The following is a 118419-nucleotide window of genomic DNA, read 5'->3' on the forward strand; positions in this document are numbered from 1 at the left end:
TGATACTCCTTCCTACGTGTCTCAGAAGCCCTATCACCCGAACTATCCGGAGTAGGGTTCTTAGCAACCTTGTCCAATTTCTCGAACATTAATACGAGCATAAGGTTACGGTACTAGTCAGCATAATTTGGACCCTTAAGTTTGTTATCGTCCAATAGCTTGGCAAATTATCCGTTTGCCATTTCTAATAAAAGGCAAGATAGATTATTAGTCCACAACCTAAATTTATTCATGTTTACTACATAGATATGACTTTTAATTTATGTTTCATTTCCATTTGTTTACCTCTGAGATTTCCCTCCTATCTCAATGACGGAGATTGCAAAATTATGTTTTTGGAAATGTGGGAAACCACATACAGAGCATGGAGCCAATTGTTTCAGCTGCATAACCCCACCACCTTCTGTGAAGGATCATATCCACTCATTTAATGAACTTTCCCTTTGGCTTCTGTCAGACAACGTTCATTGTCATTTTAGATTAAACATTTTTGTCCAGTAAGTGATTACCCATCATATTCGTGAACACCAAGGTACCGTGAGAGAGTCTTCCATTTTAGGATAGGCCCCTCTCACATCGGTCTATGACGCCCCTATCATCTTATGAAATAATCCAACAGATCCAAAAGCAAATGGATAGCCCAATTCTATGGTGGATTTCCTCATTACTGAATGACCAATTTTCATGCTAATGATGGAAGACCTTTAAAGAGTTCATCATATGAATCTCCCTATCACATGAACTTATATTTTTAGGAGGGAATGAATAATTACACCCTAGTTTTATTTAGGTCAAACCAAAGTGGCTCCCACTGACTTTCACATTGCCAGATTTAGATGGGCCCTAAATGGCTAGGGTTCCGCACGGTTCCTCTTAGGGAAAAAGCTGATATGGGGCCCATCATGCAAGGAGATCATCCAATGATCTTATGGACACCATGGCAATGATGTGTATTTAGCCATGGTATGCGAAAGAGCCACTATCAAATTACCATGGGCCAAGTGTTTATAGCCCATGTACGTAGCATATCACACATCCATACATCACATGCATGAAATCCATAATTTATGCTGAATCCATAATTTACGCCCATTAATAATATTATCTAGGTATATGGGATGAACTGCAAAGAGCAATTCGTCCCATATAGCATTTATGCTGAATTGGGCTAGATAGTTTTAACAAATTAAAACTGGGTTTTACAGATATGGGCCGGATTGCATCTTGCAATTAACCATCAACCCCTCGGCCCATGAAGAAAATTTTAGAGCTGAGAACAACCCCCATCAAACTACAGATTCAGTCCAACTAGTTTGGTCCATTTTGGTTCGAATGGGTCTAGGGTTTGATGTTTAATTCAAGATCCAATTCAAGAGGATGATCTGAAAATTAAATACAACTGATAAATGACAATCAAAATCATAAAACAAACACATCAGTGGGTTGTTCGCGTGGATCCAAACCTGCAAGAAAAAATTAATCGTTGCTTGCAGTTTCAGTTTTTGCAAATCGCAGATCGCAGATTTCTTATCTGCGCAAATCCTCTCCACGCGAACCAGATTCGTCTTCAATGAAATAAAATAGAAAAACTTAATTTTTTCTATTAATATTATATCAAAAACAAATTCCTATACATTCTGTCCAAAATAAAAAAAAATTAATTACAGACCAAGAATGAATAGAAAACGCAGATGCACAGATTTCTTGTGCCGTAGAAAGATTTTGATCTCCTCTATATGAACAACCCAAAATTCAAGAAACATAAATATAACAATTCTAAATATATAACATAATATTAAAGATATAATTTTCAGATCAATCGCCCAAAACTGGGAACTGATTTCCCAGAAAAAACGCTAACTGTGCAAATCGAGTAGAACCAATTCTATTTATTTGCGTAGGTTCATATTAGATCTGATTTTGGTTCAAGAATGTGAACCCGGCTCTAATACGACTGGAGGAATAAGAGATCCATCATATGAATGGCCGAACCCTGTAGGAAGGTTGGGCGAAATTTCAAAAATTTCTCTCTCTCTCATCTGGGAATCGCATTCCCTATTTTAGAAAACTGCATTTTCAAAGATCATTCTTGAATCCAAAACCGGACCAGATCTGAAACCAAAAGAAAGTGGGGATATACTTGATACAAAGTAGTAACAACTTCCAATGGAGGTGTTCACGCCCAAGGAGAAGACCAAACCCGCCTCTACTAAAGATGACACAGTGTGTAATGAAGCAGGATCAATAGGATGGTTTTTCAACAAGAACCTGAATTCTTCAGCAAGAATTGGGTAAGGGCTGGTGAGCATGACTTCAGATTGCTTCTTTTACCAAGAAGCAATATCAAGAACACTTCTTGATCAGTTCCACAAGTGGAGATCGAACTGGGTAGGGGCGGCAAGAACTGGGGAGAACACTACAGATTGATGTGTGTTAAAACTGAGGAATTCACCCCCTATTTATAGTCTTCTTTGGATCAGCCTCCTAATCTAATTAGGAGAGAGTTTCTTGATCCAAATCTGATATTTGGATCTGGACTCTTAAATGGATAATACTTATCTTATCCTTCAGCTAATCCTAATTAGATTATAAATCAGATCTTGCCCTTTTTAATTAACTAACTTAAAACCAGTTTGAATTGGGCCTATAGTCCATTAAGCTTATGTGCTCACTTACTCCTTAACCTGCTGCCCAGTTGGCTCTCTTTGTATGGCGTGGGACCCTTACGTCGATCTACACATTAGCTACATGGGTTCAGCCCAGCCTTTGTTACAAGGCCTGGCCAAATTCACTATAGAAGACAGTAAACCCCTGATTGCATCACCATGGACTCTTAATGGGGCCAACATTTACACTAAATGGTCCTTGGGTCCAGCCACCTTATGAAAACCCAAGGACTGTGGGTAGATACAAGATTAGCTCATCAGGTATTACCCTCAATGGTTTTACACTTAACCTCTTAGCTCATAATGATAAAACACTGCCCGACAAGAGAGGAAATCTTCCTCAACTGCAAAGAATAGTGTTGCACTCTCTAATCACATGGATCCCGGGAATTAAAACCTTTTGCAAACATTTTGAAACCATAATATATATATATGTATATCTCTATTTAAATTTATTTTGCAAAAACAAATCTCAACGTTTGAAATCAACTGCCGACAATTTATGTTTCCATCAGAGAGAGTGCATTCTCCGATCATTCACTTTGTCCGACAAAGGGGCTGATCCTGTCACTATGATCACCCACTCAGGTGAATTCTCTGACTGTCCCAACATACACAGGTTTTGACCCCCCCTCTAAGGATCTCACTGATTGGCATATTTGTAAAGAAACCCTAGTTGATTATAGGTTGAAGTAGAGAAGAAGAGAAAAGAGAAAGAAGAAGAAGAGAAGTTCGGCCAGACTAGAAGAGAGAAAAAAATCACTTCTCCCCTAGCTGACCCACTTGTATTTATTCAAAATCATAGAGTTACAAGAAAGACCATTTTGTCCCTCATAAGAGGTGGGACACATAACTTAAACTCAGATACAATAGACCTTTCACTCTCAAACGGATAAACCAGAATGACCAAAATACCCCTAACTCGAGCATTATAACACTCCCCCTCAAGCTGGAGAGTATATATCATATAGTCTCATCTTGTTACAAATGTAATCTATTCTTCCCCGAGACAATCCCATTGTGAAGAGATCTGCCCATTGATATCCTGAGCTCACATGAGATGTGGTTATCACTCCACTTATCACTTTCTCTCTTACAAAGTGATAGTCAACCTCAATATGCTTAGTTCTCTCATGGAAGACGGGATTGGAAGAGATGTGAACAACAGTTTGATTATCATAGTATAGTTTCATGGGTTTATCAACAGAGAATCCCATCTCTTGTAGCAAGTTCTTCAGCCATACTACTCATTGCCACCACTGTTTGTTTCTTACTCTTCCAAGTTACAAGATTGCCACCAAAGAAAGTACAATACCTTGTAGTTGATCTCCTGTCTGATATAGAACTAGCCCAATCAGCATTTGCGTACCCTACTATCTCAAGAGTCCCGCCACTTTGGTATAACAAACCACGACCTGGAGCACCCTTTAGGTACCTAACAATTCTCAGAACAGCTTCCTAGTGAGGAACCCGAGGATGTTGCATAAACTGACTCACCACACTCATAGCAAATGATATATTTGGTCGGGTAATGGTCAGGTAGTTCAACTTTCCCACCAACCTTCTGTATCTTCCAAGATCATCAAATTCTTCACCTGCATCAACATTCAACTTGGCATTGAGTTCCATAGGAGTCTCTGCTGGTTTAGCACCTAACAACCCTGTTTCTTCAAGTAGATCAAGAACATATTTTTCTCTGACATAAGTTGATTCCATGTTTTGACCTCGCAACCTCTATTCCCAGGAAATACTTCAGTTTCCCCAGATCTTTCGTATTGAAGTGGTCCTGTAAGAATTTCTCCAACCTGTTGATTCTATTGATGTCACTCCCAGTTATGACAATATCATCCATATACACAACTAGCAAGATTTTTCCATCCTTTGAGTTATAGCTGAATATAGAATGATCAACCTGACACTGTTTCATCCCAAAGGCTTTCACCACTTCACTGAACCTGCCAAACCAAGCATGTGGAGATTGTTTCAGTCCATAAATTGCCTTTTTGAGCCTACACACCTTACCAACCTCCCCTTGAGCAACAAATCCTGGTGGTTGCTCCATATACACTTCCTCAACGAGATCACCATGTAGGAAGGCATTCTTAATGTCAAGTTGTACAAGAGGCCAATCATACATAGTAGCTAATGAAATCTATACCTGAACTGAACCAATCTTAGCCACAGGAGAAAATGTCTCCATATAGTCCACCCCATACAACTGAGAGTAACCCTTGGCCACTAACATTGCGTTCAATCGCTCCACACTACTATAAGGAAGATACTTCACTGTGTAGACCCATTTACACCAAACAATATGCTTACTGGGAGGAAGAGCGGTGAGTTCCCACGTGTGATTATGTTGTAGATCCGAGAGTTCTTCTTCCATGGCTTGCCGCCACCCTATGAAGGTAAGAGCTTCCTGGACAGTCTTGGGGATGGAAACAGATGAGAGTAATGATATAAAATTGCAATGAGAAGCAGAAAAGGTGAATAGTAGAAACATAGTGTGAGATGGGATGAGAAGTATAAGTACATCTACCTTTCCGCAGAGCAATAGGAAGATCAAGATCTGAGGGAGAATGAGCAATAGCAGGATCTGTCAACAGGGGCTGAAGTGGAGGAGGGTCCGATGCACTTCTGCGGGCATACACTTGAGTGATTGGCGGCCTCTCAGTAGTAACAGGCATAGGATATGCATCTGCAGTAGAAATAGGAGCTACGGGAAGAGGGTCCACAACAGGTGTAGGAAGAGGAACCACAGAGGGAGAGGAAGAGACCACAACATCTGAGAAAAACGAAACTGATTCAAAGAATGTGACATCAGAGCACACAACCTTTTTATGGGATTTAGGGTTATAACACTTATATCCTTTCTAAGTTCTCGAGTAGTCAAGAAAGATACACTTAGTAGCTCAAGCATCTAGTTTGTCTACCCCAAGCCCCAAGTGTTGAACAAAACAAACACAACCAAAGACTCTTGGGGTGAGAGGAAATGGAGACAAGGTGGGAAACAACACAGAGAAGGGGGATTGACTTCCAAGGATTGACATGGGCATCCGATTGATCAGAAAACAGGATGTGAGAACAGCATCACTCCAAAAATGCTTTGAGACATTCATATTGATCATTAAGGATTGACCAGTTTCAAGAAGATGTTGATTTTTCCGTTCAGCTACACTGTTCTGTTGTGGGGTGTAGGTACAAGAAATTTGATGAATTATCCCATGATGTTCTAGGTATTGCTGAAATGGTGATGAGTTGTATTCTTTGGCATTATCAGAGCAAAGAATTTTAATATGAACACCAAATTGAGTGCGTATTTCAGCATAAAATTTTTGAAAAATAGAGAACAATTCACTACGGTCTTTCATAAGAAAAATCCATGTCATCCTTGAAAAATCATCAACAAAGATTACAAAATAATTATAGCCATTGTATGACACCACTTTAATTGGATCCCATACATCAGAATGAACTAAAGAAAAAGGACTTGAGACACGACTATCAACTCTTGGACTAAATGAGACTCTATGATGTTTTCCCAATTGACATGACTCACAATCTAACGATGAAAGATGACTCAAGGAAGGAACCAGCAAATTCAGAACCTTGAGAGAAGGATGACCAAGTTTGCAGTGCCATTAAAGAGGAGTAAGAGACGACTGAAAAACTACTGAATGGCCACCACCATCAAGTTAATACAATCCTCCTGCTTCATGCCCTCCACCAATCTTCCTCCCCATCTTGAGATCCTGAAACACACAAGAAAAATGATAGAAGGTTACAAAACAATTAGGAGACTTGGTTAATCTACTAACAGACATAAGGTTAAAAGGGAACTTAGGGACATATAAAACAGATGATAAGGGCAATGAGAGATCAACATCACCAACACCACAGATAGGAGATGTAGAACCATTAGCAAGTGTAATTGTTTGAGATGTGGAGGAGCAAGAAAGGGAAGAAAATACATCAAGAGTCATAGACATATGGTCCGAGGCTCCGGAGTCAATGATCTAGTGCGAGGTTTTGGAAGCTAAGCAAGCCATACCTGAATGGGAAGTGTAGCGGTGTTCTGCTGAGATGTTTGAAGGAACTGCTCATATACTGCACGTGGTATACTCACCATTTCCTTCCCAGAAGTACAAGTAGATGTGGAGGGGATTGGGTCAGTTTGCTGGCTTTCAGAAATCGTGCCACTACCCTTAGTCATAGAATGGTTAGCCCAAGTGTTGGGTGGACCACATAAATCATAGCAGAAATTAACTGTATGTCCCTCTAAACCACAATGTGTACACTTTCTCTGGGCATTACTTCTTCCTTTTCCACGGCCTCCTCCTGAGTCTTGACCTCCAATCCGGCCACCAGCTCGATTAAACATGTGACTACCACGGTTGCTTGGGAGTCCACTACTGACACCACCACTTCTATTTCCACGACCACCCCCTTTAGTCACTACCAAACCAGATCTGTCAGAGAGAGAATGTTCTACTGACTCAATAGATGTCCTCTTAAGGCGGGCAAAAACTTCTTCAAGTGAGGGAAGAGCAGATCCCCCCAATATTTGTGCTCTAACAGGCTCAACCTCAGCCTTCAAACCCACAAGAAACCTCATCACATCAAGTTGCTCACGTTGCTGTTGTTGGATCTGAACATCTGATGTTAGAGGGTGATACACATTGAGCTCATTACGGATGTTCCTCAAACTTGCATAGTACTCTTCTAAGCTGACTTCCTTGCTTCAGGTTGAAATATTCTTGGTACAATTGATACACCCTAGTTGTATTATCTTGTCCAGAGTATAGCTTCTTAGCATGATCCCAAATTTTCTTAGCTGTATCTAGGAACATGAAGTTCACACTAATATTTGATTCCATGATGTTCTAGAGCCATGTCATTATCTGTGCATCTTCCTGTTCCCAGTCACTGAACCCAGGGGAATCAGAGGGAGGTTTCTCCTCTCTCACATGTTTGACCTTCCTCTTGGCCTTCAAGAACACCTCCACAGATTTTGCCCATGGTACATAACTCTCACCATTCAGCTTGATGGATGTCATTTGAACACTTAGATAGTCTAGAAAAAGCATGACACCTGTTTTATTGTCATTCCCATCTCTAAATGAAGCCATCTTAATTATTTCACCTTCAAATATACAACCCAACCTCACACACTTTCACAAGACTTATCTCACTTATAACACCACCAACTCCAACTTCTTCAAATGCACATTACACACTACACACTAAGGCTGAAATTAATCAATCATCACATCAAACACTTGTATTGCACACTGCAGAACCATTCACCATCAACACACTAGGGCTGAAATCACTCGGTCATTACATCGAACACTTGTTCTTCATACTGCAGAACTGATTACACACAAGGTCTAGGAGTTCACTTTTAAATACTTAGAATCATAGATACACCAATCAGCACGACATAACCACTACTACACCACTGCTATCGTGAACTTCAGCAATCGACAAATCTTCTTTCAGCACACATATGAGGAAAAATGCAGAGGAAAACGACTGATATGCATATCAGTCACACCGAGCTCCACAACAAACAAATTTTGAAGCAAAAAACACAGCATTCACAGTCCCTTACTTGGACAAATGACAACAGTGTTCATACCTGTCCACATTCAGCCCTCTTCGTACACTGAATAGAGGGTTTAGTATACCACTTCAACGACCACCACGACAACGACCGGAGGCATTCTCACCTCCAGGTCCACAATACGACAGCTCCTTTTCAGCTCCTTATCGAACCTCCACTCAGGTTAGCCGAAAAAAGAAGATGACTGTGAAAGCTGGTGGCGAACCCAGAAAGAGAACAACAGCAAGAAAGAATGAGAGAAAAAGAAAGGAAAAAGACCTTACTACTCTGATACCATGTAAGGAAACCCTAGTTGATTCTAGGTTGAAGTAGAGAAGAAGAGAAAAGAGAGAAGAAGAAGAGAAGTTCGGCCAGACTAGAAGAGAGAAAAAAATCACTTCTCCCCTAGCCGACCCACTTGTATTTATTCAAAATCATAGAGTTACAAGAAAGGCCATTTTGTCCCTCATAAGAGGTGGGACACATAACTTAAACTCAGATACAATAGACCTTTCACTCTCAAATGGATAAACCAGAATGACCAAAATACCCCTGATTCGAGCATTCTAACAATATCAAAGACAACCCAATCCGACACCTAGTGCAGTACCATAATCGAGTCTAGGGGTCAGGTGTAACATTCCAGTTTTGCCCATCTATCTCCAAGGTCCAGCGCAATATTGGAATTTGGTCCGATTCAGGGTTTCAAGAAAACTCACACTACATGTACCTCAAATTTCACCCTAGTAGATGAGACAAGCCACCCAAACCAACTTGACGGTACATTAGTGTCAACCTTGGCAGGATAAATCTCCCCAGATCTATCCAACGGTTGTGAAGATTCTAAACTAATACGAGTCTCATAAGTGTCCAGTTTTAAGGGTATTACATAGAAACACACCACAATGACATGAATCATTTATGCACTTTATTCATTTACAATATATGTCAAATGATACATCAATCTGATTGGAGCTAAGGGCATAACTGTCTAACATTTCCTTCCCTCGTGGGGCCATGGATTGTTAGCTTTGGGCTCAGCAGTAGCATTGCCACTTGTGATTTCATGGTTCTATAGCCATTTGGTTTTCTGCCTTTCTCCTCATGCATAAAATGGATGAGGACTTGGAGCTTGTACTTGATGAGTACCTCTTGGTTTTGTTGTAATTAAGTCATTTAGAGATGAAGATTTGAGAGAAAACACAACTGCACAAAGTAAAATCACAGGTTTCATAGAAGTAATTGATCTAGATCCTTTTGACATTCGAAATAACAACTGAACAAGCACACTGCACATCCTTCTTTCATCAATGGAGCCAGAAATGTACAATCACCTGCCAGCTCTGGTCCTGGTCAGTCATCCCACTCATGATAGGTGGTCCAGGTTGCCCGGTCATCAGCAATCAAAGTTGAGCTTCACCCAAGAGCTAGATAGATGGGAACAACTAGTACTATGCAGGCTGTTTTTAAATGAACAAGCACAACAATAATCTAACATGCAATCCAGGTTTTTATAGAAGCTGCCAAACTAACACATCATCATCATCACCCAAACCTTATCCCAACTATATGGGGCCGGCTACATGAATCCTGTTTGGTCATTCCATTCTGTTTAATACCAAGTCTCAAATCATCATGTAAAAATAGTAAGCATACAAACAATATTGTACATAATCTATTCTCTGTGATCCCAATACCTTGAATCTAGATCGGTTGGGTAAAGATCTTGGGCAGCTGTAGATCCACTCCATGGTCCATCAATCAACATGCTCTGTGTCTGGCTCTCACTAATGCTCTGATCTTGATTCTGTTTATAACGTCTGATCGCAGCCTTGAAGCTCAAATTTTCATCGCAGAAACTTGCATCTGAAGCAAATTCCTGAATACTGACTTGGCCTTCAAGCATACTCACAACAGATGACATGGCGGGCCTAAGTGATGCAGAGGGATTGGTGCATAAGAGAGCCACATTAATCATTCCCACAACCTGTTCCTCATTAAATTCTGATCCTAACATTGGATCGACTATATCAATGAGTGCACCTTTCTCTTTCAGAATATGAACCTGAAAGAATTATAAAAAAATGAACAAAAACCAAAATAAAAAAGTCTGCTTATCAAGAACAATAGAAACAAATATTGGAGTCCAAATTACCCAATCAAGAAGATAAACATCCTCCTCTGGCCTAAAACCTGAGTTGCTCTTCCCACTGACAATTTCCAAGGCAACAATTCCAAAACTGTATATGTCTGCTTTATCTGTCAAATGACCCCTCATCGCATACTCTGGTGCCATATATCCACTGAAAATTCAAGATTATCACATGTGAAAATTTGAGACTATTTACCAAAATGTGACCAGTTATCCATGAAGGATTTGGTAAGTCACTTCCCAATGGTAGTGGCTCTCATAAAAGCCTTGCTTTATTCATTAAAGGTTATTTCTGTGCTACTGGTTTCAGTAATTTTCTTGTTTTAGTTATTACTCTTGAAAGATAATTGCAGTTCAGAAAACTGGAGTTCTGCAGTATGGATCAAGTTTGTTGAATTTTAATTAAAAAGTAAATAAAACGTCCCATTTCCTTTTCTTTCTCTTTTTCACCCAAAATATTTAAATTAGTACTCAAAACTATTAATAATGATTCTGTAAGCAGATTGTGGAGCATGGCAACTTACAAGGTTCCAGCAACTCGAGTGCTTATGTGAGTGTTTTCCTCTTCATCAAGCTTGGCCAAGCCAAAGTCAGATATCTTAGGGTTCAAATCCTTATCAAGCAAAATGTTAGTAGCTTTGATGTCTCTGTGTACAATCTTCAAAGTGGATTCTTCATGGAGATAAGCAAGACCCCTTGCTATCCCAATGCATATCTTGTACCTAGTTGGCCAATCCAATTTCAAGTGGCATTCTTCAGGACCTTAACATTATCAGATCATACACATTAGATAAATTAATCTGTGACAGGTAGGATCTAATGGTTATGGTTCAAAAATCAGTTCAGCAAATGATGTGGAGGTTACCAAACAAGGCACGGGCAAGGCTATTATTTTCCATGTACTCGTATACTAGCAGCAATTGATTTCCTTCAGTACAGCAACCATAAATCTTTACAAGATGAGGGTGATGCAGGGCAGATATCATTCCTATCTCATTTAGAAATTCACGATTTCCTTGCTTTGATTTTGAAGAAAGCTTCTTAACTGCTACAAGGGTACCATCTGATAGGAGACCCTGCAATGTAGTAGTAAGTTAAAGTTCTTGGATCTAAATTCACATTTAAAAGATACCTGAATTTGGATGAAAGGTAAACAGGTGAAGAAAAGTTGTTTTAATGTAGAATACCTTGTACACAGATCCAAAACCACCCTGTCCTATTTTGTTTCCATCATCAAAATTGTTTGTGGCATCTTTGATCTGTCTTAAGGTGAAGGATCCAGTTTGCACATCCAAACCTATCAGATCTGTCCAAGTGGATAGGCTAGATGAGAAATGTCTATAAAAAAGTAAAAACAAATTATATTGAACCTAGTAGCTTACATTCTGTACTAAATTCTATCACAAAATAATCCACAACCATAATGCCAAAAATCATGTGAGTAAAGAAGAAATACAAAAAAGAACATTTACATGTATTTCATCTTGCCACTCAAAGGATTAGTATGGAATCTAAATATTTTGCAGGGGAAAGACCAAATGTGAGTAAAATCAAAGACTATAATGGTTGAAAAAATAAGATGTATTTAAATAGGATAGAAAAATTTCAAGAGAACTTGAAGTTAAAATTGCCTACTCTTTCTAAAAAGTATTTTTTCCCTGTACATTGTCATTCATTTTTATATAAAAGTCTGCAAGGATTTATATTGCTGACCTTTATTCATTGTGCTCTTGTTACATAGACAGCCTCTCCACCAAAGAAAACCTAAAACCAAGAAGATAAAGCCTACTATGGAGATCACAACTCCAGCCACAACACCTGCAGACATTGTTCTTTTACCATCTGGAGGAGGTGGGAAGTCTGCATAAATAAATAAAAGGAAAGGATCAGATAGAAATAATTATCTAATAAGGTGATTGTGAAAAAAAAGTTTAAAATTCAAACCAACTAACTCAACATCATACAGAGAAAGGAATAATATACTTGACTGACTAAAAAAGAATAAATAAAGAAAATCCAAATCATATTAAGGGAAACATAAAAAATGAAAAACAAAAGAAAAAAAGTCTGGTTCACATTATCTAAATAAAATGTTTTTTTGTATGAAGGTTTACTCTAAGAAAGAAAAGAGGGAAGAGAGAGAGAGAGAGAGAGAGAGAGATGAAAAGAAGAGAGAAGTTAGAGCAAAACAACCATTATGAGTCAACTGACTATAACTTGCATTTATGGTTTATTTCAGAAAACGTAAATTACAAAAATACCACAATATCGCTTATTTTTAATATTAATGACAATGTTTTCAGCCTGCAGTTAAATCGTCCAGTCAAACCTGTCAATCCATCACCTGGCCAAGGTTCAAGGTGTGTCTGAAGTGTTTATTTGCAAAAATTATTGACTTGATTAACAACCTAGTGACCCAAACAGTTCAATCACTGGACCATTTGACCAGGCCAAGGGTAGTGGGCAGTAATTTTCTTTTTTTCTGTTTCGTTTTTTATGTTTAGAAATTTCCATAAGTAAAAGTGAGGGCTGCTGCAAGTTCAGTTGAATCTTATACTAATCATTTGAATAGAATTCTTACTAGGGATAACCTCGTAAGGAAATCTTTGGCTGTGACATCCATTTATGCTTTGTGAAGAGAATGCTGAATTGGTGAACCATCTTTTTCTGCATTGCCATTTTGAAGAAGGTTTTGGGTACGTTTTCTGTTAAGGGGTCCTACCTGCAATCTATGATTGAGTTCTTAAAAGGCTGGAGGATTGAAGGAATGAGTAAGAGGGGAAAAATCATATGCAATATGATTCCATCATCTGTTTTTTTTGGGGTCTGTGGCAAGAAAGAAATTCAATGATATTCAAGGATAAGGAATCATCGGTGGACAGTGTTCTACAGAGGATAGTGGGAAGATTGCATCCATGGATGGCCATTCATATGTTATTCAAAGGAAGAAGTCACAATACATATTCTGTATACAAAGATCCTTTTGTAAAATGTAATGGTTTATTATGATAGCACTGCAGGAGCAGTGTTTTGTTTTTGGTTGTTGTTGTTTTAACCTCACTATGCACATTATCACACTTCAATATGATGAATATATGCTATTAGAGGCATGCCCAACTTTTTTCTGCAATTTCTGAAATTTTCTTTATTTTTTTTTACATTTTTATCTATTTTTATATGCTCATTACCTGATTTATGGTGTCATGGGTTGACCCATTTGACCTGAATGGTTGAACCATTGACCTGCAACCCAGAGGGAAAACAATTCCATTTCTGGGTCATCTTTAAAAACACTAATTAATGCACTTTTCTAGCCCATGTTTCTTTACTCTTTTCCATTCCTTTTATTAATATATTTTCGAATAATTCAACAACTAACCAAAGAATAAACAAAATCTGGTATTAAAAGAGAATAGAAAAGAGAGAAGAATAAGATACAGAGAAGAGGGGTGGATAAAATCAGATTTGTGGTGGTCATAATGAGATCCTCCCCCTCCCCCGCAAACTTTCTTATAGTTGCTGGAAATATGTGAAAAATTACATATGTGCCCTGGTAAGGCAGCAGTGAAAAAAGACTATAAAAACCAAAACAAACCCATGGCCCGATAACAATAAGTCCATAAACTAAATGAGAAATGTAAGAAAGAAAAAAAGAACAGACAATAATTCCACTTCTATTACTACTTTCAACACTCCTCTTAAGCTACCTAATATTATGAAAATCTGATAACAAAACAAAATATAAATGACCTATAATAAAGACTCAGGTTCGGGTTGCCCCTTAAGAAAAAATCATAACCTTTCAACAATTTCATCAGCAAGGCACAAAAAACCTTGGTGCTGGAAACACTTGAACAAGTCAATGACATGCATACCGAGTTTTGTCAACTGAAATAAATAAGTGGACTACCAAAGAATCACTTTCCCAATCTAGTAATTGTCAGATCTAATGTTCCCCTAGCCTTTAACTAGACATCTGAGCTCTTCCCAATAGTACACAGAACAAGACTACGTGTAAACACTCCAAAGGCATTGGAAACTTCAAAAACCCAAATTACCCACTCTGGAATGATATAAACAGGCTAGAAATATCTATGCATAATAGTAGATTCCACCCAATAGACTGAAAAAAAAAGCCTTTCTTAGGTTCTTGATTTTTTTGGGCAATGTTTCAACAATCTTCTCTTGAGACCAACCAACTTTCAATTAGTTCCCCAAAAATCATCTAAAACCAGGCAATTCAAGAATGAATTATATATCTCCAATTATTAGCCAACAGATCAAGAACTCACTTCCCAAAACACTGTATGGATAGTTCTAATATAAGTTGCATCTAAAATAGAGAGGGAGAAGAGGTGGACTCTTGCTCCCTATTTCACAAAAAGTCTATCATTTCCTACCTCTTTAGAAATATGCAACTGATTAAACAAAGCCAAATCACCATCTAGAAAACAATCCCCACTGACCACAATTAAAACTAAAGTAAATCTTTGATTTTCCATAGCTTTTTGGGAAAAATCTGTTGGGACCCAAACACTCCCTCCAAACCCAACTATAGGTGTGGAGCAGGCCACCACCGAGCAGCATTTCACTAGAAGACAGAGAGGCTAGCGTGACACATGATAGAGCCTCCCAGAGTTAGTTACACTGCCACCAGAAGATATTCTCTTCATGATTGCATACATGTAGGCCAGCTATATAAGGCCCTGATCATGTAATAAGTGGCGTGAATGAATATCCCTTTCATCTCTCTCAGTGTCATCTTCTTCCTACCTTTTCCCCTTTCCCTCCCATCTTCTGTTTCAGGAGGTTAAGCCACCCTCGAAGGGGCTTCCGAGGTGAGCAGTAACTCATCAGATTGGTATTAGAGCTAGGCTATCCAAATCCTGGGCTTCACGATGCCACATACACGTTCCACTACCGTGGATGAAAGGGTCGACCAGCTTGAGGTTGGGTTTCACCAGGTGTTGAACGAACTCAAGGAACTCAAAGTGGTCGTCTCCAGCTTTGTCTCTCAGCAACAGTTCGGCGAGACCAATCACCTAGCAGGAGCGGAAGCCTCTGCTTCCAGTAGCCAAAGAACAGGGGATTACCCCACCAGAAAAGTCACTAAGATCAACTTTCCCAACTATTCCGGTGGAGATCCCATTCCTTAGATCTTCCGAGCAGAAAGATATTTCGAATACCACGAAACTCCCGCACACCAGCGTGTCTCCATCGCTTCCATTCATCTAGAAGGAGATGCGATTCTATGGCTCCAGTGGTATCGCCAGAATCATCCCCAGGTAACTTGGGCGGAGTTCACTGAAGCTTTGTGCATCCGCTTTGGGCCGACGGTGTTCGTGGACTACAACGAGCTGATCACCCGGTTGAAGCAGACTAGAATGACAGTAGAGTACCAGCTCGAGTTCGAGCGGATGGCAACCAGGGTACACGGCTGGCCGGAGAAAGCCTTAGTAGGATGTTTTGTGGGAGGTCTTAGAGAGGATATCCGCCTGGAGGTGAGGGCTCTCCATTCGGCGACTGTCATGGCTGCAGTGGGATTGGCTCGCCTGCAAGAAGAAAGAATCGACATCCTTCGTAGAGCTAGCAAATCGACCTACCCGAATTTGAGGACTCCTCCACGGATCGATCAGCAGTCCATTTAACCAGATGGTGATCATCAGAAGCCCATATTGCCCCGGACCACTATGCCTTTCAAACGTCTCTCATGGGCTGAGATGCAAGCCCAATGCGAGAAAGGCCTTTGTTATAACCGTGATGATAAGTTTGGACCGGGCCATAAATTCCGGGTCCAACGGGTGTTTCTCCTACAGACAGAGGAAGAGCTGGAAGAGACAGACCCAGAGCACTTAATTGACTGTGAACTGATTCCAGACGAGCCAGAACCTGACGGGGCCGAGATCTCCTTACACGCCCTCATGGGCCTCAACTCTGTTCAGTCCATGTGCATAGAAGGAAGATTGATGGGCCGGACCGTGATGATTTTGATTGACAGTGGCTCTACCCTGAATTTCATCACTTGTCGTTTGGCTAAGCAGCTAGGTACGACCATACAACCCACTCCTCTCTTTTCAATCCATGTGGCTAATGGGAGTCAGATGTCGTGTAATGGTGTATGTAAGGAGAAAATCCTCATATAGGGCCATAATTTTGTAGTGGATCACCACCCATTGGATTTCTCGGGGGCTGATATTATTTTGGGGGTTCATTGGTTGCGTGGCCTGGGCCCTGCTCTATGTGATTGGGCCAAAATGACAATGGATTTTCACCAAGATGGCCAGTCTTGTCATTTACAAGGGGTGCGACCCCCTGGTCAACAAAGTGACACTTTTGCCTCCATGATATGGGCCTCCAAGGATGCTGGCCAACCCATATTTATGCACTTAGGAATTCGGCCCACAGTCCCAATTCTAGACAACCAGGGCTGTGTTCACCTCATTGAAGCCCAACACAGGAACTTACAGTCGATACTCGATCAGTTTGGCTATGTATTCGAGGAGCCGAACCAATTACCTCCACCCCAGGCTCATGATCATCAGATACCTCTCTTAACCGGTTCTAATCCGGCCAATGTGAGGCCATATAGATACCCTTACTTTCAGAAGCTGGAAATTGAGAAGGCAGTGAGAGAACTATTGGAAAAAGGGCATATACATACCAGTACCAGCCCTTTTTCATCTCCTGTACTCTTAGTAAAGAAGAAGGACGGTAGTTGGCGCTTTTGCGTAGATTACCGGGCCTTGAATCAGATTACTATAAAGGACAAGTTTCCTATACTTCTCATTGACGAACTACTGAATGAGTTAGGAGAGGCACGAGTGTTCTCCAAATTAGATCTGTGGTCCGAGTATCATCAGATTCGGGTCCACCAGGCTGACATCCACAAGACGGCCTTTAGGACCCACAATGGCCATTATGAGTTTTTGGTTATGCCTTTTGGACTCACCAACGCCCCCTCCACCTTTCAGGCCCTCATGAATGACATCTTCAGGCCATTTCTAAGGCGATTTATTCTGGTGTTTTTCGATGATATTCTGGTGTACAGCAGGGATTGGGACACACATATGGAACATCTGAAACTCACCCTCACAACTCTAAAAGGGGCACCAGTTACATGCCAAAATGACAAAGTGTTCCTTTGGACAAGGACAAATTCAGTGCTTAAGCCATGTGGTTGCAGCAGGTCGGGTCATGGCAGACCCAGAAAAGGTAGACGCCATTCAAAAGTGGCCCAAGCCCACTACTGTAAAGGCTCTGCGGGGCTTTCTTGGGCTTACCGGATATGGACGCCCCTCTAACACGTCTATTAAAGAAGGATTCCTTCAGTTGGACTGATAAAGCCCAACAGGCTTTTGAAGACTTGAAGACAGCAGTTTCCAGCCCTCCAGTCCTCACTCTTCCAGACTTCTCTCAGCCCTTTGAAATAGAATGTGATGCATCGGGTGTTGGAGTAGGGGCCATCTTGATGCAGAAAGGGCAGCCCATTGCTTATTTCAGCAAGGCTTTCTCAGCAGCTCACCAAAGTCAGTCCACTTATGTCAAAGAAATGATGGCTGTGGTAATGGCAGTGCAAAAGTGGCGTGCATACCTATTGGGACGCCAATTTGTTATTAGGACAGACCAACGAAGTTTGAAGTACATAGCAGAGCAAAGGGTGCACACCCCGGAGCAGCAAAAATGGCTTAGTAAACTGATGGGCTTTGACTACCTCATAGAATATAAGTCGGGGCCCACAAATAGAGTAGTTGATGCCTTGTCATGACTAGAAGAGTTAGCCCATCTGACCTGCTCTTAGCCCAGCTTCCCTTTGTTTGAAGCTATACGACAAGAAGCCAGGTTTGATACGCAGTTGCAGGTCATTAGAGATAAGTGGAGGCGAGACCCTTTACAAGTTGTTGGTTACCAAGTTGTGAGGCCTGATCTTTTCTTTAGGGGTCAGCTTTTTGTTGCCCAGAATTCGGCCCACAAAGCTGAACTGCTAAGGTTGTTTCATGACTCTGCCTTGGGAGGGTACTCAGGGGTGCTACGTGTTAGACAGTTGTATGCCCTTAGCTCCAATCAGAATGATGTACATTATGAATTTATTGTAATTGAATAAAGTACATATTTGATTCATGTTCTTGTGGTGTGTTTCTGTGTAATACCCTTAAACTGGACACTTATGAGACTTGTGTTAGTTTAGAATGTTCACAGCCGTTGGATAAGTCTGGGGAGATTTATCTTGCCAAAGCTGACACTGGTGTGCTACCAAATGTTGGGGTGGCCTGTCTCAGCCGCCAGGGTGAGACCCAAGGCACATGCAGTGTAGGATTAATTGAATCTTTGAACCGGACTAGATTTTCAGTATTGCCCTGGACCTTGGAGATTGATGGGCAAAACTGGAAAGTTACACCTGACCCCTAGACTCGATTATGATACTGCACTAGGTGTCGGATTGGGCTGTCTTTGATATGCCAATCAGTGAGATCCTTAGCCGGGGTCAAAACCTAGGCATGTTGGGATAGTCCGAGAATTCATCTGAGTGGGGTGATCATAGTGACAGGATCAGCCCCTTTGTCGGACAAAGGTAATGATCGGGAATGCACTCTCTTTGATGGAAACCAAGACTGCCGGAAGCCGATTTCAATCGTTAAAATTTTGTTTATGCAAAATATATTTATATACTGATATACATATATATATTACGGTTTCTAAATGTTTGCAAAAGGTTTTAATTCCCAGGATCCATGTGAGCAGAGAGTGCAGCACTGTTCCTTGCAGCCGAGGGAGAGGTCCTCTCTTGTCGGGCAGTGTTTGATCATTATGGGCTGAGAGGTTAAGTGTAAGACCATTGAGGGTAATACCTGATGGGCTAATCTTGCATCTGCCCACAGTCCCTGGGTGTTACAAGGTGACTTGGCCCAGGGACAACTTAGGGTAAGTGTTGGGCCCATAGAGCCCATGTGATGGGTTTCAGGGGGTGCACTGTCCACAACAGTGTATTCGGCCAGGCCTTGTAACAAAGGCTGGGCTGAACCCATGTGGCTGATGTGTAGATCAATGTTTGGGTCCCACGCCATACAAGAAAGCCCAACTGGGTAGCAGTTTGGAAGGCTAAGTGAGCACATATCATTATTGGGCCTAAAGCCCATTTCGAACTGTGCTGATTTGATCAGTTAAATGAGGGGCGAATTCTGAGATTAGATTAGCAGATTTAGAAACCTCCTAATGGGATTAGGAAAGGGCTGATCTAATCTGCAGATAAGATAAGGGTTTACCCTTATCACTTAAAGGGAATTCTGATCCAAATATGATTTGGATCAGCAACTCCTAATGGGATTAGGAGCTGATCCCTTTAAGCTTATAAAAGGAGGAGGGGGCGGCAGCCTTTAAAGATATTCAAATTCACAATCTCTTCAGAGCTGAAATCACAGAAGAAAGAATTCAGCACCTCTGCGAAAATTCTTTCTTGCCGCCGCCATATCTGCTAGTTCGATCTCCTATTCTCAGTGGGAGTGATCAAGATTGGATCTTGATATCAGTCCTTTGTGAAAGGGCTAATTGGAAGTCGTGCTCACGTGTCGTCCAGCTGATTCTTGCAAAGGATCTGCTTCTTTTGAAAAACGTTGCTGATTCTGCTCCATCCTACACTGTGCCATCTTCAGTGGGAGCAGTCTTTGGTTCCTTCCTTGCGCGTGAACACCTCCATTGGGACATATTGTTTCTCTGTATCAGGTATATCCCTCTCCTTCTGTTTTTGTTCAGATCTGGTTCGGTTCTTGGTTCAAGATTGATCCTTGAAAAATATGATTTTTCTAAATCAGGGAATACGATTCCCAGTAGGATGGAGATAAATTTTTGAAATTCGCCCATTCTATTCCGCAAGATTCGGGCATCCATACAATGGATCTCACATCCCTTCACTACAGACCGTAAAGAGGCTCAACAGCCATTATCATTGGGAAGGAATGCGTAAGGATGTATTACAATATGTATCCAAATGCCAAACTTGCCAACAACAAAAATACTAGTCACGGTCTCCCACTGGCCTTCTACAACCTCTCAAGATTCCAGATCAAGTGTGGGAAGACCTTTCCATGGACTTCATCACGAGTCTTCCTCATTTTGCAGGAAAGGAGGTTATCATGGTAGTGGTTGACCGTCTCACCAAGTATAGCCATTTCTCTGCATTACCTCACCCTTACACCACAACAATGGTGGCTGCCATCTTCATCTGGGATGTCGCCAAGCTACATGGAACCCCAAGATCCATTGTCTCAGATTGAGACCCTGCTTTCCTGAGTTCATTCTGGAAGGAATATTTTTGGTTGCAAGTAACCCAACTGCACCCCTCCACGAGTTATCACCCGTAGACTGATGGGCAGACTGAAGTTCTTAATCGTTGCTTGGAAGCCTACCTTAGATGTTTCGTAGGGGAAAAGCCCCGACAGTGGGCTCACTGGCTTCCATAGGCAAAATACTGGTACAATTCGACTTATCAGTCGGCTACTGGAATGACACCCTTCAAGGCTCTTTATGGCAGAGAACCTCCTCCCATATTACCTTATGAATATGGGTCATCCAAGGTGGTAGAAGTAGAGACCCGTCTACTTGCGAGAGACAAGATTCTTAGATTGCTTAAGTCCAACTTGACAAAAGCCCAACAGCGAATGAAGGCCCGCTATGATACCACCGCCTGTTAGAATTTCAGGTGGGTGACTTTGTTTACCTTAAGCTCCAACCTTACCGCCAGATCTCAGTGGTAAGATGGGCTTGGCACAAGTTAGCACCCATGTATTATGGGCCTTATAAGGTTCTGGAGAGAGTGGGCCCTGTTGCTTATCGGTTGGACCTCCTTGCAAACTCAAAGCTTCATCCAGTGTTTCACATCTCACTTCTTAAGAAGGCGGTGGGAAATCATACACTTGTCTCACCCAACTTACCCCAATTCACTGAAGAAGGGGACATTGACACGGAGCCTGTCAGAATTGTGGATTTCCGTTGGGTTCGACGAGGTGGTCAGGTTGTGCCAGAAGCTAAGGTAGAATGGGCTGGGCTTCCTCCAGATGATGCTACTTGGGAACCTTATCTTAGGCTGAATGAGAGGTTTCCAAACCTAGACCTTAAGGGCAAGGCCAATGCTAAGGGGGGAGGAATTGTTGGGACCCAAACACTCCCTCCGAACCGAACTATAGGTGTGGAGCAAGCCACCACTGAGCAGCATTTCACTAGAAGACAGAGAGGCTAGCATGACACGCGACAGAGCCTTCTAGAGTTAGTTACACTGCCACCAGAAGATATTCTCTTCATGATTGAATACATGTAGGCCAGCTATATAAGGCCCTGATCATGTAATAAGTGGCGTGAATGAATATCCCTTTCATCTCTCTCAGTGTCATCTTCTTCCTACCTTTTCCCCTTTCCCTCCCATCTTCTGTTTCAGGAGGTTAAGCCACCCTCAAAGGGGCTTCCGAGGTGAGCGGTAACTCATCAAAATCTCTAGGACATCATCGAACACATGAAATCTAAAAGATCCTCCAAAAGTTCTATGAATCAAACAATTCAAGGATGACACATGATTACTATTTTAGGAAAAGAAAATTACAATAGTAACTCACCAACTTACTATTTATAGAAATTCCTATAATTACTATTTATAGCAAAAAAGGACACTATTTATAGTAAAAACCAGATCCAATAACAAGAACATATGAGAAGAAAGATTTAGAATGGAGAGATCAAAGTAACATGTCTAATAAGGAGGGTCAGGATGTTGGCCTATAAAGGAACTTAAATAGGCCTGTGGCCCTATAACAATAGGTCCATAAACTAAAATAGGCCCATTGACCATCTTTTGAGCCTCCAAAAGGAGTTCAAGGGCTGGGACTTTATTTATTTATTATTTTTTATTGTGATCATTGGTGCAGGATTATTTTTGGAAATCAGTTTGAAGTCTGGGCTGTTTTTTGTTGAGCAGGCTTCTCACCTGTGTCTTTCTCTTCTACATGTGTCAATCTTGTCTTTCTACAGATCAAGTATACTTTGTATATGTGTTCCTGGGGGTTCTCCCCTATTTCAATATAATATAATACTCTTCACTTATCAAAAAAAAGAAAAAAAGAAAAAAAAGAAACATAAGAAGGGAAAAGCAGACAATAATTCCACTTATATTACTACTTACAACAATAAGAAAAGTAAAATAGATAAAGCATTGTGCATCACTACACCTCTAGTGCCCCAAAGGGGTAGGAAGTCTTGGTTAACCACCTCTTTGATGTTCATTTTCCTGGATGCTGATTTGGGCATACTCTTATCAAAGAGATACAAAACATATCTGTTTTATAAATATAAAATTAAATGAATAGGGTGCTTTAGTCTTTTAAAATATGTATTTTTGGTGATAATTAGGGGTGCTCCCTGCTTTATCAAAAATGGTATGTGCCTAAATCATCCAATTTAAACCAAATACCTTAGATATTTAACACATCATCATTGAGATATACATAAACCAATAGTAGTGTTTCACACTTAATTAGTTAACTAGCATTTACTGTAACAAGTTCTGGAAAAAGCATGCTACTTACTGGCCTCTACAGAGATGGCTGATACAAGAGGACCATAGTTTCCTGCAGAAGGGATTCTTTGTGTTCCCTTCCCAGCCCAATAGAAACGAATTTCCAGAGTGTCAGTTGTCACATTTACTGTGGGAAATTCTTTTATAACTGCCTTACCAGCTCCACCTGCTTCATCCATTATATTGAAATCCTTCAGCACCAGATTTCCCTGCATTAGACTGATCGCAATTAAACCTTACTTTAAAAGCTATTGAAATTATATGTCCATATAAACATGGTAAACTACCTGAATATAAACATCGAATACACGCCTGCCAAGGCTGGTATAGTTTTTTTCATTTGTAAAAATGATTTCCGCAAAATGGAGCTTCACAGTATAACTCCCATTCAAAAGACAGTATGCAATATAAGTGAGAGAGTTGGGAGAAGCACGTGCATTTGTGTACAATACACTGTCTTCCATTGAGAGTGTTGAGGTATTTGATGCTATATAAATATCTATGTAGTTATTATTGTCCACATAGCTACCAGTACTGCTAAATGCCCAGTAATTAACTTTAAAAAACTTTGAAGGCCCTCCTGCAGCTTGATCAGCTTCATATTTGTTACCATTAACTTCTGCCTCTTTTCCACCACAATTTATATGGAGCTTATACAATCCTAACACAAGAAGAAAAGGAGAAAAAAGAAAGAAACAGATTAGAATTGTGTAGACAAATCAAGGAAAAAATGGCATAGAAATTTGAACTGAAATTAGGCCTGGATTTTTTTTTTTTTTATCAGCAAGGAGAAATTTTATAGAGTTAATACAAAGGGGAAAGACTTCCAGCCCAAAGTACTACATTCAGTCTTACATAGCAGCCCAAAACAAATGCTGCCTCATAACTCCTTTCTTATCAAGGGAATCAGCTATCCCATTTGCAGTCCTCCCATTTAAATTCAGCACTTGTGTCTTTAGACCTAGAATAGTTTGATTCTGAAAGTTAAATATAATGGCTTTCCAGAAATGAAAAAACCATCCTGAAATTCTATAATCTACTTCTTAGTTTTGTATCTCTTTGTTCTTTTGTTGAGATATGGGCCTACAGCTTTATATCCTTAGCTTCTTTTATTTGTTTTATTTATGGGCTGGTTATGTAATGGGCCTATTGGGCCAGACTTCTTTTATATCTTTATACATTTAGTTACTTTATTATAAGTATGTGACGGCCAGGGGTATGATGGCCATTGTGCATACTTTATTCTTTTAATATAAATTACGTGTAAGGAGGAAGCAGCACACTTTTTTCTCCCCTCCTTTCTTTTTTTTTTTTCTTTTCCTTCGCTCTTCTTTCTCTTCCCTCCTGTTTCTCTCTCACTTTTTTTTGTCAAAATTTCTGCTGTTTTTCCCTTTTTTATTGATTCATAAAGTCTAGTCTTTTTAATGAAATCTTATTGGAAATAGGTAATCGGGCCTTTAAAATAAACTAGTTCTTATATATCATCTCCATCTAGCTACAGATGACACTAATTTATTATAAAGAAAAATAAAACACTAGTATTTCTTTATCAATAATGTACAAAAGTTAATGATCAGAATAGGATCAAATACTATTGCCATAAATGAAATTAAAGCAAAAAATTTGAAGGAAAAATTCCATTTTTCTAGTTTCAAAAGAACATACTTTTTTCTGGACATTGAGAGCTTTTCAGGCATGGGACTGCTCCAACTCTAGATAAATAACACATCAAAATCAAATTAGCTTCATAATATCATACTTTGAAAGAGTTACCATGTAACAGACAAATAAAAAAACGTTGGACATCATAGAAGTATTTTTATATTGTTGTTAAATGTCTAGGGCAAATGGTGTAGTTCTGGAATTTAAGGGGCCTTGCATGTGATTCTGGAACTGTTATGTTTTGGGTTTATTTAAGACAATGATGGGAGGTATTAGGGCTGAGAGACAGTGAGAAATTGACCCTGATTTTGGAGATATATATCTCCATTTTTTTATATAGTCTATTGATCTCCTCCTCTCCGATGGACATAGGCATTTAGACTGAACCAGGTAGATCCAAGTTTCAAAATTTGACTTGATACACCCCGTATTGGGTGTATTGTATTGTATCGACAGGCTGGTGATACTCTAAATAAGGTGTTTTTGAGAATTTGGTTATTTTCAGGGAGTAGGCAGGCCTAAAACCGACTCCCTGACCTAGTTTTGAAAAAAAAAAACTAAAAAATTCCATGCACAAGGTTCAAAATGTCGGTAAGCCCCTTCCAACGTATCAGGGTGTACCGATACTTTGAACCTCTAAGATCTTTGTCTTCAATGTTTTTACTTTCTTTTACTTTTCTTGTTTAGTTTCCTCTCTTCTATGTGTTGACATGGTTTTCTAGTGTTTGGTTGAAAAGAAGTCTGTCAACATTCTGGATTGTTTGAACTGGTATTTTGTGCTTGAGATGAGACCACTTTTGATTGATCAATCAAAACAAGTTAAACTTCTGGTATATGGTGGGAAACAATATTATAAGGTATAGATAAATTTTTTAACCATTTATCGAGGTGTTAAAGGTGCTTCAACTGGTTTGTTTTTAAAATTTAATGGATCAGAAATCACTTCAGACCATTGATCTCTGAAGTTATAAGCAATTTTTTATGATAACAATGGTTTTGAAAGGGACATTATATGGCTGTTTTGGGATTTTCTTCTTGTATGTGGAACTCTGATCCACACGACTGCTTTGGGACATTATATGGCCTGTTTTCCAGTGAACATTGTTGCATTTTGATGATAAAAATAAAAAATGCCATTACCCAATGTTGGTCCGAGCTATCTGGGGTCTCAGGAAGAGTGGACTGGATATGGACCTTACCTTTTTTTTTGCACTAAGTGGCCACTCACAGACTTCAATCTGCATTCTCACCCTTATAGAAATGGCCCCTTTTGAGGACAACAGTCTGATGATTAAGTTGTTTTTCTTTTTTTGGGGGGGGGGTTTCTTTGAGGTTTTGATCCTCAAGGAATTTTGTACTTGTAGAATTTGTCTCATGATTTTTTAATAGGTATGGGTTCATCTCAACTGGCTCAAGATATGTATTCTCAGGCTTCTTAAAAGTTGTTTATAGGAAATACTTGACAGAATTGATTGGTTAAAGAAGATTTAACTGGAGCCATTAGAGAATTTGAGGATAAACATATTGTGAGTCCTGGAATCAATGCCACTTTTCTAGCTATAGTTCCTAAAAAGACTGATGCCAAACACCCCAAAGATTTTCGGCCAATCAGCTTGGTGACTAGCATCTATAAGATTTTGGTAGAAGTGCTCTCTAGGAGGATCAAAGCAGTTCTCCCTTCTCTCATTAGCCAAGTACAAGGAGCCTTTGTACAGGATAGACAAATTATAAATCAGATCCTCATTGCAAATGAGAGTGTGGAAGAGATGAGGAGTGTTAGACAGTTTTGTATGCCCTTAGCTTCAATCAGAATGATGTACTTTATGAGTTTATTGTAAATGAATAAAAGTGCATATTTGATTCATGTTCCCTTGGTATGTTTCTGTGTAATCCCCTTAAACTGGACACTTAATGAGACTCGTGTTAGTTTAGAATGTTCACAGCCGGTGGGTCGGTCTGGGGAGACCTATCCTGCCAAGGCTGACACTCTGGTGCCACCAAGTCGGTTGGGGTGGCCTGTCTCAGCTGCCAGGGTGAGACCCTAGGCACATACAGTGTAGGATTAATTGAATCTTTGAACTGGACCAGATTTCCAGTATTGCCCTGGACCTTGGAGATTGATGGGCAAAACTGGAAAGTTACACCCGACCCCTAGACTCGATTATGATACTACACTAGGTGTCGGATTGGGCTATCTTTGATGTACCAATCAGTGAGATCCTTAGCGGGGGTCAAAACCTGGGTATGTTGGGACAGTCCGAGAATTCATCTGAGTGGGTGATCATAGTGACAGGATCAGCCCCTTTGTCGGACAAAGGTAATGATCGGGGATGCACTCTCACTGATGGAAACCAAGACTGCCGGCAGCCGATTTCAATCGTTGAGATTTGTTTTTGCAAAGTATATTTTATATGAGATATAAAAGTATATATATTATGGTTTCTAAGGGCTGAGAGGTTGAGTGTAAGACCATCGAGGATAATACCTAATGGGCTAATCTTGCATCTGCCCACAGTCCCTGGGTGTTACAAGGTGGCTTGGCCCAGGGACCACTTAGGGTAAGTGTTGGGCCCATAGAGCCCATTTAATGGGTTTCAGGGGGTGCACTGTCCATAACGGTGTATTCGGCCAGGCCTTATAACAAAGGCTGGGCCGAACCCATGTGGCTGATGTGTAGATCAATGCTTGGGTCCCACACCATACAAGGAAGCCCAACTGGGCAGCAGTTAGGAAGTTTAAGTGAGCACATAAGCTTAATGGGCCTAAAGCCCATTTCGAACTGTGCTATTTAATTAGTTAATTATGGGGCGAATTCTGAGATGGATTAGCAGATAGGATAGGGTCTTGACCCTATCCACTCAGAGAGTCCAGATCTGAATGTGATTCAGATCTAGAAACCTCCTAATGAGATTAGGAGAAAGCTAATCTAATATGCAGATAAGATAAGGGTTTATCCCTATCACCTAAAGAGAGATCTTATCCAAGTATGATTTGGATAAGTAGCACCTAATTGGATTAGGAGCTGATCTTTTAGGTTAACAAAAGGAGGGGGCGGCAGCCTTTAGAGACACACACAGATCATCAGATTTTCTTAAGTGCTGAAATCAAGAAGAGAGAATTCTGCACCCTACGAATACTCTCTTGCCGCCTCCCTGTTCTTGCCGCCCTGTTTGCCAGTTCGATCTCTAGCTGTGGGAGAAGTCAAGATTGGATCTTGACATCAGTTCTTTGAGAAAGAATTGATAGGAAGCTGTGCTCACGTGCCATCCTGCTGATTCTTGTGAAGGTCAGAGTTCTTGGAGAAGAACACTGCTGATTCTGCTCCATCCTGCACTGCGCCATCTTCAGTGGGAGCAGTCTTTGGATCCTTCCTTGGGCGTGAACACCTCCATTGGGAGATACTGTTTCTCCGTATCAGGTATAATCCTCTCCTACTCCTTTTGGTTCAGATCTGGTTCAGTTTATGGTTCAAGATTGATCCTTGAAAATGTGATTTTCTAAATAGGGAATGCGATTCCCAGTTGAAGGGAGAGAAAAATTTTTGAAATTCGCCCCCTTATTCCGCAATCTTTGGGCGTCCATAGGATGGATCTCTCATCCCTTCAAGGAGATCTGGCAGAAAAGGTTTTGTCTGCAAATTGGACTTGGAAAAGGCTTATGACTGAGTGGACTGGAGTTTCTTGTTGGAGGTGTTAAGAAGGCGTGGATTTGGGGACAAATGGTGTAATTGGAAAAGTAGATGTTTAAATTTGAAGAAATAGTTGGTTAGCCACAAGTGTGGGGTTCCATACCCACACTCAAGCTCTAGTGTGTGTGGTTTCATACCCACACCTAGTTGTTTCTAATTTCTTTTTAGTAGTTTCTAATATTTGTTAAGTTGGGCCAGCTGGCCTTATTGTTTATTTCCTATTCTTGTATGGATCCTAAAAGCTATAATTAAAGGAGTGTATGGGGAAGCAGATCATTCACCACTGAACCCCTTCTCTCTCTCTCTCTCTCTCTCTCTCTATTTCTCTCTTTTCTTCTCTTCAAACCTGTAATATAGTAAACAGTTCTTCTTCTTCTTCTTCTTTCAAGTTGGTATCAGAGCCTTAGATCTAGGGTTTCTCATGTGGATTTAATTCATCCGACCACATGAGAATTGTTTAGGGCTGAAAGTTCAAAAAGATCCTTATTTTGGCTGATTCTTGGAGGTTGCAAGAAGGCTTTAGAAGCTGTCCTAAGATTGGAGAGAGCTTCTTGTAATCAGGAAGGAATTGAGTGATCAAGATCGATTCTTGATCAAGATTGGAGGTGCCGATCAGTTTTTTTTCTTGGTTCTTTGATCAAGATTCAAGGTGCTGACAGTAATCGATTGATCAAGTTTGAAGACTAAAGGTAGCAATCAGTTTTCTGGGCTTTTTTCTTCATAAAGTAAGTACCTTTTCTTGAGATTGGTACTCAAAAGGACTTTGTTATTCACTCAGAGAGGTACGGATAGAAAATCTCAGGACTGATATCAATCCTAGGACAGTAGTTGACTGCTATCTAACTGCAAAATCATTGTCCTAGGTCGGCTGTTATCAGCCTTGAAATACAGTTCTTTCTTGTCATAGTGGTTTAAAACCTATTCTTAACTTAGGATGGAGTACAAGAACCAAGGAGAAGGTGTTTTTGGGACTGGTGGTTCAAGTAACATGATTGAAAACACCTTTCAGATTACAACTGTTAAGTTTGATGGGTCAAACTACTTGGAATGGGCCCAATCAGCCATAATGGCTATTGGGGGTAGAGAAAAATTGAACTTCTTGCTAGGGGATGTGAAGGAACCCTCAAAGGAGGACCCTGCTTATGCTAGGTGGGTGTAAGAAAATTTTTTGGTGATGACATGGTTGTGCAACTCTATGCCACACATAAGCCGAAACTACTTGTGGGCCAAAACAGCTAAGGAAATATGGGATGTTATGAAGGAAACTTACTCTCAGCCTCTTAATGTTGCTAGGGCTTATGAGCAAAAACGTGAGGTTAAAAATCTGAGGCAAGGAGAGAAGCAGGTCTTTATTTACTTTTCAACCTTAAAATCCCTGTGGCATGAAATTGACCATCTTGAAACAATTGAGAGGGAGAGTCAGAAAGATGCACAAACATATAGAAAGCAGGTTGAAACTAATAGAGTTTTTGAGCTCCTAGCTGGTCTGAACTTTGAATATGACATTGTGAGACAACAGTTGTTGACAAGAGATAATGTGACTTTATCACAAGCCTATTCCCTAGTGCATAGTGGAGAAACTAGGAGAAAGGTTATGTTGCAGCAACAACCCTTTGAATCAGCCTTGGTAGTAGTTAGACCTAAATCTGGGGGGGATAAAGAGAAGAAGGAAGCTAAAGACTTAGTATGTGAACACTGCAAGAAACCTAAACATACTAAGGACACCTGTTGGAAGTTGCACCCTCATCTAGTTCTAGCAAAGCTCAGAAATGAGAAAGGGAATGCTAATATGGCTGTCAACACTGATAGTACAACTTCATCAGGCACAAGAGGCACTCCTCTAGAAAAGAGTAGGAGGTCAACTAGGATTGTGATAAAGTTAACCCAAGCCGCCTACCTCTTATTATATTTATAATTAACTTAAAGATGAGATATTAAAAGGATGCCCTTAGTAGGGCGACTACTAAAACTGAACAGTCACAACTTTAAAAAATATAAACTAATGGGCCTAGGCCCAACAACTTCCTAACTAAATAAAAACAAACTAAAATAAAATCGGGCCACACAACACTCCCCCTCAATTTGGGAGTAAATATCACACATTCCCAACTTGCATAGATCATGCTCCAGCTTGTTCTTTGCAACACCTTTTGTGAGAACATCGGTGAGCTACAGATCAAAAGCAATGTATGGAAGGCAAACTTCTCCAGAAGTTACCCTTTCTCTAATAAAATGTTTACCCACTTCAATGTGCTTAGTTCGGTCATGCTGGACTGGGTTATGGGCAATATTAATTGCTGCCTGGTTATCACAGTATAGCATCATGGGTTCTTCTGCCTGTACACCAATTTCTTCTAATAGAGAATGGATCTAGAGAAGTTCTGAAACTCCATGTGCCATGGCCCTGTATTCGGCTTCAGCACTTGATCTTGCCACCACTGTTTGTTTCTTACTCTTCCATGAGACTAGGTTACCCCCAACTAGGGTGCACACTCCTGAAGTTGATCTCCTATCATCAAGGCATCCTGCCCAATCTGCATCTGTATAAGCCTCTAGTTTCAACTGTCCATGATCAGTGAACAATATGCCTCTGCCCGGGTGTCCCTTCAGATAAGCAAGAATCCTGTCAACTGCCTCCCAATGCTGGACTCGTGGAGCATGCATGTATTGACTTACTACACTCACTGCATAGGAGATGTCTGGTCTTGTCATACACAAGTATAGCAGCCGACCCACAAGTCTCTGATATCTCCCAATGTCCTTTATTGGTTCACCTTCTGATGCATTGATTTTATGGTTCTGATCGATAGGGGTGCTGATTGCCTTTGTTCCAAGCTTCCCTGTCTCTTGAAGGAAGTCCAAGACATACTTCCTTTGAGAGATAAAAATTCCATGTTTTGATCTTGCAACTTCAATGCCTAAGAAGTACCTTAGTTCTCCAAGATCCTTAATTTCAAATTCCTTATGTAGGTTCCTTTTCAGACTATCAATCTCACTCATATCATTCCCAGTGACAACAATATCATCCACATAAACAATTAGGACTGACACCAAAGATCCCATGCGCTTCACAAACAAAGTGTGATCGGATTGAGTCTGAGTGTATCCAAAAGCAATTAAGGCCTTTCTGAATCTGTCAAACCATAATCTGGGAGATTGTTTCAAGCCATAGAGTGACTTCTTAAGCTTGCATACCTTTCTCTTTTCAGTATCATTGTAAAAACCAGCAAGAAGATCCATATACACTTCTTGCAGGTCCCCATTTAGGAAAGCATTCTTCACATCCAGTTGAAACAAGGGCCAAGAGTATGAGGTAGCAAGAGAAAAAAGTATCCGAATGGAGGTCATCTTTGCAACTGGCGCAAAGGTCTCTAAGTAATCAATGCCATAGGTCTGCGTGTACCCTTTTGCAACAAGTCTTGCCTTATGCCTTTCTATACTTCCATCTGCCTTATATTTTACTATGTAAACCCATCTGTATCCAACTGTCTCTTTGCCTTCTGGTAGGTCCACAATGTCCCATGTCTGATTCTTAATCAAAGCTTCCATCTCTTCCTGCATAGTTGTCTTCCACTCAGGTTTGGAGAGAGCCTCACTAACACCCTTGGGTATAGACACTGAATCAAGAGAGGAGAGAAAAGCACGGTAGGAAGGAAAAAGTCCACTGTAGGATAAATACTATGAAATACAATGAGCAGTACACTTTCTCTTCCCTTTTCTGAGAGAAATAGGAAGATCAAGGCTATCTGTAACAGAGTTAGTAGGATCAATGGGAACTAAAATAGTAGTGGGACCAAGAGGAATACTTGAATCCATGTCAGCCGAATCTAGAGTCTCCAAGGGATCGACAGGAAGTGGTGTGAGTTCTGCTGTAGTGGAATCAACTGCCTTGTGAAGTCTCTATCGTGAGTAATGCTGAGAAACAGAACGCAAAGGAGGTGGCAAGGTAGGTGCCACAGGGTGGTGGTCAAGCATAGGAGTAGACACTGGGACTGGAACTGGGAGAGGAATAGATTGCTGACTTACTTCCCCAAAACACTCCCCCTGAGAAGGATTCTTTGAGAAGAAGTACGTGGATTCAAAAAAGGTGACATCCATGGTAATATATCGGCAGAGACTGGATCATAGCAGCTGTACCCTTTCTGATTCTCTGCATATCCAATGAAGACACACTTCTTTGCCTTGGGATCAAGCTTCGAGCGGTGAGGACCAAGGATATGTGCAAAGCAGACACACCCAAACACCCTAAGAGGAATATGAAACATCTCCCCTTGAGGAAAAAGAAGACTGAATGGAGTGTTGAATCCAAGTATACGAGAGGGTACCCTGTTAATCAGATATACTGCTGTGAGAACTGCATCACCCCAAAAATGAACCGGAACTGTAGATGTGATCATCATGCTTCTTGCAGTCTCAACAATGTGTCTGTTCTTCCTTTTTGCAACACCATTCTACTGTGGACTGTAGGGGCAACTGCTCTGATGGACAACACCATATTCTAACAGATATGAGGCAAGACATCTTTCAAAATATTCCCTGGCATTGTCAGATTTGAACACCTTTATCCTTGTTCCAAATTGTGTTAGTACCATCTGATGAAATTGCCTCACCAAGGATGGTATCTCATCGCGGGATTTCATCAAGTAAATCAAAGAGTATCGAGAGAAATCATCCACAAATAAGAGAAATTTGCGATAGCCTCCCATAGAAGGAACATGGTAAGGGCCCCACACATCCGAATGAATAACATCAAAAGAAGAAGAACATCTTTTATTACTAGGTTTAAATGAATGTCTACAATGCTTTCCAAGTTGAAAACCTTCACACTCCAGACTTGACAGACTAACAGACTCAAAAAGTTTTGGGAACAAAGAACTCAAAGAAGAAAAAGGTAAACGACCCAAACGATTATGCCAAAGCATAATTTGACTCACAGATCCTAACTCACTATCCCTGCTGACATGATGACTCTGATGAGGAGGAAGTACATCTAGGAGGTAGGTTCCATTCACTTTACGACCACTCCCAATCGTCCTCTTTGAATCCAGATCTTGCAAAATACAACGTCCAGGAGAAAAAAATACTGAGCAGTTCAGGTTTTTAGTCAAACTACTAACAAATAACAAATTAGTACTCAATCTAGGAACATGAAGGACAAAGGGTAGACAAATAGAATCACTAATCTTGACAGATCCCTTCCCAGCAATAGGAACATGGGATCCATTAGCTGTGGAGACCCTGTCTCTGCTAGAACAGAGCTGGTAAGAAGAAAAAAATAGTGGAACTATGGGTCATGTGCTCTGAGGCTCCAGAATCTATAATCCGAGGAGGTCCCTCCTTACATGAAGTGGAAACATAATGTGCAGTGGCATGTGAACTACCTGTGTGAGCAAAGGAGGCAGAGTGGACTCCACCAGTGCCACCTGTACCTTGCTGTCCGCTTGCGGTTGAACTGAAACTGGCTGTATCCCGCTGGTTCAGAAGTAGCCCATACCTCTCAAGTTCGGCCCTTACTGCAACAGCTGCAACAGACTCCAGAGCAGCTGTAGTAGGAGGGGCCGGAGTGTCACCAGTAACTGCCACGTGTGCGTTTCCCTTCTTATTCTTCAATCTAGTCGGCACAAGATGTGGGCAAAGCTTCCAGCAAGTATCTCTTGTATGTTTAGGCTTCTTACAGTAGTCACAGATCATATCTCTTTTGTCTTCTTTCTTGATTTCACTGCCACTTTGTTTAGGTTTCACTGCACTTACCATGGCAGACTGATCAAAAATGAGGTTTTTCATCATCACATCCCTCCTGCACTCCTCCCCTGACACAAAGGCATATGCTTGGGAGAGAGTGACACTGTCCCTGGAAAGAAGATGCTGTCATGCAATATCATACTCAGGATTAAGGCCAGCAAGGAATTCAAACACCCTATACTTCTCTAGATGTTTCTGATAGGTAGTTGCATCCTTAGTGGTTTCCCAAGCAAATGTCTCTAAATGGTCAATCTCCTGCCACAGGGTTTTAAGGACCGAAAAATAGGCTGCAACAAATCTATCTCCTTGCCTTGTAGCAATAATCTGATTTCTCAGTTGATAAGCCCTAGCAACATTCTCCCATTGTGAATAGGTTTCTGCAACCCCATCCCATATCTCCTTAGCCGTATTTGCCCATAAAAAATTTTTACTTATATGTGGCAACATGGAATTACACAACCAAGTCATTACCATATAACTCTCCTGCACCCACCGGGAGTTGCTAGTTTCGGGTTTCACCTCTTCACCAGTGATGTACCCTAATTTCCCACGAGCACCAATGGCCATCTTTGTAGATTGTGACCATTCCAAGTAATTTGCACCATCCAACCTAACTGTAGTAATGGTCCTAGCCCTGAAGGGGTCTCCAGCACCTCCTCCCACTGGTCCCATTTCACTCCTGGGCTTATTTTCAACTATGTGGCCCTCCATACTTCTCGAAAAAGGTAAAGAAAATAACTAAAACTTGCAGCAAGATCAAACAAAGCACCTTCTGGAACCAACAACACTTTCTTGGTGTCCTGGACTTTCTTCCCACAAAAGATTCCTTTTTTGTAGGATGGAAGAAGAGAGAGAAGAGGCAGCCGCCCTCTCTAGAAGCCTCCAAACCAGGCAGGACTTGAACCGCCCCTTACAAAAAACTCCAAGGAACCCTAAAAAATTAGGGCGCCACTTCCTAGGTCAAAAATGAAGAGTCCAACAAAAACAAGACTCTTCCCCTTTCTCCAGTTTTTCCTGATTCTGATGAGAAACCCTAGACCAGTTATAGGGCACATAGATCCATCAAGAAAATCCAAAAACTGGGCTTACCTGAGAGCTTCGATCAGCCTCTTAAATCATCATGCAGTCGGCCGATCTAGGGCTGCATGAGAGAACAACTTCAAGAACCTTTGGCCTGCTCTGATACCAAGTAGAAATCACTATTTGTTGATTCAGTCAAGCTTCTTGTGAGAGAAAGAGGGGGAAGGTCAAGATTTCAGTAGTAGAGAAGGAAGAAGAAGAAGAAAAGAGTAGGAGGTCAACTAGGATTGTGAGAAAGTTAACCCTAGCCGCCTACCTCTCATTATATTTATAATTAACTTAAAGATGAGATATTACAAGGATGCCCTTAGTAGGGCGGCTTCTAAAACTGAACAGTCACAACTTTAAAAAATATAAACTAATGGGCCTAGGCCCAACAACTTCCTAACTAAATAAAGACAAACTAAAATAAAACCGGGCCACTCAACACTCTAGATACCCTAGCTGCAGTTCGAGATGCTCTAACTCAACTAGAAAATGAATTTAGTAATTCAGCTCAGCCTACATCAGCTCAACAACCTACTTCAGCCCTTGCTCATACAGGTACAAGAGCTACTACTTGTCATGCTTCTGTCCGAGGTAATACTAGACCTTCCTGGGTAATAAATTCAGGTGCTTTAGATCATATGACCAGCATATCTACTCTACTTAGCACCAATTGTTTATCCTCTGGGAGAGACAAAGTTTCTATTGCTGATGGATCTCTTGTACCAATTTCTGGCAAGGGAGACATCAGATTATCAGATACCATCACCCTATCCTCAGCTTTGCATGTTCCCAAGCTTAGTGCTAATTTACTTTCAATTAGTAGTATAACTAAAAATCAAAACTGTTCGGTAACTTTTTTCCCTAATCAATGTATTTTTCAGGATCTGGAAATGAAGAAGGTGATTGGGATTAGTCGTGAGATGAATGGAGTCTACCTGCTGGAACATTCACAGGGGGAGTAGAGTGAAGCAGGGAAATTGTTTGTTTCTCTGTCTTGTAGTAAGATTACGCTTTGGCACAACCGCTTAGGTCATTTATCTTTTGGGTCTTTAAAGAGTCTTTTTCCAAACTTGTTTGAGTCAATAGAAGTGTCTGGGTTAAAATGTGAAAGTTGTGGACTTGCAAAACATAGTAGATCATCTTATCCTTTAAGTAATAAAAGAAGCAATCTTCCTTTTGAGATTGTGCATATCGATGTTTGGGGGCCCTACCATACTCCTACCATGGGGGGGTACAAATATTTTTTATTATTTGTTGATGACTATACCCATTTTTCATGAGTCTATCTTATGCACTCTCGAGATGAGGTCCCCTTTTTGATCCAAGCTTTCCATCAGATGATCCTAACTCAATTTGAAACAAAGATCAAGATTCTTAGATCTGCTAATGCCAAAGAATACTTTGCAAAACTCTTGGCATCCTATCTCCTTGATCATGGGATCATTCATCAGAGCACCTATCCTCACACATCTCAGCAAAACGGGGTTGCTGAGAGAAAAACACAGACATATTTGTAGAGAAGATGGGCCGAATGGCCCATAGGCTGTCATTCTATGTTATGTTTATGTTTTTTCTCTATAATGGGCCTTATTCTGGGCCCATACTCTTATATACTCTGTTTTGTAATTTCTTGCCCATCCAAGGGCCCCTCTGTAATATTTCAAAGATTAAGTTAATAAAATGATTTAGAGTGTTAGAGGGAGGTTAAGTTTGAACCTCTCTTCTCTAACTCTCTCATTGCCGCCAGCTCTCTTCCTCTCTCAACTTCTTAAGCTTCTCTTGTTCTTTTTCTGGTTTTGTATCTAATCTCAAGCTGTTCTAGACTACAAGAGGGCTGTTTTCAACTTGGTATCAGAGCAAGCCAGAGCTTGGCGTGCCCCTCATGTGGTTCTAGTTCAGCCAACTGCATGAGGAGGTTCTAGGGCTGAAAGCTTAAAGTCATTCGCTTGGTTCTTGGAGGTCATTGGAGGGTGCCCAAGTCTCTACACACTTGGTTCGGCCTGGTTTGAAGTTCAAATCAGAGATTCTCTTACTGTAAGTTTTCTCAGTTTTTGTTGGGTTATTTTCGTTGCTTGGGAGGGCTGTTAAAGCATTCAAAACCCTCCTCCATTCTGCCTTACTGTTGCTGGACTGATTCAACTCAGAAATTTCTGGGTTATTTTGGAGAGCAGTTTGGCTGTTATTGGACTGCCAAGCTGCTGAAACTGATTTGGAGTAAGTGGTACTAGTCTCAATTTCAGCCCAGCCTTTTTCTTGGACTTATACGGAACACTATTGAAGTGGTTTCTACTAGTTAACAATAGGCTGTTAACTACTGCACACAGAGTGTTTGACAAAAGGCCTCTTAAGGACTGTGGACTTTTTCTCTCTTTCTTTGGGACAACGGTTGTTGGGGACCTGGAATACTTTGTGTTTGGGGGTTTGCTGGTTGTTCCTTGAAGGCTGAAATAGTATTTCTTACTTTGGAAAGAGTTGCCACCGAGCTGGACTATCACAGTTATCAAGACTGAACTGATTCTGTGAGCTGGTTGTTGTTGCCGATTCAGCTCAAACTAAGTTCATCAAGAACCCCAGTACCTTGGAAAACTTATTAAAATCCTAATTGGAGCCTTTGCATGATGGATTTCTCGAACCTTGAAAGCAAGAATGCTGCTGAATATGGACAGACTTTGAGAACCCCAACCGATTCTATGTTGGCTGTAACTACAGTTAAACTTGATGGGACCAACTACTTGGCATGGTCGCAATCAGTGAAAATCCATATTTGTAGCAGAGGGAAATGGGGTTTTATTTCTAGGAGCAAAAAAGCTCTTCCAGAGGATGATCCATCTTATGAGAAATGGATGCAAGAAAACTATACAGTGATTAGGTGGCTTGTGAATTCAATGCAGCCACAGATTAGTCAGCACTATCTTTGGATGAACTCGGCTAAGGAAATCTGGGATAGTGTTGCAGAAACTTACTCCCAGAAGCTGAATGTTGCCAGAGCCTACAAACTGAGGAGTGATGTGAAGAATTTAAGGCAAGGGGAGAAGTCACTTGTAGCATACTTCTCAACCCTGAAATCTCTATGGCAAGAGATTGATTTGATAGAGGCTGTGACATGGGATACCCCTAATGATGCTGAAACATACAGGAAATTAGTTGAAAGGTACATGGTCTTTGAGTTCCTGGCAGGGCTGAATTCTGAATATGACATCACAAAGCAGAACATTTGGTCCAAGGAAGATGTTTCATTGTCTCAACCATATGCTTTGGTCAGTAGTGAAGAGAGTAGAAGGCAAGTGCAGGTTCAAGGAGTCAGAATCAATGATCATTTTGCAAATATGGGAATTAAACCCAAATGGGTTATAGGAGCTCCCAGTGGCACAGGAAAGAAGGAGGTGGTGTGTGAATATTGTGAGAAGCCGAAACACACCAAGGACAAGTGCTGGAAATTGCATCCCAGTCTTGTCCCTATCCGATTCCAGAAGAAGAATGATAGTAGAAAGACAGGAAGTGCACATGCAGCCACAAGTACAGAAAGCTGAATATGAGAAGTTTGGAAAGATGATCAGCCAGCTTGAAGGTATAACTTCATCATCGAACCCTTATGGAAGTTCAGCCACCACCGCATTTGCTCATTCAGGTATAAGAGCTTCTGCTAACCATGCATCCACCTCAGGTAATCCCAAGACCCCTTAGATCATAGACTCAGGTGCTTCTGATCACATGATCAACCTTTCCACTTTGTTTGTTTCATATGATTTGCTTCCTGGTCGTGACAAAATCACCTTAGCTGATGGTTCTCTTGCCCCTATTTCTGGCAAGGGAACTGTCAAGCCTACAGACTCCTTACTCTTATCTTCCACTCTTCATGTACCTAAATTGAATACAAATTTATTATCTATAAGTAGCTTGACCAAGTCATTGAATTGTTGTGTAACCTTTTTTCCTTCTCACTGTGTGTTTCAGGATTTGGAATCTCGAAAGGTGATTGGGAGTGGCCATGAAGCGAACGGAATATACTTGCTCGACACTCCTGGCCAATGTCTTGATTATCCCAAGAACGTTGCCTTTGGTTCTACTTCTTCGGAGTCTGTCAGTCGAATTTTGTTGAGTCATTGTCGTTTTGGTCATTTACCTTTTTCTGCTTTGAGTCATTTACTTCCCGAATTGTTTAAGGGAGTCAATGTGTCCAGTCTCAAGTGTGAGTCATGTCAGTTATCAAAGCATTGTAGAAACAATTATCCTTGAGAAATAAAAGATGTTCTTTTCCTTTTCATATTGTGCACTCTGATGTGTGGGGGCCTTACCACTTATCTTCCATGGGGGGCTACAGATATTTCATCCTGTTTATTGATGACTTTTCTAGATTCACTTGGATATACCTAATGAAATCCCGTGATGAAGTTCCAAGACTTGTGAGGCAATTTCATGAGCTTATTTTAACCCAATTTGATACCATAATTAAAGTTTTCAGATTTGACAATGCAAAAGAGTACTTTGAAAAGAGCTTATCCTTGTATCTCTCTGACATGGGGGTTATTCACCAAAGCTCTTGTGTTAGAACCCCTGAACAAAATGGAGTTGCTGAAAGGAGAAATAGACATATTGTTGAAGTTGCAAGAAGCCTTTTGTTTGCCTCACATGTTCCTACAAGATTTTGGGGTGATGCTGTTCTTACTGCTACCTATCTTATAAACCGTATGCCGTCTAGGGTTTTAGGGTTTAAATCCCTCTTCAGTCTTCTTCATCCAGACAGGGATCTTTTTCCGATTCCTCTTCGTGTGTTTGGTTGTACTTGTTATGTTCACATTCTAAGTGCCCAAAGACATAAGTTTGAACCAAAAGCCCACAAGTGCATTTTCCTTGGTTATTCCCCCACACAAAAGGGTTATTGTTGTTTTGATCCTAAGACTAGCACTTGGCATGTCTCTATGGATGTTACCTTTGATGAGCTTTCACCTTTTTATGGTTCCCCTCAGGAAGGACATTGTCAACAGGGGGAGAGTTTGTCACAAGTATTTGCTCTTCCTCTTCCTGTCCCAGTTGAGTCTCTTGACAAGCCTGCATCCTCACCAAATGAACCAAAGGAGGATCAACCACTTCATTCACCCTATCTTGGTGTTCCTATTTCTTTACCTCATCGTCCTACCCATAATCCAAAAGTGTACCAAAGGCAAAGTTCCAGAAATGAGCAAGCTGTTTCCCTTACAACAGATGAGGCTCATACACTCCCAATCACAGATGAGATAACAGGTTCTGCTCCAGCCCCCTTGGAACCATCATTCCCAGATCTTGATGTCCCCACTGCACACTGCATTTCTAAACACCTTTCTTATGATCTACTTTCTCTTTCATACTTTGCTTACCTCTCTTCAGTTGCTTCTAACCCTATTCCTAGGTCTGTATCAGAAGCTCTTGGAATTCCAGAATGGAGAGATGCCATGAAATTTGAAATGGATGCTCTACACAAAAATGATACATGGGAAGTGGTGGATTTGCCTGAAGGGAAGGATCCTGTTGGATGCAAGTGGGTCTTTACCATTAAATACCGGGCTGATGGGACTATTGAGAGGTACAAGGCCCGACTGGTTGCAAAAGGTTACACACAGACATATGGGATTGACTACCTGAAGACCTTTGCCCCGGTTGCCAAGATGACATCTGTGAGGGTTCTCCTATCTCTGGCAACTCACTTTGATTGGCCTCTTTATCAGTTAGATGTAAAGAATGCATTTCTGAATGGTGATTTACATGAGGAAGTCTATATGTCTCTCCCTCCAGGAATGTATGGGAAAGATATGCAAGGAAAGGTATGCAAGTTGAAGAAATCACTTTATGGACTCAAACAACAGTCTCCTAGAGTCTGGTTTGAGAAGTTTAGAGCTGCACTTGTTAGATTCGGCTATGTCCAGACACAGTCAGATCATATTCTCTTTGTGAAGAAAAGTGGATCTCTAGCAGTGTATCTCATTGTATATGTTGATGACATTATAGTAACTGGTGATGATGCCTCAGGCATTCGGGCCCTTAAGTCTTTCCTTCACACAGAATTTGAGATTAAGGATTTGGGAGAGTTGAGATACTTCCTTGGCATAGAAGTTGATAGATCTAAGGATGGGATTCTTATCTCCCAGAGGAAATATGTCCTTGATTTGTTGTCTGAATCTGGAAAGATGGGTGCTAGACCAGCTGCAACTCCCATTGATATGAATCTCCCAGAGGAAATATGTCCTTGATTCCTGTACTTGTGCATGACTCGGCCAGATATTGCATATGCTGTCAGTTGTATTAGCCAGGTCATGCATGCTCCCAGAGATACTCATATGGCAGCTGTAGAACGAATTTTGTGTTATCTGAAAGGCTCTCCAGGAAAGGGAATTCTATTTACTAAGCATGGTCATCTGAAGCTTGAAGCTTATACTGATGCTGACCAGGCTGGCAATATTGATGACAGAAGATCTACTTCAGGGTATTGAAGTCTGGTGGCTGGTAATGTTGTCTCTTGGAGGAGCAAGAAACAATCAGTTGTGGCCCGATCCTCAGCAGAAACAGAACACAGGACCATGGCTCATGGAGGCTCTGAACTGTTGTGGCTAAGGTCATTGATGGAAGAACTTGGGATTGATCATGACAAGTTAATGATGTTGTACTGTGATAATCAGGCCGCCATCAACATTGCCCACAACCCAGTTCAACATGATAGGACTAAGCATATTGAGGTTGATAGACACTTTATTCGAGAAAGAGTCTCTTCGGGTGAAGTGTGTCTTCCATTCATCACTTCTGAAGGACAATTGGCAGATTTTCTCACCAAGGGCATTCCCAAGGCAAGGCTTCAGCATGACACTGGCAAGCTGGGCATGATTAACATCTATGCTTAGCTTGAGGGGGAGTGTAGAGGAGATGGGCCGAATGGCCCATAGGCTGTCATTCTATGTTGTGTTAATGTTTTTTCTCTGTAATGGGCCTTATTCTGGGCCCATACTCTTATATACTCTGTTTTGTAATTTCTTGCCCATCCAAGGGCCCCTTTGTAATATTTCAAAGATTAAGTTAATAAAATGATTTAGAGTGTTAGAGGGAGGTTAAGTTCGAACCTCTCTTCTCTAATTCTCTCATTGCCGCCAGCTCTCTTCCTCTCTCAACTTCTTAAGCTTCTCTTGTTCTTTTTCTGGTTTTGTATCTAATCTCAAGCTATTCTAGACTACAAGAGGGTTGTTTTCAACTATATTTTAGAGGTAGCCAGAAGCATCATGGTCAACTCCAATGTTCCCATACGCTTCTGGGGAGATGCAATCCGTACAGCCATATACCTCATTAACAGGGTTCCTTCACGGGTCCTAAACATGTAAACCCTGTTCAATCTTCTATATCTAGATAAGGACCTATTCACTATTCCCCTCAAAACTTTTGGGTGTACTTGTTTTGTTCAAATCCTTGGACCTCATTGCTCAAAGTTTGATCCCAAAGCCACTAAGTGTATTTTCCTTGGGTATGCACAAAATCAAAAGGGATATTACTGTTATGAGCCAGTTTCAAGGAAGCACTTTGTGTCCATGGATGTCACCTTCTTTGAGGATTTGCCCTACTATCCTTAGGGGGAGAATAGTGAGGAAGGGATTCCAGTCCCAGCTCCAAGAGTTCCTTTACCTGTCCTGGTTACTGAGGGGGGGAGTTGCGAAGAAGGTTGTCAAAAATGCATGGAGTTGAGGGTGTATCACAGAAAGTGGTGGAGGCAGGTTGATTCTCGTACTCAACAACAATCCAGGCCAGTTCCAACATCTTCTATAGATCCAGATCCAGACACTACTACTGCTCCCACTGTTGATCCCACTGTTATAGAGGTTCAGCCTTCACCGACAGATGACCTTGATCTTCCAATTGCTATTCGTAAAGGGAAGCATTGTTGCACCTCATCCACTGCCCATTACATCTCCAAGTTCCTTTCCTATAATTGCCTCTCAGAACCCTACAGATCTTACTTGGCATCTATTTCTTCTATTCCTGTTACAGACTGTATAATTAAAATAGGAAGTAAATACTAGGGAGATATGATTTACCTTGATTGTAGGACTGATTTGTAGGAATTTGATTAGTCTTCTTTCCTAACATATTCTTTCCTAACATAGAATTTGTAACTTGTATATATACATACGAGATTGATGAATAATATAACAAATTCTTCTTCTTCCTCTGTTTACTCTTGTTTTACATGGTATCAGAGCATCTAGTCTCTGCCTGCCCTTTCGTTTTTTTTCTAAGTAAACAGTAGGTAGAGGAAAATTTTTGGGTGTTTCGGGTCACCTCCTTGGAGCAGTTAGAGCATCTAGTCTCTGCAAAGTCCGGCAGTCAACAGCTCTGCGTGTGTGTCTCACGCACCGCCTGAAGATTCTGCCACAGTCACACGCGCCGACACGTGGAGGCGCGTCTGTCGCCGGAAAATTTTTCGGTCGTTATCTTTTGGCTCGCCTCGTCCTGTATAGCACATATTTGTGCTTTGTTACGTGCATATTCATTCCGGTGTTTTCAACAGGTGTGCTCCATTGATTTTCGATGTTCAAAATATTCTGTTTATTTGAATTTTGAGATTATGGCAGACAAGAAATCAGTAGTTATGTCGGATGTTGTTCCAGTGATGTCAAAAATAACCGAGCATAAGCTTAATGGCTCTAATTATCTGGATTGGAGTAAAACTGTTCAACTATATTTGCTGAGTATTGCTATGGATAACCATTTGACTGATGACCCTCCTAATGATGACTCGAGAAAGTCTAGGTTGAGGGAGGATGCTCATTTGTTCTTGTAGATACGCAACTCCATTGAAAGTGAGGTGGTTGGTTTAGTCACTCACTGTGGATTTGTTAAGGAATTAATGAACTATCTAGAGTTCTTGTACTCCAGAAAGGGGAATATTTCCCGCATTTATGATGTGTGCAAAGCCTTTTACAGGGCGGACAAAGGCGATAGATCTCTTACAAGCTATTTCATGGATTTCAAGAAAACATATGAAGAACTTAATATGTTGCTTCCATTTAGTACTGATGTGACTGTTCAACAAGCTCAGCGAGAAAATATGGCTGTTATGAGTTTTTTAGCTGGCCTACCTTCTGAATTTGAGATTGCTAAATCTCAGATTCTTTCAAGTTCAGAGATCTCTTCTCTACAAGATGCTTTCAGTAGGGTCCTTCGTACAGAAAGTTCTCCACCTGTTCAGCCTAGTAGTGCCCTTGTTAGCCGCAATAATACATCTGAATCGGGGAGACAACAATACAGGAGTGGTAGTGGTAGAGGATCCAGCAATTATGATAGGTCAAGTAACTATGACAGGAATACTAATACTCGTGGACAGGAGTCAGGAGAGAGAGTGTGTCATTACTGTCATAAGCCAGGACATATGAAGCGGGATTGCAGGAAGTTGCAGAATAAGAAAACTCAGTCAGCCCATATTGCATCCACCACAGATACTTCTGAGAAGTCTGTTATGATATCTGCAGATGAATATGCCAAATTTGCTCAGTACCAAGAATCATTGAAACCTCAATCTACTCCTATTACTGCCATCGTCGAGTCAGGTAAACCCCATACATGTATTGTTTCCTCCTCTTCAAAATGAGTCATTGATTCTGGAGCTACAGATCATATGACAAGTAATTCAAGTCTGTTTTCTACCTTTTAGTCACATAAATCTACCTCTCCTGTTACTTTAGTAGATGGGTCAACATCTTGTGTTATTGGGTCTGGCACAATTAGTCCAACACCATCACTTCCTTTGTCATCTGTGCTTAGTTTACCTCAGTTATCATTTAATTTAATTTTTGTTAGCAAACTCACTCATACCCTTAATTGTTGTGTCTCATTTATTCCTGATTATTGTTTATTTCAGGATCTTACGACGAAGAAGATTATTGGTAAGGGACATGAGTCTGGAGGTCTCTACATCCTTAATACACAAGTTCCAAGATCCATAGCCTGTTCTGGAGTTGTAACCCCTTTTGAAGCACATTGTCGGTTGGACCACCCCTCTCTCCATGTGTTAAAGCAAATTTGTCCTCAATTTCAGAGTTTGTCATCATTAAATTGTGAGTCTTGTCAGTTTGCTAAACACCATCATCTTAGTTCAAGTCCTAGAGTCAATAAACGAGCTAGTGCTCCTTTTGAATTAGTCCATTCAGATGTTTGGGGTCCGTGTCCAGTTGAGTCCAAAATTGGGTTTAAGTATTTTGTTACTTTTGTTGATGATTACTCTCGTATGACATGGTTATATTTAATGAAAAATCGTTCTAAGGTGTTTTCTCATTTTTCTGCTTTCTGTGCTGAAGTTAAAACTCAATTTAATGTTTCTGTACAAATATTGAGAAGTGATAATGCTAAGGAGTACTTGTCAGAATCCTTTCAAACTTACATGCTTCAACATGGCATTCTTCATCAAACTTCTTATGTAGATACACCATCTCAAAATGGGGTTGCTGAACGGAAAAATAGACACCTTCTTGAAACTGCAAGAGCTTTGTTATTTCAAATGAAGGTTCCTAAACGTTTCTGGGCTGATGCAGTTTCCACAACATGTTTTTTGATTAACCGTATGTCTTCATCTGTCCTTCAGGGTAAGACTCCTTATCATGTTCTGTTTCTAAATAAAACACTGTTTCCTATTGAGCCTAGGGTATTTGGGTGTACATGCTTTGTTCGGGATGTTCATCCTCAGGTTACCAAACTAGATCCAAAATCTTTGAAGTGTGTTTTTCTTGGGTATTCTCGTGTTCAAAAAGGGTATAGATGTTATTGTCCTACTCTTCACAGATATCTTGTGTAAGGTGATGTTAATTTCCTAGAAGATACACCTTTCTTTCCATCTACTCCTCATTTAAGTCAGGGGGAGGATGATGATTTGTTAATCTATACTGTCACATCATCTGTTTCACATCCTATTGAATCTACTCCTGCCAGGCCTAAGCCACCTACAGTACAAGTTTATTCTCGGCGACCAACCCCTCCGGATCCATGTCCTGCACGAGCTCCTTCGTCAGCAGATCCAGTCTCAACTGATCATGTTCCTTCGTCATCAGAACTAGTCTCTAATGATGATCTTCCTATTGCTCTTCGTAAAGGTAAGCGTAAGTGTACTTATCCAGTATCTTCATTTGTGTCTTATAATCATTTGTCGTCCTCTTCTTATTCTTTTATTGCATCTCTTGATTCTCTCTCTATTCCTAAGACTGTTAAAGAAGCCCTTTCTCACCCTGGATGGCGTAATGCTATGATTAAGGAGATGAATGCTTTAGAGGACAATGGTACTTGGACCTTGGTAAATTTACCTGCAAATAAGAAGGTTATTGGGTGTAAATGGGTGTTTACAGTTAAAGTCAATCCTAATGGGTCCATTGCCCGATTGAAAGCCCGTCTTGTTGCTAAAGGATATGCTCAGACTTATGGAGTGGATTATTCTGATACCTTTTCTCCTGTTGCTAAACTTACTTCTGTCAGGTTGTTTATTTCTATGGCAGCTACTTATAATTGGCCCCTTCATCAGTTAGACATCAAGAATGCTTTTCTTCATGGGGATTTTCAAGAGGAAGTTTATATGGAGCAACTGCCTGGCTTTGTTGCTCAGAGGGAGTATGGGAAAATTTGCTATCTTCATAGGTCTCTGTACGAGTTGAAGCAGAGTCTTCGCGCCTGGTTTGGAAAGTTTAGTCAGGCAGTCGAGAATTTTGGTATGAAGAAAAGTAAGTCTGATCATTCTGTTTTCTTCAAGCACTCTGCTGCCGGCATCATTTTGTTAGTTGTGTATGTGGATGATATTGTCATTACAGGGAGTGATAGTACAGGGATTTCATCCCTTAAATCCTTTCTCCACATCGGTTTCATACCAAAGATTTGGGAATGTTGAAATACTTCTTGGGTGTTGAGGTAACAAGAAGCAAGAAGGGAATATTCTTATCTCAAAGGAAATATGTACTTGACTTGTTGTCTGAGACGGGAAAGTTGGGAGCTAAGCCATGTAGCACTCCAATGGTTCCTAACTTGCAGCTCACAAAAGATGGTGAATTATTTGAAGATCCTGAGAGATATAGAAGATTGGTTGGAAAGTTGAATTATCTTACTGTAACTCGTCCAAATATTGCATATTCAGTTAGTGTGGTGAGTCAGTACATGTCCTCTCCAACAGTTAATCACTGGACAACTGTAGAACAAATTTTGTGCTACTTAAAAGGAGCACCTGGGCGAGGAATTTTGTATGGAAATCATGGTCATACTAGAATTGAATGTTTTTCAGATGCTGATTGGGCAGGATCCAAGGAAGATCGAAGGTCTACTTCAGACTATTGTGTATTTGTTGGAGGGAATCTAGTTTCATGGAAAAGCAAGAAGCAGAATGTTGTCTCACGTTCGAGTGCAGAATCAGAATATAGAGCTATGGCCAAGTCTGTGTATGAAATAATGTGGATATATCAGCTTCTGACTGAAGTAGGTCTTAAAACTTCAGTACCAGCCAAGTTGTGGTGTGATAACCAAGCTGCTCTTCACATTGCATCTAATCTTGTTTTTCATGAACGAACTAAGCATATCGAGATTGATTGCCATTTCATTCGTGAAAAGATTCAACAAGGTTTGATTTCCACAGGTTATGTGAAAACAGAAGAACAACTGGGAGATATCTTCACGAAGGCTCTTAATGGGGTTAGGGTTGATTATCTTTGTAACAAGCTGGGCATGATTAATATCTATGCTCCAGCTTGAGGGGGAGTGTTACAGACTGTATAATTAAAATAGGAAGTAAATACTAGGGAGATATGATGTTACAGACTGTATAATTAAAATAGGAAATAAATACTAGGGAGATATGATTTACCTTGATTGTAGGACTGATTTGTAGGAATTTGATTAGTCTTCTTTCCTAACATAGAATTTGTAACTTGTATATATACATATGAGATTGATGAATAATATAACAAATTCTTCTTCTTCCTCTGTTTACTCTTGTTTTACAATTCCTATACCTAGAAAAGTGCAAGAAGCTCTTTTGATACCTGAATGGAAGGAAGCAATGCAAGTAGAGATGGATGCTCTTGTCAAGAACAAGACATGGGAACTAGTTAACTAGCCTGAAGGGAAGAAATCTGTTGGATGCAAATGGGTGTTTACTGTGAAATATAATGTTGATGGTACTATAGAGAGGTATAAGGCCAGATTGGTTGCAAAGGGATTCACACAAACTTATGGCATAGACTACATAGAAACCTTTGCACCTGTTGCAAAAATGAACACTACCAGAGTTCTTCTATCCATTGCTGCAAACTTCTCATGGCCATTATTTCAACTGAATGTTAAGAATGCTTTCCTCAACGGAGACTTGAAAGAGGAAGTATACATGGAGTTACCCCCTGGTTTTTATAGAACTTAAGCAGGAAAGAAAGTTTGCCTTTTGAAGAAGGCCTTGTACAGGCTGAAACAATCCCCGAGAGCTTAGTTTAATAGGTTTAGACTGGCTTTGGACAAATTCGGATGGTCCTTTTTCACCTCTCCTGGTTCCCACAGAAAGCCCCTCATTACCTTCTCCAGTTTCTTTTGATGACCCGTGGAGGAATTGGCTAGTAATAGCTAAAACTTCTACAAAGAAGAATAGAAGTTTGTTAGAATGGGATCTACCTCCAGAAGGTGTAATCATGTTAAATTTTAATGGGAGCAGCCAAGGTAACCCTGGGCCTTCAGGTATAGGGGTTGTCTTGAGGAATAAAGATAGAAACATCATCTCCTTATTCTTAGGACTGGTGGGAATGGGGGACTCTACAAGGGCAGAAATACTAGTTGCTGTACAAGGAATTCAGATTGCTAACCAGCTTGGGGTGGAACATCTCCTAGTTGAAGGGGACTCTCAGGTGGTAACAAGGTGGCTTCTAAACCCGGATGCTACCATTTGGGGCTGCAAAGACCTCATCAAAAAAGTAAAGTGGTTAACCAGTAATATGAGAGTTGAGGTAAAATGGGTAAGCAGGTCAGCTAATACTATGGCTTGTTCTTTGGCCAAACAAGGGGTTTCCAAGGAGGATCTTTTTTGTGCTACACCGTAACTTGTTCTAGTATATTGGAAAGTTGTACTTAACTAGCTTGGAGAGGTTGCATCTCGTGCCTCTCCTTGGGGACATTGTACTATTTATCATTCTGATTAATAAATTTCTTTTAATTATCAAAAAAATTGACTGGTTAGATAAAAGTGTTTGATAAATGTTTTTGGAGACATAATCCATTCACGGTGTGAATTTTTAGACTGATTTTTCTTAGTTTAGGTTATAATTAAATAGGCTATCTAAAACTTGTTCACCAAATTGTCTGAAAGGCTGGCTGTTAACAATCTAGATCATATTTTTTATGTTTTATGTTTCTTGTGGGGTTTTGGTTTTCAAAGACTACAATTTGGAGAGTTTTTTTTTTATGACTTTTAGAATGTTATGTTAACCCAAATTATAGGTTCTAAGGCTGAAAGAAACTCGTTGAAAATCATGTCTGGAATGTAAGATTTCTGGTTTAGTTATCAGTTGGTTTTTGTTTTCGAACAGTTTGTTCTCTGTTTACACACCTGGTTGGTGTTTTTTTTTTTTTTTGCTACTGGATTCTGCTATAGTTATTTGACATGGAAATTCTTTGTGATTCTTTTTTTTTCAGCAACAATCAAATAACAGTGCATTTTGATTCTTTGGGTTTGTGACTATAATTGGCATTTCAATGGTCAATTCTGATTTATGATTTAGTTATACTTTAATTCAAGCATGTGGGTGCTTTGTTTTGACACTTGTGAGAGGCATCAAATTGGTTCTCTACTGGTTTGATAAAGTTGGTATTTGGTTGGTCAACTCTAGCTTGGTGATTCTTTGGTTCATTACTTGGTTTTATTCTGGATTCCAGATTTGGTTTGATAGTTGCTTTGGCGTTTCAGTTGTTTTTCTGATGGCTAACTCTGGTTTTATGGTCCCTTACGTTTTGACTACCTCCAGCACACTGCTTGTTATGCTCTGCTTCAGCATTCAATTTGGAAAACTCAATCTGATTCTCCACCTTGAGTTTGAGGGAAGGTGTAGAATATATGACTGTATTTGATTGTATCTGGACATTTTCTTTCACTGTAGGTGTTAGAGGTAATAGGGGTATTTATGTAATGTTTTAAATATTCAGGAACAACATTGTAATTCTGGAAATATAAGAGATTTGCATGTAATTCTTTGGATGTTATATGTTGAGCTTATTTAAGCCAATGCATGGAATATTTTTAGGGTTCATTGTTTCTATTGTTATTTTTCTCTGGTTTAGCTTCTTGCTTGCAAGCTGATGATAGGTTATTCATAGACATTTCTCTACCAAAAGAAAAATATTCATATGCATTCATGACCGTATTTAAAATAAATGATGCCACTCCAAAGAAGAAGGAAACTTACGAGCTATTTCGAAAAGAACTTCTGAATAAGTTTCTGGAGAACATAATACAATGTAAGAAGTTCAGTAGTTGAAATATCTCATACACAAACAGGTAAGTACAAAGAACCTAGAAGTGACAGACAACTGTTCTTACACATTCTGATCTTGACAGTCTGGAACCCCTGAGCTTCCTATTGTAAAGTTGTTGTAGGAAAGATCACTGTATAGAAAATTTGCAACTTGAATGATCATCATATTGTAAAAAACAATTAAAAATTTATTTGGTAAAACAAAGGCACTAGTTACCTTTAGAATAGACTAAATCTTTATTATAAGTAGAATGAAGCTAATATTAGCAAGCATCCTAGAAAATGAACTTACATGTTTCTTCCAGTTTCCAGCATTGGTAAAGGCACAGGACCACTGAGCATGTTTGCAGCTAAAATCCTATTCAAAAGCCACATCAATGATGTGTAAAGCAGCAGAAAACTATAATTTAAAAATAGAAAACTTATTTTTGTTATAAAGTAAAAATGTTGTTATAAGGTAAGTTACAACTACAGAACCACGTACACATAATACACTGTTGAGAGGCTGTCAAAGCTGCTATTTATTTGTCCTGATAGCTTGTTGAAACTGAGGTCCCTGTAGGAGATGGAAACAAGAACATAAGTACCATTTATCAGCACATCTTGTTGAAATTGTTAACCATAGCAATTCTTTCTATCTCTGCTATTGGTAATGAACAATTTGATAAATATCAACAGCAAAAGAAGACATATAAACTACAAGAAAATAAAGAAGAAAAGAGAGATAAAACAAAACAAGAAATAGGGAGGCTGAGTTAGACGAAAACCAACAACCCTGCTTACCAACAGAAAGCCAATAAAACCCTCTAAGAAAAGGCCAAGAAATGGCTGAGATCATTCTACTGGAAAAACCTGTTATAGGGTATACCCCTAGGCAACCTATGAATTGATAACCATCATCATCATCCAAACCTTATCCTAACTATATGGGGTTGGCTAAATGAATCCTGTTTCACCAGTCCATTCTTTTTAATGTCATATCTGTTAGACAGTGTATGCCCTTAGCTCCAATCAGAATGATGTACATTATGACATTTATTGTAAATGAATAAATTACATATTTGATTCATGTTCTTATGGTGTGTTTCTGTATGATACCCTTAAACTGGACACATATGAGACTCCTGTTAGTTTAGAATGTTCACAGTCGTTGGATAAGTCTGGGGAGATTTATCTTGCCAAGGCTAACACTGCTGTGCCGCCAAGTTGGTTGGGGTGGCTTGTCACCCGAGGCACATGTAGTGTAGGTTTACTTGAAACCCTAAACCGGACCAGATTTCCAGTATTGCCCTGGACCTTGGAGATTGATGGGCAAAACTGGAAAGTTACACCTGACCCCTAGACTCGATTATGATACTGCACTAGGTGTCGGATTGGGCTGTCTTTGATATGCCAATCAGTGAGATCCTTAGAGGGGGTCAAAACCTGGGTATGTTGGGGCAGTCTGAGAATTCATCTGAGTGGGTGATCATAGTGACAGGATCAGCCCCTTTGTCGGACAAAGGTAATGATCGGGTATGCACTCTCTCTGATGGAAACCAAGACTGCCGGCAACCGATTTCAATCGTTGAAATTTGTTTTGCAAAATATATTTATATACGGATATACATATATATATTATGGTTTCAAAATGTTTGCAAAAGGTTTTAATTCCCGAGATCCATGTGAGTAGAGAGTGCAACACTGTTCCTTGCAGCCGAGGGAGAGGTCCTCTCTTGTTGGGCAGTGTTTGATCATTATGGGCTGAGAGGTTAAGTGTAAGACCATTGAGGGTAATACCTGATGGGCTAATCTTGCATCTGCCCACAGTCCTTGGGATTTTATAAGGTGGCTTGGCCTAGGGACCACTTAGTGTAAGTGTTGGGCCCATTAAGAGCCCATGGTGATGGGCTCAGGGGTTCACCATCCCTTACAGTGAATTCGGCCAGGCCTTGTAACAGAGGCTAGGCTGAACCCATGTGGCTGATGTGTAGATCAATGTTTGGGTCCCACGCCATACAAGGAAACCCAACTGGGCAGTAGTTTGGAGGCCGAATGAGCACATAGACTTAATGGGCCTAAAGCCCAATTCGAACTGGTTTAATTTGATTAATTAAAGAGGGGCGGTTCTGGGATTTAGATTAGCAGATAGGATAGGGACCACTCAGAGAGTCTAGATCCAAATAGAGATTTGGATCAGGAAACTCCTAATGAGATTAGGAGGGCTGATCTTGATCTGTAGATAAGATAAGGGATTATTCTTATCTTCTAAAGAGAGCCCAGATTCAAATAAGGATTTGAATTAGGAAACTCCTAATGAGATTAGGAGGAGCTCTCTTTAAGGCTATAAAAGGAGGAGGAGGGCAAACCCCAACTCACTCAATCTGATCTCAGATACAAGAGAGAAAGAAAGCAACAATAAGACTGTGCCATCTTCTGCTCTTGTCTTCTCCTCCTGCTGCCGCCATTGCCAATTCGTTCTCCACCTGTAGGAGCGATCAAGAAGCGTTCTTGATATCAGTTTTTGGTGAAAAACTGATCTGAAGTCGTGCTCACTCACCCTCCATCGAATTCTTGCTGAAAGATTCGGTTCTTGTGAAGAACCACCTGCTGATTCTGCTCCACCCTACGCTGTGTCATCTTCAGTGGGAGCAGTCTTTGGAGTTTTCCTTGGGTGTTAGCACCTTCGTTGGGAGTTACTGTTACTCCGTATCAGGTATATCCCTCTCCTACCTTTTGGTTTCAGATTTGGTTCGGTTTAAGGTTCAAGATTGATCATTGAAAATGCAGATTTTCTAAAACAGGGAATGTGATTCCCAGATGGGGAGAGAGGAAATTTTTGAAATTTCGCCCAACCTACCTGCATGGTTCGGCCATCCATATGATGGATCTCTCATCCCTTCAATATCCATTGTTAAATTATTGGCGCTTAAATCATTTCATACTACTTTTACCCATGTCCTCTTTGGTCTACCCCTTACCCTTCTATCCTCTTCAACTTGTATCAAATCACTTCTTATGGGTACTATTGATGGTCTTCTGTTCACAACCCAAACCATCTTTACTCAAGGTTCATAGTTGCAGATGCATATGCCAAATAAAAACTGGAACATTAGGTGTGATGCAGTCCTAACTACAACATACTTAATTAACAATATGCACAATAGGATTCTACAGTACAAGGCCCCTCATCAGCTTCTCTACCCCAAGTCTTCTCTTTGCTCTATCACCCTTTGTGTCTTTGGATGTAAGTGTTTTATTCATGACTTGTCTTCTTCCCATGGTAAATTTGACCTTAAATCCATTGCATGTATTTTCTTAGGTATCCTTCTTCTCAAAAGGGTTACAAGTGTTATGACCCTGTGTCTAAGTCATATGTCACTTTGGATGTGACCTTCTTTGAATCTTAGTCATATTTCCCTGGCTCTCCTCATTGGGAGACATGTAGTGATGAGAGATAGGTCCAATTTTGTCTATTTCAATTTCTAAACCTCCTCAAGTATATTGTCGTTGTTGCTAGAAGATCTAGCATGCATCTCAAGATGTGGAACAACCTGAGACTACATTCTATGCCAATGAATTCTCAAGATGCAAATCTAAATCAAGTTCCGCTTTCTTCTCAGCCAGGTACTACTTTTTTCTTACCTCCCTTTGCTGTTAGTGACCTTGATGTTTTGTTTCTTTCCACCCAAATTGTCCAAGTCACAACTACAAGAATGGTTTGCCACATGATCTTCCCTCAACAATCAAGGCCTTTCACTTACCATCTTTCCACCATCCCTTTTTATGAACAAGGTAAGTACAAACTCAAACTGATGGACATAGAAAGAATGACCCTATGAGCCACAAGGCAGTGAGCAAATGATCAATGAATTCAAGCCCACAGCAGCACACAGGACAACCTGTGTTAGGATCATCACAACTCTTATAAGGTTGCCCCTCATTAAGCATTTTCCTAATGCAACCAACCATAGTAAGAAGGCCACTTTAGAAGGTCCTAGGTCCCTGACACACCGATCAATGGGAAAGAACCATCACTATAAAGTTCATCTTTCTTGCTAGATAATCAACAAAGAAGCGTCCACTCTCCCCCACCTCCAAATGCTTTGGTCGCTAGAGCTGCAATTCAACTGTTATTTTTGGAGCTTCATCAACAGACTAGATATCTTTTCTACTACCCAATCTTGCAAGTTAATGTAGAAACAGGGTATCCAAATTGTGGAGACTCCCCACACTTTAATGAGTCATCAACCTTTGTCTCCTTATTTCCCATGATGCCAAACACAAGTTTTGGGGAACAATGAATAGATAAATCGTTTTTTTTTTTTGGCTCAATTATTAAAGATAGTAGTGACTATGCTCTCGAATGTTATATTTAAGGCTTGTACATCTTGTTTTACATTTAATAAAATTAACTGTTAAACAATCAATAGAGGCTGTAAAAAAATCAATAGAAGCCTATTAGTACACCAGGTGTCTAGACAAAATCCCATTTTGGTCCCATTACCAACCTATTAAGTGATCCCTTCTTAGAGGCATCACAGAATTTCTCGGTTCCCCTCTATAGTGAGCATCCATATGTTGCATTTACCTGACCCAAATCCCAATTCTCATCATAAGGGGATGGACTTATATATCACAATCATATACTACCAAAGGATAGCCACAGACACACCACTATAACTATACTGCCACGGGATAAGTGCAGTCATGCACCAAAGGCTAATCGTGGTCCCTTGTACATAAGTCATAGCCCTCAATCACAAAGCACAGGCGAACACCGAAGTTAGACAGTGTATGCCCTTAGCTCCAATCAGATTGATGTACATTAGACATTTACTGTAAATGAATAAAAGTACATAATTGATTCATGTTATGTCTGGTATGTTTTTGTGTAATTACCCTTAAACTGGACACTTATGAGACTTGTGTTAGTTTAGAATGTTCTCAGACGTTGGATAGACCTGGGGAGGATTATCCTGCCAAGGCTGACACTAATGTGCTGCCAAGTTGGTTGGGGTAGCTTGTCTCAGCTGCCAAGGTGAGACCCGAAGCACATGTAGTGTGTGTTTACTTGAAACATTGAACCTGGACCATTTTCCAGTTATGCCCTGGACCTTGGAGACTGGTGGGCAAAACTGGAAAGTTACACCTAACCCCAAGACTTGATTATGGTATTGCACTGGGTGTTGGATTGGGTTGTCTTTGATATGCCAATCAGTGAGATCCTTAGCGGGGGTCAAAACCTGGGTATGTTGGGGCAGTCTGAGAATTCACTCGAGTGGGTGATCATAGTGACAGGATCAGTCCCTTTGTCGGACAAAGTGAATGATCAGGGACTGCGCTCTCTCTGATGGAAACCAAAACTGTCGGTAGTCGATTTTAATTGTGTTTGAGATTTGTTTTGCAAAATATATATTTATATGAAAATATATATATTATGTTTTATGAAAAAGATTTGCAAAAGGTTCTAATTCCCGGGATCCATCTGAGTAGAGAGTGCGACATTGTACCTTGCAGCCGAGGGAGAGGTCCTCTCTTGTCGAGCAATGTTTGATCATTATGGGCTGAGAGGTTAAGTGTAAGACCATTTAGGGCTTTTATACCTGATGGGCTAATCTCACTTAAGAACCATAGTCCTTGGGCCTTCATAAGGTGGCTGGACTCAATGACCATTTAGTGTAAATGTTGGGCCTATTAAGAGCCCATACTGATGGACTCAGGGGTTCACTATGTACAACAGTGAATTCGACCAGGCCTTGTAACAGAGGCTAGGCTGAACCCATATGGCTTTTGTGAGATCAATGTTAGGGTCCCACGCCATACAAAGAGAGCCAAGTTAGGTAGCAATTAAATGGGGAGGTGAGCCCACTTACTTAATGGGCCTAAGGCCCAAGATTAATATGATTAATCAGGGTGTCACATGACATCTTAATCAGTCATGTGATGTGGGGCGAATATGGGTTTGGATCAACAGATAAGATAAGGGGATAAGCCTTATCACTTAAGGAGTCCAAATCCAAATAAAGATTTCGATTAGGAAACTCCTAATTGGATTAGGAGAAGTTGATCCTTAAGGTTTATAAATAGATGGGGCGGATTTCTTTAGTTTCAATCTTTTTCTGCTCTCAGTTTTCTCCCTTTGTTCTTGCCGCCCTACCCTATTCGATCTCCGGTTTCTTGGACTGGTCAAGATTGGATCTTGATTCTCATTTTTGCAAGAAAAACCAGATTTAATTCGTGCTCACCATCCCTTGCTTGATCCTTGCTAAAGGATTGCAGTTATTGCTGAAGGACTGCATTGTTGAACCTACTTCATCTCAAGCTGTGCCATCTTTAGTGGAGGCGGGTTTTGGTACCTTCTTTGGGCGTGAACACCTACGTTGGGAGCTACACGTGTGGATTCCGTATCAGGTATTGCTTTCCCATTCTTTTGGTTTCAGATCTGGTTCGGTTTGTTTCAAGAACGATCCTTGAAAAATGCAGTTTTTCTAAAACTGGGAATACGACTCCCGAAAGGGAGAAAAGAAATTTTTGAAAATTTTCCCAGCCACCTTGCATGGTTCGGCCATCCATATGATGGACCTCTCTTCCCTTATAAGTCGCAACACAAAAGTCCATAAAAAACAAAAACACGATACGGGCGTGCAAGATCTGTAGAAATTCCCTGAACACAACATGTGGTAGGATCGTAGAGAATGAAGTAGTTGCGGTCTGCATAGGTTGACAACTGGTCCCCAGTCCCCACTCTACGATTTGACGTGTGTCCCCATCGAATCAACCTGGGCACTTGAGTGAGTAACTGCCTTAGGAATATTCTAGAATCCTTCATTTCTTGCATGTATGAACCCTTCTCTCCTATAAATAGAGATCCTTCTGATGGAGAGGTCATTCTATCATTCATTTACTTACACATAAATTGATCATCCAACGTTGCTCACCAAACTTCCCTAGATAAACACTAATATCCTATTCTCATCTCCTTCTCAATTTCAGAACCAAGACCACCATTGCCACCACCTTACACTCATTTCTTGAACCATACCTTGCTTCAGTAAGCTACCTCCACTAGCTGCCCTATTCTTTACTATAATGCTAATATCACTTTTCCCATTTGAACTTGTTGTAAGGCTTATTTAATTGTTACTTTATAGCTGTTGTTAGTAGGCTGACTTCTTAGGATACTGTCAGTTAGTTACTTGTCTTTTTTTCTTATTATTTTGGTTCTAGGGTGTGCCGCCAGGGGCATACTTGTAATCTCTATTCTTTTATTAAGTTAATATAAATAGAAAACTAGCGGCAGCCAGGAGAAGCTTTTTCTCTCAATCGTACCTCTCTTTTTTCCTTCTCTTTCTCTCTCTCTCTCTCTCTCTCCCACTCTCCATGAATCATTACATGGTATCAGAGCAGGTTTTCTGGGCTATAAAAGACCTACAATCCCTCCTGTTTTGAGCAAGGTTTCCTTCTTCAAAAGTTTTGGACGTGGAAGACAGGGAAACCCTAGTAGGTTACTGGCGGAAACCCTAGCAGTTTTCTGGCGGCAATTCCTGTGTTTTTTTCTTGGTCATAATACCAAGAAAACCCTAGTCGGAGAAGGGCGATGCTGGTACAGACTCCCTTCCTCCTCTGTTCGATGCTGTGAAGTAGATTTCAGGTTAGCACCTTCGTACAAGTGCTGAACAGGTGTGTTCTTTGTTCCAGTCTTCTTTGGCCGATGATGTGTAGGGCTCATTCCTTGGTTATATAGATATTTGTTTGGATGTTGAATTGTTAGACTGTATAAACTACAGTCAGACTGATAGCAATGTCTGCCTTGGTTGTGTGGAACTGATTATCAGGCTGGTTTAATGACTGGTTGTGTTGAACTGATTATCGGGCTGGTTTAATGACTGGTTGTGTTGACTGAACCTTCTCAGAGTTGTTTTCAGCAGTGTATTTTGTTCTCTTCCTCACATCCTAGAAGTAAATTCCTTGAGGGTTGGTATTCTGTTTGTGGCTGCTGTGTAGTTGGATGGTGTTTGGACTGTTTTTCAGTAGTATTCGATGGCAAATTATGAATCAACTTCATCAGGGGTTACACCAACCCGCACCACAGCGGGTATGGGAGGTGAAAACATGGTTTTTCCCATGCCAATTACCCCTTTAAACGGTCTGAACTACCTGGAGTGGGCTAAGAGCATAAAACTCTATGTAACGGCAAGGGGTAAAGCTGGTTACATTAATGGAAGGGTGAAAGAACCCAAGGGTGAGACAGCTAGACATGATAGGTAGGACTAAGAAAACAGTATGGTGATGTCTTGGCTCCTCGCAGCCATGGAACCTGATGTGAAGAAGAACTTTATGTGGGTAGACACCGCTAGTGAGATTTGGGAACAGGCCAAAACTACCTATTCTGAGCAAAGGCATTATACCAAGGTTTACCAGTTACAGGCTGAATCTTCAACATGCAAACAGGGAAACCGTAGTTTGTCTTCATATTATTCAGCCCTTACCTCCATATGGAAAGAATTGGATCATTATCAGGCTATAGAGTGGAAACATGATGATGATGCTAAGGCCTACAGGAAGATGGTCTCACAGCAACGTGTGTTTGCCTTCTTGTTGAGACTGAACCCTGCATATGAACCATTGAGGGTACAGATCTTAGGAAGCAAAGAGTTGCCTACGGTTCACGAGGTATACTCCCTTGTTCAATCGGAAGAAAGTAGGTGGAATGTAATGGTTACAACTGAGGGGGAGCAACAAGTTGCTTTGGCTGCAATGAATAATAACTCCACGGGGAAGAAAAGTGACTCTAAGAAGACTGATGATAAAGATAAGTTGTTCTGTACCCACTGTCGGCGTTCACGACATACACGTGACACTTGTTGGGACATCCACGGTAAACCTAAGTGGGCAGCGAAGAATCAAGAACAGGGTAAAGGTCAAGGTCAGAAGAAAATGAACACAACACATGTGGCAACCCAAGATACTTAGGTTGCCGATAGTACCCAGGACCACCCTAATAAGTCTGACCCCAAGGAAGATATAATGAATTCCTTCAGAGAGCACCTGAAATCTTATGGTAGGGCTTTGCGACAAATGGACAACTCAGTCACTGGTACTCCCTCTACTTCATTTGCATATACTTCAGGTAATACGACTTCTGCATTCCATGTCACTCCCACGGATTCCCCTTGGATCATTGACTTAGGGGCCTCCAACCACATGACCGGTAAGCCGAACTTGTTTCAGTCTTATAGCCTTTTGTCAGGAAGGGATAGAGTGAGACTTGCAAATGGTTCTTTTTCCTCTATTGCAGGCCAAGGATCAATATCTCTTCCCCATGGCCTTAACCTGAATTGTGTATTGCATGTCCCTCAACTTCCTATAAATTTGCATTCAATTAGTAGCATTACAAGCTCTTTGAACTGTAGTGTGACCTTTTTTGCTGACTCATGTGTTTTTCAAGACCTAACTTCTGGGAGGACGATTGGTAGAGGAAGCCTAGTGGATGGTCTCTACATTCTCGACAACAAAGCTAGTCTCTCGATGTCATCCTCAGAGTCACATAGTTAGTCAAATAAGAGTCAATTTGTTTTGTGGCATAATCGTTTAGGTCATGCTTCTTTCGAAATAATAAAGTCTTTGTTTCCAGTTTTATTTAAGTCATGTTCAGTGTTAGAGTTCATGTGTCAAACGTGTCAGTTGAGCAAACAATGTAGAACAACTTTTCACTCAAGTAATGAAAGATCAAATGTTCCTTTTCATGTTGTGTATTCTGATGTATGGGGGCCTACCAATGTAATCTCTGAGGGCGGATATAAGTACTTTATCACATTGATCGATGATTACTCTCGCTATACATGGGTAATTCCTATGCATAGTAGAGACGAAGTTCCAAAGATAGTGAAAGACTTCCAGAGGATGGTATTTACACAGTTCCAAGTTGAAATACAGATCTTCTAATCCAATAATGCAAAAGAATACTTCCATGGGGAGCTCAATGAGTTCTTTGCCTCCCACGGATCTATTCATAGGAGCTCATGCGCCAGAACACCACAACAAAATGGTGTTGCAAAAAGGAAAAACAGACACCTCCTTGAGGTAGCTCACGGGATGATGTTATACATGAATGTTCCAAAAAGGTTTTGGGTGGATGCGATACTTGCAGCTGCTTATGTCATCAATCGCATGCCCTCCAAAGTGCTGAACTATATGGCCCCTCATCAGTTATTGTACCCTCAGTCTCCTTTATTTTCCATCCCCATGAGAGTCTTTGGTTGTCGTGCCTTTGTCCATGATTTGTCTCCATCTCGAGGTAAGTTAGACCCTCGGTCCATTCCTTGTGTCTTTCAGGGGTATCCCTCCTCTCAAAAAGGGTATTGGTGCTTTGATCCAGTTAGTCGTAAGTTTTTTGTGTCTATGGATGTGTCCTTCTTTGTTTTTGAGCCATTCTTCCCTTCTTCTCCTCAGGGGGAGAGTAGTAGTGTGGAAGAGGAGAAGCAGGTTCAGGTATCTCTTCCTTCTATTCCAGACCTTACTCCCTTCCGTGTCTTCCAACGTACACGTCGCAGAGATCAGCGGTGTGAAAGAGATATGGAGTAGCCAAACACTGAGCAACCAACACCATTAGACTCCCAGGAGGTAAGTCCACCCCCTAACCCTACTCCTACTGTGGATGACCTTGGCATTCCTATTGCCCAACGAAAGGGAGTCAGGTCATGCACTACCAAACACCCCATTACACATTTTGTCTCCTATGATCATATTTCCCCCTCATACCAAGCCTTCCTATTGGCAGTTGATTGCATCCCTGTTCCCAAAAATGTTGCAGAAGCCTTAAAATGCCCTGAATGGATAGATGCCATGAAGGAGGAGATTAATGCTTTTCACAAAAATCAAACTTGGGAATTGGTGGATCTTCCAAAGGGGAAAGACCCTGTGGGGTGTAAATGGGTGTTTACGGTTAAGCACAAGGCATATGGAACAGTTGAAAGGTACAAAGCAAGATTAGTAGCCAAAGGGTACACACAAGTATACGGGGTTGACTATGATGAGACTTTTTCCCCAGTGGCTAAGATGAGCTCAATTAGGGTTCTCCTGTCCCTAGCTGCTAATCTTGACTCGGAATTGCATCAACTGGACATAAAGAATGCTTTTTTGAATGGTGACTTAGAGGAGGAAGTTTACATGGTTCAATCCCCTGGATTCTGTGCCAGGGGAGTGAAAATAAGGTGTGTAAGCTGCAAAAGTCTCTTTATGGCTTAAAACAGTCTCCTAGAGCCTGGTTCAGTAAGTTTCACATGGCAGTTCAATAGATGGGCTTCAAACAATGTCAGTCTGATCATACGCTTTTTATGAAGAGATGTCAGGAACAGGTTGCTGTATTGATAGTGTATGTGGATGATATCATCATTACAAGGAGTTGGAGCTCAGAGATACAGAACTTGAAACAATTCCTTGCATCTAAATTTGAAGTGAAAGATCTAGGCCTCCTGAAGTATTTCCTTGGGATTAAAGTTGCCCGCTCAGAAAAGGGTATCTTTGTCTCTCAAAGGAAATACACCCTTGATCTATTACAGGATACAGGCAAATTAGGTGCAAGGCCGGCAGATACTCCTATGGATGCGGACCACAAGTTAGGTGACTGTGTTGGTGAACCTCTGAAAGATGTGAAACAGTTCCAAAGGTTAGTGGGAAAGCTGATTTATTTGTCCATGACCCGTCCAGACATTGCCTATTCCGTTGGGGTCCTAAGCCAGTTCATGCACTCTCCTAAAAAACCACACATGGAGGCAACAGAGAGAGTTCTTAGATACTTGAAGAAATATCCCGGAACAGGCCTACTATTCAGTAAACACAATCACCTAAAGGTGGAAGTCTTTACAGATGCTGATTGGGCAGGAGCTGTGGATGACAAAAAGTCCACTAGTGGGGTATTGCACATTTGTGGGAGGAAATCTGGTGACCTGGAAAAGCAAGAAACAAACTGTGGTAGCAAGGTCAAGCGCTGAAGCTGAATATAGAGCTATGGCGCATGGGGTGGCTGAAGTCCTTTGGCTAAAGAATCTTCTAGATTGGAGTTGTTGTTCATAGTCCTATGTCCCTCTACTGTGACAACAAGGCTGCAATAAACATCGCCAACAACCCTGAAGTGTTTGGAGGTGGACAAACACTTCATAAGGGAAAAATTGGAAAAAAGGGAAATTTGCATCCCTTATGTCAACTCCATGGAACAACTTGCTGATGTCCTCACAAAGGGGCTTCCATGCTCACGGCACAATGAGTTATGTAACAAGCTGGGCATGATAGACATATTCAGCCCAACTTGAGGGGGAGTGTTGTAAGGCTTATTTAATTGTTACTTTATAGCTGCTGTTAGTAGGCTGACTTCTTAGTATACTGTCAGTTAGTTACTTGTCTTTTTTTCTTATTATTTTGGTTCTAGGGTGTGCCGCCAGGGGCATACTTGTAATTTCTATTCTTTTATTAAGTTAATATAAATAGAAAACTGGCGGCAGCCAGAAGCAGCTTTTTCTCTCAATCGTACCTCTCTTTTTTCCTTCTCTTTCTCTCTCTCTCTCTCTTTCTTCCACTCTCCATGAATCATTACAGAACTGTAACTAAATCAAAGGAACTTGGGAGTAGCCCCAATAGGTGACAAAATGAAGGAAAGTAGATTAAGAAGGTTGGTCACATGCAAAGAGGGCCATCTACAATACCCATAAGAAGAAGTGATCTGTTGTAAGGGTCAGACCAAAAAGGACATGGGTTGAAATAGTAAGAAATAATTTAAGACCTCATAGTTTAACTATGGACATGGCATTGAACAGAACAAAATGACAAAACAGGATTCAGGTAGTTAACCCCATATATTTAGGGTAGGGCTTACATGATGATGATATATGTGAGAATGAACTCTTCATGGTATTCTACTTTAATATGCAACATTGGACCAACCTTGATATATAAAATAAAAGAAAAATAGAAAAAACGAGCATTTAATAGATAATTATCTATATCTATTTTCCTGAGAAAAACTTACTTGCATTATAAATTTACATAGATAAAATTATATAAATGGGAGTGGGGTTTTTAAAATTAGATCTGTATTTGATGAATGGTGGCTTAACAAGAGTTAGAATATTTCACATACGAGAACTATGAGATTAAATGTTGTCATTGATAAATTAACTGACAGGAAATTCTGACAAATATGAAAATAGGAAGAGATTATAGTAGAGATGAACATATAGAGGCAAGTTGCAGAATACAAATATTAGGAAGAAGGAATAGAGAAAAAGAGGAGAATGAGGAGAAGACACATTTTAAAAACTAATTTTTGTTCTACTGGATCTCCCACATAAGAACATTACAACTGTGCCCTGAATAAAAATAGACCTGTTTACCCCTTGTTCAGCCAAAGCATCCACCATCCCATTTGCTGAACTTCTAATCCATTGTATTCTTAAATTCATTTTCCTGGTTAGCCAAGTAAGTTTTTTCATTTCACTGCTGTACCATCAAATTATAGACTCAGGATTCCTTAGCCATTCTACCACCACTTTCAAGTCCCCTTCTATCACCACATTTGTCAAGTTTAGCTCATTAACTATCTGCACCCCTTGAATTGCAACAAGAAGTTCAGCTTTGAGAGAGTCCCCCATGCCCGCAGGGCCAGAAAAAAGTGTTATGAGTTTACCTTTTCCATCTCTCACCACCCCACCAATTCCAGAAGGGCCTGGATTACCTTGGCTACTCCCATCAAAATTCAGTTTAACAAAACCTTCAATTGGTGGTATCCAGACCATCTCCACTCTGTACTTTCTCTTGGAGCTTTTAGCAACTACTTTCCAATTCCTCCAAATATCACCAAAGGTGGACTGGGAGAACAACTCCAGAGTCCTGATCAAGTGGATCACCCTGACCATCACACGAATCCTGATTTCTACCTTGCTTCTCTCCTTTTCTGAGAAGATTCTTGCATTTCTCTCTTCCCAAATGGTCCAAATCAAGGCTGCCCTGGCACATCTCCACATTATCCTACTTCTCTTCTTTGGCCAAGTAAAACAGGAGGGATCAAATAATGTAGTAACCTCCATAGGTAATGTCCACCTGCACCCAAACAAAGAAGAAAACCAAAGCTAAAAATCTGCAACAAAGGGGCAGGAAATTAGTAAGTGACAACAACTCTCATTACTGGATTTGCATAAGACACACCAGTTTGGGGAGAGGTAGGAGTTAGGTCTTCTCTTCTGAAGCAAGTCCATAGTGTTTGTCTTCCTGAGAACTACTTCCCAGCAGAAGGCTCTTACCTTGGTTGGAATGGGTCTACACCAAAACTCTTTGAAGGGAAAGTAAGAAACTGAGGAATCACAAAAAGGTCTTTAACAAAGAAGCATAAGAAAACAAAACCTTAGGGTTGGGGGCCCCAATCCACTTATCAGGTTTACCAGGTTCCAAGCAAACACTTTGAAGGAATTGTAGAAAGTCTGAACAAGCCAAAATTTCGTTATTTGTAAGACCTTTATGGAATCCAAAATCCCAATTGAGTCCCATTGGATTTAAAGAGGAAACAACAAAACTTGGCACACTCATTCTTGTACAAAGAAACCAAGTATAATGAGGGGAATAGTTCCATTCAAGGTTCAAAATTTCGTCAGGTATCAGCCCGTATCAACCGATACGTATCATATTGGGGCCTTCCTAATATGCCCCTACAGGGGGTGTTTCGAGTCAGTGAATGGTTCAAGGGGTAGACTAGCCTTAAACCGGCCCCTTTGAACCAGATTCGATAAAAATAAAATAACAAAAAAAACAGTACCAATACAGGCTGATATGCCTTATCGGCGTATCGCCCTGTATCGATATTTTGAACCTTGGTTCCATTAACGGATAGGAACCAACCCAAGTATCCTCCCAAAATTTAAAAGAAATCCTAGAGTAGACATCATACCTGACGAAGCGGAGAAAGTGAGGTAGAATGTTGTGAATAGCTTCCAAGGCGAGGCCAGAGTAGCTCTGTTAGATACACCTGCATCCCAACCATTTCCCAACCTTCCATGTATGCTAGCTATTACTTCATGCCACAATCTGTCCCTTTCCACCGGTCACCTCCAAAGCCATTTCCCTAGCAAAGCCTTATTCTTTTTATCCACGCTACCAATACCCAATCCTCCTTGTTGAAGATTCCTACACACAACCTCCCATTTAACCAAATGATCCTTCCTTCCATCACCTAGCTCCCATAAGAAATCTCTCATAATCTTCTCAATTTTCTTGGCTTCTTTTTGGGGGATTCTAAATACGGATAGAAAATAGATTGGTAGGTTAGAAAACGTAGAATTGATCAGAGTAATCCTTCCTCTCAAAGATACATAATTCCTCTTCCAAGCTGCCAGTTTCTTTGCACATCTCTCCACTATGGGGTTTCAGAATTTGCTTTCCTTAGGGTTTGCACCTAGGGGCAAGGTTCAAAATATCGGTACACCCGATATGCCGGTAGTTTTACTTTTTTTTGCAAACGGTTCAGGGGGCCAGTTTAGGGCTCCTCCACCCCTTGAACTGGTCAGACCCTTGATACACTCACTGTAGGGGGCATATTGGAGGGGTCCCGGAACGATACATATCGGCCGATACGGGCCAATATGTGTCGATACTTTGAGCCTTGCCTAGGGGAAGTCATAGGTAGGTCAGGGGCCAACTAGCAATAAGACACTCCAAAATATTTGCAACAAAATTCAGTTCCTTTTCCTCTAGGTTGATTCCTACTATGCAACTCTTATCAAGATTGATTTTCAAATTAGTGATGAGCTCAAATTTCTTCACCAACTCCTTCAAACTAGTGAGTAATTGGGACCCTATTTCTTCCAACCTTCTACCCTTTTATTTTAGTCTCCCTATCAGCCTTTAAGATCATTCTACTAAACACATCTGCTACTATGGTGAATAGAAAGGGTAATAGATGACCACCTTGTCTCAAGCTCCGATGAGCTGGAACGGAATCTCTAACAATCCCATTAACCAAAATGGAGTAGTGGCAAGATTTAACACAACCAAAGATACATTTGCACCATCTCTCCCCAATTGGGTAGTTCCAATGGAAACGCAGATTCGAGTCCCATTGTTACCACCTACGTTGAAAAGTAGTAAGTGTGTTATGTGTTGTGTTAAATACCAAAAAAAAGATCCCAAGGGTGGAAAGGAGGAAAAATGGGGGCTACAGGAGGAAAAATAGAGAGGTTCGTGGAGGCAGCAAAGTGGAAGCGAGTTTTGAAGGTTGAAGCAAAGGAGCCAACACTTTGATTTTCAAAGTTTTTCTTTTAGTTTTCAAGTTTTTAGTTTATTTTTGAACTACTTGTGTTAAAATTTAACTCCACTAGTATGAGCTTGTCTTAAACTACTGGTTTCAAGCCCAGATAAAGGAGGGTCATGTTAGGTTGACAGCTAGCATAGAAACTTCTAACAAACCCTTATGAGGCAGGATGATGTAATAGAACTCATGTAGCTGACCCCATAAAGTTTTTATTTTTTTTCTTTTCCTTAATTTCTGAACCCATATAGTTGGGACAAGGCTTAGTTGAGTTTTGTGTGGCACCCATTAGGGGTGCTCATAAAAAGTCAAAAGATCAAAAAACTAAACTGAGAAAATCAAGCTGAAAATGTGGTTAACTGAACCAACTAGTTTGGTAACTTTGAAAAATTACCTAACTGACCGGTATGTATATTTATATATTATATATTTATAGTATTTATAATATATTATATATTTATAGTATTTATAATATATTATATATTTATATATTTATTTATTATACTAAGATGTAAATCAGTCCTCTAATATCAAGTTTAAATTCAGCGATTAGCAGAATAAAACATGTCTGAATAACTGTATAAGAGAAGAAGATGGCGAAGAGAAGAGGTAAGAGAAGGAGTCGAATTAATTCTCCATTCTCCTCTAACCCTATTTTATTAAGATTTAAAAAATTGATGATGACAAGTATGCCCTTAAGTGGGCGGCCAGCTTGGCAGTTACATAAAGGAAATAAACAAGAATAAATAACAGGCCCATTAAGTGTGGCCCATGAACATAAAATAAAAGATATTACAAGAGAGGCTGTTAGGGCCCATTCGGCCCAGTCTCTTTACACTCCCCCTCAAGCTGAGCGTAGATGTCAATCATGCCCAGCTTGCTTATTTAGTGTGTCAATTTCCCCCTTGGAACTCCCTTGGTCAAGATATCAGCCAATTGCTCTTCTGATGTGATGAATGGTAAACAAACTTCTCCTGAAGAGACTCTTTCTCTTATGAAATGCCTATCAACTTCAATGTACTTCGTTCTGTCATGTTGAACAGGATTATGTGCAATGTTGATAGCAGCTTGGTTGTCACAATAGAGCATCATTGGTTTCTCATAGTCCACCCCCAATTCCTCTAGAAGGGATCGTAGCTATAGTAATTCTGACACACCATGAGCCATTGCCCTGTATTCTACTTCAGCTGAGGATCTAGAAATTACTGATTGCTTCTTACTCCTCCAAGACACAATATTCCCAGCAACCAGAGCACAATAACCAGAGGTGGACCTTCTATCATCAATACATTCTGCCCAATCTGCATCAATAAAGGCTTCCAGCTTCATGTGACCATGCTTAGCAAACAAAATACCTTTCTCTGGAGTACCTTTCAAGTAGCACAGAACCCTTTCTGCAGCAGCTAGATGAGTATCTCTGGGAGAATGCATAAACTGACTAATAACACTTACTGCATAGGAAATATCTGGTCGAGTCATGCAAAGGTATAACAACTTCCCAAGCAGTCTCTGAAACACTCCCTTATCAGGCAAAGGTTCACCATCTGTGGTAGAAAGCTTATGATTAGGATCAATGGGAGTGGAGATGGGTTTAGCGCCAAGTTTACCTATTTCAGCAAGAAGATCAAGGACATATTTGCACTGAGATATGAAGATACCATCCTTAGATCGAGCAACTCCAATGCCCAAGAAATACCGAAGATCTCCCAAGTCTTTGATTTCAAATTCAGAGTTGAGAAATCCTTTTAGTTTGCTGGCCTCTTCAATGTCATTACCCGTGACCACAATGTCATCAACATAAACAATCAAGTAGGTCACCAGAGAGTCATTTTTCTTCAAGAATAGTGTATGATCAGATTGTGTTTGAACGTAGCCAAATGAGACAAGAGCAGCCCGAAATCTCTCAAACCAAGCCCGAGGAGATTGTTTGAGACACTTTGCCTTTCATTTCTTTCCCATACACTCCTGGAGGTAGAGACATATAGACCTCTTCATGCAGGTCTCCATTCAGGAAGGCATTTTTAACATCAAACTGGTGTAAGGGCCAGTCAAAAGTAGCTGCTAGAGAAAATAAAACCCTGACTGAAGTTATCTTAGCAAGCAAATGTCTCAAGATGGTCAATGCCATACATTTGGGTGTAACCCTTAGCAACCAACCGAGCCTTAAATCTCTTAACAGAGCCATCAAAGTGATACTTAATGGTAAACACCCATTTACAACCCACTGGTTCCTTCCTTTCTGGCAAGTCCACAATATCCCAGGTATGGTTCTTATGCAATGCATCAAGTTCAGTCATCATAGCATCCCTCCATTCAGCTTGAGATAGTGCTTCCGGTACAGACCTAGGTATCACATGGGAAGACACAAAGGCAAGAAAGGAGTAGTAGGAAGGGGAGAGAAGGCTGTAAGATAAGTGTTTGGAGATACAATGGGCTGTACACTTCTGCTTGCCCTTGCGAAGAGCAATATTAGAGATGGGTCAGCAGAGGGCTGACCTATTTCCTCAGGAATGATGGGAGTGGCAAGACACTCTTCTGAAGGAGTGGAAACAACATGCACATGTCTGAATCTCTGCCTTTGGTACCACCTTTGGAGAACAGGAGCAGAAGGAGGAGGAGCTGGGACATCAGAGGTAGGTCCAGTGGAAGAGGTGGATACCCCATGATCGGACTCACAAGGGATGGGAAGAGGAACGGCTGGAGACACAGCAAAGGGCTCATCAGATTTCTCCCCCTCAGGAGGAATACTAAAGAAGGGAGTCAACTCGGCAAAGGTGACATCCCGAGATACAAAGCGGGTGCCTTGAACTGGATCAAAACAGCAATAACCCTTCTGTGTAGAGGCATATCCCAGACACACACACTTATGAGCCTTAGGTTCAAACTTGTGCCTTTGGTGACTATGAATATGCACATAGCAAGTACACCTAAACACACGAAGAAGAAAAGAAAAGAGATCCTCATCCGGGAAGAGAAGACTAAAAGGAGTTTTAAAGCCAAGGATTCGGGAGGGCATATGGTTGATCAGAAAGGTAGCAGTAAGAACAGCAACTCCCCAAAACTTTACAGGAACATGGGATGCAAACAAGAGGGATCTGGCAACCTCAACCACATGCCTGTTCTTTCTTTCCGCCACCCTGTTTTGTTGTGGAGTGTAGGAACAAGACCTTTGATGAATAACCTCAAAAGTTTCAAGATAGGTGGAGAGGGTTCTCTCAAAATACTCCTTAGCATTGTCAGAGCGGAATATTTTGATACGAGCATTAAACTGGGTGAGGATGAGTTCATGAAAAATTTTCACAATAGCTGGTACTTCATCCCTGGATTTCATGAGATAAATCCAAGTGTAACGTGAATAATCATCAATAAAAAGGATAAAGTACCTGTAACCCCCCATGGTTGGCATGTGATATGGCCCCCACACATCAGAGTGAACAATATGGAAAGGAGAAAGTGATCTTTTATTGCTAATTGAATAGGAATGTCTGCAATGCTTTGCCAGCTCACATGATTCACAATGAAGACTCGATAAACACACTCCTTTAAACATATCTGGGAACAAATGACTCAAAGTAGAAAAAGACAAGTGACCAAACCAAAAATGATATAATAAAATTTTGTTAACAGATTGACACGATTGACTCTAAGGCAACTCCATGAGGTGGTCCCAAAGCTTGATCTGGTGTGTCCAGCAAGTATATTCCGTTCGCCTCATGGCCACTCCCAATCATCCTCTGAGATTGCAGGTCCTGAAAAACACAATGAGTGGGAAAGAAAGTTATGCTGCAATTCATGGACTTTGTTAAGCTACTAACAGATAAGAGGTTTGTGTTAAGTTTAGGGACATGAAGAACAGAAGATAAGAACAGGATGTCAGAGATCTTTATATCACCTTTACCAGAGATGGGGGCAAGGGACCCGTCGGCAAGGGATATTTTCTCTTTCCTAGAGAGAAGGTGATATGAGCAAAAAAGGTTAGATAGACTAGTCATATGGTCTGATGCACCGGAATCGATAATCCAAGGGATTTTATGATTACCTGAAGCTGAAGCATGATTTGCAAAAGCACGAGTACCTAAGTGAGCAAAAGCCGATGAGGATGATGTACTGTTGGAAGGGTGAGCTGAAGAAACTGTAGCTTCCAGGTGGTTTAGGAGTCTCCCATACTTCTCAAAATCCAACTTCATTGCAGCCAACTGTTCAATGGTTGATTTCTCTTCACTCTCCTTACTTCCCCCTTCAGGTACTGTAGCAGCATTAGCAGTCTTGGGTTTTCCTACCTGACTGCCCTTCTTAGGGTTATTATTGTTCTTAAACCTATCAGGGAGAAGACCAGGATGAAGCTTCCAGCAGGTGTCCTTTGTATGTCGTGGTTTCTTGCAATATTCACACACTTGTTCCCTCTTCTCAGTAGGGCCCTTTGGTTTCATTCCCGCATGTGCAAAATGTTCTGTAGGTGGACTCTACAACTGAACCTGCCGCCTACTCTCCTCACTACTTATCATACCATATGCCTGTGAAAGAGTAACCTCATCCCTGGCCAAAATATTTTGTCTGATAATATCAAACTCAGGGTTGAGTCCAGTGAGAAACTCAAACACCCTATTTCTCTCCACCAGCTTTCTATACATTTCAACATCCTTTTTACTCTCCCATACCACTGTCTCCATAACATCAATTTCCTGCCATAGGGATTTTAGTATAGAGTAGTAGATTGCCACACTCTTCTCCCCCTGCCTCAGGTTTTTCACATCACTTTTCAATTTGTACGCTCTGGCTACATTCAGTTTCCATGAGTAGATCTCAGTTACACTGTCCCATATCTCCTTGGCCGAAGACATCCAGAGATAGTGTTGTCTTATATGGGGTTGCATAGAGTTAACCAACCATATCCTATAACAATGTAGTTCTCTTGCATCCATTTTTCAAATTCAGGGTCTGTCTCTTCAAGTTTCACCTTACTGCCTGTGAGATACTCGAGTTTTCCTCTACTACAAACATAGATTTTTAGACTGTGCCCAAGCAAGATAGTTCGTCCCATCTAGCTTAATTGTGGTCACACCAGTCAAAACGGAATCTACTGAGGCAGGTCAAAAAACCGGCACCTGCTTGAACTCACTTTCGTATGTCTCCATTAATCAAATGGAAATCAAAGAACAAACATTTTTGACTATGTAAACTTACTTGAAGCCAAACCAGAACTTGGGTGCTTGAAAAACAAGGCTTTTGCTCCGTTCAGCAGATGAGAGGAAGAGAGAAGATGCTGCCGCACCTACCAGACTAACCCAAACTCTTCCAAACCTGAACCGACCTCCTTTAGCAGTCACAAGATACCTTCCAAGCACAGAGCACCACACCCAAGCTTCACCTTTCCTGATAACCTCGAAAACCTCTAGTCGGCTAGGGTTTCGGGCAGCAGCAGAACAACAACACTTCTTGGCAAAATCTAGCCAGAACTAAACTCTCCAAACCCTTCTACCAACTAGGTAAGTGATTTTCTATACTATAGAGAACCTATCTCTCCATACACTCTCTTGATTTTAGAGTGTACAGGAACGAAGAAAAAGAAGGAAGAGGAACTAAACCTGCTCTAATACCAAGATGTAAATCAGTCCTCTAATATCAAGTTTAAATTCAGTGATTAGCAGAATAAAACAGGTCTGAATAACTGTATAAGAGAAGATGGCGAAGAGAAGAGGTAAGAGAAGAAGGAGTCGAATTAATTCTCCATTCTCCTCTAACCCTATTTTATTAAGATCTAAAAATTAATGATGACAAGTATGCCCTTAAGTGGGCGGCCAGCTTGGCAGTTACATAAAGGAAATAAACAAGAATAAATAACAGGCCCATTAAGTGTGGCCCATCAACATAAAATAAAAGATATTACAAGAGAGGCTGTTAGGGCCCATTCGGCCCAGTCTCTTTACATACTAGTAAGCACACATGTACTTTGCATGTGCAATTTTTTATGATAATAATGATAAAAAATAATATGTTGCCAAAGTATTATACAATTTTTTATATTTCTATGCCTATAAAAGTTATTCTTATTTTTCACACTTATTTTTGTTTAATATGGTCAATATATGATACAAGAGAATGCTTCCTATAAAAGTTTTTGTATTTTTATACTTTTGCGTTTTCATCTTTTCTAGGGTTGATACATTTGACCCAAAATGCTGAATTGTTGACTTGCCACTAAACAGGAAAACAACCACTTTTGTGTTGGTTTTAAGTTTGTATTTTATTTCTATCATCAATAAAAATAATAATTTTTTGTCACACTTATTTTTCTTTAGGGTAAATTGCTGAAACCACCCGTAAAGCTTTTTGACCGTTGATGAAACCTCCCCTGAAGTTTGATACATGCAACCATTTCCCCTGAACTTTCTAAAACAATTGCAAGTAGACCCCCTTCATTAAAAACCTCTAACAAAAGGCACAAAAATATCTAAAATGCCCATACAGTTATTATTGAGGTTGATTTCTACAGAAAAAAAACAATATAAGCTTTATGAACAAAAAAAAGAGATTTTAAAGTTGCAGCTTTACCTTTGACCAATTAATATGATGAGAAAATTTGAAAAATAAATCAATTTCCGAAAGAGATTGGAAGGGCTCGGGTAGATTGATATGAAGAGAAAAATTAGGAAAATAAACTGTGGTCAAAAGTAACTGCATCGTTATTTTGGACATTTTGTGCCTCTTATTAGATGATTTTAACAGGAGGGTCTACTTGTAATTGTGTCAGGAAGTACAGGGGAGGTGATTGCCATTACCAAACTTCATAGGAGGTTTCAGCAATAGTCAAAAACTTCAAGGGAGGCTTCTTTAATATGGTTAATTACTATAGGATTCAATGAAAGAATGGGAGTTAATTCCCTAAATATAAGACTAAATGAGAGGGAATTGAATGAGGAGAAATGTAGTAGTTCCAATTGCATTTTGTGCCCTCACAATTAGAGAGGGACCAAATTAAAAAATAGGGGTATTCTAGTCAATAGTAGTTTCAATTACTGTTAATGGAGTTTCTCATATTTTTTGTTTTTTGAAAAGTTATTCAATAAGTGAAAGTTATGTACCATGCATGAAAAGGGAAGAGTACCAACACTTTGAAGCAACTGAGATAAAAAAATGCATAAACAATAGAATATAATATGCTATCACTTGGAGAGAAAAGTCGCAATAAAAAAAGTTAAAGAGGATAATATGTTATAGTGCTATTAAATGGGATGGACTGGAAAATCTGTTCTCAAGAGATCAGGACATGAGAAGCTATTTAAGAGGGCAACATGCCATAAAACTTCAAGAGAACGGTCAATTGTGATAATATCAATGAGATGCACAAAACAATATTCAAGATATGTATCTTGTGTGTGTGTGTGTGTGTGTGTGTGAGAGAGAGAGAGAGAGAGAGTTACAAGGTTGTTAATTGTCTCATCTTCGCAAGATATGGGGGTAATTCTCCAATTATGTTGCAACTTTTCAGCATCCTACAATAAGGAATTCAAAAGAATGTCAACAAACCACAATTTAATAGAAAAACTTTACTTCCAGATATTATGAGATGTATAGCCATTGAACTCACAATGTTGTCAAGTTCATCTTGCCCAGCGATGGAAAAGATGTGTCTGGGCCATTTATATCACTGATCCTTCTGCATACAAAAATTGCACTGGAAGTGGGGACCAGAAATTGTTTGATTGAAGATCACCAAGATCTTGCTATATATTTATTGATAAAAAAAAAGATGTTGCTATATATTAAAAACTATCTGCAACAATATGAAATAAAGACACTTCTACTTACATATCAGTTAAGTTCTCCAAAATAGAAATCTCAGAAGGAATGGGACCTTCAAAACCACTAGCCTGCATTTCTCTGTTATTAATCAAATTTAAGTGAAACATATGAGATATAAATAACCTTTTCAAATTTTACCTCATAAAAGACACTCAGAAATTTAAAATTGGAATCTCTTACAATTTCTTGAGTTTCATCCAGTTTCCTATAGTGCTTGGTATTTTTCCACTAAATTTGTTATCACTTACTCGACTGCAGTATGTCAGCCATAGTAGTCAATAAAAACAAGAATAACTTCTAAGGCAGAAAAATAATATAAGAAAACAAATACCAGATTTTAATAACGTATAAAGGGAAGCCCAGTGCACAAGGCTCCTGCCAATGCAAGGTCTGGGGAGGGACAGATGTACATGGCTTTACCTCTGCACATACAGAGAGGCTGTTTCCAATATTTGAACCCTGGTCACAAGGTTGCAGTGGAGCAACCCAACCTTTGTGCCAAGAAAACAAATACCAGATTTTAAAACTTTCTAAATTGGGTCAGGGAAGCTTGCCAGATGACCCAATTATTTCTGACATGGAGGAATCCTGTGACTGATCCAGACCATCCATGTCTTGACTGTCCTTAAGATTGTAAATGACACCAAGCCACCTAAGTTTAGGGATATTTAAAGAGGAATGCTAGCAAGCAACACCAGGGTGCTTCGCCCTCAGAGGGCGGTTACAGGAATATTTTAGGGAGGAAGATTCCTGTCGATTTATTCAGAACTTAGATTATAAAAAGCGATACAATTTCAGACTTACAAGTCCTTCAAGCTGACCAGGTTAGAAAGTCTATCCGGCAACTGCCCCGTCAAGTTATTTGAGGAAAGTAGACTGCAACCACCCACAGAGAGATATACATTATAAAGACCTCCAAAGATACAAAATTAGAAAAATTAAGACTCCATAAGGTATGCAGAATGAAAGGAAGGCCTTACAGTCTCTGCAAGTTGACGAGATTCCCAAGCTCTGGAGGAAGAACTCCAGAGAAGTAATTGTGATCGAGGACCCTGAAGATTTAAACTACTTAAATAAAACCCCAAGAAAAAGACAACAATTGAAAGACAAAGACTAAACCACAGAAAGGGAGAGAAAATCAAAACTTACAGCTGTTGGAGAGTGGTGATGTTTCCAAGTTCTTTGGGTATTGAACCCGACAAACGATTCGCTTGAAGGGAGCTGCAGCGATACTCTCTTGATTAACTTTGGATAAACAAAAGCTTTTCATTGCTAGGGCACTCCATGAGAATGGAAAGCAATGGAATAGATAGAGTCTACTTACATGATCTCCAATTTCGTAGAACCCCATTCTGGCGGGATTGTACCGTTAAGGTAGTTGCGGGTGAAATCACTGTGACAGAAGTATGTTTAAATGTGGAGAAAGGATAAAGTGAGCCATGGGGAATGTAGGGGAGCTCTTCGCCTCTTACATTTCTCTGAGGTATGGAAGTTTAACCAACTCTGGCGGGAGAACTCCTGGCAGACCCTGAGATTTGAGAAGTCTGCAAAACCGACAAGCGACAATTGAGGCCTTACTGTCTTGCCTTGAAGCCTTGATGACCAGTAACGGTAAGTGATGCAAACGGATCGAATCGAATCGTATATAACCGGATCCAATTTTGATTCGTTTATATTCGAATTCGAATCGGATTTACGTTAGATTCGAATAGAGCTTCTTTAATAGAATTCCAAATATCCATCTATGATTTATCTATGCTTTTTATATTTAATTATCTATATCTATCTGAAGTGGATACTTACCTTGTATTGGATGCAGGTCATATAAGTTGATACTTATTTATACATATCTACATGATCTTTTAGTGCTCTCACACTATTATTGAATAATGTAATTGAATTAACTAAGAATAATCAAAATACTAATAAAATAAATAAAAAATTACTTGATATCACATTTTATGAACAAATGTTGATTTTTTTCTACATGAAACTTAAAACCTTTCAGAAAAAAAAAAAAACACAACATTCATATCAACTTTATTAATAATATAATCAATGTTTTAAAAACTGACTTGGAATCAGAATCGTTTTGGCCACCGGTTTCGGGTTGATGGTTCAACCATCCGATTCGATCAGACAGCCCACTCTGACAAACAAATTAAAAAAGAATTAAAATAAAAAATCACAAAAAACCATTGAATGGGTCGATGGTTCGATTGTCGGGTCAACGGGTCATTGACCAATTCAATGTTTTTGGCTAGGAACTAGGTTTGAGGTAAAGCTGAACTAGTTGCCTAGACGGTTCCTAGGCCGAACAGTCTGATCGTCCAAGTCAACGGCGATTCGAAAACATTAGATATAATATAAATTTTAAGTATATATGAACACGTGGGGGCTTGATTATGAGTAATGTATGGTACATTAACAAGACATGATATTGGGAAAAGTGGTAACCAATTTGGTTTTATTTATAAAATTAATTAGGGGTTTGATTGCTCAAGGTTCTTCTAATATCATACCGTTTTATATATATATATAGATAGATAGATAGATAGATAGATAGATAGATAGAGGTGGATCGCATATGATCTAATCAGATCACCCTTTGTTCTTTGAACTCAAATTTATTTTGACAACCAGTATACCATTTGCAAGTCTACTGAAAGGATTAGGTGATATGGTGTAGCATTACTAACACTTTAAATGTGACAAGTTAATTATAGTTTGAAATTAAGCAAATCTAATGTGGCAAACAGTAAATTTCTCCAAAGTTTTTTTTCCCACCTTCTGATCGGTCCCAGTCTTTTGGTGAGAAGTGTTGATATAGATGATCTGGATTTCCCCCTCACAGAATTTGGTCCTGACACCCACCTCACCACCCTTGCAGCCATGCATTGGGAACATATCCCCATAAATAAAAACATACAAGTATGCAAATTAAATGATCCCCATATGCAGCTATAAAGGCTATGAGGTGGGTATGATGACCAATTCTAGAAGGAGAAATCTAAATACCACACAGATCATGTTGAAATTGTGTTGGGACAGTTGTTATTGGGAGGAAATCCCAACTTGTGTTGGAGAGCACATTTACTCGCAGCATTCCTTTGTTCCCAATGAAACATGGATAGATAAGTGGTATAAATAAATTCAAAACCTCACTTGTGAACTGATTCCATTATTGGTATGCCCATTTATCAATTCATTGGGGATTACAAGGGAGTGCTGTAATTGTTGCCACCATAGTTCTAGTAGATGTGAGTATATAGTCTAGAAGGATTCATTCATGCAGCAATTTTTATTCCCAGTTCACTTAATTCAGTAAACATTTGATTAAACTGTTATAGAATAAAGACCTAATCAGGGCCCTCACCTAACAGCTTAAGTTTTTAGGTTGAGTGGTTCCTTTGAGATGGTATCAAAGCTTGTTTGACCACATGGTCTAGTGTCTAATCCTCAATGCCCCATTATAATTAATTAAATTTCATCACAAGGCATGTGGGCAAAGAGGATCAAACATTAGACCACTTGGTCAAATTAACTCCGGTACCATCTCAAGGAACCATTTAACCTAAGGCTATGTTTGGTTTGAAGGAAAAGGTTGGGAAAGAAAAGGAATGACAAGGAAACCAATACAAGGGTTATAAAGGTTTCCCTACCTTTTCCTTCCTTTCCCTACATTTTCCTTCAAACCAAACATAGCCTAAAAGTTTAAGCTATTAGGTGAGGTCCTTGAATAGGTTTTTATTCTCTAACATAAACATAATGTAATCATACATGCTTGTAACATGGCAAACAGTGTTGTCAGAGGAGCAATTGCAAGTGACAGCATTTTCAGATCCCTTTAATGGATGGAGTGTTTTCCATCCAGATTGGCCGCTACATGGATCGACACTGAAATCCCAGTTTGTCTTCCCCAACCTCCTCGCTATTTGACCCAATGCATTTACTGTCATAAATCAAAAAAGATACATTATAAATGGAACTGCAAAAGATTAGAGGGCCCATTATCCATCTATGGTTAATAATCAATCATATTAAAGAAATTAAATGTGATAAAGAAGAATTTTTTTATTGATGTTGGATTTAAGATTCAAAATTTAAAACTAACATAAAGAAATAGAGTTATTTTTGTAGTGGGTTAACTATTCAACATTTTGGGGCAAATGTGATGTAATAATTTAATAATAAAAATTAAAAACACAGAAACACATATTAAAAAAAACAAAAAGTTTGAAGAAGAAACAGTTGGCGGACCTCTAATATCATATATCCATTATATTAAACATCATCATCATCTAAACTAAAATTGTCATGATCAAAATGCATGCATGTCTGCTAATTTCTTAAAAGCATAAGCCGGAGTGCAACTAACCCATGATTAAAAGTGGACAAAAGCCTTTAACATCCACTTTTTTGTCTCGTTATTAGAGGTGTGCCCTTATCAAAAGAATTGATGTGCCTAAATCACACCTCAAAGTTTAATTGAAAGCAGTTTTTGTAATAGCCCAAAACTAATTTTTGGGCCTACATATGATTTTTCAGTTGCCATTTGGTTGAAGTAAAATGAAGAAGATATTTTGTGGACCGTGATTTAGGGATGCAAACAGAAATAAGTAGATCCAAATTTTGATGTGTTTATATTCAATTTTGAATCAGATCATTATGGATTTATATAAATTCAAATTGTAAATAGATATTGAGGTGTTATTAAATTAAACTAAAAATTATCAAAATATCATAATAAAATGAACTAAAAATTACAATTGTATTTCATGAACAAAATGAATAAAAAATAGCATGTATAAGCTTGAACCTGTGACAATTTAGTAAAGACACAATTTTCACACACTTTATGAATAGATACAATATAGTTATAAGTATATATGAGCATATACTTATATTAGATAAGATTGGATTTTATCGGATCAGATAGGGGTCAATTCATATTCAGTCAATTTATAAATGGATCAAATTCAGATCACCCTTAATGAGATCAAATTCGAATTCAGACAATCAGATACTATTTGCAAGTCCACAAAAGAAAAAAAAAAAAAAAACCCTAGAATTCTAATGCATAAACCTCATCTTGTCCAAAGCTATTCTTCCCATAAAAATCTCCCATTCATGGGATGTCCAGGGAAAGGGATAGAAAGGCTTGTGGTCGTTCTTTGGGATACCCTAATTTACCATTTGTCACATATGAAAAGGATTGATACGCTTTATGATTGGATTTCCTCCTCCTCCTCCTCCTCTTCTTATTCTTCTTGTACGTTGAATGTCCACACAAAGTCAGCATGCTTTAGATATGTTCATCTAACATTCATTTAATTTTTCTTACTGAAGTATAAAAAGTTATGGGTTTGAAGATGGCCTGTGATCTAGCACTATCACGCTCACAGATCAACTAGATTTGTTGCTACTTCTTGTATCCACAGTAAGTCATTAATCGTCTTAAATCTTCTGGGAAGAGGTGTGTAGCAGTACTGCTTTTAGTTGAATGGATTTAGCCTAAGGGCTTCTTTTCTAGTGTTTTTAATACCCACTTAATAAAATTATAACTGGAGAGAATTAATGTGTTTTCAAAAACTGAAAATAGAAACAACATTAGAATTTAGATCTCTTTACAATTCTCAGCACTTTGGAATTGTAAAGAGTAGTAGTCTCACGCACCTTCATCTGGCACAAGAGTAGTCCCAGTAGCGCCGAATGCAAACGCCAACAAGCAGCTGAAACCAATGGTCCAGACTACAAAACTATCTCCCAAAACCATCTTCTTGATCCACAAACTGTGTGTTTGTTTCCGTGGACTCGTGATATTCTTACCTTTATGTGTACTTGCAATGAAGCAGCGGGATCATTGGTCAAAAAACATTAGTAGACTTGGGTACATAATTTATTGAATGGACAACTACGCAGTCACAACTCACCAGTTGACTTTGTCTTGTAATATTTTCCCAAAAATGTCACAATTAAGTAATTAGTGAAGTTTCATCTACTATTAACAACAAATACTTGATTAAGAAAGTTAAGTACAATTAGTATCTGTACTACCAGCAGTACAACAAAGCTAATTATGTTATTCCGATCCACTGTGATATTAATCCGTTACAGATGCATGGACCAGGTTCGATGATTACTTTGGACCATGATTTTCGAACCTCGTTCACCCGGGTGGTCAAACTGTCATCCCATTCAATAGTTTTGACCGTTTTTTAATTTTTTAAAATTTTTATTGATAGAGTGGAGTGTCCGTTTAAACTGGATGGTCAAACTGTCAATCTGAAAATTGGTGACCGCAATAATTCTGATTCTAAATCATTTTTTTAAATATTGCTTTGGACCATTCTCGACTGGTCTAGTAATTCAATGTATGGACCGTCCAAACTATTCAAATTGGTTTTAATTTAGATTGGGGTCCAATCCAAGTCTGGTCCATTGACACCCATATTCTTATCTTATGTCAATGGATCAGATATTGGTTAATCCCACCTAGCTAATCCAATATAAATCCATTACAAAGGGACCAAGTCCAATCCAATAAATAATTTCGACCATCAAGTCTGGACTTCTCCAATTTAATATGTCGTATTGGTCTGTCGAATCTATTTAAATTGATTTTGATTTAGACAGATCCAACTCAAACCTGGTCCATTGTACCCTTACCCTCGGTCAGGCATTGGGATGGATAAAATTGATGTTTGCAAGATCCAACTCAAACTTCATACTATAAGCCAAAGTGCCATAAATAAGCCTGTTCATTAACTCAAATTGAACTATTGGTAGGGAAATTTAACTGTAGGTGGATTGTGAGAAAAGAAAAAACTGAAATATTTGAAGAGAAATAAGTCAAGGATATTTTTGTTATATAAAACATAGGTAATAGGGAAAAGTGATTGGTCTATGGTTAGTTTTGTCATTAAAAAAATTAGGGAAAATTCCCGACATACCCTGTACTTTGGCTCGAGTGGCAATTTGGTCACTGAATTTTAAAATGTGACAATCCAGTACCCGAACCTTCAAAATATGACAATCCATTACCCGAACTTTCAAAATATGACAATCCAGTACCTGAACTTTTAAAATTTAACAATCCGGTACCTGCTATTAACCAGTCCGTTAATTAGCCTTTAAGTGATATTTGAAAAATTCAAAAATGCCCTTAGAATGCCATCTAATTCTCTTTATCAACCATCCAAACGTTGACAAAAAAACTGAACAGTTCCAAATCCTGGCCTCTTCTATTCAAAAAAGTTGGTGACTGTTTAGAAGAATCTAGAATTTGGGAATGTTCATTTTATTGTCAATGCTTGGATGGTTGATAAAGAGAACTAAATAGCATTTGAAGGGCATTTTTTACTTTTCAAATGTTACTTAACGACTGATTAACGGATTATTTAACGGCAGTTATTGAATTGCCACATTTTAAAAGTCCAGATACTAGATTATCACATTTTAAAATTCAAGAATCAACTTATCACTCGAGCCAAAATACAAAATACTGATATAGAATTTTCGCAAAAAATTAAATGGCACGTTACATGGTTGTATTGGTACATATGTTTGTTATAAATAAAAGTGTCTAAGATGGGGTGTCAAAAAATATCGAACAAAAAAGTCCGAACATGTATAAGAGAATGTGAAGAGGAGAACTCCAGAGGTTTTTCCCCTGTATGCTCCCACCGAACCCTTCAAGTGGCCGATGCAGTAAACCCTGTATGCTTTTCCCCTGTATGCTCCGACGACCATCAGCGGCGATAAGGAGAACTCCAGAGGTTTTTGATGTGCACAGTTCGGAGTTCGGACTCAAATGATACTCTCCCTGTCCCCCACAGAGCGCTCCTCTGTGAGGATCTGATCTGGACTCCTCCCTGAGACCCTGGCCATGCCGGCGTCTATTTTTCTCACCTCAAGTCAAATACCAAAGCAAGTGATAACCTATCACCGATTGGTATGGTGAAATTTTGAAGAAAGACACCCTGATCATCTCTATTCAGTATTCACCAAAGCCCCCAGCTCTTCACAGTTCACACTTCACACCCTTTGGCCCTTTATTTGCTCGTCCATTGATAATTCTTCTGCTCTGTTATTCAAATTCCAATAATGTATCAGTGGCGGCGATGGGATGAACTCGAATCAACCACCAAAACATCTCTTTTTGACTCTTCCTCTTAGTTCCAAAAAACCAATTTATTCATAGGCAACAACACCATGTCCTACACTCGTACTCGTTAACACAGGTTCAATTGCTCTTCTGATTCCCCTTTGCATAATCCAAAATTAGGGAACCTTCCATCTTCCTTGCACATTCAAATATTCAATCATCTTGAATCTTTCAAAATTTTCTATTATCTCTAACCACCAAAGTGACCAAACTATTTATTAGAGACCTGAACTCAAATGAACTTCAGTTGAATAGATTCAGTGACGTGTATTTGGCAAAAGCCAAACTCGAGCCTGGCCATGAAGAGGTCTACTGCCAATATAAAGAAATGCGTGCTCAAAACAAAGCATCTGAAGAATAAGAAGAAAAAGAAGAAACATACCACCAGAGTTCTCGCCGTCGCCACTGATGGCCACTGGTTCGGGTCACTCACTGTTGTATGGACGTCGGTGTGTGGGTAGGGTTTGGTCTCCAGGGGGAAAGCATATAGGTAGACCTGGCAATTGGGTTGGGTTGGTCGGGTTCGGGTTGGGTTGTCCCTAATCCTAAATGTTATGTTTGGGTTAGGGTTGACCCATGGGTCAATTCGGATCATCTCAAAAAATAACTAAAATTAAAAAAAAATAAAGAAAAACTACATAAAAATGCCAAAATTAAATGAATTAGCCTTAAAATTCCAAATATAAAATAAAAAAACTTGAACATTTAACAATTTAAAGTCTTACAAAAAAAAATTACAATTTAAAGAGTAAAGACTAAACAAAAAAATTAAAGAGTGGAAACTTCAAACAATGCATAAATAGTCCCAATTAGACTTGACAATGGGATTGACCTATGGTCCAACCCAACCCAGTTTTTCCAGGTCAAATCATTCACACATTCAAATAACTAAATATGAGACCCTAACCCTATTTTTTCAGGTTTGATTGAGTTAGGTTCACAGGTTGGGTAAACTTTTTGCCAGATCTACGTATAGGAAAAGTCATTTTGTCATTTTGCGGCCGGTTGAACTGCCGAACCCCCCTAACGGGACTTGGAATGTTAACGTTACGCGTTCCTTCTCCTGATTGACGTGGACGACTTTACCCATGGGTGGCATTAAGTTGAGAGAATTTGATGGGGCCCCACTTGTTCAGTTTACAATTGTTACAATGCAAAATAAAATCACATTTCATTTTTCAAGCTGGCCTTCAGTCTAAAACCCGAACTACAAAGCCTATGTCGGCCAAGTAAGAGAAAAGAGAACAACCACAACATGTTCCAACTTCGGCCTTGAGCCTGTAACTCTCTCCCAACTCTCTTACCCAGCTTCTCCCCGTAATCCCGACCTTGAGCCTGTAACTCTCTTACTACCTTAACCAATCCTCCAACCAAAATCTGTGTCACCTCACACCCGTGAATGTTTTCCCCTCACCTAACTCTCGGCCCCGTGCCATTCCATTCTGCCATCACCCTCTTGTAACTTAAGCCTTTGCACCACACACAGTACATAGATCACCCTCTGCCTCGAAGATTCCCTGCGGAAAGTTTGTACCTCCACTCTTTTTCTCTTTTCTCATCCTGACCATCTATTCCTTCACCTGGACCCCCACAAAAAAGTCTTTTTATTTTTTTATTTTTTTTACATACAAACTCACGAGATGACACCGAAGGAAAACAAGGGTAAAGAGATCAACGTAATAGATAACAGCGACATGGCGCAACTTTTTGCACATGCAGTCATAGTCACTGTAATAGCAGACCAAGAATATCCCTCCTTTGACCCAGTAGAAGATGCAGTAAATATCACGAATCTTACATTAAAGGGACACATCATCCCCATACAACAGGTAAGTGCAGAGAACCTAGTCACCCATGTGAAAAACCTATGGGGAATTATCCATTCATTAACAACAAACTTTATTGAAGGAGGCAGCATTGAATTTATTTTTGAAGAGGAAAACAACAAGAACACTGCTTTAAATGGATGTCTGTGGTTTTATAGACAAAATTGAATTCTACTCGAAGACTGGAAAGACTCTGTTACAAGGGTGGTTGAACAGATATGGACTCAACAAGTTTGGCTTTAGACGCACATGGTTCCAAAAGGTATGGTGGAAGAAGCCCACATCAACTTCTTGGCAACTTATGCAGGGAAGGTCACACCAAATCAAGAGAAAACACACACAGGCCAGTTCATCCGAGGTCTTTATGTTCAAAAAAATAGAAATAGACCTTCGTAAGCCACTGTACCCGGGTCATTTCAACTTTTACCAAGGTAAGCCAATATGGATCTGCTATTGCTACGAAAAATTGCTTAGAACTTGTGCAAATTGCGGATTAATAGGTCATGCTTGGACCACCTTTAGGTTATGTATGTAAAGAGCCCTTTTGGGTGGGCTTTTGTTGTGATTAAGCTACCTAAGAGCTACGATAGGTTCAATGGAAAGTTGATTTTAAAACACATGTAAGCTTATTTTTAATCTTTCCAGATATATTTTTACCGAATAAGGCTTCACAGCTTTATTGATTTCTTGGTTCACAGTTTCACACAATGCCAGATATATGCTACTGCGTGAAAGCCACCTCAAATGAACACAAAGGCCTTTATTAATCGTAGTTGAAAGTGTTGAAAAAACATTTATGAAACTTTAACTACAACCCTTACTATTTTAGTAAATGCAATTACATCCATCCAATCACCATATAGCTTAGGTGGTTGGATTGGTGACCTTGTCAATGAAGCAGACTGAGACTTAATAATTCGTATAAGTTTCCCCATGTGCATCCTTGCTAGTAGCGAAAGCATGTCAGACTTGATGTAAAGTCAGACCCATTTGGGTTTTTTAAATATGGCTTTAAGTGTGTTGAGCCTATTTTATAATACTAGAAGTCAATGCATACATGAAAGCCCTCCAAAATGAGCACTAAGGCCCCATTCGTTTTTCGGTCATGTAAATGTAATTACCTGGGTAAGTTTTTTCTGTGAAACATTTACTTAGGTAAGTATATTTATCCATATTTTTTTTTTTATTTTTCATATAAACAAAGTAATGACTATTTTAGTTATAAAAATCCATTATTAAAAAGGGTATTTTTGTCCATTCAAGTGTTGGCAACTTTCCCCTTAGATAGAAAAATTATTCACACACCAAGGAGATGGGTCAGGAAGATAAACTTTCCCTAATCCCCACATAAATCTGGAAATAAAACATAGGATTCTTGATCAATGGGAACCAAAATCCCACTGACCAACTTTCCCCCCACTCAAAATCTAAAAAAAGAACACCCCCTAAAAGTAAATCCCACTTAAACATTGTTTAAAGGTTTTCCAGGTTTCTTATTAGCTCATATAACGTGAGAAGCGCTATGTGAAAACCCTACCAAACAGGTAGGCAAACATGAATGACACAGCAGCAAGGCCATAAGAAGCAGATTTTTTACTTTGTATAATGCATGTGCATCCTGGAGACATAATTATGTACAGTTGATTGGGCAATTTATCATAAGTGAATATATCATGTTTCGTATGTGTAAGATATTAGTCTATATAGGTGTCAATGGGCTGAGTTTGGGTTGAAACCAATCTAAATAAAAACAAATTTGAACATATTGGACGGTCCAGATATTGAACTGGATCAATTCAAAATATTCATTGGATTGGATTGGACCTGATCCATTTGTAATAGACTAACATTGAACTGGATTGGATTGGACAAAATCCAGTCTAATTGACACCCTTATCTTCTATCAATGGACCAGATATTGGCTCAATCCAACCCAGTCTAATATAAATTCATTAGGGATGGACCAAGTCAAATCCAATAAATACTTTGAAGTTTGAACCATCAAATATGAGTTGGTCCAATTTAATATGTTTTGTCAGTTCGTCCAATCCATCCAAATTGATTTTGATTTGAATGAGATCCAACCCAAAACCAGTCCATTGACACCTCTACTCGTATATGCCCATATATACAAAATACCGGCATGTTCACTCATATTAAATTACATACCCAATCTGTCATGACCAATATAGTCTAGCCACATGTGAGTCCATGTGTATAAAACACTGATGTGTTCATGGAAGGGAAAACATATTTTAGTACTGCAGCCTTGAACAAGTATATGTCTAATAGGATGATCAGGGTGTTGATGACTTGGTTGTTCCATTTTTATAAACGGGTCACATGCATGCAACTGCCTAAGCTAATACGTAGAAGGAAACATGACGCTTCATAAGAGTCGTTGACATTTGCCTTATTTAACAATGCAAACACAACAATCCCAACCCAAAGCAGACTTTATGTCAACCCTAATTTGGTTCCTTTTCATGACATCAATTCAAGGTTGGGGTTGCTTTGGCTTTTCAACAAATATTCTTAATCAACTTTATAAAGTCTAAGGCTCCGTTTTGGTTCGTGAGAATAGAGGTATGGAATCGGAATCGGAATGGATTATTTTGATTCTAACTATTTTGGTTGGATGGAATTGGAACCTCATTTCTATTCCTGTTAGAATGGCATTTCCTCATTTGAGGGAATGGTCATTTCTTGCCCCTCCTTTAGGAATGAAACTCCATTCCTGCTGACTTCCATTTTCATTTCTATTCCTATTTAAATCAAACAGACTATGAGAATGAATCATTCCAATTCTGATGCCAAAAAATTTCGATGTTGATTCTGATTCTGATTCAGACTGCAAACCAAACACACGACTTGGTGTTAGATTTTCCTCCTCTTCAAGACATTACTCAATTTGTTGCATGGGATGGATTTATTTTCAAGCCAGTTCATAACTGCAATTCTATTATTGCAATTTCTCAATGTCCTATAATGTAGAATCAATAAAATGTGAATTTAAAGCATGCAATCCAACTCCTTCGTGCACGCCTCATTAAGTTAGAGTCCGCGTTCTGTGCACCACTGGACGAGTGAAACCCGCCAATCGGATTCGACCATTTTGATCATTTAAACGTTAACGGTCAAACGCGCATTAACTTGGATTCGACAGATCAACCGGACACGAACTGGAGCCAAACCTTATACTGCGAGATTTTTGAGTGATTTTCTCTGGAGCTTTCCTCCTCCCACCGAACCTTCAAGTGGCCGATGCAGTAAACCCTGTATGCTTTTCCCCTGTATGCTCCGACGACCATCAGCGGCGATAAGGAGAACTCCAGAGGTTTTTGATGTGCACAGTTCGGAGTTCGGACTCAAATGATACTCTCCCTATCCCCCACAGAGCGCTCCTCTGTGAGGATCTGATCTGGACTCCTCCCTGAGACCCTGGCCATGCCGGCGTCTATTTTTCTCACCTCAAGTCAAATACCAAAGCAAGTGATAACCTATCACCGATTGGTATGGTGAAATTTTGAAGAAAGACACCCTGATCATCTCTATTCAGTATTCACCAAAGCCCCCAGCTCTTCACAGTTCACACTTCACACCCTTTGGCCCTTTATTTGCTCGCCCATTGATAATTCTTCTGCTCTGTTATTCAAATTCCAATAATGTATCAGTGGCGGCGATGGGATGAACTCGAATCAACCACCAAAACATCTCTTTTTGACTCTTCCTCTTAGTTCCAAAAAACCAATTTATTCATAGGCAACAACACCATGTCCTACACTCGTACTCGTTAACACAGGTTCAATTGCTCTTCTGATTCCCCTTTGCATAATCCAAAATTAGGGAAACTTCCATCTTCCTTGCACATTCAAATATTCAATCATCTTGAATCTTTCAAAATTTTCTATTATCTCTAACCACCAAAGTGACCAAACTATTTATTAGAGACCTGAACTCAAATGAACTTCAGTTGAATAGATTCAGTGACGTGTATTTGGCAAAAGCCAAACTCGAGCCTGGCCATGAAGAGGTCTACTGCCAATATAAAGAAATGCGTGCTCAAAACAAAGCATCTGAAGAAGAAGAAGAAGAAAAAGAAGAAACATACCACCAGAGTTCTCACCGTCGCCACTGATGGCCACTGGTTCGGGTCACTCACTGTTGTATGGACGTCGGTGTGTGGGTAGGGTTTGGTCTCCAGGGGGGAAGCATATAGGTAGACCTGGCAATTGGGTTGGGTTGGTCGGGTTCGGGTTGGGTTGTCCCTAATCCTAAATGTTATGTTTGGGTTAGGGTTGACCCATGGGTCAATTCGGATTATCTCAAAAAATAACTAAAATTAAAAAAAAATAAAGAAAAACTACATAAAAATGCCAAAATTAAATGAATTAGCCTTAAAAATCCAAATATAAAATAAAAAAACTTGAACATTTAACAATTTAAAGTCTTACAAAAAAAAATTACAATTTAAAGAGTAAAGACTAAACAAAAAAATTAAAGAGTGGAAACTTCAAACAATGCATAAATAGTCCCAATTAGACTTGACAATGGGATTGACCTATGGTCCAACCCAACCTAGTTTTTCCAGGTCAAATCATTCACACATTCAAATAACTAAATATGAGACCCTAACCCTATTTTTTCAGGTTTGATTGAGTTAGGTTCACAGGTTGGGTAAACGTTTTGCCAGATCTACGTATAGGAAAAGTCATTTTGTCATTTTGCGGCCGGTTGAACTGCCGAACCCCCCTAACGGGACTTGGAATGTTAACGTTACGCGTTCCTTCTCCTGATTAACGTGGACGACTTTACCCATGGGTGGCATTAAGTTGAGAGAATTTGATGGGGCCCCACTTGTTCAGTTTACAATTGTTACAATGCAAAATAAAATCACATTTCATTTTTCAAGCTGGCCTTCAGTCTAAAACCCGAACTACAAAGCCTATGTCGGCCAAGTAAGAGAAAAGAGAACAACCACAACATGTTCCAACTTCGGCCTTGAGCCTGTAACTCTCTCCCAACTCTCTTACCCAGCTTCTCCCCGTAATCCCGACCTTGAGCCTGTAACTCTCTTACTACCTTAACCAATCCTCCAACCAAAATCTGTGTCACCTCACACCCGTGAATGTTTTCCCCTCACCTAACTCTCGGCCCCGTGCCATTCCATTCTGCCATCACCCTCTTGTAACTTAAGCCTTTGCACCACACACAGTACATAGATCACCCTCTGCCTCGAAGATTCCCTGCGGAAAGTTTGTACCTCCACTCTTTTTCTCTTTTCTCATCCTGACCATCTATTCCTTCACCTGGACCCCCACAAAAAAGTCTTTTTATTTTTTTATTTTTTTTACATACAAACTCACGAGATGGCACCGAAGGAAAACAAGGGTAAAGAGATCAACGTAATAGATAACAGCGACATGGCGCAACTTTTTGCACATGCAGTCATAGTCACTGTAATAGCAGACCAAGAATATCCCTCCTTTGACCCAGTAGAAGATGCAGTAAATATCACGAATCTTACATTAAAGGGACACATCATCCCCATACAACAGGTAAGTGCAGAGAACCTAGTCACCCATGTGAAAAACCTATGGGGAATTATCCATTCATTAACAACAAACTTTATTGAAGGAGGCAGCATTGAATTTATTTTTGAAGAGGAAAACAACAAGAACACTGCTTTAAATGGATGTCTGTGGTTTTATAGACAAAATTGAATTCTACTCGAAGACTGGAAAGACTCTGTTAGAAGGGTGGTTGAACAGATATGGACTCAACAAGTTTGGCTTTAGACGCACATGGTTCCAAAAGGTATGGTGGAAGAAGCCCACATCAACTTCTTGGCAACTTATGCAGGGAAGGTCACACCAAATCAAGAGAAAACACACACAGGCCAGTTCATCCGAGGTCTTTATGTTCAAAAAAATAGAAATAGACCTTCGTAAGCCACTGTACCCGGGTCATTTCAACTTTTACCAAGGTAAGCCAATATGGATCTGCTATTGCTACGAAAAATTGCTTAGAACTTGTGCAAATTGCGGATTAATAGGTCATGCTTGGACCACCTTTAAGAGGCTGGACCAATAGAAAAGCCATTGTTAATCCCGGTTTTCTCTCGGTCTACAAAGAAGCAAGAACCTTGCCACATTAGACATGGTGACCATGGCTCAGACGAGGACTTAGAAGATGCAGTTGGAGGACACAAACGGAGATGCATTGATCAGTCCGGCAATGGCTACAGGTTTCAGTCCGACGGGTCAATGAACGAGTCAACTCTTGTCAACAACGAGTTAACTCACCAAGAAAGTGATGCCCCAATGCAGATGACACATAGACTTCATGCAAAAGCACCATTAAATGCCCCTGCAGTAATAACACGGAACCCATAAATGGAGAACATGCATCATAGCAAAAAGCAAAGCAAGTCAGCCACGTAACTAACATGTACACCATGCATGATAATTACGTGGAACCCACACAACCCATGAAATCTTTCTCACCACCCCAGTCAAGTTTTTGGCCATAGGAAGAGAGGACCAAACCCAAGAAGGCATCAAACTCGACAGTTGGACATTGCCTCGAACCAAATGGCTATGAGCTCACTGCACCAATGGACTGGCTTAGGGTGTTTGACAATGGAAGCAAATTATGGGCATTGTACATCACAAAAAAAGGAGGGATCGATGCTATTGATCTTCACACAGGCATGAAGAAGAGAGGATGCCCATTTTCAACACTGCCCGATGCCACTACAAATAACATCCTAATGGTTGAGAACAATGCACTGGTAAACTTCTTCATGGGCCTAGGACCCCGTGAAGAATTGCCACCCCAATTGCAACCATTTGCATTTCATGACAATGTCCCTTACTAGCAACCAGACTGGATGCAAACTGAAATGCCAAAGGTGGTCAAAATAGTGGAGTCAAGCTTGCTTGTAGGGAATCTAGAAGGCAGAGGGCTCAACCAACTTGCTCAATACCTTACATCGGAACCATTCCCCCTCCCCATATCTATAGGCCAGGTAAACTCTCCTTTGGCATATCATTTTTATTTCTCCTTATTATTATTTTTTCACTCATATTATTCACAGCAACACTGCACTCACCCCACTAATACAATGAAAATTTATTCATGGAATATCAGAGGTGCTAATAAACCCTCCAAGCTCTGTGACTTGTACAAAACAATAAGAAAAGAAAAATTGGACATATGTTTTTTGAGCGAAACCAAGATGGACATGAACAATGCTAGGAACCTAGTGCAAAAATTACAATATCTGGGTTACTAAATTCAGCCATCAAGAGGCCAATCAGGGGGTTTATTATGCTGTTGGTCAGGAAACATCATAGCAAAACCTCTTCACATACAACCAAATTTTATCATCCTTGAAATGGAAAACCTTCCCCCAAACAAACCTTGGATCCTCATTTGTACATATGGACACCTTCAAAAAAACCAAAGAAAATTCATCTGGACCCAATTAACAAACATCTTGCAACAAACTAGTCTCCCTTGGCTTTTAATTGGAGATATCAATGACCTCCTCACAACTCAAGATAAAAAAAAACTACAGAAACCAAATTCCCAAGACATCAAAACATCTCCAAAATTTCGTACAACTTTTTAACCTAATCGGTATAGATTATATAGGTTCACCTTACACATGGACAAATGGACAGCACGGAAGAGCCAAAATCCTAGAAAGGCTAGACAGAGCTTTCGCCACATACTCCTGGACAGATCTATACCCCAACTCCATAGTTCATTATCTGTCAATTATCTCATCAGACCATGCACCCATCATGCTAACTACAAAACAAATCACAGTAAACAGAACATCCCATTTCCACTTCTTGCCTTTTTGGATAGACCACAATGAATGTAGAAACATTATCATTTCAACATGGCAAACATATATACCCGGATCTCTACATTTCCAAATAGCCACAAAACTCAATGAGTGCAAAAAATAGCTCAAAGTGTGGAATCATCAAACTTTTGGAAAGATACAAGACCATCTCAATAAACTGTAGAAGGAAATCTCAGATTCTCATCTACAAAATGAAAGTTACCAAAAACTCAGAGATGTCCAAGCCCAATACTCATTGGCAAAAAAAAGAAGAGGAAATATAAAGGCTAAAATCCAGGGAGCTATGGCTTACAGCAGGAGATAAGAATAGATTTTTTTTTCACAAAACAACAAAACAGAGAGCCATCCAAAACCATTTTCAATGGTTGAGGAAACCATTGGGAGAATGACCATGCAATAAAGAGCAAGTTGCTCAACTTTTCATCAATTCCATGCAAGAGGTGGGGACGCTCAATGAAAGTTTGAACACCAATCTCTTTTCTTTGATCACTACCCCAACCCTCATAGAGCAACATAAAGAGAATCTTTTACAACCTCCAACCTTCGAAGAAGTAACATGGGTAAGGAAACAGATGCACCCCCACAAAGCACCAGGACCAGACGGCTACATAGCTTTTTTTTATCAACATTTCTGGAATGTCATAGGAAATGACAAACATCAAATGGTGCTTTAATTTTTTCACTTTGAACATCTCCCCAAAGAAATAAATAATACAAATTTGGTGTTCCTACCAAAAGTCCATGACCCCATAGCTACCACACATTTCAGACCCATCAGTCTCTACAATGTCCTCTACAAGATTATCTCTAAGTGGTTAGTGCTCAAAATGTAGCCATTGCTAGAAGAGGTGATCTCCCCTTATCAATTTAGCTTCCTAAAAAACAGACAACATCATACTAACCAATGAGATATTGCATCAAATGAGAAAGCAGAAAAAAGGAAAGGGTTTCATTGCCCTAAAATTAGACATGTCCAAAGCGTTTGATAGAATGGGTTGGCTTTTTCTCAAAGAGACACTCAACAAAATGGGTTTTCCACCAAAATGGATTCAAATGATTTATCAATGTATCTCTACCTCAACATTCTAAGTGAAACTAAATGGAAGATGTTATGGCCATTTCAAACTAAGACGGGGCCTCAGATAGGGAGATCCTCTCTCCCCATATCTATTTATCATGGGTATGGAGATACTAACACAATTGCTAACATGTGCTGAAAGAGAATGTCTCATTGAAGGAGCCAAGATTGGCAGGAATGGCATGTCTACTACTCATTTGTTATTTGCAGATGATTGCATTATTTTCTGCAAAGTGGATGTGTTACAGGTTAAAGTTCTACGCCAAATCATATCCATTTTTGAGTAGCTTTCGGGAAAAAAGACAAACTATGAGAAATCCTCTATCATGTTTGGCAACAACGTCCCAAGATGCCATAGTCATCTCCCATATTCTCAAGGTCAGAAAGCCTCTGCAAGGCACAAAGTACCTAGGTACCAGACTAGGAGTTAAAGACAATAGGATATCAACATATCAGCCATTAGTGGATCGGGTGCTATCAAAAATCACATCTTGGAACTCTAGATTCCTATCCCAAGCAGGGTGCACCACTTTGATCCAATCAAGCCATGCCTGTTTACTCCATGCAGACAACAATTCTCCCCAAAGGAACACTTTCCAAACTAAGCAAATTGATGAGGGATTTCTGGTGGCACGCGGGTGACAACAAGTCCAAACACACAATACAATGGAGAATAGAAAATCAACCGAAACAAAATGGTGGTTTGGGCTTCAAAAAAAACCAAGACATGAATAAAGCGGTTTTTGGGAAACAAGTTTGGAGAATGATATCTTCTACAAACACTCTATCGAGCCAAATCATCAAACAAAGGTACTTTCCAACTCAAAGCCCATTTCAGGCCAAAACCACCCACACTTCATTTTGTGGTGGCATTCCACACAAAAACTACTCAAAGAACTAAAGCCAAACATAATATGGCAAGTCAGTTCGGGCAGAAACATTGCAGCTTTTACGGATCCATGGGTTCCAACAATCACGAGGGGTGCCCCACATCCCAGAGATACAACCATTGAGCCTCATGGTAACCATCACGTTTCATCTTTTCTGAACCCAGATCAAAGCTGGAATCACCAAATGCTGGCCCAAATTTTAGATGAACAAACATGCCCCCATATCCTCCAAATCACACTAGACCCAGAGTCTAGCCAAGATAATGTTCTGTGGAAATGCAACACCTCCGGAATATACACAGTGAAATCGGCATACAAGGTTTTTGAAAACAAAAAACCACCACCCTCCCAAACACATTTCCCATGGAAGGATCTATGGAAACTGAACATTCCCTATAGGTGTTCAGTTTTCATCTAGAAAGTGGTGTGGAATGGTCTTCTAACTTGGAATAAATGCACAAAATGGCTTCACCCCTCTGAAACAGACTTCCCTTTCTGTAAAAGTCAAAAGGAAACAACCTCACATCTCCTCTTTACATGCCCTTTTACAAGAGCAGACATCAAAGAGGAAGAGGAATTTATACCTCCATCACAAGGTGGTGGGAAAAATTGAAAAAAGATCTCACTAGGAGGCTATACAACTGATAGGGAAGGTTTGTATCTTATTATATCTCATATGGAGAGCCATAAATAATCTCATTTATGATCACAAGAACACAAATCCAAGGAATATCATATATCGAGCATGGAAGTATCAATGCTTTCAAGACAAATGTTTTGAAAATATTAGCACCACCTTTCCCACATATGTGAGAAGGAACACCCTCACCACACTCTACACTGATGGATTATATGACTCACTCTCAAGTCTTGCAGGACGAGCTTTCATCATCTAATGCATAGATAGAGGTACAATCTTTGCTGAAGGAGAACCATGCTAGGCCATCGACAGATATGATGCGGAACTCCGGGCTCTAATCCAAGGGCTCAAAACAATCAGCCAACTTCAGATATCCAGGATCATGATATACAGTGACTTATCCCAACTAATTGATTTTTTTGCAAGATAGAAGTCAACCAAGGAGATGGAGAGACCGGTTACATTGGGCACAACTATCAAGAATTTTATCTACTTTTGATCAACTACAGTTTGTACATATAATCAGAAACTATAACAAGGCCTCTCATACACTAGCCTATCTAGCATGTAAAGGCCAGACGAAAATATCTTATAACCCATGCTTATACTCATCTGTACAGTTTGGTTTACCTTAATGAAAAGGCTGATTGTTTTCTTTTGCAAAAAAAAAAGAAATCTACAAAGCCTACAATCAATGGATATTTTTTTTTTTACTTTATCCCAATGTTTTAAAAACCAACCCACTTTTGCGTACAGGTCATGGTCACCATTTTGACCATTTAGGTCGAATGGGTATATATATATATATTATATATGTACATGTATTTTATTATTAAAAAAGTGTATAATTATTTTTGAGGTATAATATATGTATATATAAATATTATTTTGTATATAATTTTAATTCAGTTTTATATTTTTTATTCATAAAAAAGTAAAAATTGTAATTTGAGGCCCAAAAAAGGGTTTTTGGGTATCGGAGTGACCGGGTTGAATGGATCAACAGTTGAACCACCTAGATTGAATGGTTTTTGATCAAGTAAACATTTCTTGACCAACAAACAGGTTTTAGCATAACTGGACTCAATCAAGGCTGGGTGATGGTTTGAGCAGTTCAACCAGCCGGGTCAATGGTGGGTTGAAAACGTTGCTTTATCCCACAGTATTTATTTATAGTGTCTACAGTGAAATGCAAAATGTATATGTAGATGAGTAAAGGTGCAAAGTTCGTTCAGTATTGGTTGTAAATGGTAATGGTACAAATACAAATCTCAAGGCTGGAGTCAACTTATTTTACATTGACCAACTTTTGCCTGCATATTTCTGAAGTAAATTTTGCTCTTGTTTGGTTGTGACGGTACAAATGCAAATCTGAAGGCTGTAGCAAATTTATTTTAAATTGATCAACTTTGAATGCAAAGTTTGCCCAACTTTGTTCATATTTTAAATCGATTAAAAAAATGTATATTTTCAAATTCGCTTCAGTTTTGCTTACCAAATAGCTGTAAAACCGAACTGGAGCACACACATATATATATATAACCAATGAGAACTCCCTTTCATTCTTGAAAGTTGGATTCAAGATATCTGATTCGAGTACGTAATTCTGGTTCATCTTTGGAGTTCTAAAATGTATAGAAATTAGAGAATGACCCTCGTACTAGGTATGGGGCGGCAGGGGTAGAGCCGGGGGGGGGGGGGGGTGTGGGGGACCCAGGGGAGCCATTTATTATTTAATTTAAGAGATTAAATCAAGTTTTATTTTTAAATTAACCCACTTTATGAATCCTACATTATTTGAAATTTGAAACGAGTTTTTGTGTTTTCTCCTCCTTTAGTGGAGTTAACTATCATTAACCTTTCTAAATGGAGGTAAGATGGCTAAACCAACCAATATTGAACTTATTTACTCAGAAATTTAGTTCACAGAAAGACATCATCAGACAGAATTAGTACCATTTTCAACTGAATCCCCATCTCTCTTTGGACAGAAAGGGAATTTCAAACATATTTCCATCTCTTCAAATCACTGATTTTTTTTCTTTCTTTTTTTTCGTTCTTTTTTTTTTTTTTTTTGCATTGTGTCCTCCTTTCTCAGGTTGTTTGCCTTTTACATTCATTTCCAACCAATTTTAGATGATAATCAACTTTTACTGTCAGTCGTTTGGGCTTAAAATATAGTCCGGAATAGGCAATGTTTATAATCAGAATCAAAGGGCAGTTTGTAACAAGGAATCCCCCTTGTATAGACAGAAGGCATGGCTATTTCTGAAACCAAGAGAGCAACGAAGTGACAGATTTTCACTTGTAGGAGTTCAAAGATCTATGCTTTTGCCCAAAATTGCGCAAACAAGAAATATTCTATTTGAGTATATGCTTTTGCAGGTTTCATAAAAAGGAAGACTTTAACATGCTGTCGACTTGGCTGATGTTTCTGATATACAAGAATTTAATGGAGATTTCCCCTTTTGAACCCTATAAACATCGCTGGTGGGTTAAAGCACAGAGGATGCTCAAGAAATCAATCTGCGTTAATAGGGATAGATACAGGTAGCTCTGTAAAGAGCATCTATAATTGCCCGAATTTGAATTTAACTTCAATCCCATTAAGGGCGGTTCAAATTTGATCCATTTATAATTGGATCAAACATTGATACACCCCTGTCCGATCCGATAAAATCCAATTTGATTCAATTTAAATATATAATCCTCATATATACATAAAATGTATATTATATGCATTATTAGTAAATATAGTTTGAACGTTGTATTTTTACTAAATTGTCATAGATTGAAGTTTTAAACAAGTAATTTCAATTTATTTTATTGATTTGTGAATACTATTTAGATACCATGTCCTACCCACATAATAGATTTTTCCATAATAGTTTAATCAATTTTAGTTTAATTTACTTATACCATTCAATATTCGATTATAATCCAATTTGAATTCGAATATAAAACAAATCAAATTTGGATATACATATATCCAAATCGATTTGATACAATCTGCTGCACAATTCCTGATTGCTCATTTCTCAACACTGTTCATATGTTCCCCTAATTACTGATGCAACTATTATTATGTATTCCTTAAAAATTAGCCAAGTAGAGAGGCCCAAAGCAATCTAGATTATTCATTTGAGAGAAATAATGGTTTCAGTAAAAGTTTATGCATGCTACGCAGATTTGAATAAAACTTGCAAATTTTGTATACTTCCATCTTTCATAATGAAATCTCCAGTCTCCAATCATCATAAAGAAATGAGGAAAGTGAAAATAATATGCCAAACATATACATCTAAGCCTCACGGAAACACATCAAGGTAGCATAAACCACTCTACTCCCTGTCATTCAAATACCTGGAATCTAATTTGATTGGGTAAAGATCATTGGCAGATGTAGAAGACCCGGTCCATGGCCCATCATTCAATGTATTCCGAGTCTGGCTCTCACTGATGCTCTTATCATCTAAACTTTGGTAATACTTCATCATGTCCTTGTACCTTACTTCACTAGAGGAGATACTTGAATCTGAAACAAGCTCCTGAATAGGGGCTTGGCCTTCAAGCATGCTTACTACAGAAGACATGGCAGGCCTTAGCTCTGCAGATTCATTAGTGCATAAGAGAGCTACATTAATCATTGCCATAACCTGATCCTTGTTGAATTCTGATCCCAACCTTGGGTCCACGAGATCTATCAAGCATCCTTTCGCTTTAAGAATAAGGGCCTATCATAGAAGAAGAAAGTTGGTAACATATCTGTTTATCCGGAATAAGCATAGAAGAAATAAAGAAATAAGCCCCTTTTTTACTGATTGTAATGTCAAGTTACCCAATCAAGAAGATAAATGCGTTCCTCCTTTGGCCTGAAACTAGTGTTGCTCTTCCCACTTACAATTTCCAAAGCAACAATTCCAAAACTGTAAACATCTGCTTTATCTGTCAAATAACCCCTCATTGCATACTCTGGTGCCATATATCCACTGAAAAGTCAAGATTATAACATATTATATTCTACATATATGACACTGCAGTAACCTATGAAAAATTTAGTAATATTGCTTCTAGTATAGTATTGGTTCTCATAACAAAGCCAACATATGTCTTTGTTAAAAGATATTTACATGCACCTTAAATCATTAATTAGACAAATTTAGTTGCCGCTAGACAAGGATAGTCAGAATTTGGAAAAAGTCAGGAATCTCTCATAGTGGATTAAATCCTTTTCCGTTTTCCACCAAGATTTTAATTAGAAGTTAAACATATCATTTATGACTTCTAAATAAAATGTGGAGCATTGTAACTCACTAAGTCCCAGCAATTCGAGTGCTTATGTGGGTGTTCTCCTCTTCATCAAGCTTGGCCAGGCCAAAGTCAGATATCTTAGGGTTCAGATCCTTATCAAGTAGTACATTTGTGGCCTTAATGTCTCTATGAACAATCTTCAATCTCGACTCTTCATGTAGATATGCCAAACCTCTTGCTATTCCAACACATATCTTGTGCCTAGTTGGCCAGTCCAGTTTCAATTGGAATTCTTCTGGACCTGTAAATCATTACATCAAGACAAATTAGAAAAAGCAGTCTGTTATATATAACCAACCCATGTCAGTAGAAAAAAGCAAAAGGAGGCTAAACAAATAATGCCAAGGTTACCAAACAAAGCACGAGCAAGGCTGTTATTTTCCAAGTATTCGTATATCAGCAGTAACTGGTTTCCTTCAATACAACAACCATAAAGCCTTACGAGATGTGGGTGTTGCAAAGCAGAAATCATTCCTATCTCATTCACAAATTCACGATTTCCTTGCTTTGATTTTGAAGAGAGCTGCTTCACTGCTATTATGGTTCCATCTGACAAAATACCCTGCATTTGAGTAGTGATGTGAAGTTTCTTGTAGCATTCATAAGGAAGAAACATATACATTTGAATCAAGGAGATATAGATGAAGACTGTTCTTGTGTAGAATACCTTGTAAACAGGTCCAAAACCACCTTCTCCTATCTTATTTGCATTATCAAAGTTGTTTGTTGCAGCTTTAATTTGCCTCAAGGTAAAGGTACCAGTTTGTAGGTCTACACCTTTCAGATCTGTCAAAAAAGAAGTTAGACAAGGATAATTCATTATACGTTACAAATTTCTTTTCTCCTGTTAGGTTGCATTCTGTACTAGAGGCATCATAATCCACTGTCATGAGCTTGAAAATCATACCCAGAAGGACATGGATGAAAAGAAGATTCTGAACCAAGGGTAATGGAGAATATGGGAAATACATTCATTTTGTTCCTTGGTGCAGTAGTAAAATCATGGGCTGACAAGCATAAGAATGCAAATTTGAATCTCTGAGTTGCCATTTTATGCAAAAAATGCCAAAGGTTAGGTCTGTGTCGAGTCCACCCATCCCAAGAACCTAAATGGCTGGGACCAACATTAGGTACTGTCTCTCTAATATTTTCCTTATATGAACAGCATGAAATCTAGTCTGCATAGAAGACCATCTATAGTACTCATTAGAAGTTATCTGCCACAAGTTGAAAGAGCTAGATGAGCTAGGGGAGGACTGAAAAGGACTTGGGTGGAAGTAGTAAGAAACAATCTAACCACTCATACTTTAACAATGGATATGTACTGAACAGAATTTAATGGTGAAACAGGATTAATGTAGACAATCCCATATAGTTGGGACAAGGTCTGGATGATGATGATAAACAGCATGAAATCTAGTTTACATGTTGCAAATGAGAAACAGAATATATTAAATGCAACAAACAGGAATATTTGGAGCATTTTTCATTTTTCTGGTTTCCTTTTCTAATGATGTCAAAACTCTGCTTGGTTTAGCATGGATTGGAATATGTTGAGAGACACAAAAACCAATTCCAGGATTCAAATGGCCTTTCTCCACATTATTTCAAAACCCCCAAAAAGGCTATTACACAATCTGGGGTCCTGGGACGGGTAACTTTAATATTCCCACTAATCTACTGTACCCCAACCTACTTCCTAAAGATGAAAAAAGGAAAGAAAAAAAGAATTGTGAGGATTTATTCATTTATATAACCAGCTTGCTCTTACCTTGATCCATTGTAGTCTTGTTACCCAGACAGCCTTTCCACCAAAGGAGAACCAAGACCAAGAAGATAAACACTAACACTGTAACAACAATTCCAGCTACAGCACCACCAGATATTCCTTTTCCACCTTCTGAAGGAGGTATAAAATCTGCAAGGATAAACAATACCAAATACCTATGCTTTGTTAAAAATGATTTTTGAAAGAAACATATGATAGAGAGCAATTATCTCAATAGCATAATGGTAAATTAATTTGCAAGGGTTTGTTCTTTTGGCTGTGTCAATCAATATAAATCATAGAAAGGGGTACAGTGAAAAAAGTGAGGAAAAAAGATAATTACTTGTTTTGACATTGTCTATACGAATTACTACTCCTTCATGGTCAATGTATTATACAAGGTTTAAAATGTTAGTGTTGGTGGAAACATCAGTCGTCCAAATATAGGAAATATGTTGGGAATATCACAAATGTCGTATGGAAATACTGTTAAAAATTATAGACATGGTAAAACATTGTGAAATATGCAAAAAATACAGAATGTTATTTTATGTAATGAAAAAAGGTGCATAAGTAGACCATTCTAAATTATTAACTTGTTCCAAATCATCAAACAAAGATAAAAAAACTAAGGTTAATAGGTTAAATTATATGCTATGACGTTGTCCTGTAAACTTTAAGAGTCAAAATTTCATAAGATAGAGTGAGTTTAAGCATAATTTAAACATATAGAAAGTGCAAATTATTCTAATAGATCAACCAAATGATTTATCATATGATAAAAACTATGATTTAATATCATGTTTGAAAAGAAATTCGAGCTGGCTCAAAGTGGTAATCATGTCCATCATACACAGTGCTACTCCACATATTTAAAATACTATTGTCAACTAATTTTATAATACGTGTTGTACTTCACGTAGCACTGGTAGTTTTCATCAGGGAATGTGTCCATTGCAATAACATTTCATGTCAGTACCCAGGGAAATGGAAATATGTTGTGGAAATATATGGACATTTTAAACCATAGTTTTATATTCTTTTCCAAATTATTTACAGATTTCAGGAACAGAAAAAAATTACACCACAGTTATGTTAAGTTTATTCTTTTTCATGGCCTTAGAAAATCAGATTTATATTACCCATTCTAGACACAATCAATTAACTCAGAGATAAAAGTAACCATGAGAAGAGGCTATGGACAAGCATTTGACTTACTAGGTTTTACAGAAATGGCTGATATAAGAGGACCGTAGGTTCCTCTAGAAGGTATTGCTGTTGATCCCTTCCCAGCCCAATAGAGATGGATTTCTAAAGTGCCACTTGTTACATTTACTTCATCTATTTTTTTGATGAATGGCTTCCTAGATCCACCCGCTTCATCTACGATATTGAAATTTTCCAGCACCAAATTTCCCTGCACTTAAATCATTATAATTAGGCATGACTTGTTTAATCTGTTGAATGCATATATTTGTATTACATGGCTAATTACCTGAATATAAACATTGAATACACGCCTCCCAAGACTGCTATAGTTTTTTTCATTGCTAAATATGATCTCCGCAAAATGGAGGTTCACATTGTAACTACCATCCTGAAGACAATATCCTATATAAGTGAAAGAGAGTGGAGAAATGCGTGCATTCTTGTACAGTTCAAGGTCATTTGCCAGATTTGATGTTCCAACATAGATATCACTGTTTCCATTGTCCATGAAATCACCAGTGCTGCTAAAGGCCCAGTTACTAACTTCATGGTAATTTGAAGGACCAGCTGCATCTGAATCAGCTTCATATTTGGTGCCATTAATGTTTAACTCTTGGCCACCACAGTTTATATTAAGCTCGTACAATTCTAAAACAGAAGCAAAATATTAGAGCTGACAGTATGACAGAATATAATCAAGAAAAAGATAAAGATAGAAAGCTGAACCTTCTACTGTGCCTACCATATTCCAGTTCAAAACATGTGGCTTTGGATCCCTCTACCCAAGGAATTCAGAAAATTCATCAATTTGATTTCTTCAGTAAATGGTATTTAAATTTTTTTTGATGGGGGGTTGGGGTTTGGGGTCAATAAGACTATAGGAGAATGAGAAAATGGAAGCTGAATATGTTTCTGTTTTGTGCCTTTCCTTGTACATATCTTCAGTGGGGTTCCGTGATCATGGATACAGAATACACCACGATTAGCCTTATACCACATGAGTTGTGTGTATCGGTATGATACACCTCCATATCAGGTCATATTGGTGGATACGGTCTGATACACACTGATACCATTGGTGCTCGTTTCACGATTCTATTTATTGACCACTTTTGCACTGTTTTCCAGACTTCAATAAAAATTGAAAGATATTATTATAAAAGCTAAAATAGAATTATAATTATAAAAACCGAAATAAATAATTTAAGATTTAGTTTTCCCTAAAAATTTAATAAAACTGAAAAATTAGAAAAATAATTTATTTTACCTACCTTAAATGATTTACATGTTTTATTTTACAATTATATGTTAAAAATGAAAGCATATCTATTATTTAAAAAATAGAGCTATTATTTATATAAAAATACTAAATAAATAAAATTTTCCAAAATTAATGAAAAATAAAAATTATATAATTATAAAATAGAGTGATAATTATTGTATGGTGTGTACACGTTCTAGAGTTACGGTATTGTTGATTGTAATATTCCTCTTCATACAACCTATTAAAGTGTGCATTTTTTCATGTGTTTATACCTTATTCATATATAACTTAGCTTTAGATTTAGTATTATTAATGTATTTATGTGATTTGTATGTGTTTCCGTAGCATATCCAATCATTTCCATATCTTTTGTCTATATCCATGCGTTTCTAAAGTGTATCAGTATCTATATCCGTATCTGAGCTGTCCAATACATACCCGGTACCGATACTTTGATCCTTGCCTAAAATTAAGTAACAAGGATGTCTTAGGGTTCATGTACATGTAGCATCCTTGCCCTTAGGTTCCTCATTGACTAGAGGTTTCCATGCAAATTATAGGTACTGAGCTTTTGTTTTGATAGAAGGAAATAATTTTATTAGAAAGAGGACAAAATCAGTTACAAGTGTCTCAAGGAGAGGCGCGAGCTCTGACCTCCCCCATAATCAAAAACAAAAACAGATTACAGCTGTTCCCAAAACAAGTATTCCCTATTTGTTCCCTGCTTGGCCAAGCTATCAGCCATGGCATTTGCGGATCTCCCCATCCATGGCATTAGGTATCGAGTTTATGAAGAAACACTTTAAAATTTTGGCTTATTAATTGAGTTTTTCCACTTAGTCTGGGTTCTCTCTTCCTCTGTGGCTGATTTAATCTCAGGCTGGAGGATAAATTGCTTCTTGGACAAAGGTTGTTTTCTGTGGAATAGCCTTCCTTTTGCAGTTTTTTGGGTGGTGTCGAAGGAGTGCAATCAAAGGATTTTTTAGTCCAAGTCCAATGCAGTGGAGGTAGTCCTAGGGAAGGTGGAAAGGTTGTGTGTGAGCTGGGCCAGGTGCTTGAAGCTTTTTGTGGATGTGTCTGCCAGCTCTTTCTCTAATCAATGGTGGTCCATCATTTTTGAGTTACATGATCTGTGCATTAAAGGCACACTTCTTTTGTATATGATTGAGGGCTTCTGCCCTCTTCTTTACTATTAATACAATACATTTCTTACCACTTATCAAAAAAAAAAAAAGTTTTGGCTTATCATATTGCAGTTTGGGTTTTGTGCATTGCACTAGTGCAAAACATGTGGCATGGCTAATGAATGAGAAAGGATTGGAAACTACAATGGGAAGTGACTACAATCATGAACTCAAGTTAAATCTCAAGAAAATGACCAAGACATCAATAATAGTTTCCTGATTGAACAAGGCTTCATGTGGAAAATTCAAAATTTTGTGCAAGGAGGTAATAAAACACAAGTTGCCTAGTTTTCATGTGGAGATTTTGAAGATTTTTCAAGGATTTCTCAGGCATAGAAGGAACAACCTATATGGCAATTCAAGTTTTAGAAGGAATTCTCTTTCAGGGATCAAGTTTCCAAGGGAATCATCTGAAGTAGTTAAAGAAAGAGATTATCCTCTCATTGCAAAGGTCCCCACACCAACTTCCCTAATAAGATTTCTTATTTCTATCATTGTTTTGTTTCATTGAGTTGGTCTTGCTTTCAAGCCTTCTTTTAGTTCAAGAGATTCTTTGTCAAAGTGCATCAATTCGTAGCACTCTTAAAGAGTTGTTCCCTGCCTTGTACAATGTGGCAACAGAAAAGGAAGCCTTGGTGACTGATTCCTTCATGATGGATGATAGTAGACTGTGCTGGACTCCATCCTTTAGGAGTTCTAATGATTGGAAGCTTCAGCAGATAGCAGACCTCCTTGCATTGTTACAAAAGTAGCAGCTAAACATTCAAACACAGGACACAAGAATTTGGAAGTGGAATAAGTCAGGAGTTTTCACAGTCAAATCCTTTTGCAATTTTCTAGTGGGGAAGGATGAAGACCCTTTTCCCAGTCAGGCCATTTGGGGGAATATGGCCCCCTCAAAAGTCAAGTTTTTGGTTTGGTGACAGCTTTGGAGAGGTGCCTGTCCAAAGAGATGTTACTGAAAAAAAAGGCTTTAATATTTCAGATTTAGTTTGCTGCCTATGCAATATGGAAGTGGAGTCCTCTAGGCATCTGTCCCTACACTGTAAGTTCAGCACAGCAGTGTGGAATCACTTTTTGAAGGCTTTGAACCTAATTTGGTGCATGCCAGTCTCAGTTAGAGCTCTGTTCAGAGTGGCATTTACCTGGGTTAACTAAGGGAAAATATGTGGTCAGAAAGGAACAACAGGATTTCTGGTCAGAAAAAAAAAAATCCTTCTTTTTCTTCCAACTGTGCCCAAAATGGTTCATCTCTCCCCACCCCTTGTTTCATTAGTTTATGAACCAAAGTATTAGCAATCCTTTTGACCCATTGCAGACTCACTTCCATATCTTTTGTCAACCATCTGAATTTCTTTATTTCATTTCTGTAATTCCACATCTTTTCCTCCTCGCTTTATAGTGAACCCACCACCAATTTGTAGTCCCTAATGATTAATTTTCTTATATTCAAACTCTTTTCCCTTTGCACTCCCTCCAACATTACCATATTTTCAGCCCTTAGATTATCACTCACACCAGTTGGATAGAAATAAAAAGGCTATGCTGAAATTATCTTGAAATTCTATCTTCTACTTCTCTCTCTTATATTTTTCTTTTCTTAAACTAGATTGTTTCCCTTTGAAATAAATATATAGATATGAATGACAATAATTTTGTTATCATAAAGAAAAAAATAAAACAGTACCATCACAAATATACTTGAAAAACATAAAGGCAGAGAGGGAGAGAGAGAGAGAGAGCAATATTCATTATTCTAGTTTCAAAAGTACTTACTTTTTTCTGGACACTGGGAAGACCGCAAGCATGAGACAACTCCAGTTCTAGGTCAATAACAGTTCATTATCAAGTCAGATTTATGATTTATTACTATGTGTTTTGCCATGTAATATATGATAAGCAACAAAGTTCTTTCATAGGTATTTGTGAAAATATGATAGACTTACAAGTTATTTCCAAGAGAGGAGGAGGTTCTGAATAAGTTTCTGGGGAAAATAGTAACAAAGATTTTAGTAATAGAAATAGTTTACCACATCAAAAGGATAAGACTACAAAGTATGAAGTGACAAGTAAGTAATTTAGTATTCATACAATTTCCGTTGTTGACAAGAGGGAGCTGAGTTTTGTACTGTAAGGTTGTTGTAGGAAAGATCACTGTACAAAAACAGTTTAGTTCAAATAATCATCTTCTTGAATAAGAATAATAAGAACTATAATTTGGCATTACTATGGCACAAAATATCAGTTTCCTTCAATAAAATGACACTTTATTACAGATTGACTGTAAACAAACTATTGAGTACTCATAAAAATAACTTACATGACCTCTCCTCTTTGCAGCCATCTATCAGGCACAGGTCCACTTAGCAAGTTTGCACTTAGATATCTAATAAACAGTCCACAACAAGGATGTAATGTGATTGAGAAGCTTTTTTATTGTGCCAGAAATGTAAGAGTCCACACAATAATTTACCACAAAATAAATTAAAGCTATAAAATTGGATTACATACATAAAATCCACGCTTGACAAGGCATCATATGTACTGGGAATTTCTCCTGTTAGCCTGTTAAAACTGAGGTCCCTGTAGGAAAAGAAGGAATTTTATTGAGAGAAAGGTAAGGTAGTTACATTTTTTATCAATAATAATTTAGAAATTTTATTAATGATCAAAAATAAGAGAGAGTACATAATATGCTTAGAAAGGTAGATAGCCTCAGCTAGCTGCCCCTGCAGGTAAGGTAATTTCATTATATGATACTATAAATGTATGCAAGTATAATTCATGTAGAGCTGGAGTGAGTAGCATATACGTGATAAAGCTAAAGTACATTATATGTTGCTGGTCCAATACTTTCTTTACAACATGTGACTATACAGTATTATATGTGTTGTCTCTAACCAAAAGGAGTCATGATCAAAATACTCCTGGTGGGGAATACCTTTTGAATAGCTCATGAGCTGAGAGCCAAGAATGCAAGGCTGCTACAAGTCTACCTAATCACTTCGGCCTCAGACTTAGCTTTGTTATTAAATATCCTGCTATCTTTTCCTTCCAAATCACCCACATCACCACTGGACGGAATGTTCTTCATAAGAGTTTGCCTCGCTTGGTCAAACCCTGCAGCTTCCAGCTTCTGAGCTGCTCCCTAACAGATCTTGGATAGCACCAAAAGTAGTTCATCATGCTACAAAAGAAATCCCATATACTTCTGGTAAAGCAGAAGCCAATAAAGGGATGGTCGACAGATTCCAAATGGGACCCACAAAGAAGACACTCCGATGAGCTATGATTAATGCCCCTGTGCATTAGAGATTCCTTTGAAAGGGTCTTTCCCAGGACAGCAGAACACACCAGGAAATTTATTTTTGATGGGACATGAGGCAGCCAAACATCTCTCCAAGGTAAGCCAGCAGCTGAAGGTCCCAGCAGCTTGATGTAAGATGATTTGACTAAGAACACTCCATCCACCTCCAGCATCTCTCATCTCCCTTATCTTGTGAGGGATTTCAACTCTGAAGCAATGAGAGAAGTTTAAGCAAGTCCTCAATCTCTCAATCATTTAACTGCCTCCTAAAGGTAGGACACCAATTCTTGGAATTTCCATTCTACTGAAGCTATTAGCCACCAGAACCTCCCATTTTAAACAATGAGAAAAAGAGACGGGGAAGTGGGAACTCTTCCATTAAAGGACTATTCCCACACCAATTATTCAACCAAAACCTGACTTGAGTTCCCTTACCGAGCTTGAATCCTATACCCATCATGAACTGTTGATGAACTTTCTCTGCTCCCTTCCATACTGATGCAGCCAAACAGAGAATTGCCTGTATCTAGGTCCCAATTGAAGTTGACGGTGCCAAACTTCTCTGTAACCATCTTCCTCTACAAACGGTCAGGGGAAGTATTATATAGCCAATGCCAATGATCTAGAAGTGTAGGTAACTCTCAACCTACTCAAACTACACAGGGCATAAGGAGAAAGATGTAAAGTCTACTGGTGAAAGGCTGATAGAGTCTCCTCCTGTGGATCCAAGTTCTGAACCAGGTAACTCTCAACCTGTCACTTCTCTTGATGATGATGATGTTTTATCTAAATTTTATTGAACCTTCAATTGATGATCTTCATCTTCCTATTGCTCAAAGAAAAGGTGTTAGGAAGCATACCATTCATCCTATTTTTAAGTGTGTCTTACTATCATTTTCCCACTTCTTACTTGGCCTTTCTTTCTACTATCTCTTCTATTCCTGTTCGGCTGTTCCTAAAAGTGTTTCTGAAGCTCTATCTAAACCCGAATGGGAGGTTGCTGTGACAATGGAATGAAGGCTCTAATTAAAAATGAAACCTAGGAGTGGGTTGATCTACCTAAGGAGAAGGATCCAGTAGGGTGTAGATGGGTTTTCACTGAAAATACAATTTAGATGATCTGTAGAACAGTAGAAAGTTTGGCTGGTTGCCTAAGGGTATACTCAAACTTATGGTTTGGATTATACTGAAACATTTATTCCTATTGCTAAGATGAACTCTATCAAAGTCCTAGCTATTGTTGCTCAAAAATCTTGGCCCTTATACCAGTTAGATGTGAAGAATGCATTTCTTCACAGTAACTTGAAAGAACAAGTGTATATGCTTCATCTTCCAAGTGCTGTCATCCCTTCAGGAAATGTTTGCAGACTAAAGAAGTCTATCTATGGGTTGAAGCTCCCTATAGCCTAGTTTAGCATTGCTATTAAGAAGTTTGGGTGCTCTTAGAGCCAGACAAACCATACATTGTTAAGAAATTGGTGTGATTAGCCAATGTATGCATGTTCTTCATATTCCTCATCTTGAAGCAGTTAGAGGATTTTTAGATATTTAAAATCCTCTACTAGGAGAGGATTATTTTTTACTAACCATGGACATTTGTAGTTAGAAGATTATAATCATGCAGATTGGGCTGGATCAGTTGATAATCGTAGGTTCACCTTTGGGTATTGTATCCTTCATGGAGGTAACTTGGTGGCTTGGAGAAACAAGAAGCAAAACGTTGCAGCTTGTTCTAGTGTATAAGCAGGATTTAGATCCATGGTGAATGGTGTATCCAAATTGTTAGGCTGAAATTTCTATTGAAAGAACTCAGGGGTAGAGTCCCAAGATTGTATTAAGTTATATTGTGACAACAAAGCTGCTATTAATACTGCCCACAATTTGGTTCAGCATGATTGCACTAATCATGTGGAAGTTGATAGGCACTTTATAAGGGAGAAGATTGTTAGAAAAGAAATTTCCTTCCCATATGTCAAAACCAATGATCAGCTAGAAAATGTTTTCACCAAGGGGATAACAAAGAAAAAACTGAACACAATATGGAGCAAGATGAGCATGATATGTTCCATTTGAGGGGAGTGTAGAAATACATGTTAAGTGTATTAAAGATGAAAGAAAGGAAAGGCAAAGATTTAAACCATTCTACTGAAGAATAGGCTAAGAAGAAACCATAAAGGTCAAACCTTTATGGTGGCAAACGTGAATTTCAAAATTATTCAGCCCTAGGAGAGATCGAATCTCTCAAAAGAAACAAGTTTTCTCACAGGATTGACTTAGAATCATTATGCCAAATTAGTTTCCAGAAATTGGGTAGAATGTTACTATATATAGAGTCCACAAGTGCAGCTCCCTAGGTGGTAAACATGCCCAAAGAATCAGGTCCAAAAGATCTCCAAAGCTGAAGATGGTGCAGCCCAAAAGTGGAGATCATTCTTGCTAGATTATCAAGAGAATTGATGCCGAATACGTTGCACTCTCCAAGCTTGATTGAATCAACAATGGTGTGCTTTCTCTTGTCACTCAAAAGGCTGTGTTTTTCTGTATAAAGTAAGGTGGGAGAAGAAAAATAGGTCCTCTTTGCCCTTAGGTTGAACTAAGGTTGCAAAGGCAAGACGTTTTGTCTTCATTGCTTAACATGGTCTCCCTTCTCTACAACTTTTATAGCTTTGACTCTTAGAGTCCAAGTAGAAGTTTCCTAATCACTCTTCTAGCTGATTAGGAAGCTGCAAATTAGCAAACAATCCTAATCAACTTAGGATAAGGGAGGTCTAGTTAGTTTCCTCTTCAACCTTAAGTTTCCAACAAACTATCTACCTAGTCAAACTAGGAAGTTGGAAACAAATTGGCCTCTTAAGTAATCCTAATTCTCTCATAACTTTTGACTAGCCATTGAACCTTATCTTTGTGTGGCATGGGAACCACAAAGATCTCAATCTAAACCAAAAGGGCTCAGCCCACACCTTCATACACCGGTCAAATTCACTAAGTCATACTTAGCAAATTGTCCAAACACATTGGACCCAAATTCAGCCCAACATTATGTTATAACTTTGACTTGGGTTTCAGCCATCCTATGAGCCCAAGTGCATTAGTTTAGACCAAGAAATGCCTGTTAGGTTATAGGCCCAACAAGACATTTGTAGTTAATCTCTCAATCAATACTATCCAAACATTGTCAACAGGGAAGGACCTCTTCCGTAACTGCAAGATGCAGTGTCACACCCTCCACTTAGATGGATCCTATGATTAAAACCATTTTGCAAACTCTATAAAATAAACTATTTATAAATATAAGTACATTTTGCAAAACCAATTTCAAAACAAGTTGAAATCCACTATTGGCAAGGACCTTTTCTCTAATTGCAAGATGTAGTGTCACACCCTCCACTTAGATGGATCCCGGAATTAAAACCATTTTGCAAACTCTTTATGAAAATAAATTATTTATAAATATAAGCCATTTTGCAAAACCAATTCCAAAACAAGTTGAAATACACCGCCGGCAGTTTTAGGTTTCCATCAAAGAGAGTGTACTTTGGGATATTCTCTTTGTCTAACAAAGTGCTTGTTCTTAAACACCCACCCACTATACCTTAGGTCTAAGTCTAACCTAAGCAGTTTAGAAAGATTGCTCCACCAACTTGGCAGTATAGGAGTATCGGCCTTGATATGATAAACTCTCCAAGTTCATCATTCAATTGAGAATGTTTAAGCTTACATAAATCTCATAAACATACAACTAAGGGGTAATTCACAAAAACACACTTTAACACACATGAAATAATAATGTACTGATTTTATTCAACAATAAATGTCAGTATACATCAAACTAATGGAGATAAGGGCATACGTAGTCTAACAGTTAGGTGCATTAGAGAGGAGGATCAAAGAGTCTTGGTAAAAGGTAAGTCAAGGAAAAATGGAAAAAACTATTTTAAAAAATTATTAAATGAACAACACTTAGAAGGCAATAACGGAGCTGAGATTAGTCATATTAATAGTGTTGGAAAAAACATGTACCTTCAACCCATTGTACAATATGGGTCGAAGCCAAATAAATGGGTATCATGTATTATATGGTCCCCAAGTAGAGCAGAAATCATGTGAAAATCTCCTACACAACAAAATACACAGGATTTGGTTTCCCACTAAGGTGCTCCTAGGTAAACTTATTAAAAATCTTTTAGCCTGTTAGGTGTATTAAGGGGGAAGATTGTCACAAGATCAAAGAGTCTTTTAACACACAGGATTTGGTTTCCCACTAAGGTGCTCCTAGAACAAATCATGCTCTAATCCTTTAAACGCATTAAAAATCCAAGGAAAATAAACTTCTTATGAAATCTTGATGAATATGCACCACCATGGAGCTAAGTTTTGATTTACAGAATACAGAGTGAAAGACAAAGGTACTAGTTTGGGTAAATCTCGTTTTGTCACTAGGTAGATCCCCAGTGAAAAGACAAAGCATATCTTTCTTTGTGATGACAAAAGAAAATATAAAGTATCATTTTTGTCTTTTGAAGGAAATACCTCAATATTACTTAGAGGTCTAGGAAGATTATCAAAAATGGGATAATACCAAATCACAACCCTAAATTAAAATAGCATGTGGTAAATAAGTTCATTATTTCCCTTAAGTGTGTGTGTGTGAGAGAGAGAGAGAGAGAGAGATACAAGGTTTTCAGTGTTGTCATGCTGGTAATTTCTGAAGGCAGAGTTCCATTAATGTTGCAATTCCTCAATATCCTGCAATACAAAACTAGTTTTAATTAAAATCTTCAAGTATAATGGATAAACTTATACTTAAAGTGTTAGAAATATATAACCATTCAACTTACAGTGTCTTAATGCCCTTATTCAACTTTGGAAAAACACTTTCTGATCCATTTAAATCACTAATCCTCCTGCATATAAAAATTTCACCAAGAATAACTATGGAAATTGTTCCACTAAAGATCATTAGAAAAATAAACTAAGGGAATAGGTAAGAAATAATCCTTTTTACTCACAGATCGCTTAATTTCGTCAAACCAGAGAAGTCAGAAGGAATGGGGCCTTGAAGACCGCTTGCTTGCATTACTCTGTCATTAAATTTTAAGCACAACAATGAGGCCAAAAAGGCCACCTGAAATACTACTTTTTAAAAATCAAATATCACTTACAATTTTGTGAGGCTTGTCCAATTCTGTATCATACTAGGTATCTTTCCACTAAACTGGTTGTCGCTTATTCGACTGCACCACGTCAAATAATATTAATTACTAGCTTGAGAATACGATTAACCATGAGGGAGGAAAAAGAGAAAGAAGTTCTAGATTTGAATAAATAAAAAATACACCCATTCCACAGGAACTTACAGGTCACTCAAGTTGGCCAGATTAGAGAATGTCTCGGGCAACTGCCCCGTGAAATTATTTGAGGAAAGTAGCCTAAAAGCACCCCCGACATTGAAAGAGAACAAAGTGATCAGTCCTTCAAGAATATGAAAACTGGAGAAAAGACAAGAAATCAAACACCCAGTAGAGAATGAAAGAAAAGCCTTACAGTCTCTCCAAATTGATCAGACTCCCAAGCTCTGGAGGAATAGTTCCAGACAAGCCATTGGACTCCAGGACTCTGAAATTCAAGCTACTTTAAGTAACTAAATGAAAAACAAATTGAAGTACGTACACAAACGGAAAACTGAAAAATTGAAAACTCACAGTTCTCTGAGAGTGGTGATGTTTCCAATTTCTTTGGGTATCGAACCCGATAGTCGGTTGCCGATAAGGGAGCTGCACGCAATGATAACTCTCGATTAATTTTAGACCAGAAAACCTTGCATGAGAATGGAGAGTAAGTGTACTTACATGATTTCCAGCTTCGAAGAACCCCATTGCCGAGGGATTGTACCGTTTAGGTAGTTCCTAGTGAGATCACTGTCGAGGTTTGCAGTTAAGTTAGTTAGCATTTCAAAAAGCAATCACAGTGAATAATGGGAAGAAACTAGGAAGAACAGAGCGGCTCGCTCTTACATTTCTTTGAGGTAAGGAAGCTTGATCAGCTCTGGCGGAAGCACCCCTGGTAGACCCTGACCTTTGAGGACTCTGCAATTCAAACGAATAACCGGTTATCTTTTTGGAAATGATCTTTGAGGAGTTTGCAAGATGAGAGCGCGCTCATTGGAATTGGATCACTGGTGTTTTCCGGGAGACGATGAAATCAAAAATTTCACCTTCACCCTCTCGCTACTGAGACCGGATCTGCTCCTCACAACGACCTCACGGGCACATCCCACCATGAGATGTTCTGGTGGGATGAGCCTGTGAGGTCATTGTGAGGCGCCCTGTGTAAGAAGCAGATCCCAATTGCTCGCTACTCGCTAGCGCTCAGATTGCAGCAGCGACGCGCCAATCAAGATTCAAGAGACGTCATTGGTGCGTCGCTGCAACACTAATTAAATTCGCGTCACTGTCACGCGCCATTTATGTGCAAGGAAATATGGGAAGAAGAGTCGTACATGTTGGTGACGTGGCATTCGGTGTTGAAGCAGTTGCACGTGACGTTATTTTGGTATTCAAGAATGGAGACGCGGATCCAGTCGTTGCACGGATCCACGTTGAAGTCCCAGTCGCTCTTGTTCAACCTACTCGCTATTTCACGCAATGCAGCCACTGCGGCAAAAAGGAAAAAAAAAAAAGATTATTAAAATTAGAAAACTCAGAAATTGTGGCTAATTCTAATGAAAATTTTCCGTAAAAATGTATTGTTTTATTAAGGTCCATTTGGCTCACAGAATTGGAAATGGAATGGGAAATGGGAATCATTTACTCTCTTTGCCTGATTGGTTGGGATTGGAATCAAAATCAAATTCCACAAGATATATATAACTCTCCAGGAGTAGGTATAAAGAAATAGGGCTCGGAAAACAATTCGAACAGTTAGGATGAAAATGAATTACTTCAATTCGAATTGGAAACCCCTGTTCCTATAAACCAAATGGACCCTTAAAATTTTACGGAATTTCATTCCAATGTTTAGGGGGCCATTTGGCCATTTGGGTATAGATATACTATGTTTTTAATTAGAAATCATAGACTAATGGTGCACATTTTTATTATGTAAATTAACTTTTCTTTTTCAAAATGATCAACATTTTACATTTGTATCTGAGATCTCCACTATAACCCAAATTCTGTAACCAGTGGAAAACATTTTTCCACAGAGTGGGTAATACATGAAGATTTCCAGGTCGGGTTTCTAATAAGGCTCTAATTGGTTGCACATAAATTGAAAGAAAAAGAAGATTTCCAGAAAATGCTAGTTTGTTGTTTTAATTTGCAAGTAAATTTGTGTGGAAATGGAACAGTGGAAAACATTTTTCCACAGAGTGAGTGATGAATGAAAGAAATCAAATGACATTCAATTCCTAAGTTAGCTAAACCCCAGGAAAATTAGGAATATGATGATTTGTTTCTCCATTGAATACTATGTTTCAAGCCATTCATTTTCCTTTTCCTGTCCGCAAATAATCAGCCAAAATCAGCAAAAAAGAAAGGAACTAAAAACCCAATAAGCAGCAGACTGTTATTTATGGGGGGATTTGATTCTTCAGGCGCCCAAAAAAACAGAGATATATTTCAGTGAAGAAGAAGAAGAAGAAATTGAGAGAAACAGTTCCAGAAAGAAAATCCCAGTAAGCAGTTACAGAATTATTGTCTCACCTTCATCGGCCACGAGAGTCGCATTATTCTGAGCAGCTCCAAACTCGAACGCCAAAAAGCAACTGAACCCAAAAACCCAGATAATGAAGGAACGTCCTAAGCCCATCTGCAACACTCCAGCTCAAGCTGGAAAGATATGATCAAGAAGAAGAAGTAATATTATTCTCTGAATTTGGAACGTCAGACATGAAGTTCTCCTTCGTCCCTGAAATCAAAACGTCTGAATCCTCCGGCCGGCTATGAACTTCCGAAGCTCCAGCGCAAGTTGAGCAGCCGAGCTTTGTTTACTTGGACTCTATGAATGACTGAAAACTTATCTTTCCATGCCAGACGAAGAAAGAAAATTTAAATAAAGAGATTTGGCCTTGCCATGATAGCAAAACAACAAGCATGATGGAGACTTGCTGATATTTTATTATAATTACCTGCCTTACGATTGGAAATTACCCAACCTTTGCGCAGAACCTACTCAAAGTGATCCATACACCAGCCTCACAGCTACGTCCCATCATATAAATAATAACATATAAGTACGGGAGATATTCCCAATCTACTATGAGGAACTAAATTCCCACTACTCGTGTATATACAACATCTACATCCATACATAATAAAGAACATTTCTTGTATTATTTATTGTCATTCATAGGCGATATTCGCAACATGCAGCTGTGGTGTAGTGCATGGTTTTTAAAACCGGATTGGATCGAATGGTCAGACCAGAAAAAGGGGAAATCAGTTCCATTTTTCCCTAAATCTGCTTTTATCCTTAAAACCGTTGATTTTGTTCAGCAAACCGCTGAACTGGCCGATTAACTGTTAGAATGATTTTAACTATTTTTCAATTTTTTTTATTTTTTATCAGAACAGGCCGATCGTTCAGATTGAACAATCGAACTGTTTGAACCAGTAACCAGACCCCTAACCGGTTTGGTTTTAAAAACCATGGTGTAGTATGTACAGAGTGGCCCTCCCAAGTCTCCATTCCCTGATCCTACCAATTGGGCCACTATGAGAATAGGTAATATTAAGGTAGAATTATTCATTCTAAATCTATTACCCACAAATTGTTCCTATATCTTTGCGAGTTCCATTTCAGTCAGGGCAAAGCCGGTTTAAGCACTTTTTTACTGCCTTACATTGAAAATATCTTTGTACTTGTACCAATTTATTTTATGAATTTAAATCAATCTTCCACAAAATTACCCCCACAACATATTCTCGTCATGTATTGAGAACGTCTGATAGAAGCAGATCCGAGACTATAATTATTGAGAACGTCTGATAGATTCAATCATTGAAGAAAAATACAGCTGGCTCTAACAGGATAGGCGGGAAAGCATGAATCAATCCATGGAGTTGACTGGGGCTCTTTGTATCAAAGAGGAAATATGGCAGATGTTAAAGCCACGTAATAAGTAATCAGAAAGGAGGCGTGACATTAATAGGAGCAAAAGTTAGTCTGTAAATGAAAAGGTAGTCAACTCTAGCCAATTTGACTTTCTCTAAGCAAGTGGTGCAGGTGGCCCGGGCCCCTGGGCCATATAAGCCAGATGCTTCTGCTCCTTTTTTTGGCTTCTTTTGGATCGTGATCTGCTTGATATTTTCTTTTTAGGGTAAATTACAGAGGCACCCTGTATATTTTGGGGGTGGTAACGCTTTGCCGGCTGAACCTTGCTTTGTTACAAACACCCCAAAACATTTAGATTCCAGTAATTTGCCCCCTGATTTCTAGGGATGCAAGCAGATTTGATCGGATTTAAATTAGGGTATATTTAAATTGTATCTGAAAATTCAATCAGATCTTACGATTATTGATTTAAATCCGAATCTGAATTTGATTTAATTTCTAAAAAAATAATTAATTATTAAAATAAAATAATGGTTTATATAAAAAAACAAAATATATAATTATTTTTTAACTATTTTCATCATATATGTGTGTGTGTATCTGGGGGTGTCTTTTTATAAAAGAATGTGAAGTTGCAATATAAACATATTGATAAATAAATAAATAACTTATATATAGAGGTCAGATTGGATAGGAGTGATATGAATTCAATCCGATTTCCTATATCCAATCCAAAAATAAATAAATCCAACAAAATAGGATCAATAGGGGTGATCCAAATTTAATCCAATTTTTCAATTGGATCCTATATCCGATCTAATCTAATCCAAAACTCAAATAAGGGGATATATAAATCCGACAAAATAAGATCGGATTCGGTTTGCACCCCTACTGATCCGCTAATGGGGTTTATTGTGAAATTAAAATTATTAAATTGCCTATTAAATATTTTATAGCAGACATCAATAGATATTAAAAATGATGAAAAATAACCATTCTATTCTAAGGCATAAACTGTTTTCAAGGCATTTTAGGGATGAAGTTTGTTAGAAGAGAGTTGAGAAAAAAAATGTGAGAGTGTGATTTTAGAAAATTAAAGTTAAAAGAGCAAAGTGGTCTCATAAAATAAGGGTTAATTG

The 118419-nt window shown here is 39.2% G+C and overlaps 2 protein-coding genes across 5 annotated transcripts; both read right to left on the bottom strand.

The window, feature by feature from the left end:
- Positions 1–6048: 6048 nt before the first annotated feature.
- Positions 6049–80530, bottom strand: LOC104590729 (putative leucine-rich repeat receptor-like serine/threonine-protein kinase At3g14840). 4 transcript variants are annotated; one of them, XM_088901528.1, is made up of 25 exons: positions 80380–80530; positions 78484–78655; positions 76176–76247; positions 76028–76096; positions 75853–75924; positions 75684–75755; positions 75508–75579; positions 74884–74955; positions 74710–74781; positions 74489–74575; positions 74322–74393; positions 51112–51183; positions 50920–50985; positions 50693–50758; positions 50559–50591; positions 24645–24691; positions 23537–23640; positions 22990–23188; positions 12137–12283; positions 11611–11729; positions 11289–11499; positions 10948–11185; positions 10427–10574; positions 9969–10336; positions 6049–6418 (listed from the first exon to the last, which is right to left on the bottom strand). In XM_088901528.1, the coding sequence occupies exons 1-25, from the start codon at positions 80477–80479 to the stop codon at positions 6337–6339; spliced, it is 2832 nt and encodes a 943-aa protein (XP_088757654.1). In that variant the 5' UTR covers positions 80480–80530; the 3' UTR covers positions 6049–6336. The 4 variants fall into 4 exon arrangements, with proteins under 4 accessions (XP_088757654.1, XP_088757651.1, XP_088757652.1 ...); XM_088901525.1 differs by having other exon boundaries at positions 6068–6418; positions 23267–23640; XM_088901526.1 differs by having other exon boundaries at positions 6078–6418; positions 23267–23640; positions 74489–74557; positions 80380–80529.
- Positions 80531–98371: 17841 nt separating this feature from the next.
- Positions 98372–116260, bottom strand: LOC104590730 (putative leucine-rich repeat receptor-like serine/threonine-protein kinase At3g14840). The gene is made up of 24 exons (XM_010249470.3): positions 115930–116260; positions 114726–114879; positions 114241–114312; positions 114076–114144; positions 113929–114000; positions 113771–113842; positions 113584–113655; positions 113389–113460; positions 113236–113307; positions 113065–113130; positions 112901–112972; positions 107431–107502; positions 107240–107305; positions 107011–107073; positions 106866–106904; positions 106696–106742; positions 102758–103119; positions 102481–102679; positions 101266–101412; positions 100162–100280; positions 99846–100056; positions 99498–99735; positions 99022–99172; positions 98372–98917 (listed from the first exon to the last, which is right to left on the bottom strand). The coding sequence occupies exons 1-24, from the start codon at positions 116033–116035 to the stop codon at positions 98525–98527; spliced, it is 3006 nt and encodes a 1001-aa protein (XP_010247772.1). The 5' UTR covers positions 116036–116260; the 3' UTR covers positions 98372–98524.
- Positions 116261–118419: the final 2159 nt, after the last annotated feature.

The sequence above is a fragment of the Nelumbo nucifera genome, chromosome 3 (genome assembly GCF_055504915.1).
Source record: "Nelumbo nucifera cultivar China Antique chromosome 3, China Antique-T2T, whole genome shotgun sequence".
Classification (NCBI taxonomy): Eukaryota; Viridiplantae; Streptophyta; class Magnoliopsida; order Proteales; family Nelumbonaceae; genus Nelumbo; species Nelumbo nucifera.

Coding starts and splice junctions, on each gene's coding strand:
- LOC104590729 (XM_088901525.1), bottom strand. CDS start 80,479: ATGGTTTTGGGAGATAGTTTTGTAGTCTGGACCATTGGTTTCAGCTGC. Junction 74,956..75,507: donor CTGGTCAGCTTGAAGGACTT/GTAAGTCTGAAA, acceptor GACATACTGCAG/TCGAGTAAGTGATAACAAAT. Junction 24,692..50,558: donor AGTTCTTTTCGAAATAGCTC/GTAAGTTTCCTT, acceptor TTATTTATCTAG/AGTTGGAGCAGTCCCATGCC.
- LOC104590730 (XM_010249470.3), bottom strand. CDS start 116,035: ATGGGCTTAGGACGTTCCTTCATTATCTGGGTTTTTGGGTTCAGTTGC. Junction 106,905..107,010: donor TCTTGTCAACAACGGAAATT/GTATGAATACTA, acceptor TATTTTCCCCAG/AAACTTATTCAGAACCTCCT. Junction 99,173..99,497: donor ACTCGAATTGCTGGGACTTA/GTGAGTTACAAT, acceptor TTGACTTTTCAG/TGGATATATGGCACCAGAGT.